The sequence below is a fragment of the Taudactylus pleione genome, unplaced genomic scaffold, assembly GCF_031769625.1.
Source record: "Taudactylus pleione unplaced genomic scaffold, aTauple2 ptg000066l, whole genome shotgun sequence".
NCBI classification, from domain to species: Eukaryota; Metazoa; Chordata; class Amphibia; order Anura; family Myobatrachidae; genus Taudactylus; species Taudactylus pleione.
In genome coordinates, this window is record NW_028284468.1 from 35,490,233 (window position 1) to 35,634,411 (window position 144,179).

The following is a 144,179-nucleotide window of genomic DNA, read 5'->3' on the forward strand; positions in this document are numbered from 1 at the left end:
CTTAGAGAAACTGAGGGAAATCATCGCCCAGTGGCTTACCCCACTTAGACTCTCCTGGGGATTTGTGATATCTGACAACGCCACCAATATTGTGCGGGCATTACATCTGGGCAAATTCCAGCACGTCCCATGTTTTGCTCACACAATAAATTTGGTGGTGCAGAATTTTCTGAAAAGCGACAGGGGCGTGCAGGAGACGCTTTGGGTGGCCCGAAAAATTTCTGGCCACTTTCGCCATTCAGCGACTGCGTGCCGAAGACTGGAGCGCCAGCAAACACTCTTGAACCTGCCCCGCCATCACCTGAAGCAAGAGGTTGTGACGCGGTGGAACTCAACCCTCTATATGCTTCAGAGGATGGAGGAGCAGCAAAAGGCCATACAAGCCTATACATCCACCTATGACATAGGCAAAGGAGGGGGTATGCACCTGACTCAAGCGCAGTGGAGAATGATTTCCGTGTTGTGCAAGGTTCTTCAGCCCTTCGAACTTGCCACACGTGAAGTCAGTTCAGACACTGCCAGCTTGAGTCAGGTCATTCCCCTCATCAGGCTTTTGCAGAAGCACCTGGAGAAAGTGAAGGAGGAGCTAAGACGGAGCGATTCCGCTCGGCATGTGGGACTTGTGGATGAAGCCCTTCATTTGCTTTGCCAGGATTCCAGGGTGGTCAATCTGTTGAAATCAGACCACTACATTTTGGCCACCGTGCTCGATCCTAGGTTTAAAGCCTATGTGGTGTCTCTCTTTCCGGCCGACACAAGCCTGCAGAGGTGCAAAGACCTGCTGGTGAACACACTGTCAGCTGAAGCGGAACGTGACACGTCAACGGCTCCTTCTTCATTTTCTCCCGCAACTGGGGCTGCCAGGAAAAAACTTAGGTATCCTAAGCAACCCGCTGGCGGTGATGCAGGGCAGGCAGGACCAAGTTTGGACATCTGGTCCGGACTGAAGGACCTGGCAACAATTTCTGACATGTCTACTGTCACTGCATATGATACTGTCACCATTGACAGAATGGTGGAGGATTACATCGGTGACAGCATCCAAGTAGGCATGTCAGACAGTCCATACCTGTACTGGCAGGAAAAAGAGGCAATTTGGAGGCCCCTGTACAAACTGGCTCTATTTTACCTGAGTTGCCCCCCCTCCAGTGTGTACTCCGAAAGAGTGTTTAGTGCAGCCGGGAACCTTGTCAGCGAAAGGCGTAGGAGGTTGCTTCCACAGAATGTGGAGAAGATGATGTTCATCAAAATGAATTATCAGCTCTTCCAGGGAGACCAGCCTCCAGAAGGTACAGAGGGACCTGTGGTGGTGGATTCAAGTGGGGACGAGTTAATACTTTGTGAGGATGAGGATGTACACACTGAAGAGGGTGAGGAATCGGTGGATGAGGAGGATGAGGATGACATCTTGCCTCCGTAGAGCCAGTTTGTGCAGGGACACATTAATTGCCAGCTTGTTTTGTGGGGGCCCAAACGAACCAATCATTTCAGCCACAGTTGTGTGGCAGACCCTGGCGCTGAAATGATTGATTTGTTAAAGTGTGCATGTCCTGTTTATACAACATAAGGGTGGGTGGGAGGGCCCAAGGACAATTCCATCTTGCACCTCTTTTTTTCTTTGCATTATGTACAGTTTGGGGCCTAGTTTTTCTAACTGCCATCCTGCCTGCCACTGCAGTGTCACTCCTAGATGGGTCACGTGTTTGTGCCGCCCACTCGTGTCGCTTAGCATAGTCATCCAGCTACCTCGGTGCAACCTTTTGGACATAAAAACACTATTGTGAGGTGTGAGGTGTTCAGAATAGACTGGAAATGAGTGGAAATTAAGGTTATTGAGGTTAATAATAGCATAGGAGCAGAAAAACCTACAAATTCTGTGATTTTAGCTGTTTTTATGCTTTTTTTCAAAAAAATACAGATCCAAAACACAAAACCCAGAACCCAAAACACGGAAGGGTGGTTTTGGCAAAACCAATCCAGATCCAAAACACGAAGAAAGATCCAGATCCAAAACCAAAACACAAAACACGAAAAGTGGCCGGTGCACACCCCTAATATATATATAGATCTATATCATATACATATAAATATATATATATAGATCTCTCTCTCTCTCTATCTATATATATAATATAGATCTATATATATATATATACACATAGATATATATACAGATATATATAAATCTATATAAGAAAAATTGAGCTGCCTAAACGAATAAGGTCTTTCACTGACTTACCCTAACACTGGGAGAGACAGTGCACAGACCAGGATGGTGCAGCCCAGACCAACAGGTGGAGGTTGCCGGGTGGTGGGTAGGCGGCGGCGGCGGGTGTTGTCGGTGACTAATTGGCTCCCTGCTGTCGTTGTTGAGCCCAGCCCGCTCCTCAGTGGTGAATAGGAGGCCAGGGTGGAGGACCGGCACAGGCAGTCGCGCAGCGTCATGAGATGGGAATGAGTTCATGACGCTGACGCGGCGCCGCGCATAACGTATGCGCAGCGCAAGCATCTGACCCCCGCCGGCAGCGCCCACAGCCCATTCAAGTAAGAGAGACGGGGGCCAGGGCCGGCGGTGGAGGTGATGCAGAGTCTCCGCTTGGAGCCTGGCCTGGGGGGTGTTTACAAAATCCACGGAACCGCGTCAGAAATGTGCTTGGTGCCCTGAGCACTCGGGGCCCCTCTGAACTTCGGGGCCCGGTACAGGTGTGCCCCTAGTCCCCCTGTCGCCGAGCCTGGTGGCAGGGGGTCCTCACCGAGAGGGGGCCCGGGGGTACATGCCCCCAGTGCCCCCCCTTAATCCGGCCCTGGTGCAGGTAAGTCCTTGCGAGCAGTTTCCTAATATAGGAACGAGGCTGGATGAAGGGGGTACTTGTTCATGAATGTCTCTGCCTTAGCAGTATGATGCGGAGGACGGGGACCCAAGGAAAATGAAGGCTTAACCCCACCTGTTATTCAGAGCACAACTCCAGATACGCTGAGGTATGGGTACCTGGTACCGGTGCTGACTGGGATTGCTGGTGGAGGATGCTCTGTAAGGTAGCGTAGGTGGTGGTAGATTACCAGAACTGAGATGGTTAGAGCACTGGCAGTGGCACTATGAATGGAGCAGGCAGCAAACGAATTCTCCAACTGAATACTGCACCTGGAACACGAGGCAAAACGGGACAAAGGAGCACAGAGAACTACAACACAGACTAGGTGTGTAAGACATCGCACTGGCAACCTGAGAACTCCCAGGAAGCCCTTAAGTACCCAAGGCTGGACCTGGATTGGCTGTCAGAGCCCATGTGAATCATTCAGATTGGATTGGCTCCTTCCTGACATGTGACCAAATCCAATATGCGCGATGCCCAGCACCTGACAGTGTTAGCACAGACTCCCAGCCATAGTAGCTCCAACATGCCAGAGACCCAGCACTGCGTCTCAGGGACCCGCCCGCACACCGCCCTAACCGCCAGCAGCCTGCTCCCCCGCTAGATGGACCCCGCCAGAGAGCCCAGACAGGTAAGTCCCGGACCCCCCGTGGACCTCCAGAGCAGCCTATGGCATCCAAAACCGAACCCAAAACACTTGAGGAGGTGGTTTTGCAAAAACCAAAACACAACAATGATTTAGAACCAAAACACGAGGGTCTGTGCTTTCTAGGTATCAACTGAGATCATAGGAGGGGGAATGTGTTCATCACCCAACAAAAGTGGGTTCAATTCCATTAATACGTTACAAATCTTATTCATGGAGAATGGATAACGTTGTACCAGTCTCATATTCTCTATGTCTCACAAGCCAAGAACAGAACAGGATGTTTACTTGCATGATGATATGAACAACTCATGAGCAGATGTCATACTTAGCTCTGGTCAATAAAATTGTAGCTATAATCTTTCTTGTGCGGGAATGATTTTCGAGAGTGTTAATGCCTCCTGTGACTGAAATTAATTACTCTACTGGTTATCATGAAGTTACTTCCCTTACTTATTCTAACCCCATGAATATTGTGGATAGCTGTTTATGTTTATCCATTATTTTTCAAGACTGGAAGTAATTTCTGACTCTAAACTGTGATAACACCTTGTTATCCGATGTACATTCATTTTCTTGCAGGAGTAGGATTTGTACCACTTCCCATAAATGCACTAATTTGGATGGCCAACTTGGCTCTTTTAGATCAAAGTATTAATTGAACCATATCGTATACAGGCCCTGATTCAGAGCCGGACGTTCTTTCAGAGCGCTCGCTCTGAATCAGGGCGTTTTTTTTTAAATTGGAGCTGGCCTCCTGGCCGCTCGCTAAGCTGTGGGTGACCACCCACAGCTTTTACGAGCGGCCAGGTGATGGTCGCAGTGGTCTCAACCATCGCGAGCATCGGGCTTGCGACGAGACCCTTGTGGTAAGGTCTCGTCTTCCGCAAGCCCCAGTGAGCTTCCGGCTCTAATAGAGCGGAAGCTCACCACTGACATCACTCATGGTGTCAGTGGGGCCGGCCTCAAACGGCAGGCGTTCCTTCGGGAACGCCTCAGTTTGCTCAGCCACCCCCCCTCCCCGCCTACAAAACGGGGTGAGCTGTCAATCAATATCGACAGCCGCCCCGTCTTGTAGTGAGCCCAGGAGTGACTCATTGACAATTTGGCACAACTGATGTTCTTGACTTATAGGGGCATATTTATGAACAGGAGTTTTGACTGGTTCTAGGGCTTTCACTTCACTTACTTAACCAGAGGGAATACCGTCATATGGCCTAATTCATTACTGATCGCAACTGCGATTACGCATGCAATCGGCCGATTGTTGCATTCTGTGCATGCGTATGCATTGCAGTGTGCGAAGGCCCCACTACGATCGGACTGAGATCGCAGTGAATACGCAGACCCATCGCAGAGTGATTGACAGAAAGTGACCATTTGGGGGTGGTGACACGTGGGTGGTCGGCGAGATGCAGGCATGCCAGTGCGTTTGAATGTCGTTACAGGGGCGTGCATAAATTAGCCACTGCGATGCCATATGTAGCTTGGGCTTTCACTGCGTGCGATGAGGTTAGCAATTCCTGAGTAAGGTCAGACCTTGTGCAAGTGTGCGTGAGGCTCCGATTGTACTCGATGTTACTGATGGTTTTGCAGCCTTGAAAGTGTTACGGATGTGTGTAAGGTAAAGTGGGCGTCCTTATGTTTGGCTGCGACGGCATTGCGATTGCAATAATTAGCATATTTTTGCAGTGAGAGTGTGTGCGTAATCGCAGCTGCGATCGCAATAACAATCCCTAAAGAATTAGGCCCAAAGATAGCAGTTCTCAGCCCCTCAGCATAGTCCTCAGCACCATCCTCAGCCCCTCAGAACCTCAGTAAAGTCCTCAGCCCCTCGTCGCCTCAGCACAGTCCTCAGCATCCATCACTGTCCTCAGGCTTAGTCCCACAGCACCACAGGCCTTCATCACCATCCTCCGTCTTAGTACCACAGCCTGTCTCAGTGTCAGTGACTCGCTGTGTCTGTGCGTGGAGAGAAGCAGACACGACATGTAGCGGAATAACCTATGATGTCACGCCACAACGTCGCCATCTACAAAGATGCAGTGCAGTAAACGTGGATCTCAGCTGCGGTGGTTGCACTGTGCCCACTATGGGGTGGCGCCTCTGTTCGGCCGCTCAGCTGGAACGGACCTCAACCCGACCCTGCTTCCACCACATAACTGAACTTAAGGATGACAAATAAACCCAATTTACTTCAATTAATCATTTTGCTGACACCCTAGGGCACCGTGATTAAAGAAAGTTTCAGAACCACTGCCATAAACTAACAAACAGTACCATTATTGCCCACTACCAGGGCAGTAACTATGGTGTGCGACCAGTGCCGCTGCACAGAGCACAGGAGTCTATGGATTGCACAGTCGCTGCTCCTTGGCTTTTGCCATTACTTTAGTATCACTTAAATGTATGTAAGGGATTTTGGATCAGTTTTCACAAAAAACTACTCCAAGCCCTAAATTAGCAGCCGCATGGCATGCGCAGGCACAGTCTCAAGGTATTTGTGGTGAAAAATACCCTGAAAAATGTGAGTCCCAGTGCCTGGATCCCGACAGGGTTAACATACCGACACTTAGTGGTCGGTATGCTAACCCTCCCTCTCTCCCTACCCTAGCTCTCCCTCTATGGTGCCTGAACCTAACCCCCCCTAGTGCCTAAACTTAACCTCCCCCTCCCCGCACCCTAAACCTAACCTTTCCCCCTTAGTGCCTAACTCTATCCCTCCCCCTAGTGCCTAATCCCTGAACCTAACCCTCCCCCCCACCCCGCTACTTATCTTCAGCATCCCGGAGGTCGGGTTGCCGGCGCTGGGATTGTGACCGGCATCGGTATTCTAGTGCCGGTAAGGTAAGCATCAGCATCCAGACCGCCGGGATGCCGAACGCTTACCCCTATATATAACAATCATAATGTGTATAACTAGTACTACAGTTATCATTACTCATCATTACAAGCTAAAGATGCATTAAAAATGCCATAGTGTCTCCTGATATGCAGAACCTAAACACCCATATGTACATTATTAACCCTTTGCCATGTTAATGGTTAACAAGATAGAGGGGAATATGGGGAAGGGGGATATCATGTGTCAGTATGTTGGGGAATTGCTATAAATAGATTATAATTTAAAAAAAACAGCTCACCACCATCAAAAATGTTCAGCACTAGTGCTGCTAGGATGGTAGTGGCAAAATTAAAGGGACAAACAGCATTCATATACAGTAATTTTACGAATTACCTTGCAACCCACATGAGTTTAGCTACTTTTAATATTTGTGTCGGCTTTTTCCAAATTCTGACCAATCAAAAGCTGAACCACACTGTTTAGTTATAATGATTGGCTTTAATCGTGACAGGACCACAAATATATGAGGGCTTGATTCCTCTGGCATTCATTCATATGTTGAATGTACTAGGGCTGACATTATGGCAGGGAGACCCCATGCCATAATACTAACGGCCTGTCATAGACTAGTGCTTGCAGCAGCTTTTTGGAAGTGTAACACGGGGTATTGAAATAAGGACTCCAGACAGGCAGGTACTTGGTGAAGCAGTGTATTTTTAGTGGTAGCAGACACTGCACCTTAGCATACGTGAGCATAGACCTGGACACATACAGGCACATAACATAAAATAAACAAACATAAAAGTCTCAGCACTCCTTGTGCTAATCAGTCAGCAGTGGCTTGTAGTCACAATTTAGGCATGCTCTCCCAGGATAGCCCTTGAACCCTGGCACTACAACACTGTGTCCCTACTTCCTAGCTGCTACTCAGCATCAGGGCAACAAGCATCAGGTGTGTGAGAGTTTTAAACCCTTCCTGTGCTCCAGTGATTATTCCAGCTGGGTCTGTGTAAATGTGAAAACCTGGAATTCCACACCTCCACTGCTAATGCAGAACACACAGGTTTCATCCAGCCTCCCTTGGAGGGAGCTGATTCCACCAGAATGTGGGTAATTCAGGTGAGAGACAATCCCTCTCACCACAGGGGGTATCCCACACTGTCTCTCTGATTTTTACGCTATAAACGGTAATGCTGGTTTCACTTTCTATAGGTGGGGAAATAGAATAGTGTTTTGCCAGTTATTATAAACACAAAAGTCATTTTTTGCATATAAAATAGACTTAAATTAAAACACAAATAAAGAGTCAACTTTAATTAATATTAAATTAAATACAAACATTTGTTGGATTCCCTTTTAAATATTGAAGGTGAATCATCTTCACTGCTGTAGTACAAACTGAAGTATCTATTAATGTGAATACACAGGATGCCGAAGCTGGGGGTCCCGGCAGTCAGAATCCCAATGCGGGCATCCAGACAGTGTTAGGATACTGACCCCTGTTGGTAAGTATCCTACCCCTACTCCTATCCCTAAACCTAACCCTCCTTCCCAGCTGCTTAAACCTATCCCCCCACCCGCAGCCTAAACCTAACCCCCCCGCAACCTAAACTTGGCCTCTTCCCCCCGCAGCCTAAACCTAACCTTCCCTCTAAGTGCCTAACCCTAACCCTCCCCCCTAGTTTCTAACCCTATCCACAGCCCTCCCCCTAACCCCGCTACTTACCGTCGGGATACTGGCGTTGAGCACTGGCATTCTGAGCTCCGGTATCTTGAGAGCCAGGTTTAAACTACATCACGAATGCACAGCCATGACTTCATAAAATACAGCAGCCACCGTTCAGTGGATGCAGCAAGGCTGTGGATGGACTGGAGCAGATCAGGGTATTTACACCCACTGTTGACAAAGAGCTTAGTAGCAGATGTGGCCGCATGGTTTGCAGAAACTCACAGGATTAATTCAATGAGAGAAAGGGATGGAGAGAAAGATATACTTTGGCGTTCCTTGCTCTGCAGGAGGATGGCCAGCTTTCTATTTTCCCCACAAAAAGTGTTTTTTTTACATTTAACATGTTCACCTCCAAATCTGCTCATTGAAATTGCCTTTCATTTCCAACCAACCCTAGAATCCATAGATTTGTTCTTCCAGAATTACGCCACGGAAAAATATCCATGGGTGCTCTGACGTAATGAAACAAGATGCACTGTCAGTGCTCTGGGCAGTTCTATTTCTGCACACACTGCACTAAAACTGCATTGCCATTTTTCACTTCATTTTTTACTTACAAACCAGTTAGTCCTGTTGTAACAGTCTTTTGGAGGACAGAAGATTTGTAGTTTATTTTTTCCACTGTACACCATGCCCTCCTTTGTTGTTCTATCCTGGCGTAATCTGAAACCAATTGTTTTTCAGTATATATCAGAAAATAAGAAAAAGGGAACAGTACATTTATCCTACTCAGATGCTTTATCATTCTGGCTCTATGCCCATGGTAGCGAGTCACGCTTTCCTGGCATTGACCAGTAGAAGGGTATCAGTATCTATATTAGTATCTACAGTGTATCAGTTCTCATGTATGTGTTGATAGAAGGCTACCCTGTACCCTGTAACAGCCATTAACTGGTATAAACATATAAATGCTGCTTTATCATTTTTGTTGTTCTTACAAGACACACACTTTGGATAAATGATCACTGCTTGCAGGGTGTAAGTCACAATTTGATGGAGTGTGCCATAACGCTCAGTGAGTGAAGCACTACACATTCAGCATATGCACATGTAATGGCCAGACCTTATTCTTAGCTTTTTAAAATCTGTGCAGTCTAAAAAACAAGGTCTGCTATCAGCGTCAACCTTAAAGACAACATGGAATAATGGAAGCTTACTGCTGCTATTCTGTGATGGCATCTTCTATTTTAGAATGTGGTTAATGGCACTTGTTGAAGGACATACAATGGAAGGACAGTGTGTAAAGTTTTGCAGGAATAAACATATACTTTTAAATAACACAGGATTTGTGTTTTAAATTGCACAGTTACTTATTTGTTGTCTATTTTTAGCCAGTAATTTGACATTTTATTTTTAGATTGTAAGCTCTAGAAGGACATGTCCTCTCACAATCTGTTTCAATATATGTTCAAAAGATTTAAAAAAAAATTGCAAATCACATCAAAATGAATCATGAAGGTTATTTACAAAGCATGAAACAGCTGCACTCCAGCCCTACACATACCACAATTTGCCCAAGTGGCCCTACATTTTGGATAGGGCACATACATTTCTAGACCATGCTAACCACATTGTCTGAGGAGCATAGCTTTGCCATAGTTCGGAGTTGGGCTCTCACTCTATGGAGGAGCTCAGTAATAATATTGCAGTTTAAGGAGCCAGAGTATAGAAATAAGACAAAATGGTAGAAAAGGTGTGTATTAGGGGGTGTCCCTGCCTTGCTATTCCCACTTCACAATATAACTTAATTTTGTACCAGCTCAGAGCTGGCGGAGATCAGATCTTGCTATACTTTCAATGGAACCCATTTTGCGCCTTCATATTGTACTTTGATGGTGCTATGCCCTATTCACACTGTGTAAAGGATATAAACAACTGGCAATACTGAATGCTGCTCTCCTCAAATCCTCAACCAGCCCAGATGTAGACAACTGGAAATGAACCAGTTCATGAGTTCAGGAGTTGCAACTTTGCCATTGAGTAGAATGTACAGGATCACCTAAGTCTGTTATCCATTATACAAGAAAATGAAAAAAATCACAGTACCAAAATCTCATCACTTCATTGAATACAAAAAGAGTTTCTTCTTTCCTGATCCGATGTGGCCGAAATGTAAAATATATATAACCAGAAAATCCCCATATAAATGGCATACCTGCACACGCCCCTTCAGCCAGCCAATTACAAGAAGCCACACTTGAAAAGCTATAAAGGGGAAATTCCTATAATATTTTATAGTCTGCATCAAATGTCATGAATCAAAGGTTTATGAACACATTGGAAACTGCTGCAATTAAACATTTTCTGTAAAGTGCTGCGTAACATAAAAAATGTTAATAATAATATTAACTGGATTGAATATTACTTGGATAAAACTTAATAACGTGATGAGATGGGGGACGGGGCTAGGCAGCCTTTCAAGCTAGATCGGGCAATAACTGGGATTGTGAGAGTTCTGTTTCCACCCAGGGCACAAGGCTGAAGTCACTGCCCTGTTGGCACCTGCCTTTGGATTTCCCCTCCTGTACTATCACTCCCACTGTCTTCTAGCACCAACCTTCTCCCTCCTTGTCTTCCTCATTTCCCCATTTCATGCCTGCCTTTCCTCCTCTTCTGCTAGATAAAAGGCAATACCAGTGCTGGTGACTACTGATCAGAAGCGATGGGTACAAACAGAAGTTCAAATGTGTCCAGCTCCATCTAACCAACCCTAAGGATGGCAGGTAAGCACAATCTTCTCATATTAACCGAGTATCATAAAATCAGATTTAGGAATTTCTGCACTGGAGTCCAGCTGACGTTTGTCCAAATTTCAGTGAGTGGGAGGTAGGGTTGGCCATCGACCATTGATGGGTTGACCATCGATGTCAGATGGCTTTACTATCAATTATGAAGTTGCAGACAGTTTTACGCCATCGATGGTAGCTGCGGGGCTGATAGGTTTTTTTTTTCACACTTGCACTGCAGAGCTACTAGGCTGTCATCCAGTAGCCCTGCACTGCAGCCGGCAGGAACTATCAATAGTACATCATTGCATAGGTTCATACCATACGGTTCTGTCCATATTTTTTATGGGTGTCAACCATCGAGGGAGGGAACATCGATAGCCATCCCTAGTGGGAGGTATACTGTAACTCCCACTATGTTGTGCTCACACCCCTGGTATGATGTAGCCACACCGCCATGATGGCCCCTATTTTTGCACTTGGCTCCCCCTCACTTCAAATCCCAGCCACACCTTTGCTTGCAGTCCCAGGCTGCTATATTCTACCTGAGTTGGCCACTAGAAACTAGAGAACATCTCATCAGAAAGACAGCAGAGTAACAACCGCTGGAGGAGAGAAGGCCAGAGACGTACTGAATGTACCACCTAGATAGGAATATATCAGGTGAGCGGGTCTGATTTTGTCCTGACCTGGAAAGTGTGTGTTTGTGTGCCTGGGTATCAGTCCAGAAGGTTTGGGGGTGCAGTCTGGCTCACGGTCATGACACAGACTATGAAGAGGAGCTAAGTTCTGCTGACACATATAATTAACTGGCCCTAACTGAGGATCATCTCACTAAATAAAGAGACCATGCCTCAGCATTTCATTCCAGTATATCTGGATACATCAGACACTAAGGGGAGATCTATTATACACAGTAATTATGTGGGAAAAATGTACTTGAGAATGAATCATTGCTACTGCATATCTTCCAGATGTGCTGCATTTATATAAAGTCATACAACTACTGTGCATGTTACAACACAGAAGGAACTTGCCATTAACAGTTTAAAATTATACATTTTAAGGCTCTCTGACCATTCCTTCTCTGTCTCCTCTCATGACTCCTCTTGCCCCCCCCCCTTCCACTTACAGTAGGTGTTCCCCAAGGTTCTGTTCTTGGACCTCTCCTATTCTACCTGTATAAATCCTCTCTAGGTGAGCTCATCAGCTCCTTTGACCTCCAATATCATCTCTATGGTGATAATACTCAGATCTGCCTTTCCTCCCCTGACCTTCCCCCCCTCTCCTTACTCGTGTCTCCAACTGTCTCTCTGCTATCTCTTCCTGGATGTCTTAACGCTTTCTTAAACTTAATATGTATAAGACTGAGCTGATCATCCTCCCTCCCTCCTGTATAACCTTACTTCCCACAATTTAATTATTAATTGATAGCACAACTATTTCCTCTAGCCCCAAAGTGCGCTGTCTTGGAGTTATCCTGGACACCTCCATCTCCTTCAAACCACACATTTAGTAGCTCTCGCAGTCCTGTCATTTCCATCTCAAAAATATTTCCAAGATCAAACCCTATCTCAACCAGAATGCTACTAACACCCTCATACACTCTCTGGTCATCTAAAGATTGGACTACTGTAACCTCCTATTTGGCCTACCTGCTTCCTACCTCTCTCCAATCCAATCTGTCCTCAATGCTGCCGCTCAGCTCAACTTCCCTTCCAAATGTTCTACATCTGCCCCCCCTCCTACAATCCCTACACTGGCTCCCTGTCCCTTTCAGAGCCCAATTCAAGGTTCTTACACTCTCTTACAAAGCCCACTCCCAATTTTCCCCATTTATATCTCTGACCTCATCTCCCTTCACTCTCCCATCCGCCTTCTTTGCTCAACAAATGCATGTCGCCTCTCCTGCCAACTGATTACTTCCTCCCACTCCCTCCTCCAAGATTTGCCCATGCTGCTCTCTACCTCTGGAACTCTCTCCCTCTTCCTATCAGACTCTCCACCTCTCTACAAATCTTCAAACGGGCTCTCAAGACCCACTACTTCATCAAAGCCTTCCAGCTTTCATCCTAACCTGCTGCTACTTGCTCCTTCCTCCCTGTCTACCCTATCTATGTCACACCTATTTACCCCTTTAGAAGGTAAGCTAACACAAACAGGGTCCTCTACCCTCTTCTGCTACTCCTTATACTGTTGTCTACTCCTCAATCGGGCACCTAACACCTTGCTTACGTCCTATTGCTTATTTGAGTGTTATGATCACTAATGCAGCAATGTATATAAACGTTGTCCTTGTTCTGCATTATATTGTACTGTAGGTCACTTGTTGCTTGTTCACTTATTTGTCTATGTACTTTGTAAGGCGCTGCGGAATGCTTGTGGTGCCATATAAATAAAGGATAATATTATTAATAATAATAATAATAATTTATTATTATTATTATTATTATTATTCTGGCTCCATGCTTTATATACTGTAATTAGAGCTGTTATCTCTAGCACCACAATTGTACAATACCAACCTAAACCACTAGAGGGACCCAGAATACCATACTTAGTTTACAGGCCTTTATAAATTAGGAGAGCTATGTGATTAACACTTGAATTTCTCTGCAAGTAAAACATATATTTCACAGGTAAGATACAGCCTTAAATAATATAATACAAAACATCAAAGTTCCATAACAAACCCTATAGAAAAGTCCCACGCATTAGGCTAACAGCATATTGAAGGTCTCTGATACAATGCATTAAGACTACAATCCCTCTTGCTTCGGAATGCAGTCAGGAAGCCGACGGTCGAAATGCCGACCGCCAGCTTCCTAACTGTACAATCCCGACAGGGGACTAATGACAGGCATCGAAATCCCAACGCCAGGAGCCCGACGACTGTCATTATACCTACGCCAGGAACACGACACCCGGCATACCGAACGAAGGTAAGCAGTGCGCTGGGTGCGGATAGCCACGGGCTTAGGTTAAGGGCTCCTGGGAGGACGTAGGGTTAGGTATCCCCCCCGGGAGGGTTAGGGTTAGGCTAGAGGAAGGGGGGGTTAGGGTTAGGCACCCCCCTGGGAGACTTAGGTTTAGGCTGCGGGGAAGGGGGGGTTAGGTTTAGGCACTTGGGGGGGGAGATTAGGGTTAGACACCCCTAAGTGAGGGTTAGGTTTAGGCACCCCTAAGGGAGGGTGAGGGTTAGGATTAGGGTGAGAATAGGGTTAGTAATACTTTAAAAACTCACCTGTCAGGATCTTCTGCAGGATACATAGCTTTGGACCTAAAAACTAAAAAGGTGTTGTATGTATTTTTTGTCAACATTCATGTGTGTATCATGTCGACATGTGAATCCTGATGATCATAATGACAGCATTAAATATTTTTACATCTTTATAAAGTCGACATTCGGCATGTCGACACTGATGTAATGTCAACTCTGAGTTTTGCGTGTACTTCTATCTCTAATTCTAACTGTAACCCTAATCCTAATGACAGTAATGACATTTCCGATGTAGACATTCTGTTAATGTTGACATTTTGCATAACTTAAAAAGTCAGAATTTTTTTATTTAGGTGTTTATAATTGTACATCACCGACTTTCTCTCCCCAATATGCTATATGCCTCCACCCTGTAATCATAATGTTCCATCTTCAAGTATTTGCAAAAAATTAGGGGTGTGCACCGGCCACTTTTCGTGTTTTGTGTTTTGGTTTTGGATCTGGATCTTTCTTCGTGTTTTGGATCTGGATTGGTTTTGCCAAAACCACCCTTCCGTGTTTTGGGTTCTGGGTTTTGGATCTGTATTTTTTTGAAAAAAAGCATAAAAACAGCTAAAATCACAGAATTTGTAGGTTTTTCTGCTCCTATGCTATTATTAACCTCAATAACCTTAATTTCCACTCATTTCCAGTCTATTCTGAACACCTCACACCTCACAATAGTGTTTTTATGTCCAAAAGGTTGCACCGAGGTAGCTGGATGACTATGCTAAGCGACACGAGTGGGCGGCACAAACACGTGACCCATCTAGGCGTGAAACTGCAGTGGCGGACAGGATGGCAGTTTGAAAAACTAGGCCCCAAACTGTACATAATGCAAAGAAAAAAAAGAGGTGCAAGATGGAATTGTCCTTGGGCCCTCCCACCCACCCTTATGTTGTATAAACAGGACATGCACACTTTAACAAACCAATCATTTCAGCGCCAGGGTCTGCCACACAACTGTGGCTGAAATGATTGGTTCGTTTGGGCCCCCACAAAACAAGCTGGCAATTAATCTGTCCCTGCACAAACTGGCTCTACGGAGGCAAGATGTCATCCTCATCCTCCTCATCCACCGATTCCTCACCCTCTTCAGTGTGTACATCCTCATCCTCACAGAGTATTAATTCGTCCCTGCTGGAACCACAGGTCCCTCTGTACGTTCTGGAGGCTGGTCTCCCTGGAAGAGTTGAATTGTTGAAGTTGTATGAACATCATCTTCTCCACATTTTGTGGAAGCAACCTCCTACGCCTTTCGCTGACAAGGTTCCCGGCTGCACTAAAAACTCTTTCGGAGTACACACTGGAGGGGGGGCAACTCAGGTAAAATAGAGCCAGTTTGTACAGGGACCTCCAAATTGCTTCTTTTTCCTGCCAGTACAGGTACGGACTGTCTGACATGCCTACTTGGATGCTGTCACCGATGTAATCCTTTAACAGACAGACGCACGCTTGTCGCTGCTGCTTTGAGGATTCAAGTGTGGCTACATCGCACACAAGTCACAAACACATTAAAAAAATAGTTTTTTATTTTTTGGAACACTTTGAGAGTTACACCACACTTTAACAGACAGACGCACGCTTTTCGCTGCTGCTTTAAGGATGCAGGTGCGGCTACAGCCCACACATTTCACAAAGACCGAAAAAAAAAGAACAATATTTTAATTGTTTGTGTAGAACACTTTGAGGGTGTCACCACCCTTTAACAGACAGACGCACGCTTGTCGCTGCTGCTTTAAGGATGCAGGTGCGGCTACAGCCCACACAATTCACATAGACAGAAAAAAGAAGAATATTTTTATTGTTTGTGTAGCACACTTTGAGGGTGTCACCACCCTTTAACAGACAGACGCACGCTTGTCGCTGCTGCTTTAAGGATGCAGGTGCGGCTACAGCCCACACAATTCACAAAGACAGAAAAAAAAGAACAATATTTTAATTGTTTGTGTAGCACACTTTGAGGGTGTCACCACCCTTTAACAGACAGACGCACGCTTGTCGCTGCTGCTTTGAGGATGCAGGTGGAATCTAGACGGGATTTGGAACCGAGGACACACTACCTCCATCAATTGTCTAAATCCCACTGCACTAATGTCGGATACCGGACGCACGTCTAACACCAACATAGCAGTCAAGGCCTCAGTTATACGTTTTGCTTCAGGATGACTGCTGTCGTACTTCATCCTCATCGCTAGGGACTGTTGGAGGGTCAATTGTTTAGTAAAAGTAGTGATGTTCCTACTTCCTCTCTGGGATGATGAACAACTCCCAGCAGCAGCAACAGCACTAGGAGGAAGAGGTTCTTGATCTTTCCCTATTTTATTTTTATCGGAGAAAGTTTGGTCCTCCATTTATGTTATATTGATATATATACGTGCTGCTAAAGCGCACACAAACACAGAAAATATTATTTTATTTTTGCTGGAGAGTAGTGCACTTTGTGGGTTACACCACCCTTTAAGAAATGAGCCAGCCGGCTCTTTACTTATGGGACACAGGCGCACGCTTGGCGCTGCTCCTTTGTTGATGCACGTGCAGCCACAGTGCACACAATTCACAAACACAGAAAATAATTTTTTTTTTGGTTTGGACTGGAGTGTACTTTCGGGGGTTACAGCACCCTTAACGGTCAAGCCAGCCGGCCCTTTACTTATGACACAGGCGCACGCTTGGCACTACTTTGTTGATGCACGTGCGGCTACTGCGCACACAATTCACAAACACAGAAAATAATTTTTTTTTAGGTTTGGACTGGAGTGTACTTTCGGGGGTTACAGCACCCTTTAACGGTCAAGCCAGCCGGCCCTTTACTTATGACACAGGCGCACGCTTGGCACTACTTTGTTGATGCACGTGCGGCTACTGCGCACACAATTCACAAACACAGAAAATAATTTTTTTTTGGTTTGGACTGGAGTGTACTTTCGGGGGTTACAGCACCCTTTAACGGTCAAGCCAGCCGGCCCTTTACTTATGACACAGGCGCACGCTTGGCACTACTTTGTTGATGCACGTGCGGCTACTGCGCACACAATTCACAAACACAGAAAATATATTATTTTTTTAGCACTTGGGGGGAGCACCCCTGATGGACAGAGCACCCCCTGGACAACACTACAGCACTCCTTTAGGACTGGGACACTGCACAGGACTTTGGAGTGGACACAGCCCCTATGGAGAACTGACTGCACAACACAGTCCAGCCAGCCCCTATGGACTTTGAAGTAGTGGACACAGCCCCTATTAACAACAGCAGCACAGCACAACACAGCCAGCCCCTATGGACTTTGAAGTAGTGGACAACAGCAGCACTACACTACACTACACTACACAGCCCTAACTCCCACCCTCCCTCTTCACTGTCCACAGCCGAGTGAGAAAATGGCGCCGACGCGGGTACCTTATATAGGATCCAAAACCCGCGAGACTCGGAAGGCGGGATGATGACGTTTTGCCTCGATTTCAGATCCGAGTCAGGCGGGAAAAGTCGAGCCTGACTCGGATCGGACTCGGATCGGGGGGGCTCGGGGGGGTTCGGATTTCAGAAATCCGAACCCGCTCACCCCTACAAAAAATGCTATAAAGTATAAACCTTGTTAAAACTTTAGAGCAGGTAAAAAAAAGGTTCTCCCGGAGCTCTGTATGCAGATCAATCAGCGTAGCACCTCCAATCACAGAGAGCTAGATTCCAGCCAGCCTACTCCACATTCATGCTGCAAACCTGGGAAACTGATACAATGTGTGCATCATCTCTTATATGGCACACTGAAATAGGGATGGCCACGAGTGAGCTGACCATCGATGGCTGCATCAGTGATTACCATCAATGGCACTAAACCATCTATGGTGTACCATTGATGGTTTGCACCCCTCGATGGCCACCGCTGCTGGGGGACAATCAGAATTGAAACGGGTTTAGCGGGTCACCACGGACAGGGCTAAGCCGACAAAAAGAAAAGCATTGGGTCCTACTCTGCCATCAACGGCAGAGAACCATTGGTTCACTGTCATCGATGGCAACACCATCGACCATTGGAGTTGACCAATATACACCTTCACCCAGCTCTCTTTATTTTCTAGACTTCAGTCTTAAGTATTGCCCTTCCATCCACAAACTTAAATGACCTTTATTACAGTCCTCATCACCTCTATCCAACATGAAAAGTCCATCAAAGCCCTGATAGATGTTGGGACACTTTTAATGTTTACTCATTTTACTAGTTTCATGTAATTGTTTTACTGTTCTTATTGATTTATTGTTTTCTTATTGCTTGATGTTCATTTCCCCAAGCTCTCAACATTGTACCATTCCCTGACAGAAACTCGACAGTAAATTGAGTTATTTCTTCCCCCTTTGGAATGGACAATCCTGCAACACAAAGGTGCTACCTCTCCCCACTGATTTTTGAATCTAGAATATTAGCCTATTGCTGCAAGAACACATTCCAATTAGGAAGTAGCACAGAAAATGTAACTACCCTGAAGTGTATGATGTCCTACTAATAGTGGCAGATCCAAACTGATCATTTTGCGTTCTTTTCATATAAAGTTATTAATATATGCAGTAGCTGGTATTCAGGTTAAAAAACAAACACCCATAAAACATAACCAAACAATGGGCTTGATTCACTACGGATCGCTATTGCGATCGCAGCTGTGATTACGCATGCAGTTTTGCTGCGAAAATATGCTATTGTCTGCAACTGCTGACCCGGCATAGAGAAGCTCACTACCGCTTTCTCACAGCCGTAAGACCTCGCAATCCTGCGTATACATCGTTAACATCGGAGCCTCACGCAGAATTACAGGTCTGACCTAGACTCAGACATTTCAACTGTTGTCGCACGCAGTGAGTACTGAAGCTGCGAATGTAGTAGCAGTGGCTAATTTATGCACGCCCAGGAAATGGCGTTCAAATGGACAGGCACGCCAGCATTTCTCCAACCGCGTCCTGTCACTCACTCTGCGATGGCTTTGTATCTGCGTAAGTAATTGCAGTGCGATCGCAATGCTAGCCCACGCATGCCCAGTAAGTTCCATCGGCCGATCTGCGTACACTGTTGCAGTTGTGATCCGTGATGAGTCAGCCCCATATCACTAACCATTCCAGGCAAAAGTTATGCAGATACTCTTCCTGGTAAAGTGTGATCTTTATACTTGGGCTCACTATTATTTTTCCAGGAAAGGCCGTATAAATACCATTCATTTGAATGTTCTAACTACACTATTATATCTTTTTCAAATGTCTCCCACTTCATAATCCCTATTCCCTATTCACACTGTGTTAAAGTAAAAAGGATATGAACAACTGGCAACATGCTGCTCTCCCCAACCAGCCCAGATCGAGACAACTGGAACATGTTTCATTTGGACCTCTGGAGTTGCAACTTTGCGACTCAGTAGAATGTGCAGGATCACCTAAGTCTGTTATCCATATTGAGATGCCCACAGGGTCCATCGCAACTCCATGCAGCTTACACATACACAGCCGCCATCGCTGATCATTCCATAATCGGGCGTCTTAGTAAGTGTATGGTCACAGAACATTGCTGAGGAAACTGAGACGCCAGAGCCATGTTTTCTGCATTCTGGACGCAGCCATTGACACAACCTAAAAACGTCCGGGAAATGCCTGCGTTTTTTGCCACCACTCCTCATCACCACCCTCAAACAGTCCCTGTTTGTCAGTCCCTCTGCTAATATAACCTCACTGTGAGCAGCTGTGCATAGGTACCTTGGTTCATGCACAGTACGACCGCAGCGCATACGCAGTCTACCGATATGTAAATATGGGAATAGCCTGCATCTCTAAATGCAGCCCAGTGTCTGTATATATGGAGGGGGCTGGAGGAGATAAAAGGCACAAAATGAAATATTTATTTATTTAGATTAATAAAAAAAATCTTTATTGGAAATAGAAGACATAAATATTAATACTATAGGCTGTGGTGAAGGAGGGCAAATTGTACCGATACACTAATATGAAGATGAAGGGGGGGTTTCTCTGCTCCCTCTTGCCTAGGGCATTTAAATGTCTAGTTACAGCTCTGATATATACGGTACTTATGGTGTGCACCATGTCACATCACTAGAAATGTAAACTGGGCCAGTGATGTTGATTATGCGGGAATAACAGGCCCGGTTAGGATTGATGCCAGATACCCCTCTTAAAGAAGACAGTTTGTTGTGGCTTAATCTGTGTTTAAAATAAGACTATAATAGGGGAAATGACAGCATACTTGTAAGTGAATCTGCTAGTAAATTAGCAGTAGCTATGGGGACTGTACAAATTACTGGGTAATTACATGACACTGCATCGTGATGTGCCAATGAACACATCTAATTTTAACATTACTATGTCACACTAAATATTGGATTGCCATTTGTTTCTAAGAAAATGATAAAAATAACTAATAGTGGTATTAAATGCAGATAGCTTGTACCATACGTATAACTAGATCTGTACCTGACTAGATTAATGTGTGCTGGCTAAAAGCATTTATTTTCTACTAGCTGCTGCCAGTGGCTTTGCCCACTATGAAATCGCTTCATATCCAAGTCCAACACTGACAACAATGTCTGAGTATATTCAAGAGAACTTGTAGTAAGATTTCATTTGTAAGTCCTATGCTCCAGCCTGTGCATGCTTTTATCTTGGTTAAGAAAAAAAACAATGAGTCTGAGACCTCACATTAACTACAGTACACTTGCCTGTACCGTTAAAAACAAATTTTGATTCCAGAATTCTTTGACTTACTCTAAGGCGCTGGCGCTATGACTTTCATTAAACTTAACCTCAGGGGAGCATATGATCTAATCAGAACAAAGCAAGGAGATGAGTGGAATACTCTAATACCAGATGGGCACTACAAATATCTTGTGTACAAGATGTTCTGATAACTACTTCATTGTGTTGTAGTCGTCTATTTAGGTTATATTCTTTTCCAAGACTCGTCCTACTAAGCGAGGACATGTGGCTGAAGTCTTACATTGTTTACAGGTTATTAAATTGAGAAATGTTTGTTCATGCAGACCCAATTGCCTTTCCTAGGCTATATGATCCCCAGCTCAGGGCTGCAGATGGATCCAACGGAATTGAAAGCTATTAGCAAATGTTCACAACCATAGGGATCAAAGCCAGGCAATGCTTCCAAGGATTTACCAGTTACTACCAGCAGTTCAAAAACTATTTTAGCTTTGTTGTTTCCATCACTACTTTTATGTAGAAGATCTCTTGTGAGAGAGAGCGTGTGCAGAAAGCATTCTCCCACCTCAAGTGGGCATTTACATCTACTCCAATTCTTATAGAGCCAGATATCTATCATCTTTTACTCCTAGAAGTGGATGCAGTGGCGTAACTAGGGTATATTTGGAGCCCAGGGCAAATTTGAAAACGGAGCCCCCCTCTTAAAAAAAAAAAAAAGATATGTGCGCGCGTGACAAAAAATGGGCGTGGTCACTTAAAAATGGGGCGTGTCAACATGACACACCCCTTTATTTTCACGCTGAACATTCCCATCCATATGCACCTTAACCCCAGTAGTACCCCTTATACAGTACCCCCAGTATGCAGTTGTGGTCCCTCTTATGCAGGCCCATAGTAGTGCCCCTTATACAGTATCCCCAGTAGTGGTCCCCCTTACTCAGTGCCCCCAGTAGTGGTCCCCCCAAATGCAGTGCCCTATGTAGTGTTCCCCCTTATGCAGTGCCCCCAGTAGCAGTCCCCACAATGCAGTGCACCCAGTAGTGGTATCCTCTTATGCAGTGCCCTTTATATAGTGCCCCCAGTAGTAGTCCCCACCCCCTATGCAGTGCCCTTTATATAGTGCCCCCAGCAGTAGTCCCCCCCCATGCAGGTTTCCCAGTAGTGGTCCCCCTTATGCAGGCACCCAGTAGTGATCCCCCCTATCTAGTGCCCCCTGTAGTGGTCCCCGCAGTGCCCCTAGCAGTAAGCCCCTTATATAGTGCCCCCAGCAGTAGTCCCCCCCCCTCCCATGCAGTGCCCCCAGTAGTGGTCCCCCTGATGCAGGCTCCCAGTAGTGACCCCCCTATCCAGTGGTCCCTGTAGTGGTCCTTCCTCTTATTGCCCCCAGTTGTGGTCCCCCCAGTGCAGTGCCCCTAGCCTACTGCCCCTTTTATAATGCCCCCAGTAGTAGTTCCCCCCCCCCCCCCAAGTAGTGGTCCCCAGCAGAGGTTCTCCCTCCCGATTAAGTGCCCCCTGTAATAGCCCCCCCAGTAGAGGTCCTCCTAATAATGGTGCCCCCAGTAGTAGCCACCCCCCCATTGTGCCCCCACCCCAGTAGAGGTCCCCCCAGTGGTAGCCACCCCCGTTGTGCCCCCAGTAGTGCTGACAGGTTTTTAAAAATACATATATAAAAACTTACTTACCTGAATCCACGCTGCTGCTGCTGCTGCTGCTCCTCCAGTCTGCGATGCCGCTCCCGCCCACCAGCCCTCCCGGGCTGGCGCGCTCAGCATAATGGGACAGACGTCATAACGTCAGACCCATTACCCACTGCAGGAGCCGGACGGAAGTCCGGCTCTTGCAGTGGGTGCTGCAGCAGTCAATGAGAGTCTATCTGACTCTCATTGGCTGCTGTTTAACACACGCATCGTCGCCAGCGCTGGCGGCGATGCGTGTGTTATGCACAGCCTGAGCCCGCCTCCTGGCGCTATTGGGCAAGCGCTCAGAGGGAGGGAACGGGCTCAGGCGTGCAGCACAGGACCGGCGCTGGAAGCCTAGCGCCGGTCCTGTGTAAACGTGTAGCGCTGACCGCACTCACTGCGGTCGGCGCTACACTGGCTAACTAGGGCAGGCGGGCCGGTACCGTGGCCGGCGGTGCCCCCCCCGTGCCGCCGGTCCCACGGCGCCCAGGGCAAGCACCCCGCTCGCCCTACCCTAGTTACGCCACTGAGTGGATGCATCCATCATGGGAGTAGGATTAGTATTATCCCAAAGAGATGTTCTAGGGCAGATGCATCCATGCGAGTTCTTCCCACATAAATGTTCACCAGTGGAGAAAAACTATTCCATTGGGGATTAAGAGCCTGATTCAGACCCGCTCGCAAGCGGGTCGATGGTGGCCCAGTGCGCACGAGCGGCATGCGCAACGCGCGTGCGCGAGCCCCATAGCGAGTGAGACTTTCACCCGCTCCGGAGCTCACAGCAAAACGGGGCGGCTGTCGATGTTGATCGACATCTTGCCCCATTTTGTAGGCGGGTGGGGGGGGTGGCTGAACAAATGGAGACGTTCCCGAAGGAACGCCTGCCGTTTGTGGGCGTCCCTACTGACATCACTCGTGATGTCGGTAGTGGACTTCCGGCTGTATTAGAGCTGGAAGTCCACTTGGCATTGTGAGTGCTGAGACCCTACCTTAGGGTCTCCTCGCAATGCCGATGGTCGTGATAATCGCGACCACCTCCTGCCCACTCGCACTAGCTGTGGGTGGGCACCCGCAGCTTAGTGAGCGGACAGGAAAAAATATACAAAATACTCCCCGCCCTGATTCAGAGCGTGCGCTCTCAAATAGCGAGCGGCTCTGAATCAGGCCCTAAGTGTTGCTGGCCATAACATTTACTCTCGAGGAATGGCACTATTTATAAACAGATCACAAGAATATTTTATATCTTCAAACTGCACAATGTTTGAAACCAGGGCAAGTACGGTGGTTCTTGTTTTTCATTGATTTGACTTAATTCTCACATAGGGCTCTATTTATTAACATTATTTTTACTAAAATAAAGTGAAATAGGGTGTTTTTACACCCTTTTCACATTATTTTAGTTTCACCTACAGTTACTATAGGGCAATTGGAGTAGAATTCGTAAAATTCTACTCCAACCCCTAAGTATCACTTATTTTTAGTAAGAAGATTGCATTTCCAATAACTGTAATGGGAAATGTGATCCGACCAGAGTTACTAAAAATAAACTGTAAAAAAATACCGGGGAAAGCCCTGTGATAATAACGCCACCTGGAGGTGGCATTATCCAAGGTCTCCCCCGGTTACCGGACTCCTGCCCTGCTCTAACGGGGAGAACAGAGCCGGGAGTCGGCCCCAGTAATCAGCTGTGTGGTCTAAACAGACTGCAAGCTGATTACTGTAAAAAAGGAAAAAAAATGTAAACAAAAAATTTACTTACCTGACTCCAGGGACCGGTGGTCGGGGCTCCGGGTGATGTCCTCCCTCCGGTCAGCTGGTCTCCCATGCTGCACTGCGGCCCAGTCATCGGGTGATTGTGTCACAGTGCAGTATGGGATATCACCTGGCCGGAGGACATGGAAGACATCACCGGAGCCCGGATCATGCAGATAAGTGTAATTAAGGAGGGGGGGTCGTGGGGGTGGGGCTTAACGAAGGAGGCAGGGCTTAGCGCCGGGGGGTAGCAGCGACGGTCAGTCGCCACATGCGCGGGGCACTGGTCACGGTATTTTTTTGCGAAAATACCGTGACCAGTGTGCGGATGGGATTCGCTGAGACAGAGCTTACTCACAAGCTCTGTCCCTGCAAGGGATTTGTAGTAAATCCCTGTGATATTGCAATGTGAATTCAGTCGGTAATATCACACTACAATCTACATTACCAATGCGGATTGTAGTAAATAGAGTCCATAGTGCCCAGGCATCAAAAACAAGAAAGCAGATGCTTTATCATGATCCTTTGACTCCTTCCAGCTGCACAAAATATAACTCTACCTGGCAGTCATCACTTGGACCTCTACATCCTCTTTCAATTCTAACTTGTCCCTTTTTACACATCTCCATGGACTTCCTAAAAGACTTGCCTTCCTGCTAAAAAATTAACATAATCTGGGTTATTGTTGGCTGTTCTTCCAAGTCAGCACTCTTTTATCCTCTGGTTTACACTCAGCATGCAAGATAGCATAAGATTTTATTAAGGACACCTTTTGGATGGCCACAGAAAATATTGTCTGACAGGGGAGTTCAGTTTGTCTCCAAATTTTGGTACTCTTTTTTTTTTTTTGTTATCAGATTACCATCCCCAGTTTGACAGGCAAACACTGGGTGGATTTACTTTCCTGGGCAGATTTACATAGTGTGTTGTATGTAATGAGTGTGCAAAATATGTAACAACAAAACACTGTTTATACAGCTATGTAGCGTACGCAGTGTGGACACGAGTGTACAGTAGATTTACAGGGAGCGATGACAAACATTTTACCCTACTACAGTCCTGGAAGAATGAGTGAACAGCAGCAAGCTCCTCATACAAGGCTATAGAGATGTGCAGTATGTTAAAGCTTGCTGATTTACTTTTTTATGGTTGATTGGGATTATTTCCCAGTGAGTGTTTTGTAATTGCCAAATTATTGGCAAATCAGGGCCAATATGCAAACAGAATTACTGACAATGGGACTTAAAAATTTGGGCAAATTTTCAGAAGCATACAAATCAATTCACCATTGTATCATTGTAGCCCATCATGTCCTGAGCATGTGTACAGGTCACCAATATTTCTTAGGGAGAAGCATTGCCCATCCTTAGCTCCTTTCATGCTATCCATTAAAATGATGTATATGAAAAAAAACATACAGGTTTGTAAATGTTTTTATGTATCTGCTTATTGTGTAGATGACTGGTCCACTTTAATAGCTCTACTAGTATAAGAAATACATTGGTTTATTGCTTCTAACCCTTAACAACCTTGTATAGCTTACTTAACTTAAACTAATAAATAACGACACAGACAACAAGAGCTTGGCTAAAAAAGGTCACAGCTTTTATTTATAATGAATTAACCTAACCAGGGTGGCAAAGAGACGCTGCAGGCTCAGTTCTAGCTTTTTCTTTGCTCAAATACTCGGGGAACGACTGACACGTCCCCCCTCTAGACGCACTAACGCTGCGAGGGTCCCACTTCCCTCCTGGGCCAATCCGAGGCGCTTCCGTACCAAAAAGCGACCGGGTCCCCCCGTGCGGAGCAGGACAAATTCGCCAGGTTCATCGAGGGCAAGTGCCCCCACAACGTATCTTACGCCACATAAAGCCACTGAGCTGCAGCGTACTCCCGCCAAAGCCAGACTCCAAAGGAAACTGGCCCGCCACCCAACACGACCTAGCCCAAAACAAGAATTCCTAAATAAGGAAACTGAATCCAAGTCATCAAGATGCCCTCAATCAGGATTGAAAAATACCGAGTTAAATCTCCAACTAAAAGCTATGACTCACAACCAAGCCACCCAGTGACACCGCATAACAGGCTTCTGACACATTCACCTTCTTCCTTGTCCTGTCTAAAGCATCATGCTTATACATCACTCTCCAGTCAAACTATGCACCATACAGATCACACATCCTCCAATTTGGCCTTAAACCCAACAAAAACCCTCACCACGAACAATCACTCCATACCTTTCCACTGACGCACATCGTTGCTCCTGACAGGCAACACCTCCTAGTCAGACACATCCTATTTAGTCACCGAGGACACAAGAAAATCAAGCACGAAACTCTACACCTAAATCGCGCACATCATTCACAACCCAAACTATCAACTGCTGCAAACCCAGTGAGCAACAAAGTTCCGTACCCTGAGTATCGCACCAAACCCAAACCATCCCGACACAACTTTAAGAAAACACATAGCAACTAACTAGCAGGGATGCATAAGAGGGGAAAACAAGTAACCCGAGTGAAGGGGAAAAACTAAAAAACCTACCCGTGAACCAAATTGGGCCGGATCAAGGCTCCCGGGAGGAAAAATGAAAAAATCCCTTCACCACCCCCCAATTGTTGAATGCTAGCCGTTCAACGATTGGTTGGTAAACAATGTTTCAGGTTGGCGCCAGGTGCGCAACTAGCTCTAGTCGCAACTGCACATGTCTCCTAGGCAGCCGTTTGCACACCCTAAACTCTGCAGGGAATGTCCCCGCAATCGCTGCGCCAATTTGAAGAAAATGAGTACTAGAAACTGAAGCAAAGAAACTGCCCCAATCAAAACTTTGCCCAAAAACATCAGAGAACTAAAATGTGGTACGCAGGATAAGATTGGGCCTGTAAACCAACCTCGTATTCCAATTGAACTGTAGTATGCAGGATAAGATTGGAATGTAAACCATCTTTGTGCTCAACTAGCAGGGCTCCACATCTGTAATGCACCACAAGGCGTACCGGGCAAATTAACCTCTGGATGTTGAGAAAAGGAAACTATCAACCCCCACCTGTATGGTCTCCACTGCCCCATGAAAAATTGCAAAGCACCACTGATCTCCGGAAAACAATATCTTGAAACAAAATCTCTGATGAAACTAAACACTCCAAAATTGCAGCTGAAAAGTAAAATGTAAAAACGAGGCCTAACACCCGTGAGAAGCCACCTGACCCGTAACCACAAGCAACGCATAAAAACTGCACATAAAAAAGGCCTCCGGGAGACGCTGCGAACGGGGAACCCAATTAACCCAACATGTAATAAATGACTGGGTATGTACATGTATACCTTTAAGATTACTATAGATGAGATACCCGTTGGCGCCGCCACTGCAGAGGCTTTGGACCCACCCTGCTACGAATGGTTTCAAACTATGAAGTAAAGCAAATATTGTAAAAAACTCACCCTCCGTAGATGGCTTAGCCGATAATCTCACCAAAAATTGCCAGGCACACGGTTACGTCCATGGTATAATTGGAACTAGAGACCGAAGCGCAATTTACATGACGAAATATAATATTCTGTACCTAAACGCACAAAAATAAATGACAAAGGGAACGCAAAAAGAACGAGTTTCAGATGTAGATGGCATGAGCTACACCCAATTCTGTAGATTAGAAAAGAATTAATCCTCAGTCGCACTGACCAGCCTATATGGCCATGAAAATTGGAAACGGCTCCAACAGTAACATTACTCATAAGACCTGCATCGTAATAAACTACCCAGAAAAATTTTCCTCTAACTGAAAGCTCAAAATACCCGGCCAGCCAGCCGAACTGGTAAAAAACTGCAGCAAAAACTCATTATCCACTGAAGTACAAAATTAGTTCACCGATAAATTGAACCAGAAACCTGACCCAACAATGAAGTGCCCGCTCAAACTGCGTAAACCTATAAACAAGCCGCCTTTAAGCAAACAACTTACAAACCCAGTCATTTAAATTTCTTTTTTTTTTTTTTTATAGTGTTTCTACTGAGACTCAAAACCTTAAATGTCTAGTGTGATATGCGGTCCATTTCCCACTACGCTACAAAAACCTATCAAACAACCATAACCTGCTATCTCCATCACCAACAGACAAACTGGACACAAAACCTACATTCATATCAAGCGCAACTGGAACCCCCAAAACACGGAAAAAATTGACTGTGCCAAAATAGGAGGTCCAAACAGACGTCACCCCTTCCTGCACCCATGAAGAGAAATCAGTCCAGACGATGTGCTACACCGACATGGTCAGTGCCGGCCTGAACATACAAAAGTAAGAAAAATTGGATTTCTCGATCTAGGTGTCGGAAACCGCACCGCCCGAAGGCAAACAATCATTGCTAATTCAACTGAACACCACTGAAACCCCATGCATTGCCCGTCCTACGAGTGCAAGACAACAAACCAAAAAATTGACCCAGAATAAACGTAACCAGAAAGTCAACATAACAAGACTGCGAACTAAAACTCATAAAATGTGGAAACTGCTATGAGGAACCAACGGGGATGGTAGAATAACGGAACTACACAATGTATAGGATACTACCATGTATAGGATGCATGCTGCACAAACCGAAACTAACCCACAACCTGCGTGGGGCTATAACCACAGAGAAAAGAAACCAAACAAAAAATGTCGACTGAGCCTAACTAGCTCCCTTGGAACTACCCCTTAGTCGAGAGGTAAACCCTCCTATACACCTAGGCTATACCCGGATAGGCGTTACCCCCGCAGGTGCGGCATGAGGGCAAACGAAAACCCAACCTCCAAAACATAGGCGGTCATAACCGGCAAAACAAATGCCTTATAAACCATTATTACACCCGCTTAGAAAAGGTAAAGTGAGGCAGCCAGTGACCAAGGAGGGTTGACGCTGCTGCGTAACCTATAAACAAATTGAAACACCTTTTGCACCCAAAAGGCATAACAGCCCTACCGACATGGTTCCGCCCGCATTGGGCATAAAAAACAACCCATACCAAATTTCTAGACTAGACATACATGTAACTACAACACAGATGTATAATAAATCCACCCATGCACCCTGTCCACCAAATAGCCCATGGCAAAGGGGAGCATGATCCAATCCATTATATTCACAAAAATTGCGACACTCGCCTATGTTGTCTGATTCTGAACAAGAAAAATCAGCAAATTAACTTCTGAGGATCCTTATTCGCTGCTGCGCAAAGCACACAGCAAAAGCTGAATTGACACAATGTACAGTACCCTTGTTTCCTAACCCCTATAACTGCGTCATAAACCACCCTGTAATTATCGCCAAAACCCCTTGACTAACCGCTGCGCAACCCTCCTATCAATCTTACGCGGGCGAGCAAACGGTAGATGAGAAACAAAAATGGAATCATAACAAAATTTGTGACACAATCATACTCGCCAGCACCAGGTGGACCCAGAACCTCCTCTACAATGCTTCTGCGAGGCGCCATCTTCGATGTTTTAATGCAGCGGAGCCACCATGTCGACCGACATAAAAATCTCAAAACGCACGGGATCACTAGCCACCGCAATGGAACAGCAGCTGCATGAACTTCAGCTTCAACTTGAGGAGCCAACAGAGCCAGGCCGACCTGTAACTAAAGGAGAAAGGTGAGCAGGAGAAGGCGGGTGCAAGCACGGGGGTGGAGGGGTAACAGATGTGAAGGCAGGGAGGGTGCATGGGACTCACAGGGGTGGAAGGATAATGGGTAGAGAGGAAGATGGGGTACAGGAAGCAGAGACATAGGAGAGGCGGGGAGCCATACTAGGAAAATATTATAAGGAGGCATGAATGAAGGGGCAAAGAAAGATAGCCAGAGTAAGGAGGGGCAGAGATAATAAGACCAATTGGGGGGGGGTAAAGCAAGGGAAACAATGAACCTGCGGCCGGGGGGTGGGGAAATGGGGGAGCAGAAAAACGAAGAAAGGAGGTGCGGGGAAGCAGGGGCAGAGGGCAAGAAGAGGTAGAAAGGCAGGGGCAGGTAGAGGGCATATGTGGGCTGAAGCTGCAAAGCCAGCTAGGGAAAAAAAAAAAAAAATGGATGCTGGGCTGAGATCCCACTACCAAGGTGGGACCCAAAATGGCCGCCATGGGAAATGGCCGCCGGGCCTGCCACGCGGGCAGGGAAAATTTATAGCAGCTGACAAACAAAGTGACACCCCCCAGCGCGGTGGACCCGGCGCGGGGGGGTAGGAAGGGGAGTGCGGGGCCGTACTCGCGGTGGTGTGGCCGGAAAACCGGCGGGCGGCGCGGGAGCGGTAACCCCCGCAAGTGAAGTGAAGGCTGGAGGGCAGCCAGGAAACGCCAGCGGGAGACGCGGAGGTGGGACCCCCCGCTGGCGCAGAGAGTAACAAGCGCCGCCAGGGACTGGGCACCGGCGGGAGGAGCTCACCCCCACCGGCGGGGAAGGTGAGATGGGGACCGGAGGGCAGTGACCGGCACGCCAGCGGGAGGCACGGAAGCGGGAGCTCCCGCTGGTGCAAAAGTGCTTGTGTTGCCGGGGCTGGAAGCCGACGGAAGGTGCAGGAGCGCACACCCCCGCAGGGGGGTGAAGGAAAAGGGGGCAAGGGGGAGAACCAAAAGGCGCCAGCGGGAGGCGCAAAAGCGGAAGCTCCCACTGGCGCAGTGAAGTGCTGGTCTGCTGCGGGAAGGGCTGGAGACCTACAGACACGGGGGAGTCACGAGGAGGTGGAGGAGGGGGGGTGCATGGTGCCGGGGCTGAGTGGTGCCATATGCTCAATAATACCAAATACAGGGGGGTGGAGGGGGGGGGCAGAAATGGCATGAACGGGCTATACAGGGAAAGAAGGCAGGGAGGGGTGGGGGGCAGTACAGCCTTAATAGGGGATAAATGTAAAAGGGAGGCACTAGTGGGAATATATATACCAGGGGGGGATGCAAGGATTAAACTGGAATAGAAAGGTAATGCACAGAAAAAGGGAAAAACTACTCAGCCTGATAGTGTTTCAAAGATCCAGGAACCAAGAGGCTGTCCATGCTCACACAGCCCAATATATACTGATCATCTGACCACTCCTTCAAGCAATATCATTGGCTCACCCAACCAGCTGACCAGACAGCCTTATAATCTGCCCAGCAACAAGGCTGTCATCAACAGCCATACAGCAAAAAACATAGTATTCTTAGTTATACTCACGCTTATTCCGCCTTCGTATACTATAACAGTATGCAGTAATAGGAAAGGGAAAATATGGGTTATACAGAGTAGCAAGTTATAAAGAAATAGGTGTGGGGCTATAGAGTAAGTCTATGAATCACTAACAAAACAAGCATGAGGCATGGAATAAACAGACATATACTGTAGGAGACTATAGTGAGAGGGCTATAATGTGCCATTATGGGAGCCTCATTATGTGAATACCTGATGCTTGAAAGCTGGTTGTATCAGTATGTGGGGGCTGTCGGTAATCCCCTCTCCATTCTCCCTCACATAATAAACCAACAGGCGGCTCAAAGGGGCCATGGGGTGAGTTACATGGAAATGCACATACCTCATCCACACCTCAGAGTCACTGGAGATTGGCTCTGCTTCTTCACGCTTTGCACACAACAATCAGCATCATGGGGTACATTTACTAAAGGTCAACTGTAATAGATTTTGATAAATTTTAAATTGATCTAAATCGATGTTGTGTTTCTGGGGCTGAATCACACATTTACTGTACTCAGTGGGTATCTTACCTGTCCGTGGTCCCGCGGTGGGTTTCAGCGCTGCTCTGAACACCAGAAAATGGCCGCTGTGGCCATTTCTCCGGTGTTCTGTGCATGCGCAGTAGATTCCGGGCACACTCTAGTGCCCAGAGTTTACTGTGCATGCACAGAACGCCGGAAAATGGCCACCACCTACTAATGATCCAGTGGCTGGCCAGCCGTGTCAGTCGGCTGCCAGCCACCGGGAAGAGAGAAGGGGGCCCCGCACGGGGAGTGCACACAGGCCCCCTCCTCCCTTAAGAGGCCCCTGATTGTACTAACACTTATAAAAAACAAATCAAAAATTGTCTGTTAGTAAATGTGTGATTTAACCCCAGAAACACAACATCAAAATTTATTAAAATGTACCTTTAGTAAATATACTCCCATTAGTCTATTTCATTCACTCCCTTCTTTGTCCTTTATGGGTGTCATCCTATTCTACCTGTTACAAATCGCAGTCATGACTTGTCTCCTTCGAGCAGTTTACCTGGTCAGGACGGGGTTATTTCGCTTCCCTCAGTTGCTAGGCAATCGGCATGCCTCCGGAGGTGACGTGTCATCCACAGCATGGCATGATTGGGCTCTCCTACTATTTGTACACGCTGACCATTTGCTGCCTCGTCGACTATAGCGTTCCTGTAGGTCCACCCGGCTCAACCGCACCAGCAGCGTCCGTGCTGTCACCAGCTAACCTGCCTTTCCAATGGCTCTCAGGCCGCACCAGCAGCTTCTGTGCTGCCACCGCCTCACCTGTCTCTCTTACGGCTCCCTGGCCACATCAGCAGCTCCCATGCTGCCGGCAGCTAACCTGCCTTTCCTACCACTCCCAGGCCGCACCAGCAGTGTCCATGCTGTCACAGCTAACTTGCCTTTCCAACGGCTCCCAGGCCACACCAGCAGCTTCCGTGCTGCCAGCAGCTCACCTGTCTCTCTTACGGCTCCCTGGCCGCATCAGCAGCTCCCATGCTGCCGGCGGCTTTAAGTTTCGGAACACTGTTTTGTATACAAACTTGTACACTAAATTGCATACCAGCTCTCAAAGCCAAAGTACACGGGATTGTACTCTAAATTGTACACAAACTTGTACACTAAATTGCGTACCGGCGGGGGCTTGGCCTGACGAGCATAAACAGTGGTCACACTTTTGAGCAGCTCTGGATTGTCAATAAATAATATATAATTTCCGACCCTCTGGACGCCTTCTGCCACTTTTAAGTGCTTCTGCGGACTGTGGCCTAGTCACCTCCCTCAAGCCGGGACTTAAATTTCAGACCACATACAGTGAAGGCCCTCCACTAACCCACTACACAGAGTGCTCCGGAGCCAGATCCCTGCCCTCCCCGCCCTCCCTGTGAGTACCTGCTTACCTGCGCTCTTTCTCCTGCAGGTTCAGAGCCAACTGGACCCGGCTGCGGGACTTGTGCACATCGGCTCCTTTTGGGCGTGCACGCCGGCCGCTCCTCAGCGGCACTCACCCGGGGTCTGACCTCGGAAGTGGCTGGTCTCCTGCGGCTCCACTTCTGTCCCACCGCCACCAAGAGAAACTCCGGCTAGTGCTCCGCGCGGCTCCCCTCGCCCTGGTGACGCTCGATCACGGGAGCTGTGTGCGCCACCCGCTCCCTCACACGCCGTCCACCCCTGTAGCGGCTTGATCACTCCTAGCGGGGACCTCGTCCTGGGTCTGGCCGCGCGGGTGTCCTGCTGCCGTATAAGAGCCGATTGCTCCGGCTAGTGCCCTCATTACCTCCCCTCCTCCCAGGGACATTTGCTCTGTTGGCTGGTCCACTCCCAATATCCCTCACTCCAGCAGTCTACATTATAGCCCCCTGCTAACCTTGGGGTTCCTTTGTTTTTTTTTGTTTGCCCAGACAACAGTGAATGAGCCCAATATTGTATTACTGACCCTTCCTCGTCATTTAATTATATGTGCTGACATATTCTGCAACCCACCACCTTACAGAGGTCTTGATGATCGGTCACAATGGGCAACAGAATTGCAGCATCTTGCTGCTATAACCAGATTGCTTGCTTCTATTACTGAGGTTTTGGCTCCCTCTTGTGGCAATTTGTTGTAATTTCTTTTTATGTACAATTACATCATCTTTTAGCAACCACATTTGATATCTTAGCACCTTGCTTATGGCACCCTAAACACCAGACTTCATACCCTCTGGGAGTCTATTCTCTGGCCTTTTTACCTTAATTATCTCTTCTACTTTTCACCGTCGGTAAATCGCCATTACCGTCATGAACAGATCCAATACAAGAACCAAGAAATCAACAAGTGGCGATATCGCTCAACATTTCACAAATAACTACAAAATGTCTCAACCGCAAAATCCTTCTTCTCCCTCACTTCCACTTCAAGATGAAAATGGACCCTCCTCTCCTGCTCCCTCCACCAAGGATGATATCCTAGCCCTAAGGTCACTAATCACAGACTTTAAAGAATCCATGGAGACCAAACTTGACTATTAAAGCGGATATCTCCTCTCTGGCCTCTAGAACGTCTAAACTGGAAACCCGTCAGGATATTCTCCACAAGGCTCAGTCTGAGACCCACAGAGATTTGGATCATATAGCTCAAGAACTTTCTGATCTACACACGAAAAATGAAGATCTTGAAAATCGTGAAAGGAGAAAATCTCCGTATTCGCAATGTGCCTGAGTCAATAACATTAGACTCTCTGGAACCCTACCTACATAAGATATTCTCTTTCATTCTTCCAGAGTTGGGCTCTTGCCACATACCTTTGGAACGGGCACACTGAGCACTCAGACCTAAACCTCGAGAGGGCGACCCCCCGAGAGATGTCATTAGAAGATTTCTCAGTTTCAAAGACAAAGAATCCATTCTAGCCCCAACCCGTGGCAAACCTCATATCCTATACGAGAACACCAAACTTCAGTTCTATCAGAACCTTGCACCTACCACAATTATTAAACGAAGAGAACTCAGAGAACTAACAAGGGCTCTATGTGATCGTGGAATTCGATACCGCTGGGGGTTCCCCTTCAAATTTATTATCGATCTACATGGCAAAACGATTATTTTTTTGAAATCCTAGAGAGGGTAAAGACTTGCTGACTCACCTTGAAGAATCCGGACCCCCTCCTCATTCAACTAGTGACAGCACTTGAACTTTTCCTTCATCGAAAATGAACATGCACTCGTCTAATAGGTTTTGTTATTTTCCCTGAATTCTATTCAGTCATACATATTACCTTGGATCTTTCACTTCCATTCTTACATCAATACCCAAGAAGATCTATATCCTTTTTTGCCAATATAGACTGTTATTACAGCGAAACTTATACACTATGATGTTTTTGTTTTTCTACCTGTATATTGTTGTTTTTCCACAAGTTATATATCAGTCGTTTACCAAGTATTCTAGAAGATGTTATATAGATCTTTAGTAATTACTCCAGCTTCCATTCATAGCCAATACCTCATTTTCTGGTTCTTGAAGTTCTTATTATTGGATTATACATGTTACTTATATGTTTTTTCTAATACAATATAGGCCTTACCATATATTCATTATCTTTAGAACACACCCAGAGGGTTCTATCTAAATTCAATTTTGTTTAGATTCATTTACATTTAGCCATTGAATATTTTGTATACTAAACTTTTACTTTTGTCTGTTTTTTTTTCTTTTTTTCTTTTTTTAATTATTCATATTTTCTAGAGGTTATAGAAATTTAGTTTCTTAAACCTCTCTGGACTCTTAAGTCCTAATTTCTGTGTGTGTTATCCTCCGCTGGACTCGGGGATTTCATAACTGGTCTTCTCCTTTTCCCCCCTTTTTTTTTTTTTCCCACCCTTTAGGGCGAGTCGGGACCCAACATTTACTTATTCTCCCCCCAAACCTAGTCTTGTTTTATTAAAATTAGGGGTGTGCACCGGCCACTTTTCGTGTTTTGTGTTTTGGTTTTGGATCTGGATCTTTCTTCGTGTTTTGGATCTGGATTGGTTTTGCCAAAACCACCCTTCCGTGTTTTGGGTTCTGGGTTTTGTGTTTTGGATCTGTATTTTTTTGAAAAAAAGCATAAAAACAGCTAAAATCACAGAATTTGTAGGTTTTTCTGCTCCTATGCTATTATTAACCTCAATAACCTTAATTTCCACTCATTTCCAGTCTATTCTGAATACCTCACACCTCACAATAGTGTTTTTATGTCCAAAAGGTTGCACCGAGGTAGCTGGATGACTATGCTAAGCGACACGAGTGGGCGGCACAAACACGTGACCCATCTAGGCGTGAAACTGCAGTGGCAGACAGGATGGCATTGAAAAACTAGGCCCCAAACTGTACATAATGCAAAGAAAAAAAAGAGGTGCAAGATGGAATTGTCCTTGGGCCCTCCCACCCACCCTTATGTTGTATAAACAGGACATGCACACTTTAACAAACCAATCATTTCAGCGCCAGGGTCTGCCACACAACTGTGGCTGAAATGATTGGTTCGTTTGGGCCCCCACAAAACAAGCTGGCAATTAATCTGTCCCTGCACAAACTGGCTCTACGGAGGCAAGAAGTCGTCCTCATCCTCCTCATCCACAGATTCCTCACCCTCTTCAGTGTTATGTACATCCTCATCCTCACAGAGTATTAATTCGTCCCTGCTGGAACCACAGGTCCCTCTGTACGTTCTGGAGGCTGGTCTCCCTGGAAGAGTTGATCATTCATTTTATGAACATCATCTTCTCCACATTTTGTGGAAGCAACCTCCTACGCCTTTCGCTAACAAGGTTCCCGGCTGCACTAAACACTCTTTCGGAGTACACACTGGAGGGGGGGCAACTCAGGTAAAATAGAGCCAGTTTGTACAGGGACCTCCAAATTGCTTCTTTTTCCTGCCAGTACAGGTACGGACTGTCTGACATGCCTACTTGGATGCTGTCACCGATGTAATCCTTTAACAGACAGATGCACGCTTGTCGCTGCTGCTTTGAGGATTCAAGTGCGGCTACAGCCCACACAATTCACAAAGACAGAAAAAAAAAAAGAATATTTTTATTGTTTGTGGAGCACACTTTGAGGGTTACACCACCCTCTAACAGACAGACGCACGCTTGTCGCTGCTGCTTTGAGGATGCAAGTGCGGCTACAGCCCACACAATTCACAAAGACAGAAAAAAGAAGAAGAATATTTTTATTCTTTGTGTAGCACACTTTGAGGGTGTCACCACCCTTTAACAGACAGACGCACGCTTGTCGCTGCTGCTTTAAGGATGCAGGTGCGGCTACAGCCCACACAATTCACATAGACAGATAAAAGAAGAAGAATATTTTTATTGTTTGTGTAGCACACTTTGAGGGTGTCACCACCCTTTAACAGACAGACGCACGCTTGTCGCTGCTGCTTTAAGGATGCAGGTGCGGCTACAGCCCACACATTTCACAAAGACAGAAAAAAAAAGAACAATATTTTAATTGTTTGTGTAGCACACTTTGAGGGTGTCACCACCCTTTAACAGACAGACGCACGCTTGTCGCTGCTGCTTTGAGGATGCAGGTGGAATCTAGACGGGATTTGGAACCGGGGACACACTACCTCCATCAATTGTCTAAATCCCACTGCACTAATGGCGGATATCGGACGCACGTCTAACACCAACATAGCAGTCAAGGCCTCAGTTATACGTTTTGCTTCAGGATGACTGCTGTCGTACTTCATCCTCATCACTAGGGACTGTTGGAGGGTCAATTGTTTAGTAAAAGTAGTGATGTTCCTACTTCCTCTCTGGGATGATGAACAACTCCCAGCAGCAGCAACAGCACTAGGAGGAAGTGGTTCTTGATCTTTCCCTATTTTATTTTTATCGGAGAAAGTTTGGTCCTCCATTTATGTTATATTGATATATACGTGCGGCTAAAGCGCACACAAACACAGAAAATATTTTTTTATTTTTGCTGGAGAGTAGTGCACTTTGTGGGTTACACCACCCTTTAAGAAATGAGCCAGCCGGCTCTTTACTTATGGGACACAGGCGCACGCTTGGCGCTGCTCCTTTGTTGATGCACGTGCAGCCACAGTGCACACAAGTCACAAACACAGAAAATATATATTTTTTTGGTTTGGAGTGTACTTTGGGGGTTACAGAACCCTTTAACGGTCAAGCCAGCCGGCCCTTTACTTATGACACAGGCGCACGCTTGGCACTACTTTGTTGATGCACGTGCGGCTACTGCGCACACAATTCACAAACACAGAAAATAATTTTTTTTTTGGTTTGGACTGGAGTGTACTTTCGGGGGTTACAGCACCCTTTAACGGTCAAGCCAGCCGGCCCTTTACTTATGACACAGGCGCACACTTGGCACTACTTTGTTGATGCACGTGCGGCTACTGCGCACACAATTCACAAACACAGAAAATAATTTTTTTTCGGTTTGGACTGGAGTGTACTTTGGGGGTTACAGCACCCTTTAACGGTCAAGCCAGCCGGCCCTTTACTTATGACACAGGCGCACGCTTGGCACTACTTTGTTGATGCACGTGCGGCTACTGCGCACACAATTCACAAACACAGAAAATAAATTTTTTTTTGGTTTGGACTGGAGTGTACTTTGGGGGTTACAGCACCCTTTAACGGTCAAGCCAGCTGGCCCTTTACTTATGACACAGGCGCACGCTTGGCACTACTTTGTTGATGCACGTGCGGCTACTGCGCACACAATTCACAAACACAGAAAATAATTTTTTTTTTGGTTTGGACTGGAGTGTACTTTCGGGGGTTACAGCACCCTTAACGGTCAAGCCAGCCGGCCCTTTACTTATGACACAGGCGCACGCTTGGCACTACTTTGTTGATGCACGTGCGGCTACTGCGCACACAATTCACAAACACAGAAAATAATTTTTTTTTGGTTTGGACTGGAGTGTACTTTCGGGGGTTACAGCACCCTTTAACGGTCAAGCCAGCCGGCCCTTTACTTATGACACAGGCGCACGCTTGGCACTACTTTGTTGATGCACGTGCGGCTACTGCGCACACAATTCACAAACACAGAAAATATATTATTTTTTTAGCACTTGGGGGGAGCACCCCTGATGGACAGAGCACCCCCTGGACAACACTACAGCACCTCTTTAGGACTGGGACACTGCACAGGACTTTGGAGTGGACACAGCCCCTATGGAGAACTGACTGCACAACACAGTCCAGCCAGCCCCTATGGACTTTGAAGTAGTGGACACAGCCCCTATTAACAACAGCAGCACAGCACAACACAGCCAGCCCCTATGGACTTTGAAGTAGTGGACAACAGCAGCACTACACTACACTACACTACACAGCCCTAACTCCCACCCTCCCTCTTCACTGTCCACAGCCGAGTGAGAAAATGGCGCCGACGTGGATACCTTATATAGGATCCAAAACCCGCGAGACTCGGAAGGCGGGAAGATGACGTTTTGCCTCGATTTCAGAATCCGAGTCAGGCGGGAAAAGTCGAGCCTGACTCGGATCGGACTCGGCTCGGGGGGGTTCGGATTTCAGAAATCCGAACCCGCTCACCCCTAATTAAAATCCATTAAAATGCCTTTAACTTTTGCTTCTATGAACGTCAAAGGTCTCAATACACCTCAGAAGCGATCATTACTATTTTGCTCCATTCATAATCTTAAAGCTGACATAGTATTCCTACAGGAAACCCACTTTTGTGCCTCCTTTCAGCCGTCTCTTCACTCTAAACATTTCTCAAATGTGTTTTACTCCTCCAGCCCGACTAAACAAAACGGTGTAGCTATACTAATCAACAATAAACTACCTTTTGTTCAAGACTCTGTCTTTACCAACACAGATGGGAGGTTCATTATTATAACAGGTAAATTGGGACATTTAGATTTGACGATAGCTAATATATATGCTCCTAACACAAACCAAATTTCCTTCTTCAATTAATTTTTTTCAACTCTAAATAAACGAAGGAAGGGTTGTCTCATTGTAGGTGGGGACTTTAATGCTGTCCTCAATCCAGACCTAGATAAATCGCACTCTCCAAACAGTCCCCAAGCACATCAACTTAGTAAATCTCTTAATAAACATTTACGAGAATCGGGTCTTTTCGACGCTTGGCGTGCATTTAATCCCTCCTCTCGCGACTATACTTTTTTTTCCCCCCCTCATCAAACCTATTCTAGAATTGATTTGTTTCTTTGTTGTGCCCAATTTTCAGAACACTTAATCGATTCTTCTATCCTACCCAATACATGGTCGGACCATTCTATTCTTACAATTGCTTTCAACCTCCTAGAGATACCTATGTCTAAACATCCTTGGCGCTTAAATGAAACACTTCTGAAAATACCTCAATTTCAAGAAAAAATTGGATCTGCACTGGCTGATTATTTTTCTACTAATAAAGCAAATTCCCCCTGTTCACCTTTAGTTTGGGAGGCCCACAAATCGGTTATACGCGGACGTATAATTAGCTATGCCTCCTATAGAAATAAGACTAATAAACTTCAATTAGCTAATTTGACTGAAGAAGTTCAAAGATTAGAAACCTCCCACAAAAACAATCCTTCTTCTCACATTTATCAAAAACTTACATCAGCTAAAAATTATCTCAACGCCCTTCTGGCGGAAAAAACTGAGAAATCCCTCCGCTGGCTTAACCAGCGTTTCTATGAAAAAAGTAATAAGGCAGACGCTTTACTAGTCAATAGATTAAAATCCTGGAAAGCTAAATCTGCCATTCAAGCCCTTAAAAATGAAAGAGGGGAATCTCACTACAACCCAGTTGCTATAAATACTATTTTTAAGACTTATTATAGCCACCTATATAACCTTTCAGGATCAGCCAGTCCGGATCCCAATGTTGACTCTCAAACTGTAGATTACTTATCCTCATGTGATCTCCCCTGTATTGACCCACAAATGTCAGGAACACTTGGACTTCCCATTACAGAAGAGGAAACTTGTAATGCCATGAAAACACAGAAATCATCTAAAACACCTGGCCCTAATGGATTCCCAATATCCTACTACAAAACTTCTTTAATCCCACATTTTACTGAGATGTTCAACCAGATTTTGAATGGTGAAACTTTTCACCCCTCTACCACTAGAGCTACCATCACAGTCATTGCCAAACCAGGTAAGGATCCGCTCCTCACCTCTAATTACCGACCCATTTCATTACTTAATGCAGATTTAAAAATCTTCGCTAAGATCCTAGCAAACAGACTTAATCCCCTTCTACCCCACCTTATCCATCCGGACCAGGTGGGCTTTGTTCCGTCCAGGCAGGCACTTGATAATACTAGACGAACAGTGGACATTATTCACTATATAAATAACCATCAACTTCCTTCTCTTGTGCTTGCTCTGGACGCGGAGAAAGCCTTTGATAGGGTTTCCTGGTCATTTATGATGCACACGCTTACTACTTTTGGCCTTGGGGGTAAATGTCTACAAGCAATTAAATCCCTTTACTTTAACCCAACTGCATCTGTTCTTGCTGGGGGAATACTTTCGGATCCTTTCTCTATAACCAATGGCACCCGACAAGGCTGCCCGTTATCGCCCCTTATTTTTGCATTGATTATTGAACCGCTGGCTAGGAGAATACGGGCTAACCCTGATATATCTGGTGTAACTATTGGAAACTCTCAATACACTCTCTCTTTATTTGCTGATGATATTCTTCTAACGTTGACTAAACCACTCACCTCTCTACCAAACTTATTTTGCGAATTGTCCCTATATGGAGATTTGTCGGGCTACAAAGTCAATCAAAACTAAATCTGAAGCTCTTCCCATTCATCTCCCGGATGATCTGAAGCGGCTATTGCAATTGAATTTTAATTTCCATTGGAGAACAGACTCTTTGCGATATCTTGGGGTTAATATTACTAAAACATATGATCGCCTATATAAAGCAAACTATCCTCCTTTGTTTAAAACAATTGAACACGATATTCTACAATGGAAAACTTATTTTATCTCATAGATTGGGCGTATTAATGCAATAAAGATGAATGTTCTACCAAAATTGCTTTATTTGTTTCAGACTCTACCTGTGGCAATACCAACCCAAATCCTCAACCAACTCCAATCTCTATATTGTAAATTTATATGGAACTATAAAAGACGTCGTATACGCCGAGATATCTTAGTCAGAAGATCATCAGATGGGGGTTTGGGTTTGCCTCTTCTACTACGCTACTATAGGGCTTCTCAACTGAGTCAGATGGTAGCCTGGCATGCTCCTAGTTTTACCAAAACTAGGAGCATGATTTAGTGGGTTTTGATTCAATCTCACATTTGCCTTGGTTACCTTGCAAATATAGACCGCGCACCATCCTCTCCATACCAACGGTAGCTCTGACACTCTTCATATGGGATAATCTTAATAAAAAACTCTCTCTCTCCACCTTCCCGTCTCCTCAAACCCCTATATGGAATAACCCTTCCTTCCCACCAGGCCTCTCACCTACCATGGCATCTGCCTGGTCCAGGGCGGGTATTACCCGCCTTCTTCACATTATAGGACAATTCGCCCCTCAATCATTTAATGTAATTCAGGAAAAACACGGCATCCCCAAATCGTTACACTACCAATACTTGCAAATTCGTCACTTTATCACATCTTCATTTTCCACTACCTCACCTCGAAATCCCTTTCCTATAGAAAGATATTGCATACACCGATCTACTGACAAGGGTACTATATCCTTTCTTTACCATTATATATTGGCACCAGAATCCCCCTTACCCTCGACACACGAGCTCACATGGGAGACAGATTTGGGACACCCATTGGGCAAAGACACCTGGGAGGCAATACATCTCACTATTTCTAAATGTTCCATTAGTGTGGCAATCAAAGAAAATTCATATAAAGTTCTCACCAGATGGTATTTAGTCCCAGAACGCCTCCATCATATGTATCCCAACACCTCTAACCTGTGTTGGAGGCAGTGTGGTCATGTAGGCACATTTTTTCATATTTGGTGGTCGTGCCCAAAGATAATCCCATTCTGGAATATGGTTCGTTCCCTCATATCATCTGCTGTTACCCTACCTTTCTCTCTTTCTCCCGCTAACATTTTACTCTGTGTCCCGGTTGATCAGGTTTCCAAAGACGCTAACAAATTAATTCTCCACATCTCCTGTGCAGCCAAATACCAACTGGCACGTAACTGGAAAAACAATAGCACTCCAACTGAACCAGAACTTTTAAATGGAAATTGGTTTGTATCTAAAATGGAGTATACTACCAGCCTCTTGAATAACTCAGTGCATAAATTTCATTCAATATGGTCTCCCTGGTACTCCTCCCAAGCAATTCCTCTCCCAGGTCTTTCATGAAACACGTCCCCTATCTCTGCTCCCGATGTCTTTTATATCGTTGTCCCGACTTGCTTACACACTCCCCCTCCTCCTTTTTTCAATTTCTATACTTTCCCTTCATCCAAAATATCCTGACTGAACTTTTACTTTTTACCACATCTTACCAATGTCGTTATGAGTACTTAAGATAATATTTTTCACAATTTCAAAACAACTGAAGAATCTTTACTATTATGATGTCACCGGTGTATTCTTTCTATATGATTCTATACATTGTGTTTGGATAATGTATCTATTGTGACACCGAACTGTTGTGTTGTTTGCTTCTAATAATTCTAATAAACGATTTAAAAAAAAAAATTGCGTACCGGCTCTCAAAGCCGAAGTACACAGGATTGTACTCTAAATTGTACACAAACTTGTACACTAAGCTGCATACCAGTTCTCAAATCCATAGTACACAGGATTGTACATTTATTGTACACAAACTTGGACACTAAATTGCGTTCTGGCTCTCAAAGCCTCATCAATTGCTTTATCTCTTCTACAATCGGCTCCAAGCTGCACCATCAGATCTCAAAACCTCATCAATTACTTTCTTTCTTCTACAATCGGCTACAGTCCGCACCATCGCCTCTCAAGCCGCATCAATTGGGTGCTTCCTTCTGCCACCGGCTCCAAGCCGCACCATTGGCTCTCAAAGCCTCATCAATTGCTTTCTTTCTTCTACAATTGGCTTCAAGCTACATCATCGGCTCTCAAAGCTGCATCAATTGAGTATAGTCTATTACAACAGGCTCCAAGCCGCAACATCGGCTACCAAAGCCGCATCAATTGAGTACTGTCTTCTACAATAGGCTCCTAGCCGCTCCATTGGTTCATCAGCCACATCATAGACTAAGTCTCCTGGATACCAGTTTCTGTTCCTGTCATTCCTCTCTCCATTAAATCCCATTGTATAACCGTGTGACCCTCTATTACCCCGAGTTTTAAGACTAGGCGGCTGCCTAAGTACCGGTGAACGTATCTTAGTTCTAAGGGAACAACTGGTGGTTGTTATTGGCGGAAGACCTCGTTGGCCTCGGTTTTAGGTGGTTCATATGGAGCAGGCTTTGGGATTCGTAACACTAGCTGAATTGCCTTCCTGTCAGTCGAATACTATTCCTGTGGTAGTACCTGTTAGTCCAAATTTTTTTACAATCTGGATCAAGGTCTGGAAAACCTTGAGGTGTCCTCTATGTGCTTCAAAAACTTTGCTGACAGAAGAAGATGGATGGTTCCAGAACTCCCTTGCGGACAAAGGACGTGATTCAGATGGGGAAAATCAATTGTTCCGTGGGTGGCGATAATTAATGAGCGCCCAGTTTTGTAATTCAATTGTTCTGGGCGCTCATTAATTATCGCCCTCTTCACGCCCAATTAGACCAGGTTTAGCGATGTAAAATGGTGTCCACAGGGTTCTCGTACATTATTGCTCGCACCCCCCTCAGGGTGTGAGCAGAAATGCCATCGCCAGTGGCTATCACACTCAGATGGAGGAACAAATGAATTGCCCCACCAGGCATCTTAAAAAAATAGCCGCTGACTAAACAATTGAATCGCCCCCAGAGGTGGATGCTAATGCGGCCGCTCTCGCAATAGCAGTTGCGGGAATATGCAAATGCTAATCTTAGTATTCCTTTTGTGCTCGATTGTGTACAAGCGGCGAGACGCCCACTTTCAGGATCCTTGGTCTGTGCAACTTCTGGATTCCATGATCTCTAAAGCTGTTCTACAATTATTCATGGACCTGAAAGATTTTAGTCCTGAAAAGTGCTGTTGGATAAATGCTTCTCATATTCATGCACCTAGGGGTAAATTTACTACAGTGAGAGTTTTTAGAAGTGAGTTTTAGAAGTAATGTTGTCCATAGCAACCAATCAGATTCTAGCTATTATCTTCTAGAAGGTGCTAGATGAATGTTAAGTAGAATCTGGATGCTATGGGCAACATCACTTCTAAAACTCACTTCTAAAAACACTCACTTTAGTAAATTTACGGCCTAGTCTCTAATGGCTCTTTAATAAGAAATTCCCTTAAAAGCTTTTTTTGGGGTCCCAGAGTTCACGCCTTAAGAGTGGGTTAATGTCACATTTAGTCAATTACTGCACCTAGTCATCACTGACCGGGTCTGATGGCTGTCCTCTGAACTTTTTCCTTGATGCATATGCAGGGTTTAATGCCAGCACAATCCCTCACTCACTACAGGAATAGGCACAACACACTTTGATGGGTTTAAACCAGCAGTCACATGACCACTGACATCAGGAGGTGGCAGTTTCAAACTGGAACCCTTCATAAGGCTCACTCTGGCTGCAACACACTGCCAGAGTGTTAGGGTCAAAGCCTTGCTCCAGCTTCCAATGTACTATTCTTTATCTGCTCTTCTGGGCTGGCTTGATTTTCTTCATAATCCCTGTAACTTCTTTGAGACTCCACCAATGTATGATCCTGAACTTGTTCTTGACACTTCTGTGCATTTGTCCTTGTGGGAAATCTGTGACCTCTCTGTGTATAACCATGGATTGCGCCTGACTCAACTGAATTATTCCCTGTGGCATATCCGTGAACTCCAGTGTACCCCTGTTTGCTAACATCTCTCATGCTTACTCACCCCCAGGAAATCGTTTGGATGGCCACAACATGCATACTGGGTGCGAAAAAACACTGTTGCATTAGACACCATGCCTTCGATACTGGTAGCACTAAAACAAGAATTCTGAATTCCTGCTTAATCATGATATGAAGATTGTTATGATAATAAGAACTTTGTTAGACCACATTTTGCCTTTAATATGGCTTGAATTTGTCTAGGCATAGTATCTACTAAATGTTGGTATGTTTTGTGGGAAATATCCCAAATGTGATGAACTGCATCTTCCAGTTCTTGAAGGTTTGATGGTAAGGGATCCAGAAGGATCCATGCTTTTGTGCTTCTGTCTCCATATCCCCACCCTACCATCTGTATGCTGTAATTGAAAACATGATTCGTCAGACCACATGGCATGTTTTCAATCATTTTCTGTCCAATTCCTGTGTAGCTGAGCAAACTGGAGGCGTTTCACCCTGTTTGCAACAGACAGCAATGGTGTACCGACAGGCCTTCTGCTTCTGTAGCCCACACAATGTAATGTGTGGTGTACTGTTCAATGAGCAGCCATCTGAATTGGCCACTGATTCAGATTATCCATAATTTGATGCACTGTTGCTTGTCTGTTCTCATACAGATTCAGACATCCTACATCAACATTGCCTGCTGAATAGCTACTTTGCATACAATCGCCTAGTGGTCATAATAATTTGCATAAGGCCATTCAATATATACAGTCAGGTGCATAAATATTGGGACATTGACAGAATTTTCATATTTTGGCCTCTATTCACCACCACAATGGCTTTGAAATGAAACAAACAAGATGTGATTTAACTGCAGACTTTCAGATTTAATTTGAGGGTAATTACATCCAAATCAGGTGAACGGTGTAGGAATTACAACGGTTTCTATATGTGCCTCCCACTTTTTAAGGGGCCAAAAGTAATGTGACAAACTAAACAATCCTAAATCTAACTTTCACTTTTTAATATTTTGTTGCAAATCCTTTGCAGGCAATTACAGCCTGAAGTCTGGAACGCATAGACATCACCAGACGCTGGGTTTCATCCCTGGTGATGCTCTGCCAGGCCTCTACTGCAAATGTCTTCAGTTCCTGTTTGTTCTTGGGGCATTTTCCCTTCAGTTTTGTCTTCATCAAGTGAAATGCATGCTCAATCGGATTCAGGTCAGGGGATTGACTTGGCCATTGCATAACATTCCACTTTTTAGCCTTTAAAACTCTTTGGTTGCTTTTGCAGTATGCTTCGGGTCATTGTCCATCTGCACTGTGAAGCGCCGTCCAATGAGTTCTGAAGCATTTGAGTGAATATGAGCATATAATATTGCCCGAAACACTTCAGAATTCATTCTGCTGCTTTTGTCAGCAGTCACATCATCAATAAAGACAAGGGAACCAGTTCCATTGGCAGCCATACATGCCCGCGCCATGACACTACCACCACCATGCTTCACTGATGAGATGGTATGTTTTGGATCATGAGCAGTTCCTTTCCTTCTCCATACTCTTCTCTTCCCATCACTCTGGTACAAGTTGATCTTTGTCTCATCTGTCCATAGGATGTTGTTCCAGAACTGTAATAGCTTTTTTAGATGTTGTTTGGCAAACTCTAATCTGGTCTTCCTGTTTTTGTGGCTCACCAATGGTTTACATCTTGTGGTGAACCCTCTACATTCACTCTTGTGAAGTCTTCTCTTGATTGTTGACTTTGACACATATACACCTACCTCCTGGAGAGTGTTCTTGATTTGGCCAACTGTTGTGAAGGGGTTTTTCTTCACCAGGGGAATAATACTTCTGTCATCCACCACAGTTGTTTTCCATGGTCTTCCTGGTCTTTTGGTGTTGCTGAGCTCTCTGGTGCGTTCTTTCTTTTTAAGAATTTTCCAAACCGTTGATTTGGCCACACCTAATGTTTTTGCTATCTCTCTGATGGGTTTGTTTTGATTTTTCAGCCTAATGATGGCTTGCTTCACTGATAGTGACAGCTCTTTGGATCTCATATTGAGAGTCGACAGCAACTGATTCCAAATGCAAATGTCACACCTAGAATCAACTCCAGACCTTTTACCTGCTTAATTGATAATGAAATAACTAGGGAATAAGCCACACCTGTCCATCAAATAGCTTTTGAGTTGATAGTCCCATTACTTTTGGCCCCTTAAAAAGTGGGAGGCACATATAGAAACTGTTGTAATTCCTACACCGCTCACCTGATTTGGATGTAAGTGCCCTCAAATTAAATCTGATAGTCTGCAGTTAAAGCACATCTTGTTTGTTTCATTTCAAAGCCATTGTGGTGGTGAATAGAGGCCAAAATATGAAAATTCTGTCAATGTCCCAATATTTATGGACCTGACTGTATATATTTATATATATATATATATATATATATATATATATATATATATAATATGAGAAATTACAGCACCAAAGAGTGATGAGAACCCTTCTTGACAATTATACCACACAATGGGCCTGATTCAGAGCCGGATGCAATTAGCGCTCGCTCGTCCAGAAAATAGGGGTGGCTATTCAAATGAACCGTTCGCTCTTTGCGGTCTGTTCACGCCTCTAGGTCTGAACGAGCGAACAAAACTTGCGGTTGTTTTTTGGGAAACTACGCCCCCTGGCCGCTCGCATCCTACGTCATGTCCGCTATTTATTAGATTAATCGAGTACATCAACCAGCGTATGAACTGCTCGCTATTCTTGTGGTTGGTTTTTGCTAACACAATCTTGCGAGCAGTTCTGGCTATAAAATAACCCAGTGACGTGGTCAATGACGCTCCTGTATTAATTATGCACACCCTTAAAACGCCCGTTTTGTCCTTTAAGCACGCCTGCATTCAGATCTCCACTCCCCGTTTTCAAGCACCTTCCCCCGTTACCACCCACATACGCCTCCTCCTGTCACTCAAAATAGCAGGCATTCGCTGTTTAGCGAACAAACAAATTTTGGCCGCACTGACTGTTTCGTGCATGCGTATAACGATCCGTATGCATGCGCAGTTGGGCAAACATCGCTCAGAGCGAACGAGCGGACGCTTACAAGCGGCTCTGAATCAGGTCCAATGTCTTGGGGATATCTGTGTATATAATCAAATACAAAAGCAAGATATTTAGCGGTAAATTTACTAAAGGTCGATTTGATGGTCGATTTGAAGTGTGATTTAGCTCACCTCAAACCGACTCAAATCGAATTGTGACAACCCTGTTTTTTTACAAGATTTACTAATGGTCAATTCGTTTTGCGATTTGCAAAACAAATTCGATTTGATTCGGTTTTGAACAGTGATTTGCAGTTCGATTTGACATGTTCATGTACAAATCGCACGGCAAATCCCACTTCAAACCGAACTGCAAATCCCCGACTGCATAGAACTGCTTCATGCTTTCACTTTCAGCATGAGCAGTTCATTTTCACACAGATACATGCAGACATCAGTGAGATACCTGCATGTATCTGACTGTAAAAAGTAAACAAATAGTTAAACGTAAAAAAAAAATTACGTGAGGTACCCCTCCAAAACACAACCAGCCCCGGACTTTCAAACCCAGTCCTGGTTGACTAAGTACAGGGAAAAAATTACTTAGGGTCTCCCTGTACTTAGTTCAACCAGCACTGGGCTATGGGAACCAGTCCTGGTTCTGGAATTACAGGGAAACATTTGCGTAGGGTCTGCCTGTAATTGACAGAACCAGTCCTGGACCCTTTCTAACGGGGGACTGATGCCACAGCTAGGGGAGCCCTATCACCAGGCCCCACAGCCGCAGGATCAGCCCTGACCGCTAGTCAGCCCAGGCCAGGGATCCCTGGGGAGTTGGAGATCCCTCCAATAAAGGGGCACCCCTAGCCTAGGCCGAAAGCCTGGGGCTATCCCCGCCACCCCTGGGCAGTGGGTGGCGGGTTGATTGTGTCAATGTAGTGTAGAAATAGAAGAAAAAAAACACTGTCTTTACAGTAGAACTGCAGGTCCCAACAAGCCTCACTCACATGCTGGTACTTGGAGAACCACAAGTACCACAATATGGGGCAATAAGGGCCCACTGGGACCTGTAGTTCACCTATAAAAAAATGTTGAAATAAACACAGTATAAGTTTAATACATACATACACATTCACACATACTCACCTATATTACCTTGAGTGGTCCCCTTGTCCAGTAGGCATCTATGGTCTTCTTAAAAATAACAAGCACAGGAGCAGGGTTGCCATGGAATCTAGAACTGCTTGTCCTCCATATGCTTTCCATATAGCCGAAAATAGTAAATCCAACATGAAAATCCATTGATTACAACGGATGTGCAGTCCTCCGTGTAATATAAGGGTCCATATCAAGTATCCATATAATAGAAAATATTGACTATTCAATGTTCTTGTAAAAATCCTCCAAGTATCCGTATGGTGAACATCATAAAAAAATAAAAGAAAAAATACATACATCAGGCATATAGTAACATACCAATAAAATTTACATTAAAATATTTAAAAATTATAGCAGCATATAGAATGAGAAAAGGATTGTGCAAATACACTAAAAGAGATTTTATAACATATATATAATCTCATGTGAGGAAACATTTCAATTCAAATTCCCCTTTGAGCCCCTTGGGAACAAAGGTTCTCAATTCATGGATCCATTTAATCTCTGAAGGTGAGAGACGTTTTTCCAAATCTCTCGTTCGCTATCTGGGGAGAATTTGTTGAATCCCCCCAAAATGTTTAATATAGCATTCTTTGTAATTATGTAATTTTTTAAAATGTGCAGAAACATTGTGTGTCTCAAGGCCCTTGCATATATTATAAACATGTTCATCCAGTCAGACCTTGAGACGCCTTGTGGTCTCTCCCACATAGAAGAGGCCACATGCACATTCCAAATATATACTACATATTTGGAATTACACGTTGTGAATTCTCGGATAGGATACTTCTTATTTATTAACTGTAAATTCTGTGATTTTACTGATAATAGTTTTAACTGTTTTACACATCAGGCACAGTCAGCATCGGTGAAAACCTTTTGAGCAAATACTTAATTTCTCCCTCTATGCTACTCCTCACGAGTTTACCCTTAAATGATGTTGCCTTCCTGTAACTAAATACTGGGTGATCAGGTATATCCTCTCCTATAATTGGATCTTGTTTTAGTCAATTCCAATTCCTTATCAAGATTCAATACATTCTTTATTTCCTTATGACAATAAGTTAAATTGACTAATAAATGCCCATTGGAAAATATCATTATTTTCTTCTTTCTTCCTAATTTTTAAAAGATCATCTCTTTCTATAGTGCTGATTCTGTCTCCGGCTTTTGCAAGGGTGTTATTATGATAACCTTTTGCTTTAGATCTTTCGGTTATCTCCTGTAATTGTTGCTCACATATTTCACCCTCGGTACAATTTCTTTTTATTCATGAGAACTGTCCAAAGGCAGGGCCGGATTTCCCGCTAGGCATCCTAGGCGCTCGCCTAGGGCCCGGCGGGACCCAAGGGGCCCGTGGATGGGCCACTTTGCCCTTAGAAATTACCCGATCACAGTGCTCCCAGAGGAGCTCTGTGCAAGTACCGCGTGGCATCATGACGTCACGCGGGCCCCACCGCATCTCGCCCCAGCAGCCACTCTGCCAGCCTTCCAAGCCCACCGCCGCCCACCAGCAGCACCCAGCAAGGCCAGACAGGTAGGGCCCCTGATGAGCTGCCTGCAATAAGAACACAAGTGTATATGTATATATATATATATATATATATATATATATATATATATTATATGGGAAACATTTCTGGACTGCACAACCTGACTTTATATACAATGGGAGGTGCTACCTGATGAGACTAATTGCAGGCACAGAAACAGACAAATCCCAGGTGCACAACTCCAAATTATTAGTAATATATATAAATGCAATAAAATTTTGCAATCAATAGAGGTTTTTAGCATAATCATGGCCAAGGTTATGGGCCCACCCACCATATCCAGGTAACCTCTTTCGGGTAGGTCCCTAACATACTAGGGTTCAAATCCAAAGCGCAGGACCCCCCAAAACTGCCCCAGCCAAGCCGCCCCAGGGCACCAGCATAGTAAGAAAAGTGCAGTGTAAAGAGATAGGAGCAGCTGCATATAAAGAATGAAAATAAAAAAGTGAAGTACATACTGTCAAAACCGGATAATTGGCGAAGACAGAATCTGTTTGCAATCAGACGCACAATGCAATTCAGTGCTGTTTTCCCCGCATACATACATTTAAAAGCAATGGTCCCGTAACGCAAAAAGTATAATTTAAACGCAATGTTAGTATATAAAGAAATTAATGTTTTCTGTAACTATGGCTTAGTAAATGACAATTGAACTGTGTGTGGAACCGTACTGACCTACTCTGTTTCCGCAGCATTCCGGTGACATCAATATGAAGATCAGAACATGCGGCTATGAAATATGAATGTTAGAGAGAATATCTATTTGAAATGTTGTTTTCCATAGCAGCTTAGATTTGCATGTTGGGGGATACAAAAGGAGGTTGGAGACCTTTTGTATCCATTTGGAATTGTCCAATAAATGCCCTGTAACAGATTTCTCCAAAGGACTGGTTATTCCAGTCTAATCAATAGAGCTAGCTAACTGGGAGTAGAATTTAATTAACAGTAGTCTCAGGTAACCCAAAAGGATACTCCCTTTCTGATGACCTCACAGGTAAAAGGGGGCGGGAACATAGCATGCACACCCTGAGAACACACACAGCTTAGCAGGCACTTGCAGATTTTAGAAGGAAGAGAGAGGTACACTCCCTGACCAGACAACGGAAGAATGGGTCTCAGTTCCTCTGGGTTGTTATAGCTGAGTATAAAATGTGCAATATTTAGCCTATTTGGGTGTCTGTAGCTATGTGGTGTTAATCAGTTATTAGCTTAGCATGGTGTGTGGTTTGTAGTTTTCTAAGGATATTCATGGGTCTGTGTTGGCATGCAGTGGATGATGTGTTGTCTGGTCTGTGCTTTTCATCTGCACTGTAGGGTACAGTGGTCTGTTGTCAGCATGCAGGAAAGGGATTGATTGTGGAATTGTTGTGATATTTGTGAATGATTGACGCTGGTTGATTGAGATCCTCTGGTGTGTTCTGTGTTTGGGCCTTGCCATGTGTTCTGTGTTGGGGCCTGCCATGTGTTCTGTGTTGGGGCCCTGCCATGTGTTCTGTGTTTGGGCCTTGCCATGTGTTCTGTGTTTGGGCCTTGCCATGTGTTCTGTGTTTGGGCCTTGCCGTGTGCTTGAACGGTATCTCTGCTTGGGAGAGATGGGCTTTGTGTGTGTTGTATACTCATGAATGTGATCATAGTGTGGTGTTGTGTGAGTCAGATAGGTATATTGTCTTTGTTGTGGTTGTAGTCATTGATGGATGATTTGCGGAGTTGCAGCTTGGTGCAGGATGGAGTTTGCCTAGGGATCATGAGGCTTGCAAACAAAGGAAAAACATGTGCTTCGGCCCTTCCCCCTCCCCACGGTCTAATGACTACTGGATGAGGTCTGTAGTAGGATGGTATTGTTGTATATTGGAATCAGCTTGTGTGGTATTAAATGGTGCAGTGTTTGCCTGATGTGTTGGCATATGATATTCAGCTTGCATATTTAACTAACTATGGCATTATGGGAGATTTCAATGAGGTAGCTTCATAATGGAGTTTGTTTGTAGACCATGCGGTTTGGACAATAGGGCAGGAAGCATTCCCAACCCCCCCCTCACACACACTCCATCACCAGCCATCTTGAACATGTGCTCTCAGCAGACATTGATATATCTCTCATTGTATTTTAATATGTCTCTTTCTCTCTCTCTCTCTCTCTCTCTCTCTCTCTCTCTCTCTCTCTCTCTCTTTCTCATATTGCTCATTGTATTTTGATCTTTAATAACCGTTTCATGTATTTTAACTGTACCTTATGACCTAATGTTTGTACAATTTATTTGCGCTCATTATTAGATCATAGCGTTGTAACATCTGTACTTTTACCTGAATAATAATCTTTAGCGCTTCGGACCGCTATTCAACTGTCTCAGTATTTCACTAATGGTATAATCAAAATAGCGACATCTTGTGGTTTTAGAAGGTACAGGCAGGTTTTGTCTTAGAGGTTCTAGGCAGGTGAATCTTAGAGGTTTATAGGCAGGTTGTGTCTTAGAGGTTCTAAGCAGGTGAATCTTAGAGGTTTATAGGCAGGAATGTATTAAAAGGTTTATTGACAAATTTAACAATATATATAAAACACACAGTGAAGGGTTAAAATGTGTTATAATATTATTATTATAATATCTCTTTACACTGCACTTTTCTTACTATGCTGGTGCCCTGGGGCGGCTTGGCTGGGGCAGTTTTGGGGGGTCCTGCGCTCTGGAATTGAACCCTAGTATGTTAGGGACCTACCCGAAATATATATATATATATACAGTGTATATGATATAAAGACATATGTCTCAATTGGAGCAAATTATAGACTTTACTGGTGACACCTACTGGATTTATGCACAGTTTTTACAATGTCACTAGATTTTATATATATATATATATATATATATATATATTTGCTTAGTTACTATCTATTGTGTAGGTGTTTTTATCTTATTTTCTGTTCCCTCACTTTCTCCCGTCTCCTTCTGTTCTTCCCCCTTTCCTACTGTCTCACACTATTTTTCCTCCTGTCTTCCTCTGTTCATTTGACCCCCTTTCATCTCGTCTCGTCTATCACACTGTGTATGTACACACACACACGCACAGGGCCGGACTGGCCATCGGGCACTTCTGGCAAATGCCAGAAGGGCCGATGGCCACAAGGGCCGGTTTGAGGTAGTGCAGGCTTACCCGGGAGAACAACCTCCCGGGCAGCGCCATGCTCTGAAATGCTCCGCTGCGTCATTGCGTAATGACGTCATGACGCAGTCGCGTCATGACGTCATGACACTGCCGGCGCCAAGCCCCTCCCGGGCAGCGTCCACCCGGGCATGTGGATGTTAGTGAGAAAGCAGGGCTGTCAGCCCGGCAGCCATGCTTCCTCTGTTGCTATGTGCGGCCACGTCAGGGCCGGATCATAGGCACGCCCCCTGGCTGGCTCACGCCTCCCGGCAGCAGGAACCAAATGATGATCGCGGCTCTTAGGAAGCCCCGCCCCCTTTGATTAACTAATACCATGATTCGCTGGTGAGTAGGGGGCGGGGCCTTAGGCTGCGAAGTGCCCGCCCCCTATAGAAAGCTGGTACCTGAGGTAAGTGTGCTTCCTAGAGAGCGTGCACACACTCCTTTCCTCTCAATTCTCTCTGTTCCTCACTCCCTCCACTTCTCTCTCTGTCCACTACTCCTGTCCCCCTCCCTTCCCCCACCCTCTCTACTCCTTTATCTCAGTCTCTGAGGGGAATTCAATTAAGAGCGAATACATTCGCCTGGTCGAATCTGTGCGGCAGCTGCAGCACTTTACGGCAGCGGGATTTTGCTCAAAAGTATTCGCTACCCCATAGGGTAACGAGCACTTTCGTGCATTGGGTTGATCGTGCGAAGGGCGCGAGAAGGGCTGCCGTTGCCGGCATTTAAACACCGTGGCAACGGCAATTCACACCCTTCGCCTGCAATTGAATTCCCCTCTCTGTCTCTCTCTCACTTTCTCCTCCCTCTCTTATGGTCCGTTCACACGTAGCTATCTACCAGCGAAACGATATCGCTGGCAGATCGTTATGCACCCTCCCTGGTATGCTGGATGATCAGTATCGATCATCCAGCACACCACCAACTTACCGACTACTATAGCGATCTACCATCATCGATCGCGGGTTCCTATAGTAACTTGCTCTAAATCAAACAAGTTGACCGGCATGCACGCCCGATGGACGACATCGCTATCGTCCATATGTGGCCGCGCATCGCTGGTTGACGGTAAGTTGGTAGGGACCATTTAAAATAACAATTTTAAAGATTACGGTAACGATATCGTTATCGTTCAAATCGTTCATTTAAATCGCAACGTGTGTACGCACCTTTACCCTGTCTCCCTCCTTGTCCCTTCCTCCCTCTCTCTCTTCCCCTCCCTGTCCCTTTCTCCCTCACCTCTTTCCCTCTCTTAGAGGTCTATTTGATGTTAATTATCGGGGTCTGAATGGACCCTGATAATTAACATTCTAACGCTACGCGAGCGTCAGAGCAACTCATCATTGATCCGAAAATCATCTGTCTCCCCAAAGTGTTTCACTGTTCCTTTCAGAGGAGACAAGTGCGCATATGTGACCTACGGGTCACGCATGCGGACAAGAGTGTATGGGGACAGCGGGCCATTCTGAGAGAGGAAGGTAAACAGGAGATATCTGTGAAATCTACTGCTTTACCTTCTTGATGAATGGCCCAAAAACCTAATTTCTACAATTGCAGGTGACGATGAATAGGCCGCTATGTATCTCACTCCCTGTCCCTCTCTCTCTATTTCCCTGTCCCTCCTTTTCTCTCTCTCTCTCTCTCTCTCTCTCTCTCCCCTCCCTCACACTCTCTGTCTCTCTCCTTTCCCCCTTTCTTCTCCCTGGCAATTTTATTGATGGGGCCCCCACAAGTCTTAATCCGGCCCTTGGCCACGTCATTACTTAGTGACGCGGCCAGATATGAGATGCACAGCGGGGTCGGGCCCGTTAGTAACCTGGGAGGAATGGCTGGACAACATTTTGACAGCTCCTGTGAGCTGCCAGTAGGATTGCCCAGCGACACCATGCTGAGGACATGGTGGAGTCACTGGAGTATCACGTGCGTGTCATGACACGGCTGGCCGATGGATGAAAAGCGTGGCAAGGGCGGACGAGAAGCTGACTGGATGGACTGAATGCCATCTTCGGACACCTCATGATCTGCTGACAGACGCCATCTGCAGATGCCACGATATTGCTGTGAGTGGCATAATGTGTTATAAGAAGCATTATTGTGTGTGTCATAATGTATAAGGGGAATTACTGTGTAGCAAAATGTATAAGGGGCACTACTACTGCGTGGCACAATTTATAAGGGGCACTACTACTGTGTGGCATAAAGTGAATGGGCTCTGGGTGGCATAATGTGAATGGGCTCTACTGTGTGGTGTAGTGTGAATAAGGGACACTACTGTGTGACGTAATGTGAATAAGGGACACTACTGTGCGGTGTAGTGTGATGAAGGGACACTACCATGTGGTGTAATGTGACTAAGGGACACCACTTTGTGACATAACGTGACTATTGGGCACTACTGTGTGACATAACGTGAAAAAGGGACCCTACTGTGTGACGTAAAGTGAAAAAGGTACACTACTGTGTGACTTAATATGAATAAGGGACACTACTGTGCAGTATAATGTAATGAAGAGGCACTACTGTGTGGAGTAATTTCTTTAGATTGTAGGCTCTCACGAGCAGGGCCCTCTTCCCTCATGAGCTTCTCCTTATACTTTCTGTTACTTCTTACTCCTCAAAAGAGCTCTAACAATTGATTGCTGACTCCCTGCTGCTTATTTTGAGCGCTATAATCGCTAATGCAGCATATACTTGTCCTGTATTGTACTGTAAGTCACTGGTTTCTTGTTCACTTATTTGTTTATGTACTTTGTAAGGCGCTGCGGTACACTTATGGCGCCATAGAAATAGAGCATAATAATAATATGACTAAGAGTCACTACTGTGTGGCATAATTTGAATTGGGGGTACTACTATGTGGTTACGCACCTTCCCAGAGAGACCACACCTGGATTTTTTTGCGTGTGCCTTCGGCACACGCTCTCCCTGGTTCAACTGTGGATTGCGGCACAAACGCTCTTTTGTAGTTACAGCTCTGCTTTGGTGTGCACAGATGTGTCTCCTGCGTTCAGCAGCCCCAGGGGCTGGCTGGCAACTTTTAGCCTGGGGGGCAAATGTATGCAGGCGGCCCTGGCACAGGAGTAGTGTGTAGCCAAAATTTCCCGGAGCACGTGCGTGCTACGTCGCCCCCCCCCCCCTTTCAAGTGTTCCATGGAGGAGGCGGGTCCATATGGGATTAATGTAAAGTTAAAAAAAGAGTTTTGGGGCAGCCCTGTAGTGGTGCCCATATGCAGTGTCCCTTGTGCCCCAGGAGAGGACCCCCTTATGCAGACCTCCAGTAGTGATCCCCCCTATGCAGTGCCCATTATACAGTGCCCCCAGTAGTGGTCCCCCCTGTGCAGTGCACCTTGTGCCCCCAGTAGTAAGCCCCTTATATAGTGCCCCCAGTAGTGGTCCCCCCAGTTGTAGAACCCCCCTTGTAGTGCCCCCAGTAGTAGTCCCCCCCTTGTAGTGCCCCCAGTAGTAGTCCCCCCTTGTAGTGCCCCTAGTAGTCCCCCCCTTGTAGTGCCCCTAGTAGTAGTTCCCTCCCCTTGTAGTGTCCCTAGTAGTAGTCCCCGCTTGTAGTGACCCCAGTAGTAGTATTCTCACCCCTTGTAGTGCCCCCAGTAGTAGTAGTCCCCCCCTTGTTGTGCCCCCCGTAGTAGTCCCCCCAGTTGTAGAACCCCCCTTGTAGTGCCCCTAGTAGTAGTCCCCCCCTTGTAGTGCCCCCAGTAGTGGTCTCCCCGTTATAGTGCCCCCCAGTAACGGTCTCCCCCTTGTAGTCCCCCAGTTGTAGAACCCCCTTGTAGTGCCTCCAGTAGTAGTTCCCCCCCCCCTTGTAGTGCCGTCAGTAGTGGTCTCCCTGTTAATGTGGCCCCAGTAGTGGTCCCCCCCCTTGTAGTGCCCCCAGTAGTGGTCCCCCCTTGTAGTGCCCCCAGTAGTGGTTCCCCCCCTTGTAGTGCCCCCAGTAGTGGTTCCCCCCCTTGTTGCAGTGCCCCCAGTAGTGGTCTCCCAATTATAGTGCCCCCAGTAGTGGTCTCCCAGTTATAGTGCCCCCAGTAGTGGTCACCCCCCACTGGACACATAATAAAAAAGAAAAAAAAAACACTTACCTAAATCCCCGCTCTGGCCGCCGCCATGCGCTCCTCCGTCTGTCCCCTCGGGCCGGGCCGCTCTGCATTATGGGAGAGACGTCATGACATCATGACATCTCTCCCATTACCCACTGCAGGAGCCGGAAGATGGAGCGGCTCCCGCAGTGGGCGCAGCAACAGCCGATGAGAGTCTGTTAGACTCTCATTGGCTGCTGATCAAAACAAACACACAGCTGCCGGAGCCGGCGGCTGTGAGTTTGGCACTGTGTAGTGCTGACCGAACTCCGTCCGGTCAGCGCTACACTCGCAGTGCAGCCTGTGTCACAGAGACACAGACTGCCTGCGGCCCGCGGCCCGCATGGCGCTGCGGCCCGGGGGGCACATGGCACCCTGCCCCCCGGCCCAGCCCGCCACTGAGCACCCCTGCCCTAAATAATTCCTATAGTGAACACTATCTAATCCTGTACAACTACTAAGCTAGGGATTGGTCATTTACTAAAATGCCTTCCCTTTTCTCAGTGTGTGACCTACACCAGTAACGTCTGACTATGGCACATGTTTGAATCCCCTGCAGGACGAGCTCCGTTGTAGGTATTACATTTTTAAAATAGAGAATGATGTGTACTTGTATGTTGTTCTAATATTAATTATATTTGTAAGAGCATTGACTAAGAAGTGGGAGGGGCCAGGAATAGTAAGGGGAGGAGTCTATGCCAGGAGCCAGATGCTGTCGCGAGTTGGGCCTTTTTGCTCTTTAAATGCCAGGGTCTATTTTTAGTCCCAGTCCGGCCCTGCACACGCACACACACATACATGCACACATGAACACAAACATGCACACTTTTATGTATATAGGCCCTCATTCAGAGCCTTACGCTCTGAGCAGAGCGCACGCTCTGAATGAGGGCCGCCCTCCGTAATTATGGAGCGTCCTCCTGGACGCTTGTATAGCTGTGGGTCACCACCCACAGCCTATACAAGCGTGCAGTTTGATGGCCGCGATGGTCACCATCGAAACTGCGAGCCGGAGCCTGCGGTTGAGGTTTTCAACCGCAAGGCCCGGACTGATTTTGGCTCTATCAGAGCCAAAATCACTCCCACTGACATCACTAGTGATGTCAGTGGGCCGGCTTCTGATGGTAGGCGTTCCCTTGGGAACGCCCCCGTCAGGGAGGCACGCCCACCAAAGGGGGCGTGCTGTCAATCAACATCGACAGCACACCCCCTTTGATCAGACACAACGAGCGAAGGACTTTCCTTCGCTCGTCGCGTCTGGCGCATGCGCACGACGGAGCTCCCTCCGTCGTGCGCATGCTCAGTGCAGACCATCGACCCACTTGCGAGCGGACAGCCGCTTGCGAGTGGGTCTGAATCAGGGCCATAGTTGTTACAAGATGATATATATATATAATGTGATCTAGAAAGACTGTAGTAACTGTGCATATAGTACAGCAGGTGTCACTGGAACAAGATAAGGAAAACCTGGCCCTCCCCATGTGGAAAATAATAGGCAGCATTCTTTTGTCTCCAACGTGTATTGATCACCTGTGGATAAAATACATAGTCAACGTTTCAAGGGCCTAAGACCTTTCCGTCAGGATTCAAGAGTGCCGCCTATTCCTTTCCGCAGATCGGACAGGTTTCCTTTGGAGAAATAAAACTGTATGTATGTATGTGTATATATGTATATGTATATATATATATATATATATATATATTTATATATATATAATCCACAAATTAGGTCCGGCACTCCTTACAATCAATACTATTTCGTGAAGCGCTGCAGTGCTCTCCTTAGGACGACCACTCATCCAAATATAAAGGAACAAATTAAGGTGGCACTCTGCAGACTGTTCAATTGTGTGAAAAAATTAGAAGCCTTTAATCCAACGTTTCGAGGGATGGCTGCGGAAGCAAATACACCTGAGAATACACTAATGTTGTTATGTATCTTAAACTCTTATTCTTTAATTTATAACTACAGCTTTTAAGTATATATGTATTTTATGTTGTTTATTGTTTTTTGGCAGATGCAGCGGTTGCTTAGCAACCGAGAAACATGTTCTGTGACGGAGCTCCTGGATGTCCCCGCCTGATGACGTCATCCCGCCGGATGCGCTGGAAGCCCAGCGAGCGGCGTGGCGAGGAGGACGGCGGGGGCAGACAGGTGAGCACCATCTGTGTTAATTGTTTGCATGTCTGTGTGTGTATAAATAGTGTTGTATTATAGTATATTGTCATGTATGTATCCCTGAAGATGAGGGGTTGTCCCTCGAAACGTTGGATTAAAGGCTTCTAATTTTTTCACGCAATTGAACAGTCTGCAGAGTGATACCTTATTTTGTTCCTTTATATATATATATATATATATATATATATATTAGGGGTGAGCGGGTTCGGATTTCTGAAATCCGAACCTCCCCGAGCTCCCCCGGTCCGAGGCCGATCCGTGTCAGGCTCGACCTTTCCCGCCTGACTCGGATCTGAAATCGAGGCAAAACGTCATCATCTCGCCTTCCGGGTTTCGCGGGTTTTGGATTCTATATAAGGTACCCGCGTTGGCGCCATTTTCTCACTCGGCTGTGGACAGTGAAGAGGGAGGGTGGGAGTTAGGGCTGGCTGGGCTGTGTAGTGTAGTGTAGTGTAGTGCAGTGTAGTGTTGTGCTGTGCTGCGCTGTGCTGCCGTTGTCCGTAGGGGCTGTGTCCACTCCTCCAAAGTCCATAGGGGCTGGCTGTGTTCTGCTGTGCTGCTGTTGTCCATAGGGGCTGTGTCCACTCCTCCAAAGTCCATAGGGGCTGGCTGTGTTGTGCTGTGCTGCTGTTGTCCATAGGGGCTGTGTCCACTCCTCCAAAGTCCATAGGGGCTGGCTGTGTTGTGCTGTGCTGTTGTTGTCCATAGGGACTGGCTGGGCTATGTTGTGTAGTCAGTTGTCCATAGGGGCTGTGTCCACTCCAAAGTCCTGTGCAGTGTCCCAGTCCTAAAGGGGTGCTGTAGTGTTGTCCAGGGGTGCTCTGTCCATCAGGGGTGCTGTATATATTTTTCTGTGTTTGTGAATTGTGTGCGCAGTAGCCGCACGTGCATCAGCAAAGTAGCGCCAAGCGTGTGCCTGTGTCATAAGTAAAGGGCCGGCTGGCTTGTCCGTTAAAGGGTGCTGTAAACCCCAAAGTGCACTCCAAATAATATTTTTTTTTTCTGTTTGTGAATTGTGTGCGCAGTAGCCGCACGTGCATCAACAAAGTAGCGCCAAGCATGCGCCTGTGTAATAAGTAAAGGGCCGGCTGGCTTGACCGTTAAACGGTGCTGTAACCCCCAAAGTGCACTCCAAACAAAATAAAAAAATATTTTCTGTGTTTGTGAATTGTGTGCACTGTGGCTGCACGTGCCTCAACAAAGGAGCAGCGCCAAGCGTGCGCCTGTGTCCCATAAGTCTGTTAAAGGGTGGTGTAACCCCCAAAGTGCACTCCACAAAAAATAAACAATTCTTTTTTTTCTGTGTTTGTGTGCAAAATTTGTGCGCAGTAGCCGCACGTGCATCAACACAGCAGGAGCGCCAAGCGTGCGCCTCTGTCATAAGTCAAGGGCCGGTTTGGGCATCTGGTCTGGACTGAAGGATGTGCCAACAATTTCTGACATGTCTACTGTCACTGCATATGATACTGTCACCACTGACAGAATGGTGGAGGAATTATTTTCTGTGTTTGTGAATTGTGTGCACTGTGGCTGCACATGCATCAACAAAGGAGCAGCGCCAAGTGTGCGCCTGTGTCATAAGTAAAGGGCCGGCTGGCTTGTCCGTTAAAGGGTGCTGTAACCTCCAAAGTGCACTCCAAAAAATATTTTTTTTTCTGTCTTTGTGAATTGTGTGGGCTGTAGCCGCACCTGCATCCTCAAAGCAGCAGTGACAAGCGTGCATCTGTCTGTTAAAGGGTGGTGTAACCCCCAAAGTGCGCTCCAACAAAAATAAAATAATCTTTTTTTCTGTGTTTGTGTGTGAAATGTATGCGCAGTAGCCGCACCTGCATCCCCAAAGCAGCAGCAACAAGCGTGCGTCTGTCTGTTAAAGGGTAGTGTAACCCCCAAAGTGCGCTCCAACCAAAATAAAATAATCTTCTTTTTTTCTGTGTTTGTGTGTGAAACGAATGCGCAGTAGCCGCACCTGCATCCTCAAAGCAGCAGCGACAAGCGTGCGTCTGTCTGTTAAAGGGTGGTGTAACCCTCAAAGTACGCTCCACAAAAAATAAAAAATTCTACTTTTTTTTCTGTCTTTGTGAATTGTGTGGGCTGTAGTCTCACCTGCATCCTCAAAGCAGCAGCGACAAGCGTGCGTCTGTCTGCTAAAGGATTACATCGGAGACAGCATCCAAGTAGGCATGTCAGACAGTCCGTACCTGTACTGGCAGGAAAAAGAGGCAATTTGGAGGCTCCTGTACAAACTGGCTCTATTTTACCTGAGTTGCCCCCCCTCCAGGGTGTACTCCGAAAGAGTGTTTAGTGCAGCCGGTAACCTTGTCAGCGAAAGGCGTAGGAGGTTGCTTCCACAAAATGTGGAGAAGATGATGTTCATAAAAATTAATTATCAACTCTTCCAGGGAGACCAGCCTCCAGAACGTACAGAGGGACCTGTGGTGGTGGATTCCAGTGGGGACGAATTAATACTCTGTGAGAATGAGGATGTACACAACACTGAAGAGGGTGAGGAATCGGTGGATGAAGAGGATGAGGACGATATCTTGCCTCTGTAGAGCCAGTTTGTGCAGGGACAGATTAATTGCCAGCTTGTTTTGTGTGGCAGACCCTGGCGCTGAAATGATTGGTTTGCTAAAGTGTGCATGTCCTGTTTATACAACACAAGAGTGGGTGGGAGACAATTCCATCTTGCACCTCTTTTTTTTCTTTGCATTATGTACTGTTTGGGGCCTAGTTTTTCAAACTGCCATCCTGTCTGCCACTGCAGTGTCACTCCTAGATGGGCCACGTGTTTGTGCTGCCCACTCGTGTCGCTTAGCATAATCATCCAGCTACATCGGTGCAACCTTTTGGACATAAAAACACTATTGTGAGGTGTGAGGTGTTCAGAATAGACTGGAAATGAGTGGAAATTAAGGTTATTGAGGTTAATAATAGCATAGGAGCAGAAAAACCCACAAATTCTGTGATTTTAGCTGTTTTTATGCTTTTTTTAAAAAAATACAGATCCAAAACACAAAACCCAGAACCCAAAACACGGAAGGGTGCTTTTGGCAAAACCAATCCAGATCCAAAACACGAAGAAAGATCCAGATCCAAAACCAAAACACAAAACACGAAAAGTGGCCGGTGCACACTCCTAATATATATATATATATTGATGCGTGTATATAATATGATGTGTGTCTTGCTCCAGTGATACCTACTGTAATATATGCACAGGATTGTTTGAGGGCAATGTCTTGCCTAGGGCCCGTGAGGTCTAAATCCGGCTCTGACCAAAGGGATACTTTCCAGGCAATTAGAATGGTGAAAACTAGATATTTCTATAAAGCCATATATATAACTGGGGAAAAAAACTAAAAACAAAAGTCTTCTTGGGGTGCAGCAGCCTCAAACACAGTAGAGTATTTTTTGGACAGACAAATAATAAGTATACTGCCGAAGAAAAAGAAGGTGCAAAGAAACAGAAAACAATCAACAGCAACACAGATAGTAGCCTGTTTGAATGCACTGCAGTGTGCGAGTGTACAGTCAGGGGCACCAAGAAGGGGGGGGGGGGGAGCGGGTACAATTTACCTGGGCCCGGGCTTCCAGAGGGGCTCGGCGGGGGCCCTGGTCCGGCGCCGCCCCACTTCCCTCCTCTTTCCCTCGATGCAGTGGGAGATTGCTGTGGCTGCGAGCAATCTCCTATGCCTGAGGGGGGAAGCGATCATACTGATCACGCCCCCCCTGGCTTTGCGCCGGGCTGAGGGGCTCACCTCGCCCCCTCTCCAGTGCGCTGCTGCAAAAGTGTGTTGTTGTTTTTTTTCCTCAAGGGGGCGTGGCCATGCCTCCCATGATTAGGCCATGTCCCCTCTTTACCTGGGCCCGGCAGCGCTATCTACGCCCCTGTGTGCAGTGTGTGACTATCAGACAAGTGACAATGATGCCTGGGGTAACACTTCCCGAACACATACTCCTGTCTCCGGATCTACCTATTAAACTCCTACACTTAAATGTAAGTCCTCTTAACCTAATGCTAATGGTGCCCTGATGGCTTGCTAAAGTGTTTTTTTTTTCAACACAGTGCCTCACAGTGCTCCAGCCCACGGTCACACACCCTCTATCTCTGCTCTCCTGTGTGAAATGGTGCCTGATCACGTGGGAGGGACTTCTATATGCAATCCAAAACACGTGAGACGCTGGGAAGATGATGTTTTGCTTTATTTTCGGATCCGAACTTGGCAGGAAGACCCAAGCCAGTACTCGGAATCACTCGGAACCCCTAAGTCATACTCCTGGAACGGCCGGGAGGCTCCCGACACTCAGGTGGTGCTACGGGCGCCCGGACAAGTGTCCGGGCTGGCTGCCACCCCCCTGCACCGCCCGCACACCTTCCACAGCCATCCACTTGGAGGAAGACCAGGGGGGCGATGACGAGATTTGCATGAATCACATAATTGTGACTCTTCCATGGGCCCTGCTTCACAATACCGGTAATCCCAGCAATACGCAGTGGGGGACGAGGTTACCATGACAAGACTGTGCGGCCACGTCTCCAATGCTTTGTCACGTCCCAGCCACGCCCCATCCTATGCTACGCCACGCCCGAGGGGCCAGCCAGAATGTCAGCAATAAAGCCTTAGTTCGGGTGTGTTCAGTTTCCAGGAAACCGGACCCGCACATCTCTAACTTGAAGTGACATATTTTTCTTTCTACACTGCAAATTTCCAGACAGACCCTCAAACCTGCATAAGCTATCCCTAGGGCCAGTTTCAAATTCAGAAATGAAAGAGGGCCATGGAAGATATCTTTGTCATGCACAAGGCAGATTAATAGGTGTATGTGTAGAGGCGTCATTGGGTCTGGTGACACCCGGTGCGCATTCCTTTACCCCCTCTGAGGGTGACACCCGGTGCGTCCCGCATCCCCATAGTGACGCCACTGTGAATTTGCAGAAACAGAAATGTATTGCATATATTGCAGTTCATACAGGATTATTGTCCTTGTTAATAGGGGCCTGATTCTGTAAGGATCGCTATTGTGATCGCAATAGCGATTACGGACGCAGTCTCACTGTGAAAATATGCTAATGATTGCAATCGCAATGCCGTCACAGCCTAACATAAGGATGCGCACTTTACCTTACACACATCCGTAATACTTATCAAGTCTGCAAAACAATCGGGAACATTGTGTACAACCGGAGCTGCACGCACACCTGCACAAGGTCTGACCTTACTCAGGAATTGCTAACCTCATCGCACCCATTGAAAGGCCAAGCTGCACATGGCATCCCAGTGGCTAATTTATGCATACCCCTGCAACGGTGTTCAAACGCCCTGGAAGGTCTGTGTTTCGCAGACCACCCCCCGTCACCACCCCCAAACGGTCACTTCCTGTCAATCACTCTGCAATGGTCTGCGTAGTCACTGCGATCGCAGTCCCAATTGAAGTGGAGTGTTCGCACACGTGCACTGCGATGCATACGCAGAACGCAGTAATTGGCCAATTGCATGCGATCGCTAATGAATCAGACTTCTTTAAGTAGACCTGTTACACAGATTCTGTAGACATTGTGAACGCATGTCAATATTTTCCTATTTTCCTTTATAGCTGAAATCAACTGACAGTCGGCTTCAGAAGTGTAGGGACTATGCATAGGCAAACGCAGGGGGGGTTTCCATCTGCCTGGAAACCCCACACCATGACCACAACAGAAATAGTAATATAATAGAAATTTACTAGTGCTGTATGTTCTTCTTAGTATCACAAATGAAATAATTAGCACCACCTGTGGATCTTTTAACATGTATCAGCCAGTAATAAATAACCTGTGCACCAACTAGGAGATCTGGAAAACATTCACTGTTAGGGATGTGCTGCTATAGAGCCCAATATGTACATATACAGTCAGGTCCATAAATATTGGGACATTGACAGAATTTTCAGATTTTGGCCTCTATTCACCACCACAATGGCTTTGAAATGAAACAAACAAGATGTGCTTTAACTGCAGACTTTCAGATTTAATTTGAGGGTAATTACATCCAAATCAGGTGAATGGTGTAGGAATTACAACGGTTTCTATATGTGCCTCCCACTTTTTAAGGGGCCAAAAGTAATGGGACAAACTAAACAATCCTAAATCTATCTTTCACTTTTTAATACTTTGTTGCAAATCCTTTGCAGGCAATTACAGCCTGAAGTCTGGAACGCATAGACATCACCAGACGCTGGGTTTCATCCCTGGTGATGCTCTGCCAGGCCTCTACTGGAAATGTCTTCAGTTCCTGCTTGCTCTTGGGGCATTTTCCCTTCAGTTTTGTCTTCATCAAGTGAAATGCATGCTCAATCGGATTCAGGTCAGGGGATTGACTTGGCTATTGCATAACATTCCACTTTTTAGCCTTAAAAAACTCTTTGGTTGCTTTTGCAGTATGCTTCGGGTCATTGTCCATCTGCACTGTGAAGCGCCGTCCAATGAGTTCTGAAGCATTTGAGTGAATATGAGCATATAATATTGCCCGAAACACTTCAGAATTCATTCTGCTGCTTTTGTCAGCAGTCACATCATCAATAAATACAAGGGAACCAGTTCCATTGGCAGCCATACATGCCCACGCCATGACACTACCACCACCATGCTTCACTAATGAGGTGGTATGTTTTGGATCATGAGCAGTTCCTTTCCTTCTCTTCTCTTCCCATCACTCTGGTACAAGTTGATCTTTGTCTCATCTGTCCATAGGATGTTGTTCCAGAACTGTAATGGCTTTTTTAGATGTTGTTTGGCAAACTCTAATCTGGTCTTCCTGTTTTTGTGGCTCACCAATGGTTTATATCCTGTGGTGAACCCTCTATATTCACTCTTGTGAACTTTTCTCTACATTGTTGACTTTGACACATATACATCTACAACCTGGAGAGTGTTCTTGATTTGGCCAACTGTCGTGAAGGGGTTTTTCTTCACCAGAGAAATAATTCTTTTGTCATCCACCACAGTTGTTTTCCATGGTCTTCCGCGTCTTTTGGTGTTGCTGAGCTCTCCGGTGCGTTCTTTCTTTTTAAGAATGTTCCAAACAGTTGATTTGGCCACACCTAATGTTTTGCTATCTCTCTGATGGGTTTGTTTTGATTTTTCAGCCTAATGATGGCTTGCTTCACTGATAGTGACAGCTCTTTGGATCTCATATTGAGAGTCGACAGCAACTGATTCCAAATGCAAATGTCACACCTAGAATCAACTCCAGACCTTTTACCTGCTTAATTGATAATGAAATAACGAGGGAATAGCCCACACCTGTCCATGAAATAGCTTTTGAGTTAATAGTCCCATTACTTTTGGCCCCTTTAAAAGTGGGAGGCACATATTGAAACTGTTGTAATTCCTACACCGTTCACCCGATTTGGATGTAATTACCCTCAAATTAAATCTGAAAGTCATTTTAAAACCATTGTGGTGGTGAATAGAGGACAAAATCTGAAAATTCTGTCAATGTCCCAATATTTATGGACCTGACTGTATGTCCAGTGCAGTGCTAGGTTGCTCATAGACTCCTGGACTTGCTCTAATACTCTGGAATGGTGCCCACATCTAAAATAAAACCATGCAGCTCAGGCAGGATGGCCCTACTGCCGCATTTAATGGGTTACAGTGATTGCTGGTCCTCTATATGTTGGAATTATGACACACAATATACTTTGTATGACACATATTAAAGCTGGTTAAGTGCTAATTCTACCCTCTTCATGGACTGGCCACACTCACTCTAAAATCAGGCATTTGGAACCCCCCCCCCCTCTAGAAATCCTGCATTTGCCACTGCTATGAATAATAGGAAAGGAATATGTTTTCTACAAAACTGTTTTGTTTTTTTTGAGAATTGAATTTTACAATAATAAAGGCAGTAACATGTAGGTAAATAACAATATGGAAATGCTATCTACAAAGCTGTTTCTGAGAGTATTTTATTTTTATCAAATATGAAGAACATGGCAGATTTTCAGAAACAAGTGAGAGAGGAGCAGTCAACATCCACTAATGTTATTTATTCATGCTGAAAAGCAGTAGCTGTCAGCCTCAAATTTCCATACCTCTGAGTCCTGGCTAATTTGATAAACTCTAGTCTGGAGGTCGATCAGTGTCCTTGAATGCTAAGCGTAACATGCAGACATTAATGTTCAGACCTACAAGCTTAACATTTAATGTCACAGGAAAAGTACATTTTCCTTTATTCCTCACAACCAGTTTCCCACTCTGTACTAAGTGGACGTGTACTGTTACATCTGAGAGGCGTGTCAGTAAATTGTTAGAAGAATGACAGTTGAGAGCTGATTGGCTGGAGCACCACTTATCATACACAGTGACATTTATCACTCGTTTTGGTGATAAAACTCGTTAATAAATGGGGGCCATAGTTTCAATGTAACTTATAGACTACTTACGGCAGAAGCCGGTTTGTACCTCTAAACAAAAACACCTTTATTAACTAAAATAACAACTTAACTCTAATAAGTAAATGTACCACAACTGTATACGACATTAAAATTGGTCATCAATTTATTGATAACATTAAAAGAAGAAAAATGGTGGCAAGGAAGAGGGGGCAGGCAGATCAATATATAATCAGGTAATATTACAGGCTCTGCAACCACAGTAGCATTAATATGTCAAAACGGGGTGTAATCATCCAGCCCCATAAAATCAGGTAAAATTACAGGCTCTGCAACCACAATAGTTTAAGATGCCAATAAGAGGTGCACAGCTAGAAGGCAACATCTCCTCCATATCTACGCCATATGGTAAGACGGAGTCGCTGGCCTAACAGCTGACACGCCGCGGTGATGGAAATACCTGATGTGTACCACAAATTATTTAATCTGCCAGACCCCCTCGGCAATGACACTGTAATGAGAAGAGAAAAAAGGGAAGGAGGGTCATCAGTTAACAAAGAGGCCTGAGTCCCTGCTCATCAGACACTTAAAGACTCCTAAGGCCAAACACCACCTCTCCATAGCTGACTAGCCAGCCACAATAGTTATAACAATGGGTCTGAGTCATATATGTACACTAATGCATTTGCAGCTGCAATCCCGTTCACAGCTGCTCTGCGAAAATATGCTAATGCTGCAATCAGCTGGAAATGTATTGAGACGCCCACCAGCGGCTTCCCAGATCCAGGCAAGTGCGTAGAAATACGCAGCTGCTGTCGCACACCATTTGTTAATCGACCATCTGAGTAGCCCTATTGTCCTGCAGAATGGCTACCTGAACTGAACTGTCGGAACTAGGGCTGCCAAGAGCCAGCCCGGGGCCGGGTGAAGGGGGTGTGGCCTCATTGTGGGATGCGTGGCCATGCCCCCTTAAGGAAAAAAGCGGCACTGCCCGCTGGGGAGGGGGGGGGTGCTGTGAGCCCCTCTGCCCAGCGTAAATCCGGGGGGGGGCGCAAATAGGATGATCGCTTCCCCCCACCCCCACAGGCACGGGAGACTGCTGTTGCTGCTGCAGTAAACAGTCTCTCCTTGCAGCCCAGCACACAGCAGCGTGTGCTTGAATTCTCAGCTGACAGGGAGGAGGGGGCAGCAGACCTTGGACCTCGCCGGGCCCCTCCAGCAAGCCCAGCCCTGGGTAATTAGTACCCGTTCCCTCCCCCTCTCTGCGCCCCTGGTCGGAACCACTTTATCTGCATACGGGATCACAGACACAAGCTACAACACACAAAAAATGTCCAGGACACATCTGCGATTTTTACCGCAACTCCTTGTTACCTCCCCCAAACGGTCCCTAACTGTTAATTATTTTGCAAAAAATCCTTTCTGTGAGCAGCATTGCAAACGTACCTTGGCACTTGCGCAGTGCGACCGTGAACCATGTAAAGCCGACCAATAATCCAGTGATTTTACTTGTAAAATGCCACATATATATTTTCTTGAAACAATTTTGCATCAAATTTAAGAGTTATGTACTTGCCACATTATTTACTATATACCAGTCAGAGGGGATGTAGTCAAAATACAGACGGCCGGGATGCTGTCTGTTGAAATCCCGGTGCCGGAATCCCGACCAGGGACTAAACATAGGCGGCAAAATCCCGAAGCCAGCCGACACACCGACGCCGGAAACCCCAGCATCCGGATCGAAGGTAAGCTGGGCGCTCATAGCTGATAGCTGCGGGTGGAGGGTTAGCATTAGGGTAAGGCTTTGGGTGGGAGAAGGTTAGGGTTAGGCACCCCTGGGAGGGGGTTAGGGTTATGCACCACTGTGGGGGGTTAGGCACTAAGGGGGGGACGTTTATGTTTAGGCACCAAAGGGGAGAGCTATGGTTAGGCACTAACGGGAAGGGTTAAGGTTAGAGTGCGGGGTGGGGAGGGTTAGGGTGCAAGAAGGGACAGTTAAGGATAGGGGAAGAAGGGGGGAGGGTTAGTATACTTACCCGACCACTGTTGGGATTCCGAGCATCGGGATGCCACTGTCGGCATTTTGATAGCAGACATCCAACTGCCGGGATATCAAATCCAACCCCAGTCAGAGTACTACAATGTTGTGTAGCATGCATTTCCGATTCTTATCTTACAGTGCATTACAATCTGATGGAGAAAAATGTATTAAATATTGTGAAGTAGCACAATAATGCCGGCCATACACAGTGCAATAGGCACCGTGCGACGCGACGGGGATCCGACGTCCGACATATTGGGTGGTCCCCACACAGGATGCAATCGGGTGGCTGACCGCCCGATATGCTGGCTTCCCCTCCGCCCGCATAGCGTTGCATGGGATCGCACTTCGCATCCCCTGATCAACTGAACCTGCAGGATGTACGACCCCATGGGTGCGCGCTCAGTCTGACATCAGACCTATACACGGTGCGATATAGCAGCCAAATCGTACCAATCAGTCGGATCGGCTGCTTTATCGCACCGTGTATGGGGGGGTGTGGTATAAAAGATAGACAGTAATTAGTTAGACAATGCCTAGATAGACACCAGATTTTAGACAGTCAATAGTTAGACAGGGAAAAAGTTAGACACAAACAAAAGTCAGACACATTAAAGTTAGACATGTAAAAAGTTCGACAGGTACAAAATGTCGACAGGGTCAAAAGTTCGACATGAAAATGGTCAACATAAAAATGGTCGACAATTATTTTTTGTTGTTTTTTAGCCCTAATCTTCACCATAACCCTCCGTCCTGGTCCCTAACCCTAACCGTCTGGGTAAGTGCCTAACCCTAACCGTGGGGATAAGTGCCTAACCCTAACCCTCCAGTAAGTGCCTAACCCTAATCCTAATTGTTTTTTTTTTAAATGCGTCGACCATTTTTGTGTCGATCTATTTCATGTCGAACTTTTGACCTTGTCGATCTTTTGTACCTGTCGATCTTTTGTACATGTCTAACTTTAGTGTATCTGACTTTTGTCTGTGTCAAACTTTTATCCTTGTCTAACTATTAACTGTCTAACATCTAGTGTCTATCTAGACATTGTCTAACTAATTACTGTCTGTCTATAGTCCGGAACCTGTATGGGGGCCTTAAGATTTTGAAGAAACTAAAAAAACTTTGCAACAAAAAAATAAATAATACACAACAATTCTTATACAGTAAGTGGCCATGAGAAACCTTATGTGAAAATGCATGGAGCTGTTTGGATCATTGTGCCTTATAGCCAATGTAGGGAAATGGCACTGATTATAACATTTCAATATATATAGCTCTGATTTCCTTTTTTGTCAAGTATATAACAGCTACATAATGGTGGTAAGGTGCAATCAGGGATATTACTAGACTCTTCAGGTAAACAGGGAGATTGCTCCAGGGAGTCTCCCTGACAATCAGGGAGAGTTGGCAAGTATGGCTCAAGCTTCTACAGATAACACTTTTCCACATATGCCTCAATTACTTCTGTGAAGTTATCTGGAATAATGCTGGGTACACACTATGGCCCTCATTCAGAGTCGATCGCTAGATATAAGTGGTCGCTCTGAATGAGGGCGGCCGCTTGTAGTGTGAAGTGTAGCGAGTCTACACTTCACGAGTCTAGCGAGCGACCAGGTTGATGGTCGCGATGGTCAGGACCATCGCGGCTTGCGACGAGACCCTAAGGTTGGGTCTCTGCAAGCACAAGCCGCAGGGAGCTTCCTGCTCTGATCGAGCAGCAAGCTCCCCACTGACATCATTGCTGATGTCAGTGGTGCCGCCGCCAAACGGCAAGCGTTTCGTCGGGAATGCCTCCATTTGGCCGGCCACCCCCCCTGCCCCACCTCCCAAACGGGGCGAGCTGTCAATCACCATCGACAGCTCGCCCCCTTTGGTGCGAGACCCGTAGCGACGGAGCACCCATCACTAGCCGGGGCTTGCACATGCGCACGTCGTGCCCAGTGGGCACACATCGACCCGGTTGCGAGCGCTCAGCGCTTGCGACCGGGTCTGAATAAGGCCCTATGTGTGTATCGGGCTGATGAACGACATATCGTGTGGTCGTTTGACACCTCACGATCTGGTGAACAACGGCATGATATGTCATACACCAGCCGCCTCCACAAGCATGGGGTTGTTTATCAAATTGATAGATTGATCTGTCGATACTATGAACGACCCCTCGGGAATGCACATGGTCGCTCAGAGTGGGTACACACTTGCCAACATGGAAGATATGTCGGCCCGATCGGGCGACATATAGTCTAGTGTGTGCGCAGCTTAAGTGTGTATCATGCTGAATGGCAGATTTTTTAAAGTGCTTCTGCAGTCAGTTTTTGTGTGATTTTGGAACCAATGCTGCAAGTAGGTAGAATATTATTATTATTATTATTATTATTATTATTATTATTATCATCTTTTATTTATATGGCGCCACAAGGGTTCCACAGCGCCTTACAGTGTACATAAACAAATGAGCACACAAGAAAACAGTTATTAACAGTACAAACAATGCAGGACAGATACATGATTAATACATTGCTGCATAACACTTAGATAAGCAGCATGGTTTCGACAACCAAGCAGGCCCGCTGAGAGCCGCGGCGGGCCCGGGTAATAGAGGGTGTGGCCTAACCACGGGAGGTGTGGCCATGCCCCCTTTCAGAAAAAATAAAGATAAGCAGCGCTGCGAAGAGGGGGCGCTCAGAGCCCCCTCAGCCCTGCTCAAAGCCAGGGGGGGCATGATCAGTGTGATCGCTCCCCCCACAGGCATCGGAGACTGCTGTGGCTGCTGCTCAGCAGCCACGAGCAGTCTCTACTGCAGCTCAGCACACGCTGTGTGCTGAGCTGCTGTGAGGGAGGGGTGAGCGGCGCCGGACCCGGGCCCCCGCCGGGCCCCTCAGGAAGCCCGGGCCCGGGTAATCTGTACCCGCTCCCCCCTCTCTCGGCGCCCCTGCAACCAAGGGTGGGGTACTGTTGTATATTAAAGTATAATCAAGTGAAGGAGAAGCACATGAGGGAAGAGGGCCCTGCTCGTGAGAGCTTACATTCTAAGGGGAGGGGGCAGACAGACAGGGGTGACACAGATGGGCTGGATACAAGGGTGACAGTAATATAACATTTATGGAAAGGTTAGTTAAACGTAAGAGGAAAGGACAATGAGTTGATCCAAATTTCACCAAGCCTCAAGATTTGGGGGCCACAACCAAGGTCCATTAGAGGGGTCAACTTGCTGCATCGTTTGGTATGGCATAGTTGGAGTAGATAAGCAAATTGCATGAGGAGGTCAGGAGGGATGTGAGCAGCATTGGGGATCCAGGTACAGGCACAATCCATAGGCATGTCCTTAATAGCAGGAATAGTTGATTTGTTAGTTTCTCCTTCTGTTCTCCTCCTGTTTAACTCCTGAATAACTCCGGCTAACAATTTTAAAGGCTGTGTAATAGAAACACCAAGCAGCAAGATATGTTGGGTGCAGTTAGATTACCTATTGCCTAGTATGCAAATAAATCCACTTTCCTAGAGAAACAGCCCAGTAGCTTCCCCTGTACTAAGTTATTGTGCTCCTAATTCAGCAGCTCTTCTTGTGTGATTTACCAACAGAGAAGAAAGCATTAGGTCTATGGGGCCCATTTATCAATAATCGCATTTGCAATGCGATCTGGGCCCGATATTAGCGCCCATGATCGCATGCAGTATGCGATCATAGCGCTGGATGTATTAAAGAGCACCCTCAGCACCCAAAATGAGCCTGTCCCTGTGATGTGCTCGGAGTGAAAAGGCAGTCTCTTCACTCCTGTGACAGAATCCTGCGCATGCGAGGTCTAGCCAAGAGGCTACAGCAGCACTACGGCAGCTTAAGATGGCGTAAGCTGCAGGGACCAAATGCTTGGTAAATTTCACATCACATCCACCGTAGAAACCTATGGGGGCTGCTGCTGTTGAAAATGGAGGAACCACAGCAAATATTTAAGGAGAAATAGGGTCCTAAATGTGGTACGTAGTATATTTAGAATTAAAACTGGGTGTTTATCAGTTTAGAAAAAGAAAAGGCTCTGAGCATAATTAGCTTGTGTGCAGCAGCACTGGAACAAAAGCGGAGTCATGAATAATGCATTGCATGAATCAGCATCGAAAAGTGGCAGCATTTAAACTTGTGAGGCAAGTAACCCGAATGCATTCCCAAGTACTATCACTCACACAGGAAATGAGCTCAGAAACCCACTGTGCTCTATGCTGTTTGTGCAGCCTCTGTTTTGTCTCAGTGCAATCAGCTGTGAATAGCTGGCGTGCAGTGTTACTAATCATCATCACTTCTCTAGGGGGGGTAATGAACCGGAATATAAAATAACCTTCTTGTTAGTGAAAAAAATAAATAAATACACTTTATGTCAATTATTTCTCTATATACATACACTGAATTTGAAGATACTGCATCATCACACAGAGAAAATATAAAAGGCCTTACTTAGAGTTGGATGTGACTCTGGGCTGCAAACATGCGCTTTGCAGCACCGTGTACAGTAAAATCATACTTGCCTACTTTCAGCTCTTTCCACTGGGAGAAGCCCAGAGGAGACATAGGCTCTGACTGGAGGCGAGGGTGGGGCCCGACATTACACATCATTAGGCCATGCCCCTCACGATTTACTGGTCGATCATGAGGGGGTGGGACATATATGACGTAATTTGTATAAAAACACATCATGTGGCCTCCTCCCCCCGTTTACCCGCAATTCGCAGAATTATTCTGCCCATAGTGCCCATAGGAAAGATTGCCTATTCTTCCAAAGGGAGATGTAGTCGTCATCCCAGCGTGCGGGATGCAGACGGTCTAAATACCGGCGCCAAAATCCCGACAGCGTTGAGATCCCGGCAGCAGTATCCCGACCGACGGCATCCCGAAGGTAAGTATCGCCAGTTAGGGGAGGAATAGGGTGTAAGGTTAGGGTTAGGCACTGGGAGGAGGGTTAGGGTTAGGCACCGGGAAGGGAGGGTTAGGATTAGGGTGAGGGGAGGTTAGGTTTAGGCACTGGGGAGGTAGGGTTAGGGTAGGGGTTATTATTATGGTTAAACTTACCTTGTTTCCTGATGGGTGTCAGGATTCTGACTGTAGGGATGCCGCTGTCGGTATTCTGACCAGCGGCATCCCGACCGCAGGTAATTCATACCCAACCCCTTTCCGCTGGTGTGGGGACTGCTCGCAAATTCTCCTGGAACTTCCAAGAGAGTATGAGTAAAGTGCTTGCATAAGTTTTAAGTAGCTTGCACTTGTAGCTCCTTACTCTAGGAAAGGTAACCAGGGTTCGCTGGAAAATGCAGCTTCACAGTAGGAAAAAAAATAAACAGATATCAATTGTCAAAGACGTTTAATTAAAAATGAAACTCAGACAAAGCTATGGTTTACCTCTCTCTATTAGACTCCTGAATCCATAGGGACTCTCCTTTCCTGAAGTGGTCCTAAGGGATTAAAAAATCAAAACAATGCTAGTTGCTCCTAGCTAAGCTTTTGCTTTTAGTTCCATGTCCCTTATGGTAATAGGCCCATCTGAAACCCACCATGCAGACGACAATTATACAGAGTTGTAAGCAGAAGCTGTACATGAGTGACCACATTAGATTAAATGCAGGTGTTTAGCATTCAGGCCAAGACGCATGATCACTTCCAGCATTAAAAGTCCTGTTAAGATAGTCTGAAGATGACACAAATATAGGACACCCAGCCAAATAAAATGGTATATATTCTATTTATCATCATAAAAACCAGTTTTGATCAGATTATTATTATTATTATTATTATTATTATTATTATTATTATTATGTGGTATAACATATGCTGAATATATTGCTGAATGTACATTTAATTGCCTTTTGGTAAGTTAATTTTGTTCCATGTTTTTTAACAAAACAGAGCATGAAAATAGATTACATTTACAGTTTAGGTGCTTAATAAATTAAAGTATACTCTTTGATGTGTATGACTTTTCTCAATATACGGTAGTATGGAATAAAGCTGTTGTTTGGAACTAAAGTTATAGGGAGAGTAAACCTCAAAGAGATAATAATGCTGCCTAGGGTCTTCACATCGTACAATATAGACATGTTAAGGTGGGTCATCACCTACTGTAGGTTACTCACATGCTATAGATGCTGGTGAAGCTCCCCATGAAATGTGCCTGCATTCTCAGAAGGAGTTAGTGTTAGGTGCTGTGGGGTGTCTTATCCCCCTTACATACACATTACACATGCAGAACAAACATGCTTGAGTGCAAAGAAATTGCATAATTTTTAAGCTACATGTCTGAACAGTCTCTCTGACAAAATCTGCCTTAAGGAGCCAAGTGTATGCCTTCTAGACTGAATACCATAAGCTCATTAGGATAACGCTGTGAAAGTAACATGCTTCTATATTTGCTCAAATTCAAGACATAATATATCACTTCAAGCCTTTTAGATACTTGAATCTATGTCACTGCCTCACTACCCAATTCAGAGCTGTATCACTTGGTTTCAATGACTGTGACAGTGCTCTACCAGGTGCACGTTGTGTGATGATGCTCATAGGCAATACCGGCTTGAGACGGAGCCACGCCCGAAAAGGGGTTGTGGCCTAATTACCATAGACCACCCCCCTAAATATGCTAATTGGGGGGGTGTCTGTATGGCATGCCTCCCATTTAACAGGCTGGGGCGAGCCCAGCACTGCTTAAGTAGATGGGCTGCCCCAGCCCTCTCCCTGCACTGAATGGATGCCGCCTCCATTCCTCTTCTCTGGAGCCAGCACTGCCGCACACAGTCGCGGTGGTGGGGGTGCCCAACCTCCTCTCCATCGGCGGGACACTTTGGCCCACGGATAGAACAACAGGGCAGTGCCTGAAAAACGGGACTGTACAGTTGAAAATCGGGATGGTTGGGTGGGGTGCGCCCTCTATTGGATGCCGCACCTGTTTGACTGCACTGGTCGAACGTGCCTCGAGCCGGCCCTGCGCATGTTTTCAATTTACTCAGTACCAGGATGGCATGGGCCAGCCTGCCAAGCAGGGCCTTAACTAGGGTGGTGCGACGTGCCACGGCACAGGGCACCGCAGGGCAGGGGGCATAACTAGGGTGGTGCGACATATGCCAAGACACCGCAGGGCAGGGGGCGCTGTTCGACTGCACCTGTCAATTTTCTGTTTATAAACATTCTCACTTCTAGCTTCCTGTTCTTTGTTCCCTGGAATGTCCAGACAGCTCCTATTTCCTCCCTGTGCGACTCCCCCTCCATCTGGCCAACTCCCCTCCAGTCACATCGTCCCCCTTCATCAGGCCACCTCCCCTCCAGTCACATCCTCCCCTTCATTGGCCACCTCTCCTCCAGTCACATCCTCCTTTATTTAACGCTAACATTTCAAAATACTGTCATACCCGGGACTCAAACCCATCACTTCTCACATGGTAGTCAGACATCTTACACACAGAGCTATCTGCTGATGCAAAACACGCCTGAGAATTCTAACTATATGATACACAATATACTTTTGTAAAAAATGCTCATCATTGCAGCTAAGCAGATCTATGTAGTGCGTGGCTGCAGGGGATGGCTGCACACTACTTAGCTCTGCCCAATTGCAATGGTTTTAAACTAACAGTTGCAAGTATGGTACATTAGCTTCACATAGTTAGAATTCACAGGCTTCCATTGCAGGAGCAAATAGCTCCATGTGTAAGGTGTCTGACTGCAAGGTGAGATGTGATGGGTTTGAGTCCTGGATATAACAGTATTGAGAAATGTGTGTGTTTAAATAAAGGAGTTTATAACTGAAGGTGCACATATTCTCCTGTACTTACAAGAGTCTTCCTGCATGTTAATGTGAGGGTACTGGGTTTGAGTCCTGGGTATGAGTGCTAAGAAAATGTGTATTTAAAAAAAAAGGATAATGTAACTGAATGACAAGGTGTCCGCAAGTTAAGTGCAGAATTGAGGTATAAAAGGATTGGTGTCCAAATCCATTTTCTTTGAATGGTTCTGAAAGTTTAGGTGTTCTATAAATTTTACACACATATATATATATATATAGATCTTAATGAAAGAAGAAAAGCACTCTCCAGGTTTTCAGCAAAATTATAGAAAAAAAGAGAGATTTGCCCTCCAGCACACTGCAGCAAAAACAATACTTAAATCCTACATAATAATAGAGATTTAGAGGTATTGGTTACACATATTTGCAAATATATGAATAAGCGCCAGGCCAATCGTCAAGGCTCCTCTATACTGGCGTCCCTAATATTAGGGGCTCACGTCCGAGAAGCAAGGCACCCCAAAAAAATTCCAACCAAGGGCCATCCCCAGGGCATCACACGAAAAAGGGAAAAAGGTGATAGTGAAGTATGTAGAAAAGATGTGTAAAGATAAATCAATAAGTGTTAATGAAATGATAAAGAATTAAAATGACATATATAATGTACAAACAAATAGAGAAGTGATAAAAGTATTCTATGTGAATTAAGTGGTGATGCCATGAGAAAGGCCCAGTCAGAACCCCCCCGGGGGCCCCACTCCCAAACGCTCATCCCAAAATAATTATTGCTACATAATGGTAGCACCCACTCTGGGTCATATAATTACAATTGATGTACTGCATGATAACAGTACATATGTAAGCTGAGAGCTAACTTACCTTGGAGGTACCCCAAAAAACCTCCACATAGCACTATAAGCATCAGCACCTCCTCCTAATGCTGACTGCCTTCATGCCTCTCCAAATTAACAAAGAAAAATGGTAGTTGCTCAGATCAGCTTAATTGCATAACACAGGTGCTTGTAAAGGGCGGGGTTTACTCTGAACACAGAAAAAAAGAGAGATTTGTCCTCCAGCGCACTGCAGCAAAAACAATACTTAAATCCTACATAATAATAGAGATTTAGAGGTATTGGTTACACATATTTGCAAATATATGAATAAGTGCCAGGCCAATCGTCAAGGCTCCTCTATACTGGCGTCCCAATATTAGGGGCTCACGTCCGAGAAGCAAGGCACCCCAAAAAAATTCCAACCAAGGGCCATCCCCAGGGCATCACACGAAAAAAGGAAAAAGGTGATAGTGAAGTATGTAGAAAAGATGTGTAAAGATAAATCAATAAGTGTTAATGAAATGATAAAGAATTAAAATGACATATATAATGTACAAACAAATAGAGAAGTGATAAAAGTATTCTATGTGAATTAAGTGGTGATGCCATGAGAAAGGCCCAGTCAGAACCCCCCCGGGGCCCCACTCCCAAACGCTCATCCCAAAATAATTATTGCTACATAATGGTAGCACCCACTCTGGGTCATATAATTACAATTGATGTACTGCATGATAACAGTACATATGTAAGCTGAGAGCTAAGTTACCTTGGAGGTACCCCAAAAAACCTCCACATAGCACTATAAGCATCAGCACCTCCTCCTAATGCTGACTGCCTTCATGCCTCTCCAAATTTACAAAGAAAAATGGTAGTTGCTCAGATCAGCTTAATTGCATAACACAGGTGCTTGTAAAGGGCGGGGTTTACTCTGAACACAGAAAAAAAGAGAGATTTGCCCTCCAGCGCACTGCAGCAAAAACAATACTTAAATCCTACATAATAATAGAGATTTAGAGGTATTGGTTACACATATTTGCAAATATATGAATAAGCGCCAGGCCAATCGTCAAGGCTCCTCTATACTGGCGTCCCTAATATTAGGGGCTCACGTCCGAGAAGCAAGGCACCCCAAAAAAATTCCAACCAAGGGCCATCCCCAGGGCATCACACGAAAAAGGGAAAAAGGTGATAGTGAAGTATGTAGAAAAGATGTGTAAAGATAAATCAATAAGTGTTAATGAAATGATAAAGAATTAAAATGACATATATAATGTACAAACAAATAGAGAAGTGATAAAAGTATTCTATGTGAATTAAGTGGTGATGCCATGAGAAAGGCTCAGTCAGAACCCCCCCGGGGGCCCCACTCCCAAACGCTCATCCCAAAATAATTATTGCTACATAATGGTAGCACCCACTCTGGGTCATATAATTACAATTGATGTACTGCATGATAACAGTACATATGTAAGCTGAGAGCTAACTTACCTTGGAGGTACCCCAAAAAACCTCCACATAGCACTATAAGCATCAGCACCTCCTCCTAATGCTGACTGCCTTCATGCTTTGACAAAGGTCCGTGTTGGACCGAAACGTTGGCTGGCAAATTACATTGGTCTAACCATTAAAAGCTGATTAATTTTGCTGAAAACCTGGAGAGTGCTTTTCTTCTTTCATTAAGATATAAAGTTGATATTTATGGGATCCTTCTTGCAAGTCTCCCTAAAAGCACCCCAGTACCTTGAACTGGATATACTGAGAGCCGATGTTTGCATTCTGCGCATGCGTATAAGACGCAGTGCACATGTGCGATCTGTCTGGCCACTGCAAACGGGAAGCGATCGCAGTGAGCACACAGAGTCTTCACACAGTGATTGACAGGAAGTGGCCATTTGAGGATGGTGACGGGTGGTGGTCAGAGAAACGCAGGCGTGCCTGGGCATTTAAACACCGTTACAGGGGCATGCATAATTAAGCCCCTGTGATAGCATATGCTGGCAGAAGTCTAGATGGCGACAGAAAGTTTAGCAGTTTCTGAGGTAGGGTCAGGTCAACCACAACTGTGCGGATGGTTCCGATGTTACTCGATGGTACGGGGGGTTTTGCTGACTTGCGGATGCATGTTATGTGAAGTGGGCAGGCTTTATACAGTGATGGGCATCTTGGTATAGTGCTGCGGTTGCTGTGCTATTGCATTCATTAGCATATTTTGGCAGCGAGCAGGGTTCGTGCTAACGCAGCCTTGTGAACCAACTTGAATCAGTTCCTGGACTTCTCATTAACTTTGACGCAATGTCCTCGGCCAAAATGTATTTTCCATAAGATAAGTTTTATTTTAAGATGAGACGAGAGCCGTATAGGCTTAAGGATATGTAAGAGTCCTTAGTTTTTTTGTAATTGGCTGGAATTTGGTCAACAGTTGCTAAAGTAGGTAGAGTAGTTTGGGGGGTGGATCAAGGTTGGTTGGTTGTTGATCATGTGTGAGCTCGTGGGAGTGGATTTAGATGGGTTTATAAAGCTGGGTTACGCCCAGCAACTTCCTTTCTGGACGGTGTTTGTCCCTCCCTTATCTCTTTACTGCTTTTTGTTGTGTTATGTTCTTATTAACAACTGTTATATTGTCATGTTGGGTGAGAAGGTGCTACAAACCAGCGGCCACGTAAAGTGTAAGAAAAACATTGTGGAGCACATATCCTTTGAAGGGTCGTAGTATGGCCTACTTCTGCAGGAGGATTTTGGGCGTCCGTCTCTGTGGACACGCTCATACCATGCAATATTATAGGGGTTGTGAGTCTTCACAGCTCAGCTTACAATGGCCACAGGGGGGGCATATCAGTCGCTCCCTAATATTGGTTAAGATCATATGGCTGGAGCTGAGTGTTTGTAGCATCCTTCTTTGCCTCCCAAACATTTAATTAAATCAGTAATCAAAGTAAAACTCAGGGTCATACCTTTGAATAAAAGTGAGTTATGACCATTTAATCAAAGCAGTCCATGTCCGTGTCTTTATTTTAGTATAAGTTAGTGGTAAGCTGTTATATATTGTATTTTAATTGCAATAAAGTTATGGATGCCTTAAGACAATTTTGAGTGCCTTCTTTTCTAAATACTATATATTGTATGTATATATTAGGGGTGAGCGGGTTCGGATTTCTGAAATCCGAACCCCCCCGAGCCCCCCCGATCCGAGTCCGTTCCGAGTCAGGCTCGACTTTACCCGCCTGACTCGGATCTGAAATCCGAGTCTCGCGGGTTTTGGATCCTATATAAGGTACCCGCGTCGGCGCCATTTTCTCACTCGGCTGTGGACAGTGAAGAGGGAGGGTGGGAGTTAGGGCTGTGTAGTGTAGTGTAGTGTAGTGCTGCTGTTGTCCACTACTTCAAAGTCCATAGGGGCTGGCTGTGTTGTGCTGTGCTGCTGTTGTTAATAGGGGCTGTGTCCACTACTTCAAAGTCCATAGGGGCTGGCTGGACTGTGTTGTGCAGTCAGTTCTCCATAGGGGCTGTGTCCACTCCAAAGTCCTGTGCAGTGTCCCAGTCCTAAAGGAGTGCTGTAGTGTTGTCCAGGGGGTGCTCTGTCCATCAGGGGTGCTCCCCCCAAGTGCTAAAAAAATAATATATTTTCTGTGTTTGTGAATTGTGTGCGCAGTAGCCGCACGTGCATCAACAAAGTAGTGCCAAGCGTGCGCCTGTGTCATAAGTAAAGGGCCGGCTGGCTTGACCGTTAAGGGTGCTGTAACCCCCGAAAGTACACTCCAGTCCAAACCAAAAAAAAAATTATTTTCTGTGTTTGTGAATTGTGTGCGCAGTAGCCGCACGTGCATCAACAAAGTAGTGCCAAGCGTGCGCCTGTGTCATAAGTAAAGGGCCGGCTGGCTTGACCGTTAAGGGTGCTGTAACCCCCAAAGTACACTCCAGTCCAAACCAAAAAAAAAATTATTTTCTGTGTTTGTGAATTGTGTGCGCAGTAGCCGCACGTGCATCAACAAAGTAGTGCCAAGCGTGCGCCTGTGTCATAAGTAAAGGGCCGGCTGGCTTGACCGTTAAAGGGTGCTGTAACCCCCAAAGTACACTCCAGTCCAAACCAAAAAAAAAATTATTTTCTGTGTTTGTGAATTGTGTGCGCAGTAGCCACACGTGCATCAACAAAGTAGTGCCAAGCGTGCGCCTGTGTCATAAGTAAAGGGCCGGCTGGCTTGACCGTTAAAGGGTGCTGTAACCCCCAAAGTACACTCCAGTCCAAACCAAAAAAAAAATTATTTTCTGTGTTTGTGAATTGTGTGCGCAGTAGCCGCACGTGCATCAACAAAGTAGTGCCAAGCGTGCACCTGTGTCATAAGTAAAGGGCCGGCTGGCTTGACCGTTAAGGATGCTGTAACCCCCGAAAGTACACTCCAGTCCAAACCAAAAAAAAAATTATTTTCTGTGTTTGTGAATTGTGTGCGCAGTAGCCGCACGTGCATCAACAAAGTAGTGCCAAGCGTGCGCCTGTGTCATAAGTAAAGGGCCGGCTGGCTTGACCGTTAAAGGGTGCTGTAACCCCCAAAGTACACTCCAGTCCAAACCAAAAAAAAAAATATTTTCTGTGTTTGTGAATTGTGTGCGCAGTAGCCACACGTGCATCAACAAAGTAGTGCCAAGCGTGCGCCTGTGTCATAAGTAAAGGGCTGGCTGGCTTGACCGTTAAAGGGTGCTGTAACCCCCGAAAGTACACTCCAGTCCAAACCAAAAAAAAATTATTTTCTGTGTTTGTGAATTGTGTGCGCAGTAGCCGCACGTGCATCAACAAAGTAGTGCCAAGCGTGCGCCTGTGTCATAAGTAAAGGGCCGGCTGGCTTGACCGTTAAAGGGTGCTGTAACCCACAAAGTACACTCCAGTCCAAACCAAAAAAAAAATTATTTTCTGTGTTTAGCCGCACGTATATATCAAATCGATATAACATAAATGGAGGACCAAACTTTCTCCGATAAAAATAAAATAGAGAAAGATCAAGAACCACTTCCTCCTAGTGCTGAAGCTGCTGCCACTAGTCATGACATAGACGATAACATGCCATCAACGTCGTCTGCCAAGGCCGATGCCCAATGTCATAGTAGAGGGCACATACAATCCCAAATGGCAAAGTTCAGGAAAATGACCTTGAAAAAGACATTTAAATCAGCTGAAGAGAAACGTAAACTTGCCAATATGCCATTTACGACACGGAGTGGCAAGGAACGGCTAAGGTCGATCCCTAGTATGTTCATGACTAGTGGTTCAGCTTCACATGACGATGGAAGCCCTCCTCCCACTAAAAAAATCAAAAGAGTTAAGCTGGCAAAAGCACAGCGAAGAACTGTGCTTTCTAAGAAGATATCACAAATCCCCAAGGAGAGTCCAAGTGTGGTGGTGGTTGCGATGCCTGACCTTCCCAGCACTGGACGGGAAGAGGTGGCTCTTTCCACCATTTGCACGCCCCCTGCAAGTGCTGAAAGGAGCACCCACAGTCCACTTGCTGATATGCAAATTGAAGATGTCACTGTTGAAGTACAACAGGATGAGGATACTGGTGTAGCTGGCGCTGAGGAGGAAGTTGGCGAGGAGGATTCTGATGGTGATGTGGTTTGTTTAAATCAGGCTCCGGGGGAGACAGTTGTTGTCCGTGGGATGAAAAAGCCCATCACGGTCATGCCTGGGCAGAAGACCAAACATTCCACCTCTTTGGTCTGGCAATATTTCTATCCAAATCCGGACAACAACTGTCTTGCCATATGTACCATATGTAAAGGTGAAATAAGTAGGGGTAGGGACGTCAACCACCTAGGAACATCCTCCCTTATACGGCACCTGCAGCGCGTTCATAAAAAGTTACTGTCAAGTTCAGAAACTTTGGCTAAGACCGTAAGCAGTCCAGGGACACCTAAATCCCGTTGTCCTGTTGTATCCAAGCGCCTGCAAACCACACCGTCAACTCCCTCCTCGTCAATTTCCTCCTTAGTCAGGATCGGAAGTAGTCCTGCAGGCCATGTCACTGGCATGACTGACTCTCCTATCCGGGATTCCTCTGGAGGATCCTGCATTGCTACGCCTACTGCTGCCGCTGCTGCTGTTGCTGCTGCTGGGAGTCGTTCATCATCCCAGAGAGGAAGTAGGAACACCACTACTTTTACTAAACAATTGACCCTCCAACAGTCCTTAGCGAGGAGGATGAAGTACGACAGCAGTCATCCTGAAGCAAAACGTATAACTGAGGCCTTGACTGCTATGTTGGTGTTAGACGTGCGTCCGGTATCCGCCATTAGTGCAGTGGGATTTAGACAATTGATGGAGGTAGTGTGTCCCTGGTTCCAAATCCCGTCTAGATTCCACTTCACTAGGCAGGCGATACCGAGACTGTACAGAAACGTCAGAAAAAGTGTCCTCAGTGTCCTGAAAAATGCCGTTGTACACAATGTCCACTTAACCACGGACATGTGGACAAGTGGAACAGGGCAGACTAAGGACTATATGACTGTGACAGCCCACTGGGTAGATGTATCACCTTACGCAGCAACAGCAGCAGCGTCACCAGTAGCAGCATCTCAGAAATGCCAGCTCGTTACAAGGCAGGCTACGCTGTGTATCACCGGTTTCAGTAAGAGGCACACCGCCGACAACCTCTTAGAGAAACTGAGGGAAATCATCGCCCAGTGGCTTACCCCACTTAGACTCTCCTGGGGATTTGTGATATCTGACAACGCCACCAATATTGTGCGGGCATTACATCTGGGCAAATTCCAGCACGTCCCATGTTTTGCTCACACAATAAACTTGGTGGTGCAGAATTTTCTGAAAAGCGACAGGGGCGTGCAGGAGACGCTTTGGGTGGCCCGAAAAATTTCTGGCCACTTTTGCCATTCAGCGACTGCGTGCCGAAGACTGGAGCGCCAGCAAACACTCTTGAACCTGCCCCGCCATCACCTGAAGCAAGAGGTTGTGACGCGGTGGAACTCAACCCTCTATATGCTTCAGAGGATGGAGGAGCAGCAAAAGGCCATACAAGCCTATACATCCACCTATGACATAGGCAAAGGAGGGGGTATGCACCTGACTCAAGCGCAGTGGAGAATGATTTCCGTGTTGTGCAAGGTTCTCCAGCCCTTCGAACTTGCCACACGTGAAGTCAGTTCAGACACTGCCAGCTTGAGTCAGGTCATTCCCCTCATCAGGCTTTTGCAGAAGCAGCTGGAGAAAGTGAAGGAGGAGCTAAGACGGAGCGATTCCGCTCGGCATGTGGGACTTGTGGATGAAGCCCTTCATTCGCTTTGCCAGGATTCCAGGGTGGTCAATCTGTTGAAATCAGACCACTACGTTTTGGCCACCGTGCTCGATCCTAGGTTTAAAGCCTATGTGGTGTCTCTCTTTCCAGCCGACACAAGCCTGCAGAGGTGCAAAGACCTGCTGGTGAACACACTGTCAGCTGAAGCGGAACGTGACACGTCAACGGCTCCTTCTTCATTTTCTCCTGCAACTGGGGCTGCCAGGAAAAAACTTAGGTATCCTAAGCAACCCGCTGGCGGTGATGCAGGGCAGGCAGGACCAAGTTTGGACATCTGGTCCGGACTGAAGGACCTGGCAACAATTTCTGACATGTCTACTGTCACTGCATATGATACTGTCACCATTGACAGAATGGTGGAGGATTACATCGGTGACAGCATCCAAGTAGGCATGGCAGACAGTCCATACCTGTACTGGCAGGAAAAAGAGGCAATTTGGAGGCCCCTGTACAAACTGGCTCTATTTTACCTGAGTTGCCCCCCCCTCCAGTGTGTACTCCGAAAGAGTGTTTAGTGCAGCCGGGAACCTTGTCAGCGAAAGGCGTAGGAGGTTGCTTCCACAGAATGTGGAGAAGATGATGTTCATCAAAATGAATTATCAGCTCTTCCAGGGAGACCAGCCTCCAGAAGGTACAGAGGGACCTGTGGTGGTGGATTCAAGTGGGGACGAGTTAATACTTTGTGAGGATGAGGATGTACACACTGAAGAGGGTGAGGAATCGGTGGATGAGGAGGATGAGGATGACATCTTGCCTCCATAGAGCCAGTTTGTGCAGGGACACATTAATTGCCAGCTTGTTTTGTGGGGGCCCAAACGAACCAATCATTTCAGCCACAGTTGTGTGGCAGACCCTGGCGCTGAAATGATTGGTTTGTTAAAGTGTGCATGTCCTGTTTATACAACATAAGGGTGGGTGGGAGGGCCCAAGGACAATTCCATCTTGCACCTCTTTTTTTTCTTTGCATTATGTACAGTTTGGGGCCTAGTTTTTCAAACTGCCATCCTGTCTGCCACTGCAGTTTCACGCCTAGATGGGTCACGTGTTTGTGCCGCCCACTCGTGTCGCTTAGCATAGTCATCCAGCTACCTCGGTGCAACGTTTTGGACATAAAAACACTATTGTGAGGTGTGAGGTGTTCAGAATAGACTGGAAATGAGTGGAAATTAAGGTTATTGAGGTTAATAATAGCATAGGAGCAGAAAAACCTACAAATTCTGTGATTTTAGCTGTTTTTATGCTTTTTTAAAAAAAAATACAGATCCAAAACACAAAACCCAGAACCCAAAACACGGAAGGGTGGTTTTGGCAAAACCAATCCAGATCCAAAACACGAAGAAAGATCCAGATCCAAAACCAAAACACAAAACACGAAAAGTGGCCGGTGCACACCCCTAGTATATATTAGGGGTGTGCACCGGCCAATTGTCCTTGGGCCCTCCCACCCACCCTTATGTTGTATAAACAGGACATGCACACTTTAACAAATCAATCATTTCAGCGCCAGGGTCTGCCACACAACTGTGGCTGAAATGATTGGTTCGTTTGGGCCCCCACAAAACAAGCTGGCAATTAATGTGTCCCTGCACAAACTGGCTCTACGGAGGCAAGATGTCATCCTCATCCTCCTCATCCACCGATTCCTCACCCTCTTCAGTGTGTACATCCTCATCCTCGAAAAGTATTAACTCGTCCCCACTTGAATCCACCACCACAGGTCCCTCTGTACCTTCTGGAGGCTGGTCTCCCTGGAAGAGCTGATAATTCATTTTGATGAACATCATCTTCTCCACATTCTGTGGAAGCAACCTCCTACGCCTTTCGCTGACAAGGTTCCCGGCTGCACTAAACACTCTTTCGGAGTACACACTGGAGGGGGTGCAACTCAGGTAAAATAGAGCCAGCTTGTACAGGGGCCTCCAAATTGCCTCTTTTTCCTGCCAGTACAGGTATGGACTGTCTGACATGCCTACTTGGATGCTGTCACCGATGTAATCCTCCACCATTCTGTCAATGGTGACAGTATCATATGCAGTGACAGTAGACATGTCAGAAATTGTTGCCAGGTCCTTCAGTCCGGACCAGATGTCCAAACTTGGTCCTGCCTGCCCTGCATCACCGCCAGCGGGTTGCTTAGGATACCTAAGTTTTTTCCTGGCAGCCCCAGTTGCAGGAGAAAATGAAGAAGGAGCCGTTGACGTGTCACGTTCCGCTTCAGCTGACAGTGTGTTCACCAGCAGGTCTTTGCACCTCTGCAGGCTTGTGTCGGCCGGAAAGAGAGACACCACATAGGCTTTAAACCTAGGATCAAGCACGGTGGCCAAAATGTAGTGGTCTGATTTCAACAGATTGACCACCCTGGAATCCTGGCAAAGCGAATGAAGGGCTTCATCCACAAGTCCCACATGCCGAGCGGAATCGCTCCGTCTTAGCTCCTCCTTCACTTTCTCCAGCTGCTTCTGCAAAAGCCTGATGAGGGGAATGACCTGACTCAAGCTGGCTGTGTCTGAACTGACTTCACGTGTGGCAAGTTCGAAGGGCTGGAGAACCTTGCACAACACGGAAATCATTCTCCACTGCGCTTGAGTCAGGTGCATACCCCCTCCTTTGCCTATGTCATAGGTGGATGTATAGGCTTGTATGGCCTTTTGCTGCTCCTCCATCCTCTGAAGCATATAGAGGGTTGAGTTCCACCGCGTCACAACCTCTTGCTTCAGGTGATGGCGGGGCAGGTTCAAGAGTGTTTGCTGGCGCTCCAGTCTTCGGCACGCAGTCGCTGAATGGCGAAAGTGGCCAGAAATTTTTCGGGCCACCCAAAGCGTCTCCTGCACGCCCCTGTCGCTTTTCAGAAAATTCTGCACCACCAAGTTTATTGTGTGAGCAAAACATGGGACGTGCTGGAATTTGCCCAGATGTAATGCCCGCACAATATTGGTGGCGTTGTCAGATATCACAAATCCCCAGGAGAGTCTAAGTGGGGTAAGCCACTGGGCGATGATTTCCCTCAGTTTCTCTAAGAGGTTGTCGGCGGTGTGCCTCTTACTGAAACCGGTGATACACAGCGTAGCCTGCCTTGTAACGAGCTGGCGTTTCTGAGATGCTGCTACTGGTGACGCTGCTGCTGTTGCTGCGTAAGGTGATACATCTACCCAGTGGGCTGTCACAGTCATATAGTCCTTAGTCTGCCCTGTTCCACTTGTCCACATGTCCGTGGTTAAGTGGACATTGTGTACAACGGCATTTTTCAGGACACTGAGGACACTTTTTCTGACGTTTCTGTACAGTCTCGGTATCGCCTGCCTAGTGAAGTGGAATCTAGACGGGATTTGGAACCGGGGACACACTACCTCCATCAATTGTCTAAATCCCACTGCACTAATGGCGGATACCGGACGCACGTCTAACACCAACATAGCAGTCAAGGCCTCAGTTATACGTTTTGCTTCAGGATGACTGCTGTCGTACTTCATCCTCCTCGCTAAGGACTGTTGGAGGGTCAATTGTTTAGTAAAAGTAGTGGTGTTCCTACTTCCTCTCTGGGATGATGAACGACTCCCAGCAGCAGCAACAGCAGCAGCGGCAGCAGTAGGCGTAGCAATGCAGGATCCTCCAGAGGAATCCCGGATAGGAGAGTCAGTCATGCCAGTGACATGGCCTGCAGGACTACTTCCGATCCTGACTAAGGAGGAAATTGACGAGGAGGGAGTTGACGGTGTGGTTTGCAGGCGCTTGGATACAACAGGACAACGGGATTTAGGTGTCCCTGGACTGCTTACGGTCTTAGCCAAAGTTTCTGAACTTGACAGTAACTTTTTATGAACGCGCTGCAGGTGCCGTATAAGGGAGGATGTTCCTAGGTGGTTGACGTCCCTACCCCTACTTATTTCACCTTTACATATGGTACATATGGCAAGACAGTTGTTGTCCGGATTTGGATAGAAATATTGCCAGACCAAAGAGGTGGAATGTTTGGTCTTCTGCCCAGGCATGACCGTGATGGGCTTTTTCATCCCACGGACAACAACTGTCTCCCCCGGAGCCTGATTTAAACAAACCACATCACCATCAGAATCCTCCTCGCCAACTTCCTCCTCAGCGCCAGCTACACCAGTATCCTCATCCTGTTGTACTTCAACAGTGACATCTTCAATTTGCATATCAGCAAGTGGACTGTGGGTGCTCCTTTCAGCACTTGCAGGGGGCGTGCAAATGGTGGAAAGAGCCACCTCTTCCCGTCCAGTGCTGGGAAGGTCAGGCATCGCAACCACCACCACACTTGGACTCTCCTTGGGGATTTGTGATATCTTCTTAGAAAGCACAGTTCTTCGCTGTGCTTTTGCCAGCTTAACTCTTTTGATTTTTTTAGTGGGAGGAGGGCTTCCATCGTCATGTGAAGCTGAACCACTAGTCATGAACATACTAGGGATTGACCTTAGCCGTTCCTTGCCACTCCGTGTCGTAAATGGCATATTGGCAAGTTTACGTTTCTCTTCAGCTGATTTAAATGTCTTTTTCAAGGTCATTTTCCTGAACTTTGCCATTTGGGATTGTATGTGCCCTCTACTATGACATTGGGCATCGGCCTTGGCAGACGACGTTGATGGCATGTTATCGTCTATGTCATGACTAGTGGCAGCAGCTTCAGCACTAGGAGGAAGTGGTTCTTGATCTTTCTCTATTTTATTTTTATCGGAGAAAGTTTGGTCCTCCATTTATGTTATATCGATTTGATATATACGTGCGGCTAAACACAGAAAATAATTTTTTTTTTGGTTTGGACTGGAGTGTACTTTGTGGGTTACAGCACCCTTTAACGGTCAAGCCAGCCGGCCCTTTACTTATGACACAGGCGCACTCTTGGCACTACTTTGTTGATGCACGTGCGGCTACTGCGCACACAATTCACAAACACAGAAAATAATTTTTTTTTTGGTTTGGACTGGAGTGTACTTTGGGGGTTACAGCACCCTTTAACGGTCAAGCCAGCCGGCCCTTTACTTATGACACAGGCGCACGCTTGGCACTACTTTGTTGATACACGTGCGGCTACTGCGCACACAATTCACAAACACAGAAAATAATTTTTTTTTTGGTTTGGACTGGAGTGTACTTTCGGGGGTTACAGCACCCTTAACGGTCAAGCCAGCCGGCCCTTTACTTATGACACAGGCGCACGCTTGGCACTACTTTGTTGATGCATGTGCGGCTACTGCGCACACAGTTCACAAACACAGAAAATAATTTTTTTTTTGGTTTGGACTGGAGTGTACTTTCGGGGGTTACAGCACCCTTAACGGTCAAGCCAGCCGGCCCTTTACTTATGACACAGGCGCACGCTTGGCACTACTTTGTTGATACACGTGCGGCTACTGCGCACACAATTCACAAACACAGAAAATAATTTTTTTTTGGTTTGGACTGGAGTGTACTTTGGGGGTTACAGCACCCTTTAACGGTCAAGCCAGCCGGCCCTTTACTTATGACACAGGCGCACGCTTGGCACTACTTTGTTGATGCACGTGCGGCTACTGCGCACACAATTCACAAACACAGAAAATAATTTTTTTTTGGTTTGGACTGGAGTGTACTTTCGGGGGTTACAGCACCCTTTAACGGTCAAGCCAGCCGGCCCTTTACTTATGACACAGGCGCACGCTTGGCACTACTTTGTTGATGCACGTGCGGCTACTGCGCACACAATTCACAAACACAGAAAATATTTTTTTTTTGGTTTGGACTGGAGTGTACTTTGGGGGTTACAGCACCCTTTAACGGTCAAGCCAGCCGGCCCTTTACTTATGACACAGGCGCACGCTTGGCACTACTTTGTTGATGCACGTGCGGCTACTGCGCACACAATTCACAAACACAGAAAATAATTTTTTTTTGGTTTGGACTGGAGTGTACTTTCGGGGGTTACAGCACCCTTTAACGGTCAAGCCAGCCGGCCCTTTACTTATGACACAGGCGCACGCTTGGCACTACTTTGTTGATGCACGTGCGGCTACTGCGCACACAATTCACAAACACAGAAAATAATTTTTTTTTGGTTTGGACTGGAGTGTACTTTGGGGGTTACAGCACCCTTTAACGGTCAAGCCAGCCGGCCCTTTACTTATGACACAGGCGCACGCTTGGCACTACTTTGTTGATGCACGTGCGGCTACTGCGCACACAATTCACAAACACAGAAAATAATTTTTTTTTTGGTTTGGACTGGAGTGTACTTTCGGGGGTTACAGCACCCTTAACGGTCAAGCCAGCCGGCCCTTTACTTATGACACAGGCGCACGCTTGGCACTACTTTGTTGATGCACGTGCGGCTACTGCGCACACAATTCACAAACACAGAAAATAATTTTTTTTTTGGTTTGGACTGGAGTGTACTTTGGGGGTTACAGCACCCTTTAACGGTCAAGCCAGCCGGCCCTTTACTTATGACACAGGCGCACGCTTGGCACTACTTTGTTGATGCACGTGCGGCTACTGCGCACACAATTCACAAACACAGAAAATAATTTTTTTTTTGGTTTGGACTGGAGTGTACTTTCGGGGGTTACAGCACCCTTAACGGTCAAGCCAGCCGGCCCTTTACTTATGACACAGGCGCACGCTTGGCACTACTTTGTTGATGCACGTGCGGCTACTGCGCACACAATTCACAAACACAGAAAATAATTTTTTTTGGGGTTTGGACTGGAGTGTACTTTGGGGGTTACAGCACCCTTTAACGGTCAAGCCAGCCGGCCCTTTACTTATGACACAGGCGCACGCTTGGCACTACTTTGTTGATGCACGTGCGGCTACTGCGCACACAATTCACAAACACAGAAAATAATTTTTTTTTTGGTTTGGACTGGAGTGTACTTTCGGGGGTTACAGCACCCTTAACGGTCAAGCCAGCCGGCCCTTTACTTATGACACAGGCGCACGCTTGGCACTACTTTGTTGATGCACGTGCGGCTACTGCGCACACAATTCACAAACACAGAAAATAATTTTTTTTTTGGTTTGGACTGGAGTGTACTTTTGGGGGTTACAGCACCCTTAACGGTCAAGCCAGCCGGCCCTTTACTTATGACACAGGCGCACGCTTGGCACTACTTTGTTGATGCACGTGCGGCTACTGCGCACACAATTCACAAACACAGAAAATAATTTTTTTTTTGGTTTGGACTGGAGTGTACTTTCGGGGGTTACAGCACCCTTAACGGTCAAGCCAGCCGGCCCTTTACTTATGACACAGGCGCACGCTTGGCACTACTTTGTTGATGCACGTGCGGCTACTGCGCACACAATTCACAAACACAGAAAATAATTTTTTTTTGGTTTGGACTGGAGTGTACTTTCGCGGGTTACAGCACCCTTTAACGGTCAAGCCAGCCGGCCCTTTACTTATGACACAGGCGCACGCTTGGCACTACTTTGTTGATGCACGTGCGGCTACTGCGCACACAATTCACAAACACAGAAAATAATTTTTTTTTGGTTTGGACTGGAGTGTACTTTCGGGGGTTACAGCACCCTTTAACGGTCAAGCCAGCCGGCCCTTTACTTATGACACAGGCGCACGCTTGGCACTACTTTGTTGATGCACGTGCGGCTACTGCGCACACAATTCACAAACACAGAAAATATATTATTTTTTTAGCACTTGGGGGGAGCACCCCTGATGGACAGAGCACCCCCTGGACAACACTACAGCACCTCTTTAGGACTGGGCCACTGCACAGGACTTTGGAGTGGACACAGCCCCTATGGAGAACTGACTGCACAACACAGTCCAGCCAGCCCCTATGGACTTTGAAGTAGTGGACACAGCCCCTATTAACAACAGCAGCACAGCACAACACAGCCAGCCCCTATGGACTTTGAAGTAGTGTACAACAGCAGCACTACACTACACTACACAGCCCTAACTCCCACCCTCCCTCTTCACTGTCCACAGCCGAGTGAGAAAATGGCGCCGACGTGGGTACCTTATATAGGATCCAAAACCCGCGAGACTCGGAAGGCGGGAAGATGACGTTTTGCCTCGATTTCAGAATCCGAGTCAGGCGGGAAAAGTCGAGCCTGACTCGGATCGGACTCGGATCGGGGGGGCTCGGGGGGGTTCGGATTTCAGAAATCCGAACCCGCTCACCCCTAATATATATATATATATATATATATATATATATATATAAAGTGTAGCTGGCATAACTTGCGGGTGCACGGTGAAGATAATTCTAGACCAACAATCCATTTAGAGCAAACCTGTTACCAGGCTACCCCAAGTGTAAGAAAAACCGGCACTCCATTGAAAGATACAAAAAAGCCGTTTTACTGTATAGACAGGTAAGCAGCAATGAGCTTGCAAAACAATGTATATGCAGCAAGGTTATACTTATCAGCAGTCTGCTGGTTTCCAAAAGAGCCATATAACCGACATAATCCTGGTCTCAACAGCTGTTTTGGGGCATCAGCACCTTTGTCAAGAGACTGTCACACATACTGTGGCAAAAGCTCAACCTAAATACCCCCTCCATAAGTGGAATTCAACTCACCTGTGTGAGCACCTGTAGGCCATCACCGCCGGTCGCCATGGGGCTCACAATCACCCACCGACACACGCAGGCAGGAGCATCGCGCCGCGCCGGAAATGAAACCAGCAAGCGAACTAAGCTGCCAGTCTCCGCGGATGGGGAAGACTGAAGAGGTCCCATGTGCCGGAAATGACGCCATACCAAATATAAACAATAACAAAACCAGAATATGTATATATGATGTTCATAATAAAACATTAGCGGTGCCTAAACATTCGCCTCTATAACAAGTGAGACACCACATAAATCAATACAAACATTACAAACACACAAAAATACAAAAGTACATGCAAATATTACAGTCAAATATATTGCACTGAAGACATTGATGCAATGCAGCCCTGTATTAAGTCACAAAAAAGCTGAAAGGACAAATTCCTCGTATAATCCCAACACAGTGACATGGTTCGCATTTTATGTATCCACTGCCTCTCTTTTTGCAGTAATAACCTGTGTCTATCTCCTCCTCCTCTTCTCAAGGGGGGAACACAATCAATGGGCATAAAGTAAAAATCCTTCATCGCATGTCAATGCTGCACCCAGTGTCTAGCCACAGGCGGAGTGCTAGGTTCAACCAGCTGGTAGGCTTTTTTCACTGACAACCTGTGCAAGGCGATCCTTTCTTTCCACATCCTAATGGTCTTTCCTACGTATAACATTTTACATGGGCACTTAATCACATATATTACATATTTAGTCTCGCAGTTCATACGATGATGCAGCCGATATATCGTGCCCATAGTGGGATGTGCAAAGCTGTCGCCCAACATCATGTGTCGACAGTTAACATAACCTGGACACCGAAACGCTCCCACTTGCGAGCTCAACCAGCACCTGTTGTGTGAGACCTTAGGACTTATGTCTGACTGGCGAATCATTTCTTTAAGATTCTGACTGCGTTTGTAGCAGAACAGCGGGGTGCTCATGCATTTATGCCCAATCACTGGATCTGTGGCCAGAATATGCCAGTGTTTCAAAATACTTTTGCGCAAGGTGCCAGACATAATTGAATAAGTCCTCGAAAAAACCAGTCTCTCCAAACTTGGTGCAGCAGTTTTGGCCTGTAATAGTTGCACCCTATCAAGGGTTAAACATCTCTGGATTGCATCCTGCACCTCTCCTTTACTATATCCTCTATCTGTAAAGGATCGTCCCATCTCTTCAAGCGCACCAGCAAGTTCACTAGTATCTGAAGTGATACAAACCACTCTCACCAACTGGGAAAAGGGTAATCCTTTCTTAAGTGGTTGGGGATAAAAACTGAATGCCAGCAATAGAGTATCTTTGTCCGTGGGTTTTTTAAAGATCCTAGTCAAGAAATTGTCCTCCTGAACAACAATGGTCACATCTGGTAACAGGTTTGCTCTATATGGATTGTTGGTCTATATATATATATATATATATATATATATATATATATACAGTCAGGTCCATATATATTGGGACAGAATTTTCATATTTTGTCCTCTATTCACCACCACAATGGCTTTGAAATGAAACAAACAAGATGTGATTTAACTGCAGACTTTCAGATTTAATTTGAGGGTAATTACGTCCAAATCAGGTGAACGGTGTAGGAATTACAACGGTTTCTATATGTGCCTCCCACTTTTTAAGGGGCCAAAAGTAATGGGACAAACTAAACAATCCTAAATCTAACTTTCACTTTTTAATACTTTGTTGCAAATTCTTTGCAGGCAATTACAGCCTGAAGTCTGGAACGCATAGACATCACCAGACGCTGGGTTTCATCCCTGGTGATGCTCTGCCAGGCCTCTACTGCAAATGTCTTCAGTTCCTGCTTGTTCTTGGGGCATTTTCCCTTCAGTTTTGTCTTCATCAAGTGAAATGCATGCTCAATCGGATTCAGGTCAGGGGATTGACTTGGCCTTTGCATAACATTCCACTTTTTAGCCTTAAAAAACTCTTTGGTTGCTTTTGCAGTATGCTTCGGGTCATTGTCCATCTGCACTGTGAAGCGCCGTCCAATGAGTTCTGAAGCATTTGACTGAATATGAGCATTGCCCGAAACACTTCAGAATTCATTCTGCTGCTTTTGTCAGCAGTCACATCATCAATAAATACAAGGGAACCAGTTCCATTGGCAGCCATACATGCCCACGCCACGACACTACCACCACCATGCTTCACTGATGAGGTGGTATGTATTGGATCATGAGCAGTTCCTTTCCTTCTTTTCCCATCACTCTGGTACAAGTTAATCTTTGTCTCATCTGTCCATAGGATATTGTTCCAGAACTGTAATGGCTTTTTTAGATGTTGTTTGGCAAACTCTAATCTGGTCTTCCTGTTTTTGTGGCTCACCAATGGTTTGCATCTTGTGGTGAACCCTTTATATTCACTCTTGTGAAGTCTTCTCTTGATTGTTGACTTTGACACATATACATCTACCTCCTGGAGAGTGTTCTTGATTTGGCCAACTGTTGTGAAGGGGTTTTTCTTCACCAGGGAAATAATTCTTTTGTCATCCACCACAGTTGTTTTCCGTGGTCTTCCGGGTCTTTTGGTGTTGCTGAGCTCTCCGGTGCATTCTTTCTTTTTAAGAATGTTCCAAACAGTTGATTTGACCACACCTAATGTTTTTGCTATCTCTCTGATGGGTTTGTTTTCATTTTTCAGCCTAATGATGGCTTGCTTCACTGATAGTGACAGCTCTTTGGATCTCATATTGAGAGTCGACAGCAACTGATTCCAAATGCAAATGTCACACCTAGAATCAACTCCAGACCTTTTACCTGCTTAATTGATAATGAAATATCGAGGGAATAGCCCACACCTGTCCATGAAATAGCTTTTGAGTTGATAGTCCCATTACTTTTGGCCCCTTAAAAAGTGGGAGGCACATATTGAAACTGTTGTAATTCCTACACCGTTCACCCGATTTGGATGTATTTACCCTCAAATTAAATCTGAAAGTCTGCAGTTAAAGCACATCTTGTTTGTTTCATTTCAAAACCATTGTGGTGGTGAATAGAGGCCAAAATCTGAAAATTCTGTCAATGTCCCAATATTTATGCACCTGACTGTATATATATATATATATATATATATATATACTGTATATACTGTATAATAAATATATAATATATATATATATATATATATATATACTTGTTTTTCTGTAGCTCCACCCCCCAGTAGCTCCACCTACAGTTTCAGAACCTATTTTTATAGATAGATAAGATAGATAGATAGATAGATAGATAGATAGATAGATAGATAGATAGATAGATAGATGTGTGTGTCATATGGGAAAGAACATCATAGTGTGTGCTTTTTCTGGGCACCAGGGCTCATTGGAATTTTGCGTTCAACAGGTCAGGGGGGATGCTGACAAAGGGGCCCCACAATTGGCATGCTTAGATCCATATTCAATTCCAGGAGAAAAGTCCCGTACTTTTCACATGCTGGACTTTGATCACTTTGCATGCTTTAGCCGCGGAAACTTTTCATGCGCGCCTCTGCTATTCGCCATATTCAATACCAAAGGACACGAAAACACGTCCTGGCGAAACTCAAACATGCGAAAAGTGCTGTCAGTTTTGTTGAAATCAGCCTGACAACCCCCAAAAGATGCACTAACATTGGGGATCAGTATAGATGTCCCTAATTAGCCCCCCTGGAACTATTTGGGGTACTTAAGTGCTTTCAATTGCCTCTATATAGCGTCTTTACACAAGTGGTGAAGAATAGCATTTAGCAGGGTTTTTTTGGAGAAAATAACTAATCCCAGCAAATTTGGGGTACATGACAATGGGTGCTAGCATATTTTAAAGTTGCTAAAGTGAAGTTTTAAAAAACATTAAAAATCCACCTGCTGCAACCACCTGCAAACTTAAAAACACCTGGGGCATACTTGGGGACTACCCTGGAGTCTATTTCACTAGTTTTTAAGTTTGTCCCCCCAACTTTGGACTTTTTTGCCCCCAAAATGAAAGTAGTTGTTGATCTAAAGATTTAGTTTAGCTTTGGGGGACTGTCCCCAGGGTGCAGGGGGGGCTTTCCGAAGTTTGTACCCCAAAACCCCAATTCTGCACTTTTTTTTTACTGCTATTCATAGGCGAATTGACTATCCGCACCGCCGAAAAGACCTTGGAATTGAATACGGGGATAAGTTTCCACTGACTAAATGACGTCATCCGCAATACTTTTCCGCAGATTCGGACTTATCACGGCTAATTGAATACGGCCCATAGTGGCCCCACAATTTCTGATGGCAGACCTGAACACAGCCACTGATTTCCGAGCCAGGTGTTACCAGCACATCTTTTGTCATTGAGATCAGCTGCTGGTGCAGGGTACATACATGGACCTCCTCGTTGCTGATATTTGCTTTTTGCTTCACATACACTACAAGCAGCACTTTTTCTATATCTTCAGTTAGTGATCTACACTGCCGGCTTCAGGCTTGTGCACGGCTGTTCTGATGGACAAATCCTGCTGCAGGTGCAGCTTTGCCAGCGGTCTCTTACATCTAGAGCTGGTGAGTTATACTGCATAATTATTGTGTATCATCACTGCAGCCATTGGATTCACCCTGTATTTGTCAGTGACACTATGATAATAGCGGTACAAAGGGATCAGTACCCCGTTCATCATTGTACAGGACAAATCATATTTGTCATGCCTCTTCCCAATTAGGCCATGCACCTTTTTCTGACACGCTCCTTATTTCCCTATTTGAAAAATGGGGGGGGCACCAAAGCTCTTTCTGGCCCAGGACATCAAAAAATCTAGTGTGATAGGATCACTGGTAAAGTGGTCTGTGGCAGGTACATTTGTCCCAGATTCCTGTCCTATGTGTTCTAAAAAAACCCAGGAGAAGTCTGTGTTGTGAGCAGACTAGAATGTCGGCTTTTGGAAAAGCCGGTTTGGGACCTAGGGGTTGTGGGTGTGAGGAGAGGGTGGGCTCCACCCACGGCCACTCCAGGTTTGGGCCTTGCAGCCTGGTAACAGGCTCATTAGGGCTTCCAGCTGAGAGTGGCCAAGATATGCTTGATTTGTTTGGGGCTGAGTGTCTCACCTGGGAGAGCAGCCAGGGAGTTTGCTCAGAGACACTTGGAATCCTAGAAGTGAGTACTGTCCTGTGTTTTGTTGCTGGTGAGGGTATTAAGTCCTGCCAGGTTCTTGTAGTGAGGGAATCACTTGTAAAGTTAGTGCCCAGACAGGGCTAGGATTTATGTTTATGTTTTCTTTATGTAATTTCTGATATTGTACAATAAAGACTGGCGCCGACCAGCTTGTACTCACATCCAGACTGGTGTGCTGTTTCCCGGCTGCTGTGTGTGTAAGGAAGGAGTCCATCTACCCCAGGAGAGGGACCCCTAACCCGTTTGCACATCACACTAGATACAGCTACAACCTATAGAGAGATGTTTTATAGGCTATTTTATAGGGGATATCTTTCTCCTACACGTTGTCATCTTATTGGCTTTGCAAAATGTGCCCAATTAGAAGCATCTTTCTATCACTGTTTATGGGATTGCAGGGTCATTAAGAAATATTGGATCGAAGTGAAGCAATATGTGCTTGCGGACCTAATTAATTATCTTCCATTAACACCAGAATGGGCAGTGTTGGGATATATTCCAGGAATAACTAGAGTTTCTAAGGGATGTAGAAAACTATTATTAATTATCTCGGCTGTAGTTAAAAAATGTATCCTGCAACAATGGATTGCTCCTACCCCTCCTTCATTAACTATGTTCAAAGAGAAACTATTTTATATCTTCAAAATGGATTGAGTCGACTCCTCTCTCATTAAGGAAAAGAAAACAGAGCAATTTGGGAGAGCTTTATTGATACTTTAAATTCTGAGATTAAAAGACAAATATAACAATGTTTCAAATCAACACAATGGTAAGAAACCAGACTGCTCCTACAAGATCCCCCAATAAATGACACTTAAAAAAAAAAAAGTGATCGAGGAGGGCAGGGCAGAGAGAAACTGGGCCCGGGAGTGCATGGCTCATATCCCCCTTCCCATCGTATCCCCTCTTTCTTTCTATTCTTTCCCTTTTCTTTCCTCTTCCTCCCCCTACTACCAGTTTCATATCTTACTTTATATTACCTTTATTATGGTTGAAGTCACTACAATAATTTCTTGATTATTTTTCTATGGAATGGTAAAATGAGAAAATTGTGGCGAAGTCATTTTTTCAAAACCACAAATGATTTGTATTTATGTTATGACTGTGACATACCTTTGTGATATATTTGTGTATCGTGATTCATTTGATGACTTCAATAAACACATTTTTGAAAAATAAAAAAAGGCTAGATATCGGGGGCGGATTGGGACAGTGGGAATGCTGGGCCAGTCCCATATTCCTCACTGACTCACATGAGCCGACCGGACCTGCTCACATCAGTCAGCTGCTGTGCTTCCAAGATTTGCGTTCCACTGTGGAACCCAAACCAGAAGCTGTCATCTCCTCTGGCTAGTGGGCACTTCTGAATGCCACTAGCTAGGAACAGCGGCATAGTGTGCAGATCCAGCTTGATGTGCTGATCGTCCCTGTATCCTGGCCCGGGTAGTTCTCATTGCTGCACACACCAGTCCCCGTCCATGCACAGTCCCTGATAGAGACAGGCTATGGTGATGATGTGAGGGGCTGAGCCGAAGACAGTGATTTATGGAGAGCCTAAGGGAAGGTGAGAAGGAGCTGAAGAAGGTGATGGGGGCTGAGAAAGGTGATGAGAGGCTGTGGGCTGAGGAAGCTGATGAGGGGCTGCAGGCTAAGGATGGTGATGAGGGGCTGAAGAAGGTGATGAGGGACTGCAGGATGAGGATGGTGATGAGGGGCTAAGTATGGGGATGAGGGCTGAGGATGGTGATGAAGGGCTGAGGGGAAGAAGAAGGTGATGAAGGACAGAGGATCGTGATGAGGGGCTGAGGTCTGAGGATGGTGATGTGAGCTGGTGATGAGGGGCTGTGGGCTGAGGAAGGTGATGAGGGGCTGCAGGCTAAGGATGAGGATGAGGGGCTGGGGAAGGAGATGAGGGCTGAGGATCGTGATGAGGGGCTGAGGGAAAGTGGAAGATGCTGAAGGCCAGAGGATGGTGATGAGGGCCTGAGGTCTGAGAATGGTGATGTGAGATGAGGATGGTGGTGAGGGGCTGAGGATGGTGATAAGGGCTGAGGATGGTGATGTGAGCTGGTGATGAGGGGCTGTGGGCTGAGGAAGGTGATGAGGGGCTGCAGGCTAAGGATGATGATGAGGGGCTGGGGAAGGAGATGAGGGCTGAGGATCGTGATGAGGGGCTGAGGGAAAGTGGAAGATGCTGAAGGCCAGAGGATGGTGATGAGGGCCTGAGGTCTGAGAATGGTGATGTGAGATGAGGATGGTGATGAGGAGCTGAGGATGGTGGTGAGGGGCTGAGGATGGTGATAAGGGCTGAGGATGGTGATGTGAGCTGGTGATGAGGGGCTGTGGGCTGAGGAAGGTGATGAGGGGCTGCAGGCTAAGGATGATGATGAGGGCTGGGGAAGGAGATGAGGGCTGAGGATCATGATGAGGGGCTGAGGGGAAGAGGAAGATGCTGAAGGCCAGAGGATGGTGATGAGGGCCTGAGGTCTGAGAATGGTGATGTGAGATGAGGATGGTGATGAGGAGCTGAGGATGGTGGTGAGGGGCTGAGGATGGTGATAAGGGCTGAGGATGGTGATGAAGAGCTTAGGATGGTGGTGAGAAGCTGAAGGACAGAGGATGGTGTTGAGGGGCAGAGGATGGTGCTGAGGGGCAGATGATGGTGGTGAAAGGCTGAGGGGCAGAGTATGGTGCTGAGGGACAGAGGATGGTTACAGCCCAGTATCTGCTCACTTGGTGTTTGGGGAAAGAGAAACAATTTGTTTTCCATGTAAAATGTTTACATGACCCACGTCTCAGTATTGGTGAATCAAGAGCAACCTCAATCTGTTTTACACATTATAAAACTACTGACTATCTCACTTATTCCCTAACAGATATATATTATAGTAGTAGGTCCAAAATGTTTGAGGAAAGTGCATTTTCTTCTGTGTGACTAACCCCCCTTGCCATGTCCCATACAGAAACATCTGTCCCTGTGTATGTGTAATGTCACTTACATAGATCTTGCTGTTGTATAATTTGTTAGTGACTCAAACCCACTTGAACAGTAATTTGCACCTGTTTTCTTGTTATCTTAATGCAAACTAAGCTAAACAAATCAAATTTTGAACAGTTACAAATGAAGGCTATTTTGTATTAATAACCATGCCCGCAATTCCTGGCAATCTAACCAAATACTTCAGTGCTGTGAGACAGTAATGCTAACAATTATGCCTTTAAGATTAACATTTATAAAATGTACTCACTGTAAATTGCCAGGTAAAGGCCAGCTCATATATACCTAAGTGCTAACATATGTACTGTAAATCAGTAAATGGTTACTGTTTAGTTGACAACACAAATGCTGCAGCATACTTTCTTTACCCCTTTACATATCTTACATTTGAAACATTCAACAGTCAGAGTGGAAAATAATACATTAATAAACAGTATGAGCTCTCAGCATTACATCACAATGACAACTACTTTGAGAGCTCCCATCATCAAAGGAGCAGACTGTAGCACATGACCCATTTATCACTTTTATGTTTATAAATAGATGCCTCCAACAGAAAAGAACTATCAAGGGTGTCAGGATGAGAGTCCTATCACAAGCACTAAGATTCCCGAAAGAGCGAAGCTCAATATACTTTATACAATTATGTGCAACATTATGATACAATGTGCTGTCCTGTAATGTCTTATGCTGTATATGCTGTTTGTATATTGTATTATGTGTTGGGCTCACTTTTAGGGGCCCATTTATCATTAAATATTTGCGGTTCATTCCGTGAAAACACCTGTTTCCCTGAGATACTCACAAATATTAACTATCACCCCAATGTATGAAGGAGGGACCGCAGCAAAAATCGGAGACTCTCGTCTGGTGGTGTTGCCCTTCCCTTCAGCGCACCATCACCTGACTCTTTCTTACAATCACACATACCTACACATAATATAACCCTATGTACCCAGCACGACTCACTTCCTCCAACCTCTCCCCTCCACACAAACTCTCACCCGATGCTGTTGCCCTTCCCTTCAGCGCACCATCACCTGACTCTTTCCTACAATCACACATACCTACACATAATGTTACCCTATGTACTCAACACTACTCGCTTCCTCCAACCTCTCCCCTCCACACAAACTCTCACCCGATGCTGTTGCCCTTCCCTTCAGCGCACCATCACCTGACTCTTTCCTACAATCACACATACCTACACATAATGTAACCCTATGTACTCAACACTACTCACTTCCTCCAACCTCTCCCCTCCACACAAACTCTCATCCGGTGCTGTTGCCCTTCCCTTCAGTGCACCATCACCTGACTCTTTTCTACAATCACACATACCTACACATAATGTAACCCTATGTACTCAGCACTACTCACTTCCTCCAACCTCTCCCCTCCACACAAACTCTCATCCGGTGCTGTTGCCCTTCCCTTCAGCGCACCATCACCTGACTCTTTCTTACAATTACACATACCTACACATAATGTCACCCTATGTACTCAGCACTACTCGCTTCCTCCAATCTCTCCCCTCCACACAAACTCTCACCTGGTGCTGTTGCCCTTCCCTTCAGCACACCATCACCTGACTCTTTCCTACAATCACACATACCTACACATAATGTAACCCTATGTACTCAACACTACTCACTTCCTCCAACCTCTCCCCTCCACACAAACTCTCATCCGGTGCTGTTGCCCTTCCCTTCAGTGCACCATCACCTGACTCTTTCTTACAATTACACATACCTACACATAATGTCACCCTATGTACTCAGCACTACTCGCTTCCTCCAACCTCTCCCCTCCACACAAACTCTCACCCGATGCTGTTGCCCTTCCCTTCAGCGCACCATCACCTGACTCTTTCCTACAATCACACATACCTACACATAATGTAACCCTATGTACTCAACACTACTCACTTCCTCCAACCTCTCCCCTCCACACAAACTCTCATCCGGTGCTGTTGCCCTTCCCTTCAGTGCACCATCACCTGACTCTTTCCTACAATCACACATACCTACACATAATGTAACCCTATGTACTCAACACTACTCACTTCCTCCAACCTCTCCCCTCCACACAAACTCTCATCCGGTGCTGTTGCCCTTCCCTTCAGCGCACCATCACCTGACTCTTTCTTACAATCACACATACCTACACATAATGTTACCCTATGTACTCAACACTACTCGCTTCATCCAACCTCTCCCCTCCACACAAACTCTCACCCGATGCTGTTGCCCTTCCCTTCAGCGCACCATCACCTGACTCTTTCCTACAATCACACATACCTACACATAATGTAACCCTATGTACTCAACACTACTCACTTCCTCCAACCTCTCCCCTCCACACAAACTCTCATCCGGTGCTGTTGCCCTTCCCTTCAGTGCACCACCACCTGACTCTTTCCTACAATCACACATACCTACACATAATGTAACCCTATGTACTCAGCACTACTCACTTCCTCCAACCTCTCCCCTCCACACAAACTCTCATCCGGTGCTGTTGCCCTTCCCTTCAGCGCACCATCGCCTGACTCTTTCTTACAATTACACATACCTACACATAATGTCACCCTATGTACTCAGCACTACTCACATCCTCCAATCTCTCCCCTCCACACAAACTCTCACCTGGTGCTGGTGCCCTTCCCTTCAGCGCACCATCACCTGTCTCTTTCCTACAATCGTACATACCTACACATAATGTTACCCTATGTACTCAGCACTACTCGCTTCCTCCAACCTCTCCCCTCCACACAAACTCTCACCCGATGCTGTTGCCCTTCCCTTCAGCGCACCATCACCTGACTCTTTCCTACAATCACACATACCTACACATAATGTAACCCTATGTACTCAACACTACTCACTTCCTCCAACCTCTCCCTTCCACACAAACTCTCATCCGGTGCTGTTGCCCTTCCCTTCAGTGCACCATCACCTGACTCTTTCCTACAATCACACATACCTACCAATAAATGTGATATGGAAAATGCGTTTGTATCAAATTAAATGTAGTATTTTGGCATTTTTGTTTCCTAATGCCCCCTAAATTGGCGTCCAAGGCACTAGTTACAGGAGTAGCCTGAAAGTCTACTCTGAGACCATTAGAGTTGAGTAGAAAACTGTCAATGGTGACATCTTCAAGGATATCCCTCAGTGTAGGTAATCCCATACTGCTGCTAGGGATATTTGCCAGATAGACACAGTGTCACCTGCACAGCGGCAGAATTGCATCCTTGTTACCCGGAGTCAGGATCTCTACCCACCCCTGTGACCTCCACCCTCTGAGATCTCCTACATTCAGCCCATCTAAAATAGTCTAATACTGAAATCATGGCGAAACTGCCATTAACACATGATTTTCTGCTTCTTCAATTGGCCCTTACATCTTAGGTTAGTGATCCTTTAGTGATCCGACAACACTTTCATTGTTTTGTTTAATCAATCTGAAATACCAATACAATTAGCTGAATGACATACCAATACAATTATCTATATGTCATGCCAATAAACTAGACACAAATATTATGATTTTATGTAGTTTTTGAGTGTTTCACATAACTGCTGCAAAGTGGTAATGTAATATATATAAAGTATGTAAGTCAGGGCCAGATTAACAATGGGGCAGATAAAAATAGGCCCATCATCATAGTAGGTGATGACCAGCTGACTAGATGGTCACACAGTCAGCTATAAATCATAAGTATTATAAATATTTTTTCTAGATTTTTCACAAAATGATGAATACTTCCTCAGAAGTATGCTGTGCATTAAGGAGGCGGAGAAACGCGTAAAGCGACTATACCAACCAGTCGGTTGGATCCTGCTTGTTTAACCTCCCGGGAGTATTGTGCGTACAGGCTATAATGAATAGTGGATCGGTGTTTGCTGGCTTATGTGTGTCCACTAGTGTGGATCAGATCTTCATGCTGACTAAATCTCTCTACTAACCATGCGGGTACAAACTAATAAATGACCAACAAACAACTGCATAATCTTCAGTTTATAAAACTAAGCCACTTATATATATGCTGGATCCCTGTCTGCATGCATTAAGACTGTTGCTTATGCTTGACTAAGACTGCCTGCTTACTTTACTATTAATACAAGCATTCCAAATTAAGCCTGTCTGCATGCAATAAGACTGCTGCTTATGCTTGACTAAGACTGCCTGTTTTTCTCACTACTTATACAAGCATTTCATAATTAAGTCATACCACCATTTTTGGTTGACTGATATCTTAAAGCTGTTTAATCGCTGCTGGAGTTCTATTTCTTTATATCCCTAAGAATGGATGGGATGTAAATAACGCATGTGTACAAAGGACATTAGTCATTCGTATACTTACTGCTGCATTGCATTATATAAATCTACACTGAGCTCCACCAAGTTTGTTCTCCTTGGGATTTTTATATATGCATTTTTAAAACTGGCCGGTTGATTTTTTTTTAATTTGTATTGTTTTTTAACATTTATATGAATTATATGTGTTAATTATTTATATATATGTTATTTATGTAATTAATTAAATTACCTATCTAGTAGCGCTGTCTATTTTCTGCTTACATTAGACACAGCAATGCATATTTGTGGGCATTTCTTTTCTTTTGCACATATCTACATTGATTTCATAGAGTGGGTTATTCTTGGGTAATTTTTTTATGGTGCAGTTTAACATGGAGGAAAGACTTGGTTCTCGGCAGTACAAGCTTTAAGCTCAGTGACTACTAAGTACACAAGACACATAAAAGTGCACTACAGAAAGCTGCTCTGCTATTTTGGTATCACCCCTTTGGACGGTGTCACCAAGCAGTGGTGGTAGCTGTAACCAGAGAGGCTGGGGGCTGCCAGGCAGCTTGTGGAACGCTGGTCAAGCCCCCAACCTGATGAGAATGGGGGTGTGATGCACGCCTTACGCAAGGCCTGTGTCTCCTCCAATGTGTGGAAAATGCACTGTTTTGTGGTCAACATGATAATTACCCCACCCCCATTTGAATTACTCGCAATGACTCTGTCACTCAATGTTACTCTGGCTCATCTCGCCCTCCATATAATTTTAATTAAGAACATATGTTACCCTGGTGCCAAACGCATTATATTCCCAATAAATAATTATAAAAGTTGTCACTGCACCCCTCCTGAGAGGATTGCTTATTCTCCCAAACAAACATAGGAAAAAATGAAAAGTGGTAGGTGGCGCAGCACACAAATGTTCAATAAGCAATAAATATCAAATATCTTAATTATTAAAAAAGTTTATATATATATATATATATATATATATATATACATATATATATATATATTGGGGGGAGTGTGAGACAGCACTAAAACAAATTCAGCAAGGGGGTTCAAGATCCTGAATAAATGGTTATAGAAACACTCACTTTCCCAGCAAGGTAAAGTGAAAAAAGTATCAGCACTCACATTTAGATGAACAAAGATAGGTTTATTCACATGGTCCAAAGAAACAGAAAACAGCAGCAGCTACAGCAGCCCGACGTCCGTTTCAACTGATGCTTCTCAGTCTTCCCCTTTTTGATAAGCCTTTTTTGAAACTTTTTAAATGTAATTACCCATTTTTTATGAGTGTATGTGTTGTGTATAAATAAATATGTTTAAAATACTACACTACAGAGTGTTCTTCTCTCCCTCCCTACTATTATTACTGGAGCTAATATTTCTGCAGACTGCATGTGATAGAGAAATCGCTGGATCCAGGAAAATACACTAATTATATGCCTATATAAATAGATATATACGGTACGCATTCTATTATTAAGCATTATACCGTATTTATAAGATTTACTATACTATATGGCTTGTTCTCACCCTTTTTATTTCATAAATCTTGGGACCTTGCAACAACGGTTTTATTGGAGAACTTTGAGCTGCCACCATGAGAATGGGATTATAGATGAATAGACCGATTTACATTGACTTATACAGATATCCACTTGAGGTTGAGCGCTTGTACAGTACCACCAGTATGGTACTGACACCAGCGCTAGTCCCTTTGGGTGTTCTGGGTGGATTTTTTGTCTTTGAAGAAAATATATTCCACTATAATCCTGATTTATCGGTGGCTGCTGTGTGTTCTCCAATGCCACTGTTGTTGTGCGATCCCGTAGGTTTATGAAAGTAAAAAAGGTGAGAACAACTGCCTTTATAGTGTAGTAAATCACATAGAATTATCGCCGTGCATACCGTCTTAACCTAAATAATTAGGCATGTGGTATGATATCTTTTCCTAAAGCTGTTCAGGAATAAAATCTAAGAACACTCCCGAAAATATGAGCACATAATAAATAAATAATTAAATGAATTATGGATTGCATATATAGTGTATGTTGTGTTATAACATATAACACGCCACAATAAAAAGGCCTTATGTCCAGGGGCAGAGCTACCGTGGATGCAGGGGGTGCGGTTGCTATGGGACCCGCAGCGTCTCCAGGTCCCACCTCCCCCTGTACCCAGCTCATCTTAGGGCTGGGTTGGGTAAAATATGCCCCTCTAAGCCGGTGCAATATTGAATGATGTGGGCCAAAATTGACAGTGAGGGAAGCACAGGGCAGGAGGCAGGCAGGCAGAACAGGGCCGCCACACAGGTAGTGTTGGAGGCAGCCATTGGGAAGGAGAAAGCAGCAGACCTTCTCACAGCTCCCAACCTGGCTTCTCACAGCTCCCAACCTGGTGGCTTCCACCTTTGTCACTGTGTGGATGAGGTTACATGGATCTCCTCTTATACAGTTCTCACTGAAGCTGGGAGGAGGCGTTGCTGAGCTGAGCCTGGACCAAGGCCACGCCTCCTCCCAGCATCATTGAGGAGACGGAGCACCGGACTGAGAAGGTGAGTGGGGAGGGGCATAGCTAGACTTATGGGGGCGCTGTGAAAATGTTGCTATGGGCCCCCATAGTTCTAGCTACAGCCCTGCTTATATCTAATAAGTAGACTGGATCTCCATCGCTGTGCAGTACAGAGTCACACATAGTAATTGCCCCACTATGGAAAATCCTGCTAATCTGTGCTGCTCTGTCCCATATATGCATACCTCCCAACATGACCCTCTACAGGAGGGACACAATGCTCTGGTCCTGGACTTCCCTGGTAATTTATGATTGGTGGCTGCTCCAGGGGTGGGGCTGCAGTACAGTCCAAAATTCAAATAGGGGAGTCACACCAACTGCCAGTGAGTCCCAGCCAGTGATGTTTGGCAGCATGTCAAATGACAGTTGGTGCGGCTCCCCTATTTGACTTTTTAATTGCGCTGCAGCCCCGCCTCTTACCAGGGAAGTCCAGGACCAGAGCATTGTGTCCCCCCTGGAGAGGGTCATGTTGGGAGGTATGTGTATGTATATGGGTTACACTTGCTGCTGAGACACCTCAGTGTCAGTGCAGTGGGAACGCTGCTCCTGTCTGTAATCTGGTAAATCCGCAGACTAATTACACAATAGTAATTGCCCCAGTGATATTCATTGGTCATTGAACTTTTTGTGTGCCCGTGCTACCTACGCAGGCATACAGTACTGTACTGTAGCTTCCTTTGCCACCTATAATAATGTAATATAAGACACAATCACCTAATAAAATATGTCTCCATATCTCCCCCAATTAGCAACACCGCGTGGTCTATTCCATAAGACCACCACAGAAATCAAGCTACTCTCCAAAAGGAGGAACAGACTGAGCAGGCATCTCAGTAATTTATGGTGTTACTGGTTCGGTAGATAAGTGGTGTATAAATGGCCACACATGTAGAGATATCATTGGTGATACCAGACACCCATGTCTCCATAATAAACTCATGTTAAGGCTATCTGGATTGGAGTCTGGACAAAGGTCATTCTTTTGACTGACATGTCAACAAGTTGTAATGGCGTAATTTGGAATAAATAACTTCTTTCTGGTAAAACCCTGGATAGTGTCCTCTGTTGTTGTGGAAGTATGTACAGTTACTTGGAGGCATAGTACAGCCTCTACTCAAAGAATAATTATCCCAGGCTTGTGAGTGCTGTTATATCATAGAATATTGAGTATCAGTGAACATAAACAACATTCACATGTATCATTATTGGAGGATTGGTGACATGTTCTGCCAGTCTGCAGCTGCCAGCTGTACAATCCATTCCTCTGGCAATTGTGTCCCTGCACTCTAATACCCCTTTCACACTTCCAGTAATAACCCAGGTTATTGCATGTGAATGCGCAGCAACCCAGGTGACTGTGCAGTGTGAAATGGCCAGGCTGAAATAAGCCTGGCAATGAGCAGGATTGAACATGGGTGCAGTGTGTGAACAGGGAACCCAGGTCCCGTCACAGCATAGGAAGCGACGGCGCTTGGCGATGATCTTATCTCCAATCATCCGGCTCAGCACGTGACGGCGGTGATGCCATTGACACGGAAATAAGCCGGGTCAGGCCGCCAAGGGTCGTACCCGGGATGAATGCGTGAACAAATTCCAAACATTGCGATGTGAAATGTTTATCATTTATTATTACCAGTTATTCATATAGCGCACACATATACTGCAGCATTTTACAGAGAATATTTGGCCATTCACATCAGTCCCTGCACCAGTGGAGTTTAGAATCTATATTCCCTATCACATGCACACACATACACACTAGGGTTAATTTTGTTGGGAGCCAATTAAGAGTATATTTTTTAGGTATGGGAGAAAACCGGAGTACCCGGAGGTAACCCACGCAAGCACAGGGAGAAATTACAAACTCCGCACAGTTAGGGCCATAGTGGGAATCAAACCCACAACCTCAGTGCTGTGAGGCAGTAATGCTAACCATTACACCATCTGTATGCTTGAAAAATAAATTGAATTACAGCTAATTTGTGAGTTCTCATTTAATGGAAAAATAAGCCCCATATATAATCTTCATTGCACATATTCAACAGCGAATTGTTCCTATAACTCTTGAATCCTTACAACACATTCTGACTTGTACGGTAACACATAGATGTGGAAGAGAATCATTGGGTTATGCTGTCTGGTCTTTTGGTTCATTTTATTATCTAAATGACTATTGCCAATTTACCTTAAATGGGATTATGTGAAAGCAATTTAATTTTTTAACTTACATATGATTGTTAAAAATCTTCACCACTTATATCCTATGTTGTGTGTGTTTAATGTAAGACATTATTGGGTCTATGGAGCTCATTCAGACCCGCTCGCTAGATGTGTTCTTTTGCACACATCGTATGCAAATTCTGCAAAGTTAAGGCAAGGCAAGCAAACCCATGGCAAGGCATAAGCACAGCCACTATGTCTTGCCGTGCGATCACTTTGTGTATACAGACGCCCACCAGCATGTCTTAAGACGCCAACTAGCGCACGTCATCTCGAGGAAGTGTATGCAAGCATCGGTACATCAGGTACTATAGGAAGCGAACGCAGCGCTTGAGGTAGACTATACCCTACCTCAAGCACTGCGATCACTTGAGTGTAAAAACCAGACTGGTGACATGTACAATGACCAGAGGTGTAACTAGGGTATTTGGAACCCAGGACAAATGTAAAAATGGAGCCCCCCCCTATGTGCACGCGCTGAAGGCGTGCGCGTCAAAAAATGGGAGTGGTCAAAAGGGCATGGTCACTTAAAAATGGGCGTGTCAACATGACACACACCTTTCTTGTCACTCTGCACTATGCACCTTAATGCAGTGCCCCTTATACAGTCCCCCCTATGCAGTGCCCCCCAGTAGTGGTCCCCCCTATGCAGCACCCCTTATATAGTGCCCCCAGTAGTAGTCCCACCCATGCAGTGTCCCCAGTAGTGGTACCACCTATGCAGTGCCCTTTATATAGTGCCCCCAGTAGTAGTCCCTCCCCTATGCAGTGCCCCCAGTAGTGGTCCCCCTTATTCTGGCCACCAGTAGTGATCCACCCTATGCAGTGTCCCTTATACAGTGCCCGCTGTAGTGGTCCTCCCAATTTAGTGCCCCCAGTAGTGGTCCCCCCAGTGCAGTGGCCCTTGTGCCTCCAGTAGCAAGCCCCTTATATAGTACCCCCAGTAGTAGTCCCCCCCATGCAGTGCCCCCAGTAGTGGTCCCCCTTATGCAGGCCCCCAGTAGTGATCCCCCTATCCAGTTCCCCCTGTAGTGGTCCTCCCTATTTAGTACCCCCAGTAGTGGTCCCCACAGTGCAGTGCCCCCAGTAGTAAGGCCACCCAGTAGTAGTCCCCAGTAGAGGTCTCCCCTCCCGATGCAGTGCCCCCAGTAGTAGTCCCCCCCAGTAGAGGTCCCCCTCCCGATGCAGTGCCTCCAATAGTAGGTCCTCCCCAGTAGTAGTTCCCCCCCGCAGAAGTGACCCCAGTAGAGCCGACAAATACATAAAAATAAATTAAATAAAAAACTTACTTGAATCCCCGCTCCAGCTCCCGCTGTCATCCGCGCGTCAGTCCTCCCGGGCTGGCTCGCTCTGCATTATGGGAGAGACGTCTCTCCCATTACCTACTGCAGGAGCCGGAAGGCGGAGCTCCTGAGTGAGCTCCAGCCCGACTCTTGCAGTGTGCGTTGCAGCAGTCAATGAGAGTTTGTCTGACTCTCATTGGTTACTGATTAACACACACATCGCCGCCGCACGGCGGCGATGTGTATGCAGCAGCAGCAGCGATGTGTGTGTAAAAATGCACAGTCTGAGCCCGCCTTTCACCCTCTGCCTGGCGCTATTGGGTAAGCGCTCAGGTAGAGGGAAGGGGCTTGTCTGTGGAGCACAGGACCAGCGCTGGGCGCAGGGAAGCCTAGCACCGGTCCTGTGTAAATGTGTAGTGCTGACCTCACTCACTGCTGTCGGCACTACACTGGGTAACTAGCCGGCGTGTGACACACACACACTCCCGTGCTGCCGGTCCCCACGGCACCCAGGGCGCGTGCCCCGCCGGCCCTACCCTAGTTACGACACTGACAAAGATGCTTCCTTTTAATCATGCACGCCTCTGAAACGGCGTTGGGTTGCTCAGCAATGCCTGCATTCGCAACTCCACTCCCCCGTTTCTAGTGGCCTGCCCTTGTCACCACCCACAAACGACTTCCCCTGTCACTCACTCTGCTGGGCAGTCTATGCGCAACGAGCAAATGCATCGTGATCTTTCGCACTGGTTCGCGCACATGCACTGCGATGTGTACGCATGCGCAGAATGCGAACATCATCCAGCTACGAGCAAACGCTTCTTAGGGTCCGGGTCTGAATCAGGTCCTATGTACTAAGCCTTTGAGAGAGACTGTTTTGTGGGTGGTTACGGGGAGTTCCTGGTTGTGTACTAGCCAGCGTCTGAAATCGCGCATGTAGAGAACAAAGGGCCTGATTCAGAGCCGGACGCTATTTGCGGACGCTCGTTCAGAAAAAGGGGCTGGCTATTTAAATAGAGCGCTCGCTCTTTGCGGTCTGTTGACGCCTCTATGTCTGAAAGAGCGAACGAAACATGCGCTCACTATTTTGGAAAAAACGCCCCCTGGCCGCTCGCATCATACGTCATCTCCGCTATTTATTTGATTAATCGAGTACATCGAAAGGCTTATGAACTGCTCGCAGTGCTTGTGGTAGCATTTTCCTACCGCAATCATGCGAGCAGTTCAGGCTAAAGGACAACCAAGTGACGTGGTCAATGACGCTGCTTTGTTAATTATGCACACCCTTAAAATGCCCGTTTTGACCGTTTGGCACGCCTGCGTTCGGATCTCCACTCCCCGTTTTCAAGCACCTTCCCCTGTTACCACCCACAAACGCCTCATCCTGTCACTCAAATTAGCAGGCATTCGCTATTTTGCGAGCACAAGATTTTTGACCGCACTGACTGGTTCGCGCATGCGTATAACGATCCGTACGCATGCGCAGTTGGGCAAACATCGCTCGGAATGAACGAGCGGCCGCTTACGAGCGGCTCTGAATCAGGCCCAAAGGTCAAGCGTCTGTTACCACGACCATTCTGAGTGACCATAGTCTCATTTGAGAAGTCGATATTTTGAGGATCTGCGTCAAATGCTGCGTTTCTGTACGCAGTTACGGGCAGGTACGAGAGCTCCGGTGGGCGTCTCAATACAAATTTTGCTGGCTGATATATTAGCAAAGTTTGGCAATTGCTAAGCGGTAAAATTCGCAAATGTGTTACAACTCTAAATCAGGCCCATATACCTCTTTCAAATAGTTTTTTTACTTTTTTGCAAGATTAGCAATGTCCATTTGTAACAAGTTACAATATTTTAGAACTATGCTCAATTCACCAAGAGAGATAAACAGAGCCATAACTACACATTTTGGTGCTCTGGGCCAGAAAGAGCATTGGAGCCCCCTCCCCCTATTTTTCAGATAAAAACATAAGACACGTGTCCAAAAAAGGGGCGTGGCCTGACAGGGAAGAGGCATTACAAATATGATTTGTCCCGTACCATGATGAAGGGGTACCGATCCCTGTGTACCACTAATCAGAGCCGTAACTAGACTTTTTGGTGCCCTGTGCCAGAAAGAGCATTGGCGCCCCCTATTTTTTAAATAGGGACATAATCCAATCCAATAGCTGCAGTGATGATACACAATAACTATTCAGTATACCTCACCAGCTCTAGAGGTACAGTAGGAAAGCGCTGAAGCTGGACCTGCACCAAGAACAGCCATGCACAAGCCTGGAGCCAGCAGTGTAGATCACCAACTAAAGGAATAGAAAGAGTGCTACTTGTATATGCAGCAAATATCGGCGGCGCAAAGGTCCCCTGTATGTACCCTGGGGAGGCAGCTGGTGTTTAAGGCTGCCATCATAAATTGTGGGGCAGATAGCTGTGTGTGTTAAATAAAAAAGATTGTGACTGAGGGACCTATTCATCAACACTAAATTAACGTTTTTAAGGACATTTTCCTTAAATAACGTTATTTTAGTATTCATGAAGACACTTAGCACAGGAGATAACACTGATATCTCCTTGCTAAGTCCCTCTGCGTTAATTTCCACACTCCCCATACATTAGTATGGGGATGTGGAAATTATGGTATTCATCAAATTCCGAAAATTATGTATTTTCAGAATTTGATGGAATGGCAGGTGAAACTTACCTGCTTCCAGCTGGACAGGTTCCCCGACGACTCCCTCTGGCGCTCTGGTGCGTCCTCTGGCTCTGGAGGTTGGTCGGACACTGTGTTCTCCCAGCAGAACACAATAAAGATTAGAAAAAGAAAAACTTTTTTTTTTTTTCTAATCTGTACTGTGGTGTGCTGGGAGACCATGTGTCAGACCAGCAGGATGGAGCCGGAGGCTGCTGCGCGAGCAGGTAAGTGCGGGACGGAGGGGAGGTAAGCAGAGGGAGGAGGGGGGGTTGGGGGGGTACACAAAATTACCGCAGCTCAAGTAGTGCTGTGTATGCGCTGGTTATACAGATGTAACGGCACATGCGCAGCACTGCTTCCAGCTGCAGTAAGTTAGAGCAGAGAGAGAAAAGTATCTATTTCCCGAAAAGCTGTCATCGCAAAGATAACAGCTTTTCGGAATAGATAGTTATGGAGAGGAGGAATGATGAATTCCTCTGGTAATTAGGTAGAACTCCATGCGAGTTCTAAACCTAATTACCTCCATCGATTTTTATGTGTTAATGAATAGGCCCCTGAAGGTGCTTGGGGAGGTGGCCAGATAGAGAGGGAGTCGGCCAGGGAGGAAATAGGAGCGCCCAGGCAATGCCAAAAACATAAAAGAACAAAACATCTCTAATGTTTCTGTAAATTTCATGAGATCTGTAAGATCATTCTCTTTTGTTCTTGTACGGTGATGTAAGTTATGTACAGACAGTTTGACATGTCTAATAAATAACATCAAAGCAAAAATTAATTATTGCTAAGCAGTCTCTGGGGTCAGATTTATATGCCATGGTTTTGTTGGGACACATTAAGGAAGTTGTTACTAAACAAGCAGGCATTGGATTTCTGCAGCCTGCCTCTTTGTCTGTCTGACAGTACATTTTCTTAGTAGGCATTAGTCAGCAGATTCACAGCTGCACAAAGAAGACTCTCCACAGAACCGATGAGCTTTACAAACATAGAAAAGATTTTTAAATATGTCCCAGTGGAATTATTGTGGGCCTTGGACTCCGCGACAAGTTGCGGTTATTATGTCCAGAATACATTTGTTAAAGGAAATTTGTAGGTGATAAAAGCTAAATGTCATAAATTGCATACCTCACAACAGTCCCAAATTGTATGGAACAGTCACGGTCTTTCAAAGCCCAAAAGGGTGTTATTGCTTGGCAAAGGGATTGTGGCGGCACAGGAAATGGGGGCTGTCTGCTTTCTGCCCTCATGTAATGATGTACAGGGGCAAACGCATGATTTTTAAAGGGGAGTTTCCATATGGTTAAATTTGAGAAAAAAAAAAGACAACAAAAATTCCACCAACACTCTGCACATAGGGCCCGATTCAGACCAGGACGCTAAGCCATGAACGCACGCTATGGGTGATTGTCGCCCGTCTGCACATGCATATGCATCGCACTGCGCGTGCATGAACCAGTTACTGCGTTCGGGAATCGTGCGCTCGTAGCACAAAAACTGAGAGCTACTTTGAGTGACAGTGCCGTTTGTTAGTGGTAACAGGGGAAGGTGCTTGTGAATGGGGGAGTGGTGCTTGTGAACGCAGGCGTTTCTGGGCATCAAAACTGAGTTTTATGGGTGTGCATAATTAGCATGGAAGCATCATTGTACACGTCACTTGGTTGTATTTCAGCCTGCAGTGATCGCAGTGCTTGCGGTGGGGTAGGGTCTGCCTCAAGCAAAGCGTGCAGCTCAGATGGTTCTCGATGTTTCTGCTTAATCATACACTTCCTGGAGATGACGTGTGCTAAGAAAGAAAAATGGGCGTCTTTATACCGGCGTGAGTTCGCTCTGCCGTCGCTCTCTAAGACATAGAGGGCTTCCTTACTCCAGACAGTGCGATCGCGGAATTTGCATACCCGGCCCCTTTTGACAGTGAGAGAGCGCAGCTTAGCATCCGGGTGTGAATCTACCCCATAGGCCTTTAAGATTTGTATCCTATATAATAATAGTAATTGCAGAGATCTCGGTACACATATTTGCAAACATATGGTTAAGCCACCAGCCACTCCACGGCGTCTTTGCTTTTGGTGGTCCTAACGCTACATGATAATAGCACCCACTTTGTGTCATACATTTATGCATTGCTACATGATAATAGCACCCACTTTGTGTTATACATTTATGCATTGCTACATGATAATAGCACATACATACAGTTAGGTCCATAATTATTGGGACACATGAAATAATTAGCACCACCTGTGGATCTTTTAACATGTATCAGCCAGTAATAAATAACCTGTGCACCAACTAGGAGAACTGGAAAACATTCACTGTTAGGGATGTGCTGCTATAGAGCCCAATATGTACATATACAGTCAGGTCCATAAATATTGGGACATTGACAGAATTTTCATATTTTGTCCTCTATTCACCACCACAATGACTTTGAAATGAAACAAACAAGATGTGCTTTAACTGCAGACTTTCAGATTTAATTTGAGGGTAATTACATCCAAATCAGGTGAACGGTGTAGAAATTACAACGGTTTCTATATGTGCCTCCCACTTTTTAAGGGGTCAAAAGTAATGGGACAAACTAAACAATCCTAAATCTCACTTTCACTTTTTAATACTTTGTTGCAAATCCTTTGCAGGCAATTACAGCCTGAAGTCTGGAACGCATAGACATCGCCAGACACTGGGTTTCATCCCTGGTGATGCTCTGCCAGGCCTCTACTACAAATGTCTTCAGTTCCTGCTTGTTCTTGGGGCATTTTCCCTTCAGTTTTGTCTTCATCAAGTGAAATGCATGCTCAATCGGATTCAGGTCAGGGGATTGACTTGGCCATTGCATAACATTCCACTTTGTAGCCTTAAAAAACTCCTTGGTTGCTTATGCAGAATGCTTCGGGTCATTGTCCATCTGCACTGTGAAGCGCCGTCCAATGAGTTCTGAAGTATTTGACTGAATATGAGCATATAATATTGCCCGAAACACTTCAGAATTCATTCTGCTGCTTTTGACAGCAGTCACATCATCAATAAATACAAGGGAACCAGTTCCATTGGCAGCCATACATGCCCACGCCATGACACTACCACCACCATGCTTCACTGATGAGGTGGTATGTTTTGGATCATGAGCAGTTCCTTTCCTTCTCTTCTCTTCCCATCACTCTGGTACAAGTTGATCTTTGTCTCATCTGTCCATAGGATGTTGTTCCAGAACTGTAATGGCTTTTTTAGATGTTGTTTGGCAAACCTAATCTGGTCTTCCTGTTTTTGTGGCTCACCAATGGTTTGCATCTTGTGGTTAACCCTCTATATTCACTCTTGTGAAGTCTTCTCTTGATTGTTGACTTTGACATATATACATCTACCTCCTGGAGAGTGTTCTTGATTTGGCCAACTGTGAAGGGGTTTTTCTTCACCAGGGAAATAATTCTTCTGTCATCCACCACAGTTGTTTGCCGTGGTCTTCCGGGTCTTTTGGTGTTGCTGAGCTCTCCGGTGCATTCTTTCTTTTTAAGAATGTTCCAAACAGTTGATTTGGCCACACCTAATGTTTTTGCTATCTCTCTGATGGGTTTGTTTTGATTTTTCAGCCTAATGATGGCTTGCTTCACTGATAGTGACAGCTCTTTGGATCTCATATTGAGAGTCGACAGCAACTGATTCCAAATGCAAATGTCACACCTAGAATCAACTCCAGACCTTTTACCTGCTTAATTGATAATGAAATAACGAGGGAATAGCCCACACCTGTCCATGAAATAGCTTTTGAATTGATAGTCCCATTACTTTTGGTCCCTTAAAAAGTGGGAGGCACATATAGAAACCGTTGTAATTCCTACACCGTTCACCCGATTTGGATGTAATTACCCTCAAATGAAATTTGAAAGTCTGCAGTTAAAGCACATCTTGTTTGTTTCATTTCAAAGTCATTGTGGTGGTGAATAGAGGCCAAAATATGAAAATTCTGTCAATGTCCCAATATTTATGGACCTGACTGTGTACTATATATTAGAGGTGTGCACCGGCCACTTTTCGTGTTTTGTGTTTTGGTTTTGGATCTGGATCTTTCTTCGTGTTTTGGATCTGGATTGGTTTTGCCAAAACCACCCTTCCGTGTTTTGGGTTCTGGGTTTTGTGTTTTGGATCTGTATTTTTTTGAAAAAAAGCAAAAAAACAGCTAAAATCACAGAATTTGTAGGTTTTTCTGCTCCTATGCTATTATTAACCTCAATAACCTTAATTTCCACTCATTTCCAGTCTATTCTGAACACCTCACACCTCACAATAGTGTTTTTATGTCCAAAAGGTTGCACCGAGGTAGCTGGATGACTATGCTAAGCGACACGAGTGGGCGGCACAAACACGTGACCCATCTAGGAGTGACACTGCAGTGGCAGACAGGATGGCAGTTAGAAAAACTAGGCCCCAAACTGTACATAATGCAAAGAAAAAAAAGAGGTGCAAGATGGAATTGTCCTTGGGCCCTCCCACCCAGCCTTATGTTGTATAAACAGGACATGCACACTTTAACAAATCAATCATTTCAGCGCCAGGGTCTGCCACACAACTGTGGCTGAAATGATTGGTTCGTTTGGGCCCCCACAAAACAAGCTGGCAATTAATGTGTCCCTGCACAAACTGGCTCTACGGAGGCAAGATGTCATCCTCATCCTCCTCATCCACCGATTCCTCACCCTCTTCAGTGTGTACATCGTCATCCTCACAAAGTATTAACTCGTCCCCACTTGAATCCACCACCACAGGTCCCTCTGTACCTTCTGGAGGCTGGTCTCCCTGGAAGAGCTGATAATTCATTTTGATGAACATCATCTTCTCCACATTCTGTGGAAGCAAACTCCTACGCCTTTCGCTGACAAGGTTCCCGGCTGCACTAAACACTCTTTCGGAGTACACACTGGAGGGGGGGCAACTCAGGTAAAATAGAGCCAGTTTGTACAGGGGCCTCCAAATTGCCTCTTTTTCCTGCCAGTACAGGTATGGACTGTCTGACATGCCTACTTGGATGCTGTCACCGATGTAATCCTCCACCATTCTGTCAATGGTGACAGTATCATATGCAGTGACAGTAGACATGTCAGAAATTGTTGCCAGGTCCTTCAGTCCGGACCAGATGTCCAAACTTGGTCCTGCCTGCCCTGCATCACCGCCAGCGGGTTGCTTAGGATACCTAAGTTTTTTCCTGGCAGCCCCAATTGCGGGAGAAAATGAAGAAGGAGCCGTTGACGTGTCACGTTCCGCTTCAGCTGACAGTGTGTTCACCAGCAGGTCTTTGCACCTCTGCAGGCTTGTGTCGGCCGGAAAGAGAGACACCACATAGGCTTTAAACCTAGGATCGAGCACGGTGGCCAAAATGTAGTGGTCTGATTTCAACAGATTGACCACCCTGGAATCCTGGCAAAGCGAATGAAGGGCTTCATCCACAAGTCCCACATGCCGAGCGGAATCGCTCCGTCTTAGCTCCTCCTTCACTTTCTCCAGCTGCTTCTGCAAAAGCCTGATGAGGGGAATGACCTGACTCAAGCTGGCAGTGTCTGAACTGACTTCACGTGTGGCAAGTTCGAAGGGCTGGAGAACCTTGCACAACACGGAAATCATTCTCCACTGTGCTTGAGTCAGGTGCATACCCCCTCCTTTGCCTATGTCATAGGTGGATGTATAGGCTTGTATGGCCTTTTGCTGCTCCTCCATCCTCTGAAGCATATAGAGGGTTGAGTTCCACCGCGTCACAACCTCTTGCTTCAGGTGATGGCGGGGCAGGTTCAAGAGTGTTTGCTGGCGCTCCAGTCTTCGGCACGCAGTCGCTGAATGGCAAAAGTGGCCAGAAATTTTTCGGGCCACCCAAAGCGTCTCCTGCATGCCCCTGTCGCTTTTCAGAAAATTCTGCACCACCAAGTTTATTGTGTGAGCAAAACATGGGACGTGCTGGAATTTGCCCAGATGTAATGCCCGCACAATATTGGTGGCGTTGTCAGATATCACAAATCCCCAGGAGAGTCTAAGTGGGGTAAGCCACTGGGCGATGATTTCCCTCAGTTTCTCTAAGAGGTTGTCGGCGGTGTGCCTCTTACTGAAACCGGTGATACACAGCGTAGCCTGCCTTGTAACGAGCTGGCGTTTCTGAGATGCTGCTACTGGCGACGCTGCTGCTGTTGCTGCGTAAGGTGATACATCTACCCAGTGGGCTGTCACAGTCATATAGTCCTTAGTCTGCCCTGTTCCACTTGTCCACATGTCCGTGGTTAAGTGGACATTGTGTACAATGGCATTTTTCAGGACACTGAGGACACTTTTTCTGACGTTTCTGTACAGTCTCGGTATCGCCTGCCTAGTGAAGTGGAATCTAGACGGGATTTGGAACCGGGGACACACTACCTCCATCAATTGTCTAAATCCCACTGCACTAATGGCGGATACCGGACGCACGTCTAACACCAACATAGCAGTCAAGGCCTCAGTTATACGTTTTGCTTCAGGATGACTGCTGTCGTACTTCATCCTCCTCGCTAAGGACTGTTGGAGGGTCAATTGTTTAGTAAAAGTAGTGGTGTTCCTACTTCCTCTCTGGGATGATGAACGACTCCCAGCAGCAGCAACAGCAGCAGCGGCAGCAGTAGGCGTAGCAATGCAGGATCCTCCGGAGGAATCCCGGATAGGAGAGTCAGTCATGCCAGTGACATGGCCTGCAGGACTACTTCCGATCCTGACTAAGGAGGAAATTGACGAGGAGGGAGTTGACGGTGTGGTTTGCAGGCGCTTGGATACAACAGGACAACGGGATTTAGGTGTCCCTGGACTGCTTACGGGCTTAGCCAAAGTTTCTGAACTTGACAGTAACTTTTTATGAACGTGCTGCAGGTGCCGTATAAGGGAGGATGTTCCTAGGTGGTTGACGTCCCTACCCCTACTTATTTCACCTTTACATATGGTACATATGGCAAGACAGTTGTTGTCCGGATTTGGATAGAAATATTGCCAGACCAAAGAGGTGGAATGTTTGGTCTTCTGCCCAGGCATGACCGTGATGGGCTTTCTCATCCCACAGACAACAACTGTCTCCCCCGGAGCCTGATTTCAACAAACCACATCACCATCAGAATCCTCCTCGCCAACTTCCTCCTCAGCGCCAGCTACACCAGTATCCTCATCCTGTTGTACTTCAACAGTGACATCTTCAATTTGCATATCAGCAAGTGGACTGTGGGTGCTCCTTTCAGCACTTGCAGAGGGCGTGCAAATGGTGGAAAGAGCCACCTCTTCCCGTCCAGTGCTGGGAAGGTCAGGCATCGCAACCACCACCACACTTGGACTCTCCTTGGGGATTTGTGATATCTTCTTAGAAAGCACAGTTCTTCGCTGTGCTTTTGCCAGCTTAACTCTTTTGATTTTTTTAGTGGGAGGAGGGCTTCCATCGTCATGTGAAGCTGAACCACTAGTCATGAACATACTAGGGATCGACCTTAGCCGTTCCTTGCCACTCCGTGTCGTAAATGGCATATTGGCAAGTTTACGTTTCTCTTCAGCTGATTTAAATGTCTTTTTCAAGGTCATTTTCTTGAACTTTGCCATTTGGTATTGTATGTACCCTCTACTATGACATTGGGCATCGGCCTTGGCAGACGACGTTGATGGCATGTTATCGTCTATGTCATGACTAGTGGCAGCAGCTTCAGCACTAGGAGGAAGTGGTTCTTGATCTTTCTCTATTTTATTTTTATCGGAGAAAGTTTGGTCCTCCATTTATGTTATATCAATTTGATATATACGTGCGGCTAAACACAGAAAATAATTTTTTTTTTGGTTTGGACTGGAGTGTACTTTCGGGGGTTACAGCACCCTTAACGGTCAAGCCAGCCGGCCCTTTACTTATGACACAGGCGCACGCTTGGCACTACTTTGTTGATGCACGTGCGGCTACTGCGCACACAATTCACAAACACAGAAAATAATTATTTTTTTGGTTTGGACTGGAGTGTACTTTCGGGGGTTACAGCACCCTTAACGGTCAAGCCAGCCGGCCCTTTACTTATGACACAGGCGCACGCTTGGCACTACTTTGTTGATGCACGTGCGGCTACTGCGCACACAATTCACAAACACAGAAAATAATTTTTTTTTTGGTTTGGACTGGAGTGTACTTTCGGGGGTTACAGCACCCTTAACGGTCAAGCCAGCCGGCCCTTTACTTATGACACAGGCGCACGCTTGGCACTACTTTGTTGATGCACGTGCGGCTACTGCGCACACAATTCACAAACACAGAAAATAATTTTTTTTTTGGTTTGGACTGGAGTGTACTTTCGGGGATTACAGCACCCTTAACGGTCAAGCCAGCCGGCCCTTTACTTATGACACAGGCGCACGCTTGGCACTACTTTGTTGATGCACGTGCGGCTACTGCGCACACAATTCACAAACACAGAAAATTATTTTTTTTTTGGTTTGGACTGGAGTGTACTTTCGGGGGTTACAGCACCCTTAACGGTCAAGCCAGCCGGCCCTTTACTTATGACACAGGCGCATGCTTGGCACTACTTTGTTGATGCACGTGCGGCTACTGCACACACAATTCACAAACACAGAAAATAATTTTTTTTTGGTTTGGACTGGAGTGTACTTTCGGGGGTTACAGCACCCTTAACGGTCAAGCCAGCCGGCCCTTTACTTATGACACAGGCGCACGCTTGGCACTACTTTGTTGATGCACGTGCGGCTACTGCGCACACAATTCACAAACACAGAAAATAATTTTTTTTTTGGTTTGGACTGGAGTGTACTTTCGGGGGTTACAGCACCCTTAACGGTCAAGCCAGCCGGCCCTTTACTTATGACACAGGCGCACGCTTGGCACTACTTTGTTGATGCACGTGCGGCTACTGCGCACACAATTCACAAACACAGAAAATAATTTTTTTTTTGGTTTGGACTGGAGTGTACTTTCGGGGGTTACAGCACCCTTAACGGTCAAGCCAGCCGGCCCTTTACTTATGACACAGGCGCACGCTTGGCACTACTTTGTTGATGCACGTGCGGCTACTGCGCACACAATTCACAAACACAGAAAATAATTTTTTTTTTGGTTTGGACTGGAGTGTACTTTCGGGGGTTACAGCACCCTTAACGGTCAAGCCAGCCGGCCCTTTACTTATGACACAGGTACACGCTTGGCACTACTTTGTTGATGCACGTGCGGCTACTGCGCACACAATTCACAAACACAGAAAATAATTATTTTTTTGGTTTGGACTGGAGTGTACTTTCGGGGATTACAGCACCCTTAACGGTCAAGCCAGCCGGCCCTTTACTTATGACACAGGCGCACGCTTGGCACTACTTTGTTGATGCACGTGCGGCTACTGCGCACACAATTCACAAACACAGAAAATATATTATTTTTTTAGCACTTGGGGGGAGCACCCCTGATGGACAGAGCACCCCCTGGACAACACTACAGCACCCCTTTAGGACTGGGACACTGCACAGGACTTTGGAGTGGACACAGCCCCTATGGAGAACTGACTGCACAGCACAGTCCAGCCAGCCCCTATGGACTTTGAAGTAGTGGACACAGCCCCTATTAACAACAGCAGCACAGCACAACACAGCCAGCCCCTATGGACTTTGAAGTAGTGGACAACAGCAGCACTACACTACACTACACTACACAGCCCTAACTCCCACCCTCCCTCTTCACTGTCCACAGCCGAGTGAGAAAATGGCGCCGACGCGGGTACCTTATATAGGATCCAAAACCCGCGAGACTCGGAAGGCGGGATGATGACGTTTTGCCTCGATTTCAGATCCGAGTCAGGCGGGAAAAGTCGAGCCTGCCTCGGATCGGACTCGGATCGGGGGGGCTCGGGGGGGTTCGGATTTCAGAAATCCGAACCCGCTCACCCCTACTATATATACATATTATATATATATATATATTTCTTAATTGAGAGATTTGAGTGATATGCGCAATGCTTCATTATGTTTAACCTGTGACTTTGTACCAATTCCTTTGCGACCAAAATAAAAAATTAATCCTAACCGTTTAGTACTCTATTTCCGACCAAAAACACAAAACTGAGGTAAAAGCTGAAAAAAGTTGCCAAGTTGAGGAAAAATGCCATAAGGGACATAAGGGATAGGTGTATGGCACAAAGCTGTATAATTGAATTGTCAAAGAGCAAATATCTGCTGCAATGTTGCGTCAGCAAATGGTTTTCACAGTATGCTAATTATACACAGAAACAGACTGGATATATCTACAGCCTCTAAGGTTCACAAGTTATCAGTCACTACTCACTGGTTTTTATTTGTCACTGGGCTTTATTTTTTCCTGACTATTTATTACACACCAAGATGCTGCAGGACTGAACACTGGGCCTGATTCAGAGCCACTCGTAAGCGGCCGCTCGTTCGCTCCGATCGATGTTCGCACAACTGCGCATGCGTATGGGTTGTAATACGCATGCGTGAACCAGTCATTGCGGTCGGAAATTGTGTGCTCGCAAAATAGCGAATGCCTGCTAGTTTGAGTGACAGAATGAGGCGTTTGTGGGTGGTAACAGGGGAAGGTGCTTGAAAACGGGGAGTGGAGATCCGAATACAGGCGTGCCAAACGGTCAAAATGGGCGTTTTAAGGGTGTGCATAATTAACAAAGCAGCGTCATCGACCACGTCACTTGGTTGTCTTTTAGCCTGAACTGCTCGCATGATTGCGGTAGGAAAATGCTACCACAAGCACGGCGAGCAGTTCATATGCCTTTCGATGTACTCGATTAATCTAATAAATAGCGGAGATGATGTAGGATGCGAGCGGCCAGGGGGCGTTTTTATAAAAAATAGCGAGCGCATGTTTCGTTCGCTTGTTCAGACATAGAGGCGTCAACAGACCGCAAAGAGCGAGCGCTCTATTTAAATATCCGGCTCCTTTTTCTGAACGAGCGAGCGCAAATAGCGTCCGGCTCTGAATCAGGCCCCCTGCCCAATCATTTATTGCTTTTTAATATTGAACAGCAGCTGATTCCTCCCTAAAACATGTGCCACATACAACCCAGCTGCCATCATTATTATTATTAAACACCCCCCCAACACCACTGTGAATAAACACAGCCTGCTGTCATCATTTATTAATGCCTCACCCCCACCTCCTGCAAATGCATACAGCTCATCATATATTAAAGACCATCCCACAGCAAATGAATGCAGCTCATCCTTTATTAAATACTCCCTTTCCCCCACCCGTCCTCCCTCAACCCCACATAAGTCACACCCAGAGCCCCATTTGCTATTGCAATGCGATCTGGGCATGACATTAATGCCCATGATCGCATTGCAATATGCGATCATAGTGCCCCGGATGTATCATCCGGGACAAGCAGGGACACGGGCTCCGTCCAATCCATGTGCCTGGAGAGCTGCCGTCAGTTACGCTGATTGCACATGCACCGCCTAGCTGCGGGGGACAATATCCAGAATGCATCACATTCTGGATGTGAATAAATTTGGCAGCATCGCATCCTGCGGGAATGGAGGGATCACAGCAGGTATCACAGATCACTGCTGCGGTCCTTCCTTCATACATCCGGGGGATACTAAATATTTTTGGTTAACCCCGAAAATGGGTATTTTCAGGGATTACACCTCAAGTAGACAATGATAAACGGGGCCCACAGTGCTTGATGAAGGTGCCACATTACAAGCAGCTGTCAGGATGGAGGAGGAAGAGACTACATCACAAAGCCCGCTAGGAGGAGCTGCGTACAGCTCCCTAGATTCAGCCAGCTATCACTATTGATATGAGGAGCTGCCACGCATGAGCGGCAGCTCACTAGCACTGCTACCTGTTTGGAGCTCCTCCGTCTCACATGAATAAAAAAAAAATCCATAAACTGTGAAGATGGATCAGCAGGCAGGGGGGGTCTAGACACTCAGAAACATCCCGGCGTGCGCTAGTGGTGTATTATAATAAGGGGAATGGGACAGACAGAGCTCTGAGCTCATGGTAGCTTCTCTATACATCTATTAATCATTTCTAAAGCTGAGTGCACAGCAGATGATGTCTGTATCCAGCGATGCGATGGACGACGGCACGGGCGACAGGTCAACATATTGGGCGGCAGGTACACATTACACAATCTGGTGCCTGACCGCCTAGTATGTCTGCCCCAGCCGCATCCTGCTGCATGGGGTAATTAGTCACATTGTCAGATTGTGCTGCATGAAGGGGCGACCTGACGATGTAAACGGGAGCGTGCATAGCCCGGCGTAGTGCATACACATTAGTCAATTTTGACTGGTGAGGAAGTGAGCAAGCCGCTCAGGCAAAACGATCGTCTTCTTCCATTTACCTTAGCCGCGACCAGCCGATACGGGAACCAGCCCTGCTTACACCGCAACTCATTAGACGGTGATATGCATTTGTTCCAATACCTACACCCACTAAATGATCTCATGTGATACAGGAACCAAGAGCTCTGAGAGCCTTATCTCAATTAGAGCACTCATTAGCATTAGGGGTGAGCGGGTTCGGATTTCTGAAATCCGAACCCCCCCGAGCCCCCCCGATCCGAGTCCGATCCGAATCAGGCTTGACTTTTCCCGCCTGACTCGGATCTGAAATCGAGGCAAAACGTCATCATCCCGCCTTCCGAGTCTCGCGGGTTTTGGATCCTATATAAGGTACCCGCGTCGGCGCCATTTTCTCACTCGGCTGTGGACAGTGAAGAGGGAGGGTGGGAGTTAGGGCTGTGTAGTGTAGTGTAGTGTAGTGTAGTGCTGCTGTTGTCCACTACTTCAAAGTCCATAGGGGCTGGCTGTGTTGTGCTGTGCTGCTGTTGTTAATAGGGGCTGTGTCCACTACTTCAAAGTCCATAGGGGCTGGCTGGACTGTGTTGTGCAGTCAGTTCTCCATAGGGGCTGTGTCCACTCCAAAGTCCTGTGCAGTGTCCCAGTCCTAAAGGAGTGCTGTAGTGTTGTCCAGGGGGTGCTCTGTCCATCAGGGGTGCTCCCCCCAAGTGCTAAAAAAATAATATATTTTCTGTGTTTGTGAATTGTGTGCGCAGTAGCCGCACGTGCATCAACAAAGTAGTGCCAAGCGTGCGCCTGTGTCATAAGTAAAGGGCCGGCTGGCTTGACCGTTAAAGGGTGCTGTAACCCCCGAAAGTACACTCCAGTCCAAACCAAAAAAAAATTATTTTCTGTGTTTGTGAATTGTGTGCGCAGTAGCCGCACGTGCATCAACAAAGTAGTGCCAAGCGTGCGCCTGTGTCATAAGTAAAGGGCCGGCTGGCTTGACTGTTAAGGGTGCTGTAACCCCCGAAAGTACACTCCAGTCCAAACCAAAAAAAAAATTATTTTCTGTGTTTGTGAATTGTGTGCGCAGTAGCCGCACGTGCATCAACAAAGTAGTGCCAAGCGTGCGCCTGTGTCTTAAGTAAAGGGCCGGCTGGCTTGACCGTTAAAGGGTGCTGTAACCCCCAAAGTACACTCCAGTCCAAACCAAAAAAAAAATTATTTTCTGTGTTTGTGAATTGTGTGCGCAGTAGCCGCACGTGCATCAACAAAGTAGTGCCAAACGTGCGCCTGTGTCATAAGTAAAGGGCCGGCTGGCTTGACCGTTAAGGGTGCTGTAACCCCCGAAAGTACACTCCAGTCCAAACCAAAAAAAAAATTATTTTCTGTGTTTGTGAATTGTGTGCGCAGTAGCCGCACGTGCATCAACAAAGTAGTGCCAAGCGTGCGCCTGTGTCATAAGTAAAGGGCCGGCTGGCTTGACCGTTAAGGGTGCTGTAACCCCCGAAAGTACACTCCAGTCCAAACCAAAAAAAAAATTATTTTCTGTGTTTGTGAATTGTGTGCGCAGTAGCCGCACGTGCATCAACAAAGTAGTGCCAAGCGTGCGCCTGTGTCATAAGTAAAGGGCCGGCTGGCTTGACCGTTAAGGGTGCTGTAACCCCCGAAAGTACACTCCAGTCCAAACCTAAAAAAAATTATTTTCTGTGTTTGTGAATTGTGTGCGCAGTAGCCGCACGTGCATCAACAAAGTAGTGCCAAGCGTGCGCCTGTGTCATAAGTAAAGGGCCGGCTGGCTTGACCGTTAAGGGTGCTGTAACCCCCGAAAGTACACTCCAGTCCAAACCTAAAAAAAATTATTTTCTGTGTTTGTGAATTGTGTGCGCAGTAGCCGCACGTGCATCAACAAAGTAGTGCCAAGCGTGCGCCTGTGTCATAAGTAAAGGGCCGGCTGGCTTGACCGTTAAAGGGTGCTGTAACCCCCAAAGTACACTCCAGTCCAAACCAAAAAAAAAATTATTTTCTGTGTTTGTGAATTGTGTGCGCAGTAGCCGCACGTGCATCAACAAAGTAGTGCCAAGCGTGCGCCTGTGTTATAAGTAAAGGGCCGGCTGGCTTGACCGTTAAAGGGTGCTGTAACCCCCGAAAGTACACTCCAGTCCAAACCAAAAAAAAAATTATTTTCTGTGTTTGTGAATTGTGTGCGCAGTAGCTGCACGTGCATCAACAAAGTAGTGCCAAGCGTGCGCCTGTGTCATAAGTAAAGGGCCGGCTGGCTTGACCGTTAAGGGTGCTGTAACCCCCGAAAGTACACTCCAGTCCAAACCAAAAAAAAAATTATTTTCTGTTTGTGAATTGTGTGCGCAGTAGCCGCACGTGCATCAACAAAGTAGTGCCAAGCGTGCGCCTGTGTCATAAGTAAAGGGCCGGCTGGCTTGACCGTTAAGGGTGCTGTAACCCCCGAAAGTACACTCCAGTCCAAACCAAAAAAAAAATTATTTTCTGTGTTTGTGAATTGTGTGCGCAGTAGCCGCACGTGCATCAACAAAGTAGTGCCAAGCGTGCGCCTGTGTCATAAGTAAAGGGCCGGCTGGCTTGACCGTTAAGGGTGCTGTAACCCCCGAAAGTACACTCCAGTCCAAACCTAAAAAAAAATTATTTTCTGTGTTTGTGAATTGTGTGCGCAGTAGCCGCACGTGCATCAACAAAGTAGTGCCAAGAGTGCGCCTGTGTCATAAGTAAAGGGCCGGCTGGCTTGACCGTTAAAGGGTGCTGTAACCCCCGAAAGTACACTCCAGTCCAAACCAAAAAAAAATTATTTTCTGTGTTTGTGAATTGTGTGCGCAGTAGCCGCACGTGCATCAACAAAGTAGTGCCAAGCGTGCGCCTGTGTCATAAGTAAAGGGCCGGCTGGCTTGACCGTTAAAGGGTGTGTAACCCCCAAAGTACACTCCAGTCCAAACCAAAAAAAAAATTATTTTCTGTGTTTGTGAATAGTGTGCGCAGTAGCCGCACGTGCATCAACAAAGTAGTGCCAAGCGTGCGCCTGTGTCATAAGTAAAGGGCCGGCTGGCTTGACCGTTAAAGGGTGCTGTAACCCCCAAAGTACACTCCAGTCCAAACCAAAAAAATAATTATTTTCTGTGTTTGTGAATTGTGTGCGCAGTAGCCGCACGTGCATCAACAAAGTAGTGCCAAGCGTGCGCCTGTGTCATAAGTAAAGGGCCGGCTGGCTTGACCGTTAAAGGGTGCTGTAACCCCCGAAAGTACACTCCAGTCCAAACCAAAAAAAAATTATTTTCTGTGTTTGTGAATTGTGTGCGCAGTAGCCGCACGTGCATCAACAAAGTAGTGCCAAGAGTGCGCCTGTGTCATAAGTAAAGGGCCGGCTGGCTTGACCGTTAAAGGGTGCTGTAACCCACAAAGTACACTCCAGTCCAAACCAAAAAAAAAATTATTTTCTGTGTTTAGCCGCACGTATATATCAAATCGATATAACATAAATGGAGGACCAAACTTTCTCCGATAAAAATAAAATAGAGAAAGATCAAGAACCACTTCCTCCTAGTGCTGAAGCTGCTGCCACTAGTCATGACATAGACGATAACATGCCATCAACGTCGTCTGCCAAGGCCGATGCCCAATGTCATAGTAGAGGGCACATACAATCCCAAATGGCAAAGTTCAGGAAAATGACCTTGAAAAAGACATTTAAATCAGCTGAAGAGAAACGTAAACTTGCCAATATGCCATTTACGACACGGAGTGGCAAGGAACGGCTAAGGTCGATCCCTAGTATGTTCATGACTAGTGGTTCAGCTTCACATGACGATGGAAGCACTCCTCCCACTAAAAAAATCAAAAGAGTTAAGCTGGCAAAAGCACAGCGAAGAACTGTGCTTTCTAAGAAGATATCACAAATCCCCAAGGAGAGTCCAAGTGTGGTGGTGGTTGCGATGCCTGACCTTCCCAGCACTGGACGGGAAGAGGTGGCTCTTTCCACCATTTGCACGCCCCCTGCAAGTGCTGAAAGGAGCACCCACAGTCCACTTGCTGATATGCAAATTGAAGATGTCACTGTTGAAGTACAACAGGATGAGGATACTGGTGTAGCTGGCGCTGAGGAGGAAGTTGGCGAGGAGGATTCTGATGGTGATGTGGTTTGTTTAAATCAGGCTCCGGGGGAGACAGTTGTTGTCCGTGGGATGAAAAAGCCCATCACGGTCATGCCTGGGCAGAAGACCAAACATTCCACCTCTTTGGTCTGGCAATATTTCTATCCAAATCCGGACAACAACTGTCTTGCCATATGTACCATATGTAAAGGTGAAATAAGTAGGGGTAGGGACGTCAACCACCTAGGAACATCCTCCCTTATACGGCACCTGCAGCGCGTTCATAAAAAGTTACTGTCAAGTTCAGAAACTTTGGCTCAGACCGTTAGCAGTCCAGGGACACCTAAATCCCGTTGTCCTGTTGTATCCAAGCGCCTGCAAACCACACCGTCAACTCCCTCCTCGTCAATTTCCTCCTTAGTCAGGATCGGAAGTAGTCCTGCAGGCCATATCACTGGCATGACTGACTCTCCTATCCGGGATTCCTCCGGAGGATCCTGCATTGCTACGCCTACTGCTGCCGCTGCTGCTGTTGCTGCTGCTGGGAGTCGTTCATCATCCCAGAGAGGAAGTAGGAACACCACTACTTTTACTAAACAATTGACCCTCCAACAGTCCTTAGCGAGGAGGATGAAGTACGACAGCAGTCATCCTGAAGCAAAACGTATAACTGAGGCCTTGACTGCTATGTTGGTGTTAGACGTGCGTCCGGTATCCGCCATTAGTGCAGTGGGATTTAGACAATTGATGGAGGTAGTGTGTCCCCGGTTCCAAATCCCGTCTAGATTCCACTTCACTAGGCAGGCGATACCGAGACTGTACAGAAACGTCAGAAAAAGTGTCCTCAGTGTCCTGAAAAATGCCGTTGTACACAATGTCCACTTAACCACGGACATGTGGACAAGTGGAACAGGGCAGACTAAGGACTATATGACTGTGACAGCCCACTGGGTAGATGTATCACCTTACGCAGCAACAGCAGCAGCGTCACCAGTAGCAGCATCTCAGAAACGCCAGCTCGTTACGAGGCAGGCTATGCTGTGTATCACCGGTTTCAGTAAGAGGCACACCGCCGACAACCTCTTAGAGAAACTGAGGGAAATCATCGCCCAGTGGCTTACCCCACTTAGACTCTCCTGGGGATTTGTGATATCTGACAACGCCACCAATATTGTGCGGGCATTACATCTGGGCAAATTCCAGCACATCCCATGTTTTGCTCACACAATAAACTTGGTGGTGCAGAATTTTCTGAAAAGCGACAGGGGCGTGCAGGAGACGCTTTGGGTGGCCCGAAAAATTTCTGGCCACTTTCGCCATTCAGCGACTGCGTGCCGAAGACTGGAGCGCCAGCAAACACTCTTGAACCTGCCCCGCCATCACCTGAAGCAAGAGGTTGTGACGCGGTGGAACTCAACCCTCTATATGCTTCAGAGGATGGAGGAGCAGCAAAAGGCCATACAAGCCTATACATCCACCTATGACATAGGCAAAGGAGGGGGTATGCACCTGACTCAAGCGCAGTGGAGAATGATTTCCGTGTTGTGCAAGGTTCTCCAGCCCTTCGAACTTGCCACACGTGAAGTCAGTTCAGACACTGCCAGCTTGAGTCAGGTCATTCCCCTCATCAGGCTTTTGCAGAAGCAGCTGGAGAAAGTGAAGGAGGAGCTAAGACGGAGCGATTCCGCTCGGCATGTGGGACTTGTGGATGAAGCCCTTCATTCGCTTTGCCAGGATTCCAGGGTGGTCAATCTGTTGAAATCAGACCACTACGTTTTGGCCACCGTGCTCGATCCTAGGTTTAAAGCCTATGTGGTGTCTCTCTTTCCGGCCGACACAATCCTGCAGAGGTGCAAAGACCTGCTGGTGAACACACTGTCAGCTGAAGCGGAACGTGACACGTCAACGGCTCCTTCTTCATTTTCTCCTGCAACTGGGGCTGCCAGGAAAAAACTTAGGTATCCTAAGCAACCCGCTGGCGGTGATGCAGGGCAGGCAGGACCAAGTTTGGACATCTGGTCCGGACTGAAGGACCTGGCAACAATTTCTGACATGTCTACTGTCACTGCATATGATACTGTCACCATTGACAGAATGGTGGAGGATTACATCGGTGACAGCATCCAAGTAGGCATGGCAGACAGTCCATACCTGTACTGGCAGGAAAAAGAGGCAATTTGGAGGCCCCTGTACAAACTGGCTCTATTTTACCTGAGTTGCCCCCCCTCCAGTGTGTACTCCGAAAGAGTGTTTAGTGCAGCCGGGAACCTTGTCAGCGAAAGGCGTAGGAGGTTGCTTCCACAGAATGTGGAGAAGATGATGTTCATCAAAATGAATTATCAGCTCTTCCAGGGAGACCAGCCTCCAGAAGGTACAGAGGGACCTGTGGTGGTGGATTCAAGTGGGGACGAGTTAATACTTTGTGAGGATGAGGATGTACACACTGAAGAGGGTGAGGAATCGGTGGATGAGGAGGATGAGGATGACATCTTGCCTCCATAGAGCCAGTTTGTGCAGGGACACATTAATTGCCAGCTTGTTTTGTGGGGGCCCAAACGAACCAATCATTTCAGCCACAGTTGTGTGGCAGACCCTGGCGCTGAAATGATTGGTTTGTTAAAGTGTGCATGTCCTGTTTATACAACATAAGGGTGGGTGGGAGGGCCCAAGGACAATTCCATCTTGCACCTCTTTTTTTTCTTTGCATTATGTACAGTTTGGGGCCTAGTTTTTCAAACTGCCATCCTGTCTGCCACTGCAGTTTCACGCCTAGATGGGTCACGTGTTTGTGCCGCCCACTCGTGTCGCTTAGCATAGTCATCCAGCTACCTCGGTGCAACGTTTTGGACATAAAAACACTATTGTGAGGTGTGAGGTGTTCAGAATAGACTGGAAATGAGTGGAAATTAAGGTTATTGAGGTTAATAATAGCATAGGAGCAGAAAAACCTACAAATTCTGTGATTTTAGCTGTTTTTATGCTTTTTTAAAAAAAAATACAGATCCAAAACACAAAACCCAGAACCCAAAACACGGAAGGGTGGTTTTGGCAAAACCAATCCAGATCCAAAACACGAAGAAAGATCCAGATCCAAAACCAAAACACAAAACACGAAAAGTGGCCGGTGCACACCCCTAATTAGCATGTGTGGTTTGATGTGTTATATTCTGACATTATGTTTATATCTATGGGCATGCTGAGATTAGATCAGATGCTGTGAGAGCGGAGGTTGTTATTTCCCTTTCCCTTTGTTCACTTACTGATAATATTGTGGCAATTGATATACGGACAGTAGTTGGAGGATTTAACACTGACGCACAAACACATGCTTTCTCTGTATAAATTGATACATATGACACCGGTGCTCAGAGATCTAATACCGCAGCTCATGTATATAATTGACATATGGATGTGGTAATTGTGTTCTATAAACTGAATTAAATCCCATGATAATATACTGGGAACCCTGTTATTTCTTTACCAGCAAAAGTGATACATGTCACACGCATAAAAACTTACAATGTATATTTAATGAATGTAATAAATCAGGTTGGAACTATGTGTCCATTACATGGTTTTGTGATATGATATAAATCAGGCTTGCTCCTTCGGCCTATACGATTTATTGCTGGACTGAAGGGTATTGTATTAAAGCGTATACTAAAGCTTTTTCTTTTGAATTTAATACACAATTTATTACATGTGGTGCACTTATGTGGAACTCAAATTTGCTGTTACTTGCATGTCCTACCTATATCCTTGATGATTAGTAGGAGTGGCAGAATTGGATAGCCACATTATTTATGAGAGAAACTAAACTCATATCAAGTGATATTTGCGGATCTGATGTTTTTTGAACAAAAATTTTTGCTGTGTATACCCCGAGCATAATTATTAACATAGTTTATTTAAATAATTTTTGGAATTTAACTAATACATTAATAAAGGTTATATTTTAGCTTAATCATACAAATCAATAAGAGTGCCCCATAAAAAAGAGTCTGCTTTCTCTCCTCTTTGTACTGATTTTGACGATATGTCAGCCTGATCCATCGGATCATTTGATGTGTAATCACCTTAACATTTTTACAAATGTATCAGTGACCACAAGTATGTATGGGGAGATTAAAAGTAAGGGCATGGGCGTATCTATAATGGGTGCAGTGTACAATGGCTGGGCATCATTTCCCTGAAGATCTCCACGTGAGCAGTAGAGTGATCACCAGGAAAATGGCGCAGGCACCGTGTTCCCAGGGATCAGCACATGTGCAGTAGACACTGGTAAAGTACCAAAGTCTACTCGGAGAATGCGCTGACAAGAGATGGGCTCCTGCAGGGCCAGGAGGTGGCTGTCCCTGATTTTCAGCTTGCACTATTCGCATTTGCGTTATTGCGGCTGTTACTGCTCATGTACCGCCCCCTTTGTCCCAGCCTCCTCTTGATTGCCCCCCCCCCCCCCCTGCTATGCAGTAGCTGACCAGGGTCACAGTACAGGAGCCCAGAGCTCAGCTGACCGAAGCCCCAGAAGACCTCACCAGAGCACAGATCACTGGTGCCTGGATGCAGGTATGTTTTGTTTTTTTTAGATATATTTTTTAAATGATCATCTGATCACAGGGAGACAGGAGAACTGCAGGAAAGCCCTAACAACATATCTCCAGGTGGCGTTATTATAGCAGGGCTTCCCCAGGTATTTTATCACAATATATTTTTGGTAAATCTGAGCAGAACACATTTCCAATTTCAATTATGGATCTGCTTGCTAAAAATATATGATAATTATGGTTTGGGGTAGAATTTTGCAAATTCTACTCCAATTGCCCTTCAGTAATTTCATGTGATACTAAAATAATGTGAATTAATTTAAAAATGATTTAAATTAATATTTACTGGATAAATAGGCCCCTAAGCCAGCCAACAAACCATGACTTGTTTTTACTTCTCAATTCAGACTAGATGCAATAGACATCTATCACATTGCGTCTACCGTGTACAGTGTAACTGGATGCAGTGCACATACTTCAGAGCACACAATACATCTCTGCTTTTCAACCCTGGTTCCCTGATTATGGGATGTTCTATAAGAAGGTAAATATGTCAGCTTAAAGTTAAACACATACTGTATGCCCCACTAAGTCTGACATCTGAACTAGATACAAAGAAAATGTTTAAAATTTGTCTGTAAACAATCTGTAATACACATAGAATGATGCCGAAATAATCTGGCACTGTCCCCAGATGTTACAGGAAAAAAAGAATTAAATATTGAGACGTCAAATGGCTTTACTAAAGTGTTACTGCAATATAATATTATATAAGAAAACATACAGTGATCAGGGGAAAATGGTTCCTTGTCTTTGTATTCCTTCGCAGTAGCAATACTCGTATCTTATGAAATATACAGAGTGTTGGTCTGGGGCAGTGGTTCCCAAAGTGTGTGCCGTGGCACCCTGGGGTGCCTCGGGACACTTGCAGGGGTGCCTCAGCTTGGTGGTCCAACATCAAATCAAATTATTGATGGTCAATGTAATATGTGGAAAAACAGAAGCACAAACCTGCCCACCACCACATAACTGAACCTAAGGATGACAGGTTATCACAATTTACTTATTATTTATTTATATTTAAAATTTTTCATTAACAAACATTTGGCCTCGGGGTGCCTTGAAGAGAATGCTGATACACTAGGGTGCCGTTATTCAAAAAAGTTTGGGAACTACTGGTCTGGGGCATGAAGAGTCCCCCGGAGGAATGCAGTGATAGGGCCCATGCAATGGGGTGTGGACAGACTCCAAAAGGGGGGTGTGCCCAACCACCACAGAGGCTTGTCTAACCATTAGAGCAGGGGTCTTCAAACTTGGCCCTCCAGAAGCTGTGAAACTACAGATCCCAGCATGCACTGCACATAGTTTTAGCATGCTGTTATATCAAAAAGGTGGCAGTACATGCTGGGATGTGTAGTTCCACAGCAGCTGGAGGGCCAAGTTTGAGGACCCCTGTATTAGAGAGTGCATGGTCTGGACTCCTTTTTCAAATATAAAGTAAATACCAGGGCCATAACTAGGGTGGTGTGACCAGTGCTATGGCACAGGGCACCGCAGGGCAGGGGGCACTGTTTGGGCATGTCAATTTTCTGTTTAGTTTCATTCCCACTTGTAGCTTCCTCTTCTTTTATCCCCAGCATCTCCTGGCCTCCCCTATCTCTTCCTTGGCCCTTCCCCATGAGGCCATGGCCCTTTTTCAGGTGCAGAATCTTATGTCTCTATTTAAAAATTGGGGGGGAAGGTGCCTATGCTCTCTCTGGCACAGGGCATCAAAAAGTATAGTTATGGCTCTGGTAAATACTGATAGTGTATGCGTGATAATGTATCTTATCAACAGCTGCAACGCAATGTAGTGCATACACATAGTCCTGTGAATGCAGTATAATATAACATATGTATAATATTTAAGCATGATTGCATACTTGCCTACCCACCAGGAACAGACGGGAGGCTTCCCTAAATCAGGTGACGTTACTAGCTGCACTGAAAAGGGTCAAGTCTCCCAGCCGGGTGCCTACCACTGGACTTCCCCCTGAAATGCATCATTGTGGCCCCGTCGCCTGCTTCACAATGCCAGTAATCCTAGCATTGTGTAGTGGGGAAGGGGGCACGATGATGCAATTGTACGGTCATGCCCCCCTCTCTCCGTTCCCAATGCCACATCAAGTCCTCGCCATGCCCACTTATGCTGTGTTATGCCCCCTGCTGTGCTGACCTGGCTGCCCCCTTCCAGAGGGCGCAGTCAGAATGTCGGCATGTATGCATTATTGTGATCCTTGGCTATTTATATCACACTAATGCACTGTACTGTACATGTGATAGGGGACCCTGGGAATGACTGGACAGTCTAAGGGCTCGATCCAATTAGGTGCGAATTGCAAGAAGCGAGTTTGTTTCTTTAAACTCGCAAACTTCGCCGGGAAGCGCGCTCCTGAGAATTCTCCAATCCAATTAAAAATGCCTATTCGCAGCGGAGGGGTGCGAATTGACTGCCAAATGAGATTTGCGAGAACTGCATGATAATGTGGGGAGACCATCCTGGACCTCCCAAAATTAATAATTTCGTTAGCAGGACTGTATAGACGGCTGTTTGTGGCCATTAAGAAGTTACTGTAGGTTAAATGCAAGAAAATTATATAAAACAAACTTTTTTTGTTTCAGCTCAAACGAATTAAACGAAAAATGTAAAAAAAACTAGGAAAAAGCAAAAAAGGGTGATTTTGGGATACTTTGAGGGCACCTTGAAAAATGTAAAAAAATGATAAAAACAATTATTTTTCAACTAAAAAAATTATTGTAATTAAATTTGGGATGCCTAAACTAACGAAAAAGTTGATTTTGGGGTAATTTGAGGACATTTTTTTTTTACCCAAAAAAATGACATGTAATTATTGGACTAAATAAGCTAATTAGAAACTTTTAATTGGTCATTGGGGGTTCAGCACAGTGGACCTCATTCAGAGTCGGTCGTAAGCGGCCGCTTGGTCGTAGGAGAAAGGGGCCGGATATGCAAAAGCAGCGATCGCAAGTTGCGTCGCTAAGATGGGATCGTTAGCTGAACGAGCGAGGGTAAGAAGCGGCCGTAAAACTAAAAATACGCCCCCTTCTCGATCGCAACACACGTCATCTCTGGGGTTATAAGGAGCAATCGAGACCATCGAGACCCATCGGAGCTGATCGCAGAGCTTAAGGCTGACCATACCCTCTCTCAAGCACTACGATCTAGTCAGTGTTAAAACCACCCATGTCACGTGTGCCATGACACTACTTTGTTAATTATGCACTCCCATAAAACGCCGTTTGCATAGTCAGGCACGCCTGCGTTCGGATCTCCACTCCCCCGTTCACAAGCACCTTTCCCTGCTACCACACACAAACGGCTTATCCTGTCACTTCAACTAACGACCTGGCTGTGTTCTAGGAGTGAGAAATTTCCGATCGCAACAGCTAGTTTGCGCACGCACATTGCAAATCTTACGCATGCGCAGTCGGTCGTAAGCGGACTGAGCATCCGCTTACGACCGACTCCGAATGAGGTCCAGTGTCCCTACATTTTAACCTTAAGATAAAGATTTTCCTTTCCATCTCTCACTGACCATTGGTATTTATAGATTGGAACATTCAGGACAATGCTGCCCATTCCCTCCTTTGTCCTCATGGAACATGCCATGTACCATGAAAACACGTAGCATCGGTGGGGTAATGGATCTGCCCTGGGGTTCTTTCCAGAGCCCATTCTAAGCAAGATTATAGTCAGCATGGATCCATTGATCCTGGACTTTGGGCTCTACATTAATTTATAATTGAGTGAGTTATGTGAAGTTATGTACGGATGAATCCAGGATAGAAGCAAGTATGCGAAGAGCCCAAAGTGTCGTGGCCACACCCCTTGTGGTATGTGGCCATGCCCACTTGTGAATAGGAGTAATATGAAAATACTCATGGAACCAGCGTTAATATGCAAATAAGACAAAAAAGGAACATTATGTTTTTGAGTCAGCATTGTAAGTAATGTCTGGAAGGAATCATAATAACAATAGAAATGCAGGGTCAGCAACTGTACACCCAAAGGTTTAGGCATGTGCTATAGCGTAATACTAAGGACATATGAAAACATGGAATTTATACATCAGGAATATTAAAGATGTATAAATAGAATGTGTATGTGTGTATGCAATAGTTTCCAACCACAACTCTACTATGTACATTCATTGATATCAAATCATATAATCCTAAAGTCTGGCATGCAGAGAGGGGGGGGAGCGGGTACTAATTACCCTGCCCGGGTTGTTGGGAGGGACCCGGCTGGGGCCCAGGTCTGATGCCACCCCCCCTCCATCTTACCTGTCAGCAGCCCAGCAAAATGTATGGTGCTGTGTGCTGGGCTGCAGGGGGGACAGAAGCAGAATTCAGGAATTGCACAGGGGACAGTGGGGCATATTGTATAGGAGGGGGAAGGGGGGCAGAGGCAGGATTCAGGAATTGTACAGGGGACAGTGGGGCAGATAGTATATGAGGGGGGAGGGTGGCAGAGGCAGGATTCAGGCATAGTACAGGGGACAGTGGGGCAGATAGTATAGGAGGGGGGAGGGTGGCAGAGGCAGGATTCAGGCATAGTACAGGGGACAGTGGGGCAGATAGTATAGGAGGGGGAGAAGCAACTCTGTGTGTGCACCACAGTTGTTATCCCACATTTTTTTCCTCAGTGGCACATATTTGGCTACCCTCCCGAATCCTGCGGGAGACTCCCGGTTCACTGTGGAGTCTCCCGCTGCCCCGGAAAGTAAAATAAAACCCCGGATTCCCCTCTACTTCCTCTGATGTAAGGAGACGGAGCCTGATTGATAGAGCAGCTGTTGTCTTACATGAGGAAACTCGGCGCCGCGCAGTTGGAGTCACAGTCACCAGATCCCCCAGCCTGTACAGGGACACTTGCAGTCTGTCCCACCGGCAAGAGCTTTGTCGACGGTGACTGCAGCAGGAGGGAGGTGAGCGCTGCGCTTCACAACAACAGCGCATTAGATCCAATCCGGGACTTCCAATTGGGGCAGGAGGGGAGCGTCTGCACAGGCATGCAGAGTTCCCGTCTCCCTACACAGACATAGGTCAGGAGAGATAACTTCCCTAGCGCATCGGCGGGAGTGTCTGACAGGGATTGTGGCAAACTCGCCTATCCACACTGAGGCTAAACTGGTTGACTGGAGCTGCACGTCAGGTAGCAGCTGTCCAGACTGGCAGAGCTGCTGGTCCCGCAGTGGAGAGCAGCGATGAAGCGGTGGGGAGCTCGGAGGAGGAGTGCCTGTTTCCCAGGGTGAGTGTCGGGTTTTAACTACAGTCAGCAGCTCCATAGGCTGGCACTGCCCCAGGTGTGTGTGTGTGTGTGTGTTGTTGAGCCCTGTGTGCGTTTGTGTGTAGGGTATGTTTGTTTGTGTGTAGTCTGACACTGGCCCGTGTGTGTGTTTGCTCTGAACCCTGTGTTTAGTGTGTGTGTGTGTGTGTGTGCGTGTGTAGGCTGGCTCTGAACCGTGTGTGTGAGCGTATGTTCGTTAGTGCATGCGTGATTGTAGGCTGACATGTTTACACTGGCACAACTTAGAAATATAATATTTTATTCAACAGGCAGGTCAGAATGTTCCACACACACCCCTGAGCGGCAGCAGATACGCTCATAGGTGGAGTCAGACATGCCCTTTGGGCAGAGCATGACACGCCCCCTCAGCGCCACTTTGCACTGTGCAATCTAATATCGTTTATAGTCTCCCTGAAACTCATTTTCAAAAGTAGGCAAGTATGCAGTGGCAGTGCATTGCACAGTTGCACACAATATCTGGCTTATTAGAGCACGGGGGGAGAATAGGAGGAGAGCTGAGGGTGGAGCAACTATGGAGGCAGAGGTGAAGTAACTTACAGTATTTGATGAGGTTCTGTCTGAGAGGGGACCCAGTGCTCCTAACTTTAGTACATAAGCTGGTCCTCCTGCAGCTGCTCCTCATTCAGAAGCAGGACACTGGTGCCGGGTATGTGTGCGATGATCATGCAGAGCTGCGCGGAGTGTTCATTAATGAATGCGCCATCACACACTGCTGAGCTGTGTGCAATTAACTC